This window comes from Pipra filicauda, unplaced genomic scaffold, assembly GCF_003945595.2.
Source record: "Pipra filicauda isolate LSUMZ 115617 unplaced genomic scaffold, ASM394559v2 scaffold34_size3990699_pilon, whole genome shotgun sequence".
NCBI lineage: Eukaryota > Metazoa > Chordata > Aves > Passeriformes > Pipridae > Pipra > Pipra filicauda.
In genome coordinates, this window is record NW_024104476.1 from 844669 (window position 1) to 988847 (window position 144179).

The following is a 144179-nucleotide window of genomic DNA, read 5'->3' on the forward strand; positions in this document are numbered from 1 at the left end:
CTAAAGGATTTAGCAGACTTTAATCATAATACTACTACAGAAAATATTTCCCATATATAGTGAGAAGTAATATGGGGAGGGGAGTAAAATTAGGCTTTTATGATTTGTTTAATATAAGAAAGGGCTACCAGGCACTTCTATAGAGACTTAGATTTGAAAAACTTCACATAGTTATTCACGTCCTATAGGTGTGGTGAGTATTAACAAATAAGATGCAGGATGCTTAAATTCAACCTCTATAACCTGAACAAGAGGGATAAACTTTATATATGTTGTCTTAAGGCTTCAGGGAAAAAGCTCAAGTCCTACAGTGAGCTCTCTCCTGGTGCACTTGCATCCCATAATGCTTTACATCAAAGGAGATGTCTAAAGGTATAAGAAAAGGTCATTACTGGGGGCATTGTATCCAATTTTTGGCAAGACAGTTCAGCAGATATAAGTGTTCCCTGGATTCTTTCCTTAGGTAAAGTGTTGGATTAGATGACCTTGTGGGGTCTGTTCCACTCTCATTTTCTTTGGTTATGTATCATGCAGCTCACTGTAAGACTGTGCCGTCCAGAAAAGAAAATCATGTTGATATTTTCCCTGCATGTAGAGGACAGCAGCATCTGCCAAAGCAATCTTTTATCAAGTTGTAGTTGACCACTGGCCTGCTGTGTTAAGGAAATTTGAATATTTGCATTTTCTTCCATATGAAAAACCAGCAAGACTTCAACGCTGCTGTAGCTAAATACCATAAATCTTGAAATGAAAGCAAATGTTTCTTTCACACATTCCCACTTTTATACTTTAATTTGTCCCAGCCTACCTGAAGTGTTTTTACTCAAATTAGATCTGTTTCTAGTAAAAAATTATAGCTGTTCTATTTATGTGCTATAAAAAAAAGAAACAGAAATGTATCTGGTTATACTTAGGATTGGATATTTTTAGGATTGCTTCCTAATCTTGCTATGGAAATCTAATGCAATATAGAATAGGAGATCATGTTATTATCCTTATAGCTATAATATAGGCAATCAGGAATTAAAAAAAAAAAAAACAACACAATAATGGATATTAAAAATCTAATTATTTGTGTCATTTAGAACATTGTATTTGTTTTATAATACAACCAAGAATATGGCACATTTGTGTAACACATTCTGTTTATTGAAAAACAAATCTGAAATGAGATAATTTTAACTGCATATTGTATCATGAGAACAAAAGATCTGTGGCAAAACACCAACAAGAAAAAATCACAGTAATGAATGAAAAAATCAGTAGCTGAGAAACTTGCAGTGCAGTATCCATTTGTTCTTTAGGATTGTTATGCTAATTTTTGGGACTTGCTGCAGCAGCAAAGTTGAGATTTTAGGATGAAGGCATCAATTACTAACTACTAATGCTATAAAGATATCATTAGCTTCTCAAGGTAATTTAAAACACCCATTCATATCCTACTTTTCAAGCACTGCACTTTTACTTGAACTCTATAAGAGGTAAAACTCTTCAAAAGTCAATAAAACTTAACAGTTTCCTTAACAAAACAAAAGTGGTTTCCTTGGGAAGTATTATGTTCTAATCCTCCACTAATTTAAAAAAAGATAATAAACTATCTAGAGGCCTTTGAATAAGTCCCAGAATTGAGATATTAGACTACTGATGTATTATTTTTAAGGAAGTATGTGCTTGGATACATTTTAAGCCTTACTAAGCACTTCTTACCTGAACTTCCATTCGTGGCTGTTCACTGCCAAAGTAAGGCTGTGCATGAATAAAATTCAAACTATTGATTTTTAGTAACTTATTTTTGACAAAAATATATCTCTCAATTTAAGTCACAGAACTATATTAAGTCAGTATCTCAAGTTATTAAGCAAAATGATTGGGTGAAGGAGGGACATTATATTTAATGAAAATCTTCTAGCAGTAAAGAAATATTTTTGCCATAACATTTCGCTTTGTACACTGATCTAAAATGAAACAGTCTTGCTATAATGAGACAATCCTGTTTCTTATTTTCCCTCATTTTGCTAAAACTTAATACATGGACCAAAGTGCTGCAATACTTGTGAATGTATGGTCAGGAGCATTGTTCCCCAATTGAGCTCTAAATTAAAAATCTGAAATCAGACCAGTATCACCGCCTGAATTCTCAGGCATACATTATAGAAACAGGTGGCTTTTTGATTTAGTTTTGTTTTTTTTTTTTTTCCCAGTGACTTGTCTTTCTCTTCTCACAGCCACATTTCCTTTAACATCCCCTAAAGCAACAGTTCTCCCAACTCTTCTTACAGTGCTCTATTCTGCTGATCTCACATTTAGATTCTCATAAATCTGAGACAACCTCCAGAATTGCTCTTTAAGCCTCAAAAGCCAACCTCCTAATAAAAGATGTCCATAACGTATTTCACTTTCCCTTGGGATTTATTAGTGCTCCATATGTAATATTTTTGTAGATTTTTTTTTTCTTTTTACACATACTCTTTGCAATTATAACCTGTCCTTCTGGGTTTGTTTGTTTGCTTGTTTTTTTAACAGGGCAGGTGAAAACTGATTTTCATCTCTTAAGGTGAAATTTTGAAATTATCTAACTTCGTTAAACATTCTTAACACAGTGGAGGATGCTGCAAGACAACTGACAAGACACCACCTTATAACTGCAAAACTAACATGAGGGGTTGTGACAACTGTTGTGATAACTCTTTCTCCCCTTATCTCCACATAATGCTCCCTGATGCTGTGAGCACTCAGCATATAAACAATGCATGACAGTGAAGCAATTAATGGGAGCGTGAATCCTGAGTAACAATTTTAATTGATACTTCCATCCAGACTAGTTTACCAGAATAAAGAAATAAATACATGGCTATATATTTCATATAATTTTAATAAAATATATAATTATCATGATTAACTCCAGATTACTGTTCTAATGCAATGCCATATTGTAGAGCAGGCACTTTAAATATCAGTTCATGTCTGATATAAAAGAAAACCTAAAAATAATATCAAGTGTTACTGACACGAAATCACCTCATCAGGTAATTTCTCATTGTGTTCATCAGGTACAACGATGAACACAAGGAGGTGATTGTCCTGCTCTGCTCTGCGCCGGTGCAGCCTCACCTCGAGTCCTGTGGGCAGTTTTCGAAGCCACAACATAAGAAGAATATTCCTGGAAGAGCTGGGAGCATGTATAAAATCCATGTTCCATATACTGATTTGCCTTTGTGCTTTGAGCAGGAGCTGAGTCTTGCTGTCTTATATGGCAAGTTCCTCTTTCACAGAAGGAGGATGGTCCCATTCCTAAACAGAAGACTAACTCTTGAAAGTCATTTAAGATCATCATTACTTTTGTGTGCACTTTGGTGTCTCCACAGTCTGCAAAGTTCTCATAAAGTATCTTCTGGCTTATCCTCCAGCATTTTAAACACAATATTTTTTTCCGAAAGAAAAATGGACATTTCACTGTTATCCTTCCTTCCTTTTAAGAGAAGTTTAAAAAATGCTTTTTATAAGACTGCTTCATTATTACTGTGTCTGAGTTAGCTCTGTTTAAAAGCAAATGCAATAAACCACCATCACCAAATGGCCTCTATTATATAATAACTTTAGTTTACTCTGACTCTCTGAGGACCTGAGCAGTCTGAACAATATTATTTTCTGATGTATTATCAAAGAAAAGAAAGTAGAGTTTTCATGCAGAATAATGAAAGAAATGGGCCATGGGTAGACCAGAAAAGAAATACTGCAGAAAATAGTGGTATACAGAAGATATTAATGTAGCACATTTCTTTCAGGGTTGGAATAGATAATATTCTTCACCCTACACAGCCACTGGTTCCACTAGGTAACAAAGAAAAAGGTATATGTATTTTCAAAGCTCAGGTATCCAGTAAATTCATACAAGCAGTCAGGAAAACACAGATTATCATTTTGAATTGAGTTCTGTTTCTTTTTAAAGAAAACATCACCATACAAAGATAAATGTTTTGAGACATATCAAGGTCTTACTAAGACAACTGATAAGTTATGTCTGATGAAGCCTTGGTAGTTAGGAAAGACAGTCTGTGAAAGATAAGCTTTTAATGGATTGAATAGAAGAGAAAAAAATTAGTAACAAACAATTTCACACTGTAAAAAGCTGCCCTAAGAACAAAAGAGAACATTCATTAGCACACAACACAATGTGCTAAAAGAGGTGAAAGCAGGAAGAAGACAGGTATAACAAAGATAAGGACAAACTGGATTGGGCATCACCCACGTTCAGCGCAATAAAAGAAGTATGTGGGAGGACCAGATGCATCAAGGTTTGTAATACATGTTGATTGTCCCAGCACTATGGAAGACAGTCACAAAGTGCACAAAGCAAACCACTTTTATAAGCATACTACACAGGAAAATAGGAAATTAAAGAGCATACCATTTTGCAAAAGCTCCTAGCAGAGGAATTTAGCAATAGTACAACAATCTTTTATAGCTACAGTATAAGATCAATAAAGGAGTAGTAAAGAAGTATTTATATTCGAATATGACACAAGAGGAAAAGAATATCCAGAAAAAGCCTTTTTGTCATGATAATGTCAGTAACTTTTGCATCATTACAACTATAGGAAGTGAGTATTAGCAAGTATATAAGAGAAAATGACAAAATCTAGATTTTTAACAAATACTTGTACAAAGCCAATACTGGGACAGGAAGCTGTAAAATCATTGAACCTTATTTGAAACAAAATTAGAAAATATCCTTTTAATCTCATTAAATACTTCAGAGCAGAGAATATAAAGTTCATCAAGAGGCCTACAGGCACATCATATACCAAGGTATACGTGTGTGCAGCCCAAGTACTACGTGCACTCCTACAACTGACATTAGCAAAATGCCTAGAGAAAAGAAAAAAGCCCTTTAAATCATGGCATACATGAATATAATGATAAAGATGGTGAGCTCACTGCAATGTATTGCCTCAATCACTACACTAGAAACTGGAGAGACTGATCTGATACAGTGTGTTTGCTTTTAAGACCTAAAAAGAACAATAAGGTGGAAAGATAAAATTTACCTGCTACAGATGATGTAATGGTTTTGCTCTACAGGTCTCATACATTCTATGTACTGTGTTCTACCTGGATACCAGGAGCTCAGGCCGGGCACAGTGTTTCAGCTCTCTGAGAGATGGCAGTTCAAGAAACTGTTTTTTATCACGACTACTGAGATTTTGAAGGAAAGTACAATGATACACTAGAAAGACTTTTTAGAATTAGCCAATATTGATACTATACTGAAACAACAACAACAGATTATGGCAAAATTCCAATGTCACGATCAAAAGGTATAAGAAGGTGCAATCTAAATTCCACTTGATGGAAAACTGCTGTTAATCATTTTTGGTTCTGTCTAGGAATAGAGATGTTTCTAACTCTCCAGACTTAGAGCTTAAAGTAAGTAAAAATATTTTCTTGTTATGAGAGCTGAAGAACATAACTAAGATGATGACTATGACTGGCAGAAATCTAGAGCAACTGGGGAGGGAAGGATGAAAATGGTATTGGGATCACACTCTGAATGATTTCACAGACATGTTTTCCATAACACAAAAGATTTAGTCATGTACTTGTTCTACTTTAGTATTTTAGCTCATTCAAGGAAACACACTGTAGACCCATACATAAAAAGGAGAAGTGAAGAGTAGCCCATCATTAATGTGAAATTATGGTTATCAGAATAGTAGGTGCTCGTGGATATCATACATCTTTTTTTTTTTCCATCACAGATATGGGATCATCACAGAAACAACAGAAACTAAACTTAATCAGTTCAAATTCAACAAAAATCTTGATAAAATTTTGGCTCTTTCAGTGTAGACTCTATATTACAATATAAAAAATGCAAATGTACAACTTGAATTAGGCACATAATCCTTAAATCATATTTTTCTTCGTATGTTTTATACCATACCAAATCTTTGAGGTTGGACAGAAAGTCTGAAGGTCATCTGGTCCAACCCCCCTGCTCCAGCAGGACCACCTGTTATGGAGGATCATGTCCAGATGGTTTTTGAATATCTCCAGGGATTAGAGGCTACACAAACTCCCTGAGCAACCTGTGCCAGTGCTTAGTCATCCTTACAGCAAAAAAGTGTTTCCTGATGTTCAGAGGGAGCCCTCTGTATTTCAGTGTGTGCCCCATTGACTCTTGTCCTGTCACTGGGCACCATTAAAAAGAGCCTGGCTCCATCTTCCTTGCACCCTCCTTTTAGGTATTTATAGACATTAATAAGAGCTCCCTGAACCTTCTCTTCTGGTTGAAAAGTCCCCTCTCTTTCTGCTTTCCTCTTCCTAACACAATATATTTGCGTCCTGCAATTTTTTTTCTTTTAGAAAAAAGTGTACAGAAAGAATGAACAAAATATTAAAACAATAAAACAAGTCTTTTAAAAGAAGCAACCTTAACTTGGCTGATAATAAGTTTGGTTACTTATGAAAAGAGCCTAAACTTTGAACTATAGGGCAAAAGGCATAAAAAGGAAAGCTGTAAATTTTTAGAAAACAGCTTCTGAAAACAGTTCATGATGGATGTCTTGATATGACAGTTTACTCCATCTATTTTTTTCACACTTTAACACACATGCAAGTTAAAAAAAAAAAGAAAGAAGAAAAGGCCACAGGAATATTGCAGAAGGGAGTGCAACGGTAATTTCATTGTGCCTAATAGAAATTGGCAAGTGACACACTGGAATATTAAGGAAGCCAGCACCTACTTAGCAACATGCTAATCAGAACTGTGGTGAGTCACATCAAGGACATATTCACTAGATGTGGTATCTGTGACAAACTATTTCCCAAAATAGTCCCCGCTTCTATAGGTCTTCAGTTGGCTGCATTTTAATGAGTTGAAGTCTCAAATAAATAATGATTCTGTAACAGACTGTTGTGGTCTAAGATTTAAATCAGGAACCTGGGGTTAATCAGAGGCAAGAACTACATCAGAGCCATGCAAAATCTACCACAGAATCATATAAGAAAGATGGGAACAAACTTTCTAGCAGGACCTGTTGTAATAGGACAAGGAGTAATGGTTTTTAAGTAAAGGAGAGTAGACTCAGACTAGATATAAAGAATACATTCTTAATAATAGGGATAGTGAAACACTGGCACGGGTTGCCCAGAGAGGTTGTAGATGCCCCATCCCTGAAAACATTCAAGGTCAGGTTTGAAGGGGCTCTGAACGACCTGATCTGGTTGAAGATGTCCCTGCTCATTGCATGGAGAGAGTTGGACTAGACCTTTAAAGGTCCCTTGCAACCTAAACCTTTCATTGATTCCATGGAAACGACAAATATTTAGCAAATACTAGGAACAAAGACTTAATGGTGAAATTACTTGTTATGTTGATCCAGCAAATAAAGAAAATGTAACTTCAGTAACTTGTGCAGAACACACACACCCGAGAGAGGGGATGCAGCTCAGTTTCAGCCTCTTTACACACAGTCCCCTGATGTCCTGTTGGTACAAGAAGTAAGAAAGTGAATCTCACTCCTGAGAGTGAAGGTACCAACACATCCTAATGCTTCTATTACCTAGGAGTATTAATTTTGGTATCTACAATTTTTGCTCATAGACAGGTAGGCACACTGTCAGGTCAGACAACTGCTTCTTTATGAGAAGCAATGGATATTAGTCTCACATAGCTCCTGACTGATGTACAGATACCAAACTAACTTCCTGAGACTACCACATGCATTAAACAGCACAGGGGACGTGTAAGAATCCCTGTTTACTTTACTGTTGCAGAGTAAACACATTTACATCACGAGTTTTAGAAGTTTGGGCTCATGGCTTTTCAATATTCATGAATACTAAAGCTAACATGTACGGGGCAGCTCCTTGAGCAAATTGCTTTTCCAGCTTTGTATAGATTTCAGTAGCAAGAAAGCAATCAATCCTTAAGAAGACGGTGTTTCCTGCCTTTCCTGTACAGTAAGAGCCATGCTCAGTAAGCTTTTCCCAGCCAACCACATCCTGAGCTTCTTTCTATGGCCCAAGGCTCACAACTTCCCATCCTTTCTGCCCTCCTCTTGTTTTATTGCATCCTAGTGAATTTCACTGGAGGAAACAATATCCTACACTTGTTATGTGCAGGTTTGAGTTTGAACAATAGGGTACAATGTGGATAATTTTATAATTCCTATATTATTATAGACCTGGAGAGAAACAAGTCTTCAGACTTCCAGTAAGTCTTTCTCTATTGAAAGCCAGAGGGAACTGGTATAATTTGGGAAGGAATACTGTTGTTTCTTGAAACACCAAATGTTATTTAATCAGTTACCAGGGAGAACATGACTCTTTCCAAGAAAAGTATATTGTGTTTTACACAATTTCTAATAATATAGCTACCTTTCTATCTGAGGTCCTGCATGCTTTAGTGGGACTTTAAATACATTTAGGCTTTACTGGTAAAGATAGGGATTATTTTGCTCCAGGTCATTCAATAAAGACTACACTCCTACATATTGTTCTGTGTCAGAGTTGTATGTGCCTGCCTGTTTCACAACAGATGGCTGTACTTCAGTACTTTTATATAGAGGATGTATACGGAAGGTTGAAAAAAAAATCACATTCATTTTAATTCAGTTTTTTCCAGTTGCTTGTATGCTTTAGTTGTATCCGTCAAGCTTGATGTCATGCAAGAGGATTTTTTTAAATAGAACTTTGCAAATTCGTTTCTGCTCATCCTGGGTCAAGATTTATTTGGAATGGTGGTAGAGAGAATGTAAATCAAAGTATATTTCATGTTGTAACATATCACACATTGTTTTATGAGGTATTCCAGTCTGTGAAATACAACAAGGAATAAGACACCTTAAAATATGATCCTTTTTTTTGTTTGTTTTCAGGGTGAAAGAACACATGTAATCCTGAGCAGGGAGCCTTACTCTGCTTCAAAGCTTTGAGTGAGCATTTCTCATGATTTCTTACTTTTTCAGAGCTTTTTTTCCTCCCCATCCTGCAAGGATATCACTAAGATGCACTGCAGATCTCTTTCTTGCATGAAACACAAAACTAAACGTGTGGTTATTCGATTCACAGATATAAGAGCATTTTCAGTGGTCTTTTAACTCTAGCTCATCACTTCAAGTTTCTTATCAGCTTTTCCAGCAAACGTTGATTTAAAATGCTACTTTCACATTATGAGTTTGGCTCCAGTGATTTAGTAATTTTCCTCTGCTCTGCCCTTGTGCTCTGTGACAAGAGAGGAGCTAGTCTGGCTTCCTCCGGGCTTTTGTCACCCGAAATTCATTGATGAAACACCTAAGGACTAATAAGGAAGCCAAGTAAAGCCTCAAAGCTAAAGATCAAAGTGAATAATGATCTAATACACCAAGTGTATCCACTGAAAAGAACGCAGGAAAATAGGCTTTAGCAAGTTCTTTTAAACTTTGCTTCTCTTTCCTGCTTTAAAACAGGCTGAATCACAAACCCCGTTCCAGAGGCACGTCGGTGAAATTCATCGGGAATGAGATTTTCTGGCTGGTGTTTGTGTTTTGCGTTACTAGAGGCATAAATACAACACGCCGCATAAAGAGAGAAAACGCTATTTAGGAGAGGAAAAAAAAAAAAACAAAACAAGTTAAAATCGTCTTTTCGCTCCTCCTTTCAAGACAAATTTGTCTTTCTCGGTGACATCTGACAGGGACCGGGGGGACGCCGTCCCGACGCTCCGACCGCTCTCAGAGACCCTGCGGCCCCCGGGGAGCGGCCACGGCGGAGGCTCGTGGGGTCGGAGCGCATGGCGTGGGCTGTCCCCGCAGGAGAGGGGCCGCTGTGGGGCCTACGGGCCTCTGCAGAGTCAGCGCCCCGCGCCATCTCCAGATCGCGGTCCCCAACCGCACGAGTACCAGCCCGGAGCCGCTCTGGGAGCGCTCCCTCAGCGCCGGCCCCACACCGACAGCGGGGGGGGCGGGAACAGCAGCACCCACCAATCCGAAGCCGAGGCCCGTCTTGACTGACAGCAAACGTTATCCAATACGAGTCGCCACTTGAGCAAGAGGGGCGGTGGGTGGTGCTCAGTTGTAACCGCCCATTGGGCGGAGCCGGAAGGCGGGGCGTGGATGGGGCAGGGCTTCGGACGGTAAGGGGCGTGGCCTCATCGGGGTATATAAGCCTGAGGCGCAACGTTTTGCCCGTTCAGTCGGCGCAGCGCCGCCGGAGGTTTTGGTGTGTGCAGCGGGTCTGTGCACCGCGCCCGCCGCTTTTTGTTGTGTTATTGTGAGCGGGGGGGGGGGAGGGCCGTCCCGCCGAGGTCAACGGCTCCCGGGTGCGTCTCTTTCCCCGTCCCTCCCTGTGCGCCTCCGCAGAGGGATTTGTCACTTGCCCGCTGAGGGAGGGCGCCCCCCGGCCCGAGCCCCTTCCCTCGCCGCTCCCGGCCGGCGGCTCGCGGCGCTTCCTTCTGGATGCGTCCCCGCAGCCCCGGGCGGGAGGCGGCTAGGGGGAAGCGCTGCCTCCGAGGATTTACCGCCGCCTGGGACTCAGACCTGCGCCTTCCCCGCGGGAGCTCCCGGCGCCCCGGCTCCGCTGCCGCTCCGGGCCGTCGCTACCATGGAGGACAAGTACCTGCCCGAGCTGATGGCGGAGAAGGACTCGCTGGACCCGTCCTTCACCCACGCCCTGCGGCTCGTCAACCAAGGTGAGGGGCGGCGGGGCACGACGGGGTCCCGCAGTGGGCACGGGCCGGACCGAGCGGCGGCCGCCGGGGCTGCTCAGCCGGGAGTTCACCCTTCCCTCTGCACCGCCTGGAGCGGTTTGTTGTGCTCGAGCTCCCGGTGAGATGCTCAGTGAAGGGCTCACCCTTCCCTTGCACCGCTTGGTGGGGTTTGTTTGTGTTCAGGCTGTCGGTGTTCCCCGCCCTCCGTCGGGCAGCGCATCCCTCCGAAGGCAGCGCACGCTGGATCCCTTCCCGCATTTCCCCTCTTCCACGCGGTTTTTATTCTGCGATCGCTTGCTTCTCGAGTTATAGGTTTTATTCCGAGTTGAATGGTTGTGTTAGAACAGCTGGGTCTGCTGTGCTCTGCTCGGGCTGCGCGTCAGTTTAAAACCCCAAAAGGTTTTCTTCTTTTACCCTCTTTCTGAACAATAAATAGATTATTGCTTATATATGCGTGAGCCTTCTCAAAAACGAGCCTACAACCGATGTGCTTTCCTATGAACTTTTGGCTGCGTAGCTAAAATATTAAGCAACCAACAGTACATTTTAGTAAATCTTAAAAAAACCCAACAAAGCATATTTTCTTGTGCAATTATATAACTCCAGATAATAAATGATCCCCACCTCTTTTGCATCTGACATGTCAGATGTGCTTTAAAGTGCTAGCTCTTTGTTTCAGTGATGCTACTCTGACTAGAAAAGTCGTTCTTTGTGAATTAGAATATGATTTAATGTACATTTTGAGATACTCTGTAATTGGTGGGTGACTTTCAAGTACAACTCTGGGGAGACAAGCGCTTGATACAGCGCTTTGGGATGTTTGTGTGAAATAAGTTGTGAACTGATCTTCTCATATACCTTAGTGACAGCCAAAATGATTCTGGCTTCAATTACAGTGATTACAAAGCTGTGCTGGTGTACTTTACATCCTTTAATATGAAGAGGTTTACATCAGTGGGGCTACTTTCAATGCCTTATTGGTTTTGATGGGCAACAGATGCAAATGCCTGTCTCTGAATGAGAAGGAGAATCAACTATTGCCTGAAATACTCCGGAGTTAGGGGTAGCTGTCAGCAGTTTCAGCCGTTGTATCTGCATGTCCTTGAGTGGTTGGTATTTTGCATATTTTCCTAACTTTGAATTTGTAAAAATGCCGCTATTGATAGGGGGAAAAGGAGGATTATGTTAATAAACCGATATCTGTTGTGCTTGGTGTAAATAAAAAACTTGTTAAAATTTAGTTTGATGGCTGTGAATTAGTGAAGTTCCTCTCCAGATAGGGAAGAAAGAATCCTTTTTGCATATGTAAATTATTCTAAGGAGGTACAAAAGTTTGTGATTTACTACTTTGCAAATGGTGTTTAAGAAAGCATATCTGACTTCATGGCTACTATCAAAATAGTGACTTTTTGGGTTTATGATATTTTTTGAGGTTCTCACTGAAATGAGAAATTAGAGGACTGAAACTTTTGCCTTTCATTATGGTATCTACATGTGAACGTTCAGCTTCAAAAATAAATACTATAAGTGGAAAAAATGAACGTAGACAGACAGAAATCCGACCTCTCGTAATCTGGTGTGTCTCTTGATTTTTTGCTTACTTTTAAAGTAAAGTCTTGGATTAAATCTGAAGTATTTCATATTTTAAAGACAGATAAAAAAAGATAAGGAGGATGACTGTTAACTGGTTAACTGCACTTTGAAATGGAAATCTGTATAAATTCAATGTAAAATATATAGTTGTAGAATTGCCAAAGAACTAAATAAAATGAAATGACCGCATAATACAGGTGAGAAATATGACTGCGGGAGAGGATGTTTTACAAACCCATCCTACCATAACACTATCAGGGACTATTTTTTTCTCAGTTGTAATAACTATGCACTTAAATTAATGAGAAGTATTAGTGGAAATGTATATGTAATAGTTCTGGCATGGACTTTGCGTGTCAGGTCCACTGCATATTTTCTGTGATAGTTCAGTGTGCAGGCAAATGAAATGGCTGATCTAATTTTTTAAACTAGACTTGTTTAGGTTTTACATTTCAAATGAAACAGGTTTCCAAGTTTGACTTCTTTTGGGTATCTGGGAGAACGTCTTAGCAAAGGTTTTAAGTGCTTTAAATAACCAGCTTAATTATGTAATAGCATTTTGATGTCTTAATGCTGTTAAATTTGCTATCTGTATTTACTTAAACTGAAATATTGTACATCAGCCAGCTTTCTTCAGAAAGTTGAGATTGATTTGTAAGAATTGTATGGTTGGATTAGTAAATCTGTCCAGGATGCTGAAGGAACTGAGGTGTATGTACTACTTAGACAAAAGAGCCAAATTACTAACAAATTTCTAATCATGATGAAATTTGGTTTCTAGGGAAAAATCCTGTGTCTGGACTTCTGAAATTTGATAACTGTAGTTTTCAGGTGGAAGTCGACATATTTGTATATTATGCTTATAATTCCAAATTATAATTGAGTACACACAAATTACATAATTCTACATGATATAGTAAAAAATTGGAGCTACAGTTGCTTCAAGCTCCAGGGTAGCATTTCAGTTGAAAAAGAACAAAGTGGAGGTTAATAATACTGTCCACAAAAGCATTCTTGCGGTATCTTAGTTATCTGTCTTTCTGAATTAGCACAACAGCAATTTCTCTGCCTTAAAACCTGGTTTTAAGTGTTGTGAAAGCACTAAAATAAAATATCAGTATCCCTCAATGTTCCCGCATGGTACATAGAAGTGCTGATTTTTCTTGTTGAAAACTCTTGCTCGAGGATTTGATGCCTTGTCTCCTTGGGAGACCTATTGCTTAAATTTTGCTTTAAACAGTCATTGAAACATTCACCTACTGCTTAAATTTTAGAACAGTAGGAATCTTTTGCAGGAGACTAGACTTTATCCCTTGCTCTAATTAAGAAGATTTATTTGTATACTTGAACATTAAGCCATCCTAAAAAGGGGATTTTTTTGCCTGTAAGCCATTAAACATGTTACAGATTGGAAGTAGACTTACTTTGCATGTGTAGCAAAGTGACCATGCTAATAGGATTAATTTGCAGCTGTCCCAGACAATGGGAATTGGAACATTATGTCCAGTTATTAGCTTATAATAAGTTCTGTAATTGAAGGACCTTGGGAAAGATGAGGTTCTATGAAGAAGCAAGAGCTTAGTGCACTTGTATTTTTCCTATTTGCAACTCTCAGGTGCTCATCTTTATGCAAAATCTGAAAAATATTTCTCTGTGTGGAAGTGATGCTAGTTATACAATCAGGCCTTATTTTGAAGGCTGACTTTGCACTTGGGGTTGTATGTAAACATTGCTAAACGTGCAAGTGTAATGTTGATTTTCGTAACTTGGATCAAGACTAATGCTCTAAAAATATTGAAAGATCTGTAAGAGAAAAGTTTCTTTATCATCTTTCACATCTACGTATAATATTGATTCATGACAAATATTTTGTGAATGTTGGATGGAGTTTCTGAAACTGCAGATGGAAGAAGCTAACTGTAAATAAAACATGTTGATACCAGACACATTTTGTAACAGGGGAGACATTAAGATGAGTGCCTGGCAGTTGGTTGTAAAGTTAAATGGGTAGGTGAGGAGAATCCTGTCATCAGAGTTAGGGCTGCTGAAATCCTTATGTCAGAAGATAATGAGTCCTGGTGCCATTGCTGAAAGACAACTCTTCTGTGTAGACTGGACCTGTGGAATTCTTCCTTACAAGCTCATTTTAGCTGCTTTGAGACTTGAGATAATATCTGAAGTTGGCAAGGCTTCCTTCAAACTGTCAGTGAGATGATGCACAGGAATACCAAGCCTTCCTATCAGTAGATGGCTGTATGTGCCAGCTGTGTGCTGAATGGCTTCCCTGAGCCACATGTCTGGTACTGATCAGCAGAGGCTTGCTGTGTCTTGTGTCAAATTTTGAGCAGGAACTCAAATAGAGCAGTACCTCCCTAAATATCAGGGAGAATAGACTGTGAGGAAGTGTACTCACCTTCTGCTTTCTGGGGGATGTTAATGGTCTGATTTTTTTTTTTTTTTTTTAGCAGATAAGGGATGGCTTTGTAAAAATGAGTGAAGTAGGAGCTTAATAAATTAAGGTTCTGTGTATGTTACTGATTTTTCTTGTGGTTTAGCCCCATCTGGTAACTAGCTACTGTGCAGCCACTTGTTCCCTGTCCCCTCGTGGGATGTGGGCAGAATTGAAAAAGGGTAAAACTTGTGGGTTTAGTAATTGAAATAGAGTAAAATATAATAATTGCAATGAAAAGGAAAAAAAAAGAGAAATAAAACCCAAGAGAAGCAAGTGATAGACAATACGGTTGCTGCCCACCTGTGGACTGATGTTCAACCTGTCCCTGAGCAGTGATCGGTGGCTCACAGCCAAATCCCCCCAGTTTATATACTGGGCATAATGTTCTGTGCTGTGGAATATCCCTTTGGCCAGTTCAGGTCAGCTGTCCTGGCTGTGCTCCCTCTGGGCTTCTTGAGCACCTGCTCCCTGGCAGAGTGTGAGACACTGCAAAGTCCTTGATTTAGAGTAAGCACTACTTAGCAACAGCAAAAACATCAGTGTGTTATCAACATTATTGTCATACTGAATCTAAAGCACAGCTCTATACCAGCTACTAGGAAGAAAATTATCCTAGCTGAAACCAGGACAACTTTGAATAAATCAAAGTATGCAAGGGTGTCTAGCTTTTTCTTATAAAAAATAGTTGATTATGAGTAGTGACATACATATATTGTGATAAAAGTAATCAGTTTGCTACTGAAGCATCCACTTTTCTGTGTGGACAGGTGTTTTGTGGCATGTCACAGACACACATGGTGCTGCTCGTTCCCCATCCCTAATGGTGTTGCATGTTCTCGATTGGTGTAACCTCAAACTCTCCTTTAGTTCTCATTTCAGTATCAATCACAGGAACAATACTTGTTTCAAGTGTCCTACTCTTTGAGGATTTCAGAACACTTCATAAAGGTCATAGTAGTTTCGAAAATGAGATATAGCTGTAGAGGGGGTTTCAAAATTATTTGGAGCATCCTATTAGTTTCAATGATATAGTAAATTTTGTGCCCTTCAGATTTTTTTTCAGACAATGGGTCACTTTAAGTTGTCTTTCTTAGAGGTTAACTAGAAATAAACTCTTCTGGTCTGGTTACTAGAAGACAATCTAAAAACATGTTGGTGGAATTGGGTATTTGCCAGGCAAAGCGTGATGAGAAATTTGAGTGACAGAAATGGGAATGGATGTGGTGTGATGTTGGCACCGTCAAACCAGGGAAGACTGACTTGGGTTCTATTTCTGTTTTCTTAAAGCAGCATGAAAAGTAGTAAGTCTTGGAGGGGAGAACGGATATTTCAGAGACTGTCCCTCATCTCAGCCATCCATATTTGGTAACACTTCAGAAGTTCACATTTTTGTCATGGTTGCTCTTTGCTTTTAATGTGGTGAAACTGTACTGGGACAGTCCTAGGACCTATTAAAAATTAGATTTCAATCTTGGTCTCCTACAAGACTGAGGAAGTGATTTATCAGATATTCCAGTCATGTTAACAGGGCTTCTGTGAAATGCAGCTGAAGATAATCATACTTTCTTCAGCCCTGGGCTCATCTGCTCTGGAGCATGACTGAGCCTACAGCCGCTCACCAGCGATCATAGTTAGTCCAAAGCCGACTTCTAATTCACTTGCACACTCACTTTGGCAGTCAATGAGAGAGATCGAATTTAAAGGTTTCAAATGCAGACTGACATGGTTTGTCACTTTCAATCCTTTTCGACACCAGCCATGCAAATTAAAACTGTAACCTTCTGAGTGCTTATTTACTGGAGGAATCAGAAAGAAGGTCACAGCACTGAGTGGCTGCTCTTCTGGCCTGTGGCTTGTTTGACTTTACTTGCAAGTACTTAAAAAATTTATCTATGTGACCTTTCTAGCCCCTGAGTTTTTTTCCTCCTCTCTGACTTAAAGTATAATTAAGAAAGAAAAGTATTTAGGATGTGCTCTGATTTGATAGAATCAGGTATCAGAGTTCAGAGTTGAGTAGCCTCTGTAAAGTATTCAGTGTGATACTGCATGAGTTTTTAATTAGTATTTAGCAAGTTCAGTAAAAAGCATGTTTAAATGGATTAACTGGTAACTGATGCACCTAATATTTTATGGTGAATTAACTACTGTTCTTAGCTGAACTGTACAGGAATCTTGCAAGCTTAATGTTTACATTATTAATACTGTTTTTCAAATAGAATTATGAAGGACAGGACTCTTTTACTGGGCAAGTGGAATATCTTGATAAGGTGGGGTTGTCTACCCCTGAGTCCTGGGAAGGCAAGTCTCACCCATGCAATGGGAGCTGTTGGCAGGGGTTGTAGTACTGGGAATTACTTGAGTCATGTGCTTCTAGCTGAGAGTGATTTTTCAAGTATAACACTAGCTAGAAAATTAATGTCTTTATGGCCCTAAGCTAAGGCCATAAGGGCACATGGACTCGGGAATTTCATTTTCCTGTGACATTCTAGGTACTGAAGTCCATATGTCTTAATCTTTGAGGAAATCATGGTTAAGATACAATGCTCTGCAAGCTTGAGAATGTCTGCAGGCGTCTTGCTGCTCTGATTCGTGTGTGAGAGTGGTCTTTGGCTTGTGGTTTGTGTGCCTGGCTGCCTTCAGAAGTAAATAAAGATGCTAAGAGGCCCTTTAAAATGATGGTGAAATGTCTGGCCAAAAAAATACAGATGAAAACACAGAGTGCTTTAGTAATGGATGATTAATTCTTGAGCCAGATACAAGGGCTGGTGGATTTTGTGTGTCTTGACATCTTTGATTCTGAGTGAGGTGCATTTGTGGACATTTGATCTCAGCTAGATTGTGAAGCTCTTTGAACTGTCAGTGTTGGGCTGTACGGTACGTATAGGCTGGTTGTTCATGACAAGGAGCAAATTAAAGAGCAGCAACTGGAGAGATGGCGTGAAGAAGCATTGTTAGGCTGAGTGATGTATTTTTGCGTCTCAATAGCTGAGTATGTTTCATTCTTTGCATGCTTATCTTAAAATATTCCTTTGCTTGAACTCAATTTTGTCATATTTATCGCTTATTGTTCTTTTATGTTGTCTTGTTGTTTTTCATTGTTTTACCTTATTGTCAAGGTAAAATTAATAAGAAACTAGGAAGTTAAATGGATTTCCTTCCTATTCTCCATCTCCAGTTGCTGTTTGCTGGCTACCTTTCATTTCTTATTGTGATTGTTTATCAGACTTTTGGCTTCAGGTAGCAGCTCAACATCAACAAAGTTGCAAGGCAGAAAACAAATGTCAGTTTAATTCTTGTAGATGGTAAATCTTTTGCTTTTTTGGCTTATATAGGTGTTCTTTTATAGGTCTTTATTTTCTAGGAAGAATTTCTTGACAAAGTAATTGGAAACCTAAAAGATTAGAAATCATTTCAGTAAACCTATTGTACTTGATCCAAAAGAAAATGTTATAACAACTGCTGCTGTGCTGATCTTAGTATAATATAGTGACAGTGAAAACCTGAAGTTGCAAATCCTTTGAGGATTTACTGATTTTCTTCAACTTTAGTAATCCCTCTGGATTGTTCAAAGGAAATAGTCAGAGGAAGATGCCTTTTTATACACAAGACAAAGAATATTGGAAGAAGTCTGGAGTACTGTGTGTAGTTTTGAACACCATAATATAAGAAAGATATAAAGCTATTAGAGAATGCCCAAAGGGGGACAGCAAAGATGGTGACGGGTCTAGTGGGGAAGCTGTATGAGGAACCCCTGAGGTCACTTGGCTTGTTCAGCCTGGAGAAGAGGAGACTGAGGGGAGACCTCATTGCAGTTACAACTTCCTCATGAGGGGAAGAGGAGGGGCAGGCACTGATCTCTTCTCTGTGGTGACCAGTGACAGAACTCAAGGGAATGGCCTGAAGTTGTGTCAGGGGAGGTTTAGATTGGATATTAGGAAAAGGTTCTTCACCCAGAGGGTGACTGGGCTCTGAAACAGGCTCCCCAGGGAAGTGGTCACAGCACCAAGCCTGACAGGGTTCTGAAGTGTTTGGATGATACTCTCAGGTTCATGGTGTGACTCATGGGCTAGTCTTGTGCAGGATCAGGAGTTGGCTTCTATGATCCTTGTGGGTCCCATCCTTGTGGGTAATATTCTCTGATTCTGTTTCTGCTCTGACTTACAATTTTGACATTGCAGCTGCATTTGCTGAATGCTTGGAGTGTAAATGTGTCTGTAGCCTTTTACTGCCTCAGATCATTTGGTAGCAGTACTTTGAGAAGTAGATGTGTTTGAAAGCAAAAAGTTTTAGATTTTTTTCAGCTAATTTTCCTGCTGCTTTGTGGTAATGTTTTTAAAAGATGTAGAAATGGAAGGACTGCTTTTAATGTGATCATTTTTCCTTTCATATTTCTCCTTTTCTGGTTGCTGATAATGGACAAAGGTTACTGGTTCCTTTTGATCTGTGTCCTAATTAACTAGAGGTGGTCAAGTACCAATCCTGATGTGTTTCTGGTCAGCAACCCTGTTTCTGCTCCCTGAGATCAGATTCACAGTTGAAGAGGGCTGAGGAGCTTTTTGTTGTCTTTTTTCTGCTACCAAGCAGAAATGGTGTGCTGCTCTGGATGCAGACTTCAGTGATACGGCTCCATGGGGTAAACTAGTGAAGTAAAAAAATCACAATCACCCTTTTCTCCTCCACCCACCTTCGGACTAATGCAAAATGATAAATTTCACTTCTGTGAAAGTTAAAGGCACTAAGATCCATTGTGTCAGTTTGGTTCTTTGGCTTTGTTATGCTTAACTATACTGCATATCCATTCCTGAGTTTGAAGGAAAACAGATTTTTCTCTGCTAGGATTGCCTTCACAAAGTTGGACTATGATGTTCTTGATCCATTTGTTGAGTCATGGAAGTTCAGATACCATTTTTTTACTTTACTAAATATCTGACTACTTCATGACTACTTCAAGCCTGCTTTTTTAGGATCAAGAAGTCCTAATTTTGGGGAAACATGGTCACAGATGACTCTTCTTCTGCCTCCCTTTAAGGGGTTCCCCGAAACTTCTGCGATAGTTGGAGGTGTTTCTCAAACCAAAACAGTGTAATCCTAATGATTTGACTCAATTTCTCCATTTAAAGCCTAATGTCTGGAGAAGCTAAGCTGCTTCACTTTGTGCTTCACAGCAGATAGGCTGCAGTGATACCTTTAGCTCTAGTTAACACTTGCTGCTTGTCTAGAGTTATCCTGGTAATATCCTAGTCTGGTTTGCAAGGTGAAACGCAACACCTTAGTACTAGATCTCAAAGACTGGAAAGGACTATTGTGGTCCAATTTGTCTTGTGTAACACAAATTGGTCTTAAAGATTCTTTTCACTTATCATATACCCTTGACCTTTTTATTACACTATGCATCCATGGTCTGGAAAAATGATTAGGTTTTTATTGGCCTCCTATATGAAAGCATACACCAGAAGATTTATCATGTTGTTAAGGTTTACTCTGTCTGTTCTTCAGACTTTTTTTTCCTGCAGGCACCTGCATCTTCACAGAAACCTGTTTCTACCATGTGAAACAAATGTGTGGAATAAGTGTAGTCCTTTAAAGTGCTTGTGAGGGATGTGCTTGTTTTGACTGGAGTGGAGTTAATTTTCTTTCCAGTAGCTGATATGTGACTGTTTTGGATTTGTGATGAAAACAGGGTTGATAACACAGGGATATTTTCATTACTGCAGGGCAGTGCTTACACAGTGTAAAGGTCTTTTCTGCTCCTCACCCCTTCACACCAGTGAGGGGGCTGGGGATGCACGAGGAGTTTAGGAGGGGACACAGCTGGGACAGCTGATGATGACTGACCCAGAGAATATTCCAGACCACATGGTGTCACTCAGTATGTAAAGCTGGGGGGAAAAAAGAAGAGAGGAAGTTCAGAGTGATACTGTTTGTCTTCCCATGTTACATGTGATGTAGCCTGGCTTTCCTGGGAATGGCTGAACACCTGCCTGCCCATGGGAAGTGGTGAATGAATTCTTTGTGTTGCTTTACTTGCCTGCATGGCTTTTGCTTTACCTGTTAAACTGTCTTTATCTCCATGCACGAGTTTTCTCACTTTTCCCCCTCAAATTCTCCCCACCTTCCTGGGGGGAAGTCAGCACCTTGTGTAGGGCTCAGCTGCCAGCTGGGGTTGATCCATGACAGGGAGTTAATGACCTCTGAGGATTTTTTCAGCCTTGTTTCTTCTGTGAATTTGGGGATCTCGGGCAATCATGAACTATGATTCTGGGTGCACTTTGGAAAGAGCAGAAGCCTTCCACAGTGGGTTTTCCAGTAGGATACTGATAGAGCATCTTATATGTAGTGATGCAGAAATCCTGACGATGTAGGTTGCGCAGGAAGGTTTTTGGATGCGTCTGTGTCAGAGAACTCTGTATTATCAGTAGGGCCCTAGATATTAGAAAAGTCATTATGCATGTTCCCTTTTGCGTGGAGTTGTTTCTGGAGGACTTTGGAAAGGCTTTGGCGTCACTTCGGGAGCGGTGCCGGGAGGGGGCGGCAGCGGCCCGGCCCTGCGGGGCTCCGGTAATCGGTGTGAGCCCCTCTGGAGAGCCGGGATCGAGGCGGTGGGACCGGGTGTGAGCCCTCTGGAGAGCCGGGATCGAGGCGGTGGGACCGGCGGTGAGCCCTCTGGAGAGCCGGGATCGGGGCGGTGGGATCGAGTGTGAGCCCCTCTGGAGAGCGGAGATCGGAGCGGTGGGGGATGCATGTGGATGCTGGGTGCCATCGGTGTTTGGGTGTCACATCAGCTCTCGCAGCCAGATGTGTTCTGTCTGTTCTACATCCTGAAGCGCAGGTGTGTCCCTGTCCTGACTTATCCCCAGCTGGCAGCTCAGCCGCTCGCTTGTTCCGCTGCAGTGGGATGGGGGAGAGAATCGGGAGGGTAAAAGGTGGAAGACCCTGGGTCAAGAGTTAGCTCTGTGTTAAGATAGGGCAGTTTGATAAGCAAGGCAAAAGCTTCGCGCAGAAGCAAAGGGAAACACGGAATCCATTTACCCCTTCCCATGAGCAGGCAGATGTTCAACCATCTCCAGGAAAGCTGGACTCCACCATGCTCAGGAAGACAAATGCCACCACTTTGAACATGCTCCCCTTCCTTCTTGTCCCTACTTTACATGTAAAAGATGACACCGTATTGTACAGGGGGGATGGTTTTGAGCTAAAAGAAGAGTGATTTAGATTAGATGTTAGGAAGAAATTCTTCACTGTGAAGGTGGTGAGGCACTGACACAGGTTGCCCAGAAAAGTTGTGGATGCTCTATCCCTGGGAATGTTCAAGGCCAGATTGGATGATACTTCAACAATAACCCGGTCTAGTGGAAGATGTCTCTGCCTATGGCAGGGGTGTTGGAACTAGATGACCTTCAAGGTCCCTTCCAACCCAAACCCTTCTATGATTTTGTGGATGGCAACTGAAATAACCTGGGCCTGTGGTGTTTTCTTCATGTATACTTGAACTAGTTAGACTGCTGTCAGTCTAGTTTCATAAGTGGTGAATGAAGTTTTAAAAGAAACTTTTCCAAACTTTTAAACTTCAAGCTCTTAGAATATCACTTTACCAGCTGATAAAATGGAGAGTGCAGGGAAACTATCATAATGTTATTTATAAATGATTTGCTTATAGATGCACTTATACAGCTTGAGGACCTGAAATAATAGGCCTTGCTTAGAATACTAAGTAATAGTTCACATAGTTCAATGTAAGGTTAATTAAAAATGCTGATGTACATTTCATTACCTCGTAAGTGGCAAGTGGCTGGCTGTGGGATCAGTTCTATGAAGAATTCTAGGCAAATTATCCTTTAAATTAATGCCTTGACAGTGGAAAATGGATGTGATTTGCTGTCTTGACCAGTAGATCATAGTTTCTTTAGACTGAAGTGGTACACTGAGCACTGTGCTAACATAACGTGTTTTCTGCCTCTGAGTAGATTGTAGGTTCTGAATGCGCCAATCCCTTATCCATGTCCATGTGCTCAAAGCAATGACCAAAGCTTCAAATGACTGGTTGCCTAGGATAGAAGGCTGCCTGCTATGATGACTTACATGAAGTTGATGCTGAGTAGTTACTCTAGGCACTAACTCAGGTTGCTGGATGGCCTCCTGCTTGGTCTTTCTGCTGGGGAAAGCAGCAAGATGGGTAGGAAAAATTGAATCAAAAGTACTTTTCTTTCCTACTTGGTTGAAGTAAGTGTAAAGCTGTAGGTTTAATTCTGTACAATTCTTTCAGAATATTTTGTTAACTTAATATTATTCCACTGGAGTAATACCTGGCTAGAGCGCAAAACCTGTAGGTTGCATTTGAGTAAATTTTTCAGCAGTAACTATTCCTTATTTCCAAGTCTGTGTGAATGGTGCTAATCACTTAGGTACGTCTTGTCAGCATTTGTATGAAGTGTTTTGGGGCACCTCATTTGGAACGTTTCTTTGCTGTTATCAAAGCTGAGATTTGAAGCTTTTCTGCGGAGTCATCTGAAAAGGGCTGAGTGCAGAGAATGCAGAAAGCAAACGTAGTTGCTTTATTCAGGTTTGGTACCTTAAACATGACTGTGCATCCTGTCAGTAATGGATGTCAAGCTGTACTGTAATAAAACAAATGTTAGCATTATTTTTCTTTCATTGTATTTATGACTGATTAGCTGTTTGAGCTGTATCAACTCTAGTCAACTTTTGGTAATAACACTTTTTTTCCCCTTTTCACCTTGCAGTATTTCATCCTCAAGACAGCCGTCCTTACATGGGAGACATTTTTACATGTACCTCACTGAAATCCTATCAGAATAGTGAATGCAATTCCAACTTAAGCCACAAAATGAAGAAATAAGGGCAGATGGCCCCTTCAGAAAAATAGATTAAAGATAATAGATGCTTCTGACCAGCTACATAGTTAATCTCATGCTTCTTGTCAAGAGGTACTGCCAGTAGATAGTTATTATGCAAGGGTAAAGTAATAGCTGTATGAATTTAGTGGTAAAAGCTTTTCCTCATTCCCAGCTCTTTCTGATAATTTAACATTATGTTCATAATTTTAAGGTAGTTATAGCAAATTTAAATAGTAACTTGTTAAGTTAGTTTTATGTTGCTTTAGAAAGGGATACTACAAAAAGAGCAATCCTGGGAATGTAGTTCCATTTATAGTCAACAAAGACTGTAAATGCATTTCTGGCATTTTCTGGCTCTGACACACTGAAGATTGTGTGTCTTTAAACCCACATGTCAAATTTGGTAGAGGTATCTGTAACACATCCCTGCGTTTCTCTGGATAGCATGAGGAATAGCTTATCTTCCCTGTGGTTAAACGTTCTTTTCAGTTTTATTAGTAGACAGTCAAGTATTTTTCAGTTCAGTTAAGCACTTTTATTTCTTTGGTGTATGCAAAATAGCACATTCCAGCCTTTTAGGTGGTTATTCTGTATGTTACTGGATATGTCATTCCTGCACTTGCTCTAAAATCAATGAATTGATAAGGGGAAGTGAGATATAAAATTTAGTAACATGAGCCATTCTTTAGTGGGACTTCATTGGTCCACAAGTATCCACTGTGACTGTTTGGGTTTTTTGTTCTTACCAAAGGCACCTTTTGCATTGTTCCTCTCTAGTAGCAAGGAGTAGTAGAACCATCTACCCCATTAAGTGGTTATTATTGCTCAGCTGTCCTTCATCCTTGGGGCACCCAGACTCTGAATTTCTTAAGCAGCTGTATTTTTTAAAATGCATCCCCTTTGTCCTCTGCCACTTCTAGAAGTTAACTTCATTCTATAGTTTTGGAAAATGGAGCTTCAAAATTTTCTTTTCCATGTAGAAGCAATTTGAGCATCACTGAACCAAGAAGTAATGGCACCTCAGGTACTTGGCGTTGGCACTTTTCTTATTGTTTCTTGGCAGACAGAAGTGATGAAGGAACAGAAACTTGGATATATGGGGTTATGAAGGCAGGTGGGGGACAGGCAGGGAAGGTGTCTGCTTAGTAGCAGCTTCTGCAGCTTCCCAGTGCTACTGTTACAGTTTTAGTTTAGGTTTTGCTGTCTCACCATAAATGTAGGTGAATTTCCCTGGCTGTGAGTTGTTCCAGTGCACTTCAAAGTGTCAGTTGACTTGTGCATGTGACATTTTGTAGTAGTTGATTTTCTGTGTATAACATGTAGAAATATGCTGAAATATGCTATTTAAACTATTTAATATAGGAATTACATCCCTAAGGAAGTTCATAATACACACCCTTGCTCATCACAGGGAAAAAGATGTATTTGGTGAAAGTTGGGATTTTGAAATTAGCTGGATTAAAACTAAACCAATAACATGTCTAAAGGTAATTAATCATAATATTGCTATGTGACATAATGTGGTTGCAGTAAAATTCGGGCATCACATTTTCCACTTCTATATTAGTGCTTGATTTTAAACTGTCTTCAAAACTGTAAGACAAATGAATTGTCAATATCTTGACTGCTGAGTAGTTGCACAGAACATGCAAGTATCCTGCTCCTTACAGGTATACCATAACCATGTTTGTTGGAAAGAAACTTGACCTTGGGCTTTTAAAAATGCCTTTTACCAAAGAAAGATACTTTTTTTAATAAACAAATTTACTGACTTGAAATATAACTTACTCAGAAGGAACTGCTTAGTTTTATTTAGGGTAAACATGATGATGCTTTCTTTAGAGAAAGACTTCAGGTAAGAGCTGTTTCCTGTGGCAAGTAAAACCATAAAATAAATGCTATTAAAACTGTATTGTATTTCAACTGTATAACGTGTTTCAGCCAAAGCTTACTGACATAAGTTGGTAGTTACTTCAGATACTTATGCAGGTATAAAACTGTCTATTAAATTTTTTTCTTACAAGTTGAGTAATGTTCTATTAAGTGAGTGCTAGGAATACTGGTTTAAGAAAAAGCTTTCTTTGACAGATGCCATGACAGTTGGAAGATTGCTTTCCTCAGTGAAGGTGCTACATGGACAAGCACATGCTCCTACAGAGGCCAGGCTTATTGCAGTGGATGTGGCTGCTTTCCTGCAGAAACTGTTGAAACATGTTTGTTCCTTCTCTTTTGATTTTCAGCTGGAATGAGTCCACAAACTGGACTTTCAAGGTTTATCATGCTTTTATAGGGCAGTGTGATCTTTTTTAAAAATTCCATTCAACTAATTTTGAGAATAAGTTTGATAGAATAATACTTGGAAAAAGTAAAATGTGGTAGCAATATGCTGAATTCTCTGTAATATGTATCTTCATGCCGGATAATATGTTTGGATTCACCTGCTATTGAGCATGGAAAGGATAGTAATTAATGTTATTCCTCTGCTAGTTAAAAACTAACTTGGATGCTAAGTTTTTAACATCCAATTTATGTTAAGGCTAATACATAAAATCTCCACACAGATTTCTTTAAGCTGCGTTTTCCCATAGGACAGTAGATGTATGAGCTGCCTTTGTATGTTTGTCCTGCCAAGCTGTGTTACTGCAGCCAAGGACTGTAACGGGTGACAAATAATGAAAGTACTGCCTACAATAGTTTTGACAAAAGTAGTGTTTTGCCTCTTTTATTTGCTGGCAGTGGGAGTAATGGCCTTCTGAAGGAATCATAAAATGGTTTGGGTTGGAAGACTCTTAAAGGTCATGGAGTTCCAAGCCCCCTGCCATGGGCAGGAACACAGCCCACCCCACCCAGCTTGCTCAGAGCCCATCCAACCTGGCTTTGAGGTTAGAGGATCAGGGGTATGTTAATGTAATCCAGGATGGTGTGTTGGAATTAGTCCTCTTTCTTTTACATGTGCCAACTAACCTCCGTAGGTTTGTTTCATACACCTGTGGATCAGAATACACAAATGCTTTAGGATATTTGGATTGTTACCTTTTCCATAAGTATTTTGTCAAAGCATTTTTTAAATTAGTGATTTTTTTGTTTGTTTTACAGGTTAATATACAACCCATCTACAGTATGTCCCATGACATCCATCTGTGGTTGAGTTCTTTCTATACAAGCTTATCTTTGCACAGCTTACTTGCATATCAATAGTTTGTGCTTTAGTAAATAAGGTTGTAGATGCTGTGTCTCAGGAATCTGAGCAATTTACATTGGAAAACCAGGAAACTTGTGTTCAAATCAGCAAGCTGAGAAAATTATGAACTGTAGGTTGAATCAACAGATATACATAAAGGTTACTCCAGCATATACTGTTTTCAATGGTTAATCTTTCCCAGGCTCCAAAGCAGTGGCTGCATTCCCTTTTAGTTCACTTGGCCAGTGCAGTGTCACAGGATATATAGATGTTTTTATCAATTCTGTAGTAAGACTGAGGTTATGCTTGTTGGTAATGGTTAGTGTTGGATCATTGGGTATGAGTTTTCTGTGTCCTAACAGTGTCTGCTTAGTCTGAGCTTCACTGAATTCAGTATAAGAATTTAGAAACTTTATAGATACTTGTGATAGCCTCATCGCTGTTCATTTTCCTAACTCTGTGTGAAATATGAACAGTGACAAGTGTTTATTGGACAGAAAATGCACTTTAGACAATGTGATGTTCTGGGAAGCAGTGAGAAGAGGTGTGTAACTTTGGAAGAATGTGTGCGTTTTCAGCCATACAGAGTAGATTGATGGTGGAACTCTGGATAGGGTAAACAATGGACTGCTGTACCCTGGGTCTGTCCATATATTTCTTTTGACAGTTTGAGCATATATAATCCTATCATGCATGAATAACATTAATTTCTAGCATGCTTTCAGATAAGAAATCATGACTTTCTGGGCCTACAGTATTTCATGAGAAATCTTGGAGTGGGGGCAGAATTTTTATTAGAACTAGTATTTTTTAAAAGTACCAACGATGGAACAAATCTTTCCATCAAAAAATCATTTCAAAACTCTCCAGTAAAACAGCAGAAATCAAATAAGCAGCTTGCTTAAATGAGCTGAGTAGAGAAGAAGGATCACTACTTCGAGTGCTGGCAGTGCTGTTCTGGTGCAGCCCAGGTGCTGGTGGCCTTTACAAGTGCACCTTCCTGGCTGGTGTTTAGCTTGTTTGAACTTCAGGTCCTCTTCCGCCAAGCTGCCTTCTGGCTGTTGGGTTTCCAAGCTGTTCTCATGCACAGGGTTGTTCTTACACAGGCACAAGACTTTGCACTTCCCTTTGAAGTTCATGAGACTGCTGTCAACCCATTCCTCCAGCCTTTCAAGGTACTTCTGTCATCACAGTACTGTTTTAATCAGTCCCATTTTTCTATCTGTAAACTTCATGAAACTACATTCTGTGCCAGCAGATGTTAAACAGCATTGACCCACTAGTGTCCAGCCCTCATTTGGGCTGGTTGTGATGCCTCCAGCACAACCCTTTGAGCCAGACAGGTTGGTTTTTGGTACGTGTCTCTAGCCTGTACCCCATCAGTTCACATGAGGATGAGGCTGTACCCCATCAGTTCACGTGAGGATGGTGTGGGAGATGGTATCAAAAGCCCTATTACAGATGGGATGGAGAAATCGGCTGCTTTTGTCTCATCTGTGGAGTGCTCAGGATGTGGATTGCTCTGTTGGGTTAGGAGTGACTTTGACTTCCCTGTTGTGAATTTGTGCAAACTACTCACACTCACCTCGTCCATCTATGCTTCAAAATGGTTTTCCAGGGTTGTTTATGTATCACCTTCTAAGGGATCCAAGGTGAGTTTTACCATCTGTTGTGCCCAAGACTCTCCTCCCTGCTTTTGAAGATGGGACTGATATTTGCTTTGCTTCAGTCATCAACGGTGTTCCCTGATGGCCATAACCTTATGAAAACAGTGGCCTGTTGATGACATCAGCCAGCTCCCTCAGCATTTGTGGATGTTTCCCGAAAATTCTGGTTTAGTGATGATTTCAAATAAACTGTGACTTAGAGAAGGTGTAAATTGTGTTTTATTGGGATTTATCAGTGGGATATGACATGTTACTGAACTGAGGATTGCCAGAGTGTGAGACTGTACCTTGGCCCTCTGTCAGTTGGGATGGAGGGGGCTGGCAAGACTCTAGTTGCTCAAAATGATTTTTAGGGAAGTAGAGGAAAATAACACTATGTCTTGCTGATGGCTGCATAAATCTTGCAGAATGCTGGGTAAACATCCGTACACTTATTTGTGTAGCTATCAATTATACAAAATGTAGTGATGGAAAATCCCTGGTGAGGATGTGTTTTGGTAGCATAGCTGTCTTGCAGTATTAAATGTGGTTTGTTTGAGTCTGTTATCAGATTTTTAGACTACACTGTCTTTGCCAGTGCCCTAGAGCTTAAAGTGTGGTCTTTAATAGTGCTCAAGTCTGTCTGTTTTAAGGTTCAATAACTAGATGTGCTATAGCTACTGTTTCAACTTGGCAGTAGTTTAAAATGTGATATTTGCATATAAAGAGCTGCATGTTGTACCCATTTTTCAAATGAGATCTGACTTAGGCTTTTTCTTGTGAAAGTTGTCAAAGGAGTCACAGAAAGTTTGAGCAGTGCTATGCACATAATAAGGAAAAAAGATTATAGACCCTTCTTGATGACTCACCAAAATGACAAGTTAAATCTCTGTAAGGGCTACCTGGCTGTGTTCATACATATAAATGAAAGAGATGGAACAGTTGCTTTTAAGGGCTCTTGATGCAAAATATTAACTTCACTTTGCCTAAGCCCTATGCCCCAAGTATGTGTTCTGTATGTTGGATCCCCTTCTGAAATAAGTCGTGGCTTGACATTTAAAATCTGCATCCACAGTAGCTTTGTATCTTTACTGCCTATTGTTGTGTTTGCACATGCTGCTTTTTTGAGGGAACCAGTTTAAGCTTGTGCTTAAAACTTGATAAGAAATGTCTTCTAAACAGAAGGATCACTTAATGCTAACCCCATTTTGTTCCTACCATACCTTCTATACAGTTCAGAGGGCTTTCAGAGCCTTTTGTTTGGGGTTTTGTGAGCTACTACGTAGAATAACTTGTAATCATTGCAATTGGAAAAGATCTCAAAGGTTAACCTAGCACCACCATGTCCATCACTAAACTATGTCCCCAAGTGCCACATCCACATGCCTTTTGAACACTTCTGGGAATGGTGTTTCCATCGTTTCGCTGAGCAGTGTTACTGTTACAATGCCTGGCCATGCCTTCAGTCAAGAAATTTTTCCTAATATACAGTCTAAACCTTCCCTGGTGCAACTTGAGGCCATTTCCTCTTGTACTATCCCTTGTTACCTGGGAGAAGAGACTGACCCCGACCTGGCTAGAACCTCCATTTTTGTGCTGTCATGTGGAAGCATGAAAGTGTCCTTGCAGAAAGGGAATGGTTCTCCTACAGGCTTTTGTGCAGTAGATATGGTAGATAAAACCAAGACAGGGTCCTTTTTCTGGCACTTCCTACCTACAGGAATGATCATAAGGTGCCAAAGGCTCTAAGAAACCTCTGGAGGTCCAGTGTCCTGCTCCAAGCAGGACAAAAGCCAATATTCTTGCCAATATTTAGGCAGTAAGATTAGGTGTTCCTGAGGCAGGGAGGAACATGGTAGTCAAGTTCCTGTTCTTGACTTGTTCTGGATGTGGATGTAGGACATTGGGTACCGTGTTTCCACCTGTATGTTTGAGATTTTTTTTTTATTTTTAAGTTACAGAACAAATGAGTTGACTTTTTGTAGGTAGTGGATTCCTGACCTTGCTAATTTAAGAACATTCATGTTTAAAGAAAGCTGTAGGTAGTAGGCAAATCATGCAGGTGATTTTAGAATTTTGTTATAAGTTATCTTTAGAATGAGAAATAATCTTCAGTGGAGTAGGGTGGGTATATGAGACTGATGGCTATGTCTGCATCTTGTTTTCTTCCTGAGCAAGACTGATTAAACATCTGTTAATATCTTATCTTTGATTTTGCCAGTTCCTACTGTGGTACTTTCTACCTTATTGCTAATATTAATCAGTCTAAATATATTTCAGTGGAGTCATTTTTGATGTGAAGGTAATAGGTGTTCAATTAGTTTTGAATTGCTGAAATAAAGAGACCCATTCAAAATATTTGTCATATTGGTGACTGAAATATATTTTCAGATCAGTGCAGACAGGAGTACTTAGACTGTAAAATAGAACCTAAAATGCCTGTGAATGCAATTTAAATAAAGATTGGTTTGAGTCCTTCAACAGGGTTATTATTATTAACTTGAGGATTCTGAATGCTGTAGACATCATTCTAGCATGAACCACTTATTTTATTGTAAATTCAAATTGCATTCATTGTCAGTTGCTTTTACAAAATTAAGGTGGCATATAAAAGACAATTATTCTGAATTCAACTATTGTAATAATGTGCATTAGTTGAAACAAATTCCTATGTTTTTTATGCACAGTTCATGTTCCTAATGTATTAGTTTCTATGCCAGTTCAGAATTAGGACCTATTACAGAGGCAAAATTTGTGATTTTTAAAAGGACTTTTTTTTAAGCATCAAAATGTTGGCAGAGGAGAGTTCATAAAGGAATGGGTGTGGGTGCAATAATAGAACAGCAGCATTAAAAATTAAAAATTTTATTGCATTTTTTATGTCCTTTAGACTCATTCAGGATGGGTTTATATGTTGTCATTTCACATATATTTAGCTTCCTTATTTTAAAATTTTTGAGGCTATTTTTGTTTGCTTGATTACTTTAGTTCTCTAATTTGCCTTTTTTTATGAAGATACACTAATTAGTATTTACTTTGGAAATGTCTTGGGGTGGAAAAAGGGATATTTTTCTAAGCATTTACTTACGTCAGGAAATGTTTAGTTTGTGCTCTTAATTGTGTGTTTTTCTGGAGGATTGGGATGCTGCATACAGTCGAAATTGGGGAATTCTGCATCTTCTGTGAATATCTACACAGAGAAACTGCTTTGAAGCTAACTAGACCATGCTAGACGTGTTTTAAGATGCTCAAAAGCAGGAGGCTAAGCTTGTCTCTGCTGTTTAGTGCAAAAATTGGGAGGGTGGTCCAGCTTCATGATGATCTAGGGAAAGTGAGTAGCAGGTCTCTTAGAGGCTGTTGTAAGGAAATCTGTGGGGGTCTTTTCAGCCAACCTTTTGAAATGTATTAAAGCCTTAGTGTGGTGATTCTAGTTCAAATTCATGCTGTGCATGTTTTCAGCTTCAAAGACAAGAAATGTTTGTTGGAGAGGTGTTTGTTTGAGGACTTTTAATCATCCCCTAGTGGGACAGGGAGTAAAGGAGTCCAGTGTGAGAGATGTATAATCAGAAGAACAGTCAAGACCATTTTACTGTGACAATAATGAGATTAAGCTCTCATCAATATTGTCAACTATAGTTGGGTTCACCATCCTGTGTTAATGAACTTGGGATTTACCAGAAGTCTTGGAAGGACTTTGGGCATTAAGTCAGCATCCAGCACAGCAGACTTCCTATGACTTGGATTCATTGTGGAAATTCAGACTTCGATTTTTATTTTTAAATGTGCCTTCTGAAATAAAGTATGGGGTTTGCCACAGTGGAAATTTTCAAATAAACAGTATAAAATGCTGGCGAATTTATGCCATGGTATAAAAGTAGTGCTTTTATTGCAAAGTCTGTTTCAGAAGTGCTTACTGGTACTCTGAACTGGAAAGATTGTAGGAAATGTGGGGAAACTGGACTGGAATTGTCAGTTTTTCCTCCATTAAGAAAAAACTGATTTTTGTTATGAAATTCTGCTACAACTGGCATGACCTCCCTCCTTATCTCTGGGAACTTGTTTCTTACCAAAGCTTGTGTGTTCCTTAAAGGGATTCTTCATAAAATGCGAATTAGTAAATAAATCAGTCTGGTTTTTGTGGTAACATCATTTTGATTTTTATTTCTAATGTGAAACCTTAAGGAATCATGCTGTCAGAAGAGGTGGCCATCTCACTCAGTGTTGTATCTCCAGCAATGGTCAACAGTAGTGACTTTTCAAGAACTAAAACGACAGGGAAAGTATAGAAAGATACTTCCACAGCCTTCAGTTTGACTTAAGAGCTTTGTGAATTGAGGGTGGTGTGGTTTTTCTAAGTCAATTGTGAAGTCTTGATTTTAATGAGAAAGTCATGCTTCAATAGTTGTATAACACGCTTGGTTGACTCATCTAAATTTTGGTTCTTTTTCATAGATACAAGGTAATAAAATGGCCCAAATAAAGCAATATAAATTGCTGCTATTGTATAATGTTAGTAATTCTCAAACCCACTTTATTTAGGAGTGTTTTTTAAAGGATAATGTGATTCTTAAAATATTCCCACTGTCAAAAGGAATGTGGAAACTACTCCTAGTGCAATTGCACTGCAGTTCCGTCAATGTTCTGTTCTCTGAAGCCACGATCACTTGGATGTCTTAGAATGAGCCCTGGATTTTTCACTTCTTCTTCCATCTGAAGTAGGAAAAAATTAGTATGAAATTATTTGGATTTCATGGAGTGTTTGATAAGGCTTCTGAATCTAAGGAAAAATAGTAGACATTTTCTTAAGGATTTGCAGGCAAATTTACCTACTTTCTGTTTCCCCTTATCTTGTGTTAAGGAAATACTGTTTTAAGGACAAATTCAATATGTATTTCTGTTTACGTTGACATTTGATCATACATTTATTATGTTGATTTACTACAGACAAACAGGGCATCACTTTGCTCTTTATTAAACAGAAGTATTTATATTGGCTTAGCAGAGGGAGCTGGAATCCTGGCTTGTAGTTCTGCCCCAGGAAGATTAATTCTAACTGAAGATTAATGTGAAACAATTCTACTTTGTCATTATCTGATGTATCTAGCAATGTTATTTGTTGAATTAAATGAGGACTAATCATTGCTTAGATCTCTCTGCTATGATTAAATGTAAAGAAAAAAATCCATGCAGTTATTACTGCATCCAGTTAAATTCCTGTTGCATTAGCTGCATCCTTGGTCTGAGAATATGGGATTTTAATCTCTAGCATTATGGGAAGCTTTAATCACATGTTTATTTACTGTTTGTGATCTAGAAAATGTCATTGCTTCATATAGCTAAGCAGTACAGAATGTAATCTAAGGATTAAGAAAAGGCAAATCTTCCTATCCATTTGACCTTGAAAATCTGATTGGATTTCCTGTGTGATCTGTCATGATTTTTCCCTAATTATCTAAAGCTTGATGTATGTGAATGATATTCCATGAGCTGTGCAGATATGAGTAAAATTCTAATGGTTAACTATATTTCATATTCATCTAAGATTTGAGTGCAAATAAATAAGAATTTGTATAGCTATGGCAATGGGATGTGGCTGTTGTTAGAAGAGTCATTTGACTTTAAAATCAGTGGGGAAAATTGTGATCCATTTTGCTGAGAGTTGATTTGCAGCCTCTTGTGTGTTTCAGTAGCTTCTATCAGCAAATGGAAAGTTGTTTAAACAGTGCAAGTAAAAGAATAAAGGAGTATTTCTTCTTAAAATGGTCAATAAAAAGTGTGTAGATGTTTGAGGTAGGATTTTTGGAGTAATTAATGGATTTTTTGACTAATGAATGGATTTCTTTTCATATTTACTTCAGCTACTTCAAGCTCAGTGTTTTCCAGAGCAAGAAGGGAATGATCTTTTATGACCTTAACTTTTTATTAACTAAATCAAAAAAGTTAACAAATTATGAGTGTATTTAGCATTATTCACATTGTTACAATCAAGTCCTTCAAATGTTGAATTCAAGTAACTTACATAAGCTGAAATATTTTAGAAATGCAAATAGAAGTGTGTTGTTCTCTTAAGGAATTTATGCACCTGGTTCGGCTGAAGAATGTTACTGAGATGGAACTCTGTACTTAACTCTTGAAATACATTTTAACCTTAATTCCATCTGAGATGTCTTAATGTTCCTGAAACGACTCACTTCTAGATGTAATACTGGCAATTTCTAAGAAGGTCCTTGTGACTTTCATTTTCGGGTGGGAAGGGGGGTTGCAGTGTATGCCATGCTGTGCATTTGGGGACAGCATCATAGGACTCAGCAAGAGAAAACAAATTTTTAGCTTTACCGGTTCATAAAAACAAGGTGGGCTTTAATGTTAAAGGTACTTTTATTTTGAAAGTTTAGATTCTTCAGGAAAAAGTCCTTCACTGTAACAGTTGTTATAAAGACTGACAACTTGTAAAGGTCTTGTATCAGCCTGGTATCAGCTGAGCTACCAGGAGGTTTCGATGCACTGATCTGTCACAAGAAAATACAGCACAGTGCATTAATTGAATTTTTAATATTAAATTGAGTTGAATTGTGCTTTTCTGCTGTTGAACAAATTCTGGTCCTAATATCAAAAGTCAATACTAAATGAAGTCATCAAAATTTCTGTAACTTCATTTGCTTCAGTCATAACAAATGGATGTAGCTTTATTACAGTTTAAATATTCGGTATCTCCTGGTGTAAAACATTGGTAAAGGAACAGCATACTTTGGTCAGCTTTGAGTGTTTATACTAATAGTGTATACCAACAGCAATCTTAAAAATTACTGTTGTTTTTACTTGTAAAACATAACCTTTTAAGTATCTAGTCTTGTTTTTCCAAGAGAAATCAAAGAGCTTTATCACTACTACCCTTGTTATATCAGGGAAGAGGGATGTTAGATGTAGTTTATTAATATTTGAAGGCTGTGATAGTACTATGGTTTTATGTCTCAATGTGATACTTGGAAACTTTGACTTCTTAATAAAACCAGTCACTGCTTTCTGAGTGGGAACATCACACCCTATAAAATTTTAGTCTTAATTTCACCTGGAAATGAGTTCCAAATTAAACAGATGTAACTTTACATCTGCTTAATTGCCTATAATTCTCTAGGATATAAAGTGGCATCTCCAAAGGACATGTGAATTCCATTTTTGGCTGGTTTTGGCTGTTAAAATGTTCTTCATTTATTGTTGGTAGCCTGTGGAGGAAGGGTGTTGGAGGTTTTTTTTTACTGAACATGCTGAAACAAAGGACATTCTGGAGCAAGGTTGCTTTGACAGGGCTCCTCCAGAATGTTTACATTGCTGGAATCCATATGAATCAAAAATTTCCTAGGGACTTGACAAGAAGATTTGAAAGTATAACTGGGGAAGGCTTTTCCTTCAAAAAGCCTTCAGATAGTCTGAGGCTAGTTTGGTTCCTTAGTTCTTAAGTCACTGAGCACTAACTTGGATAAATTGTATTTATTTCCTGTTCTGTGTTAGTGAGGTGGAAACTTGCATGGAAGACTGGAGTTTGTTATTGGGAAAAATGTTGGCATCTTCATTTCTGTAGTAGTAAATGGGAAAGGACTGGTTTTCATTAAATAAATCTAATGATGCATGGATTTCTTCCGTAGTAAGAAATGTGTTGGTTTATTCTGTTTTTCCCTGGATGTAATTTCAAATTAGATTGTATTTTAAAGTGTACTAAAGGATGCTTTCTCCTATATTTTTAATCAGTTTCTTTGCATTCAGGTTTTTATTACTGTCTCCCCTTGGCATAAGATCACATTTTCACTAAAGAAGCTTCAAGGTCTTGATAAATGTCCTTAAATTCTGCTGGTCAAGTAGAGTAGAAGAGTGCTTCTTGTGAAAAATTAACAAGATACATGAAGATGAATGTGGAGGACAAATGCTAGATTCCAATAGAAGAAATTTTATGGCATTTTTGAGATTGATTGGATTTTGGACTGTGTTAACATGTTTAACTCTGCAACCCCAATGTGCTGGACCCAATCCAGCAAATACCTCAAGCAGTGCTTCACTTTCAGTCTCCTTGTGTGCTGCTCGTGATTCCTCACTAATGAAATGAAATCTGGGATTTTTTTCATTAGCATGCTAGAGAGTCAATATTTGGAGAGAATTATAATCAAGAGTCAGTTTTTTATGCGTGTCTGGAATAAACAGAGTCATGCAACCTCGTTTGAACTTCTAAATCCCATTCCTAATAATGTCGTTGTTGGTATAACACTAATCTCAGATTTTTGGGTATGATCTACATGCCTCAATTACATTCCTGAAATTCTGAAAGATTAACTTGACATTTGCTCCTAAGTGAACTGTAGCCAGCCATCATTAAACCTGCATACTTTGTTTATAGAAGAGGAATACAATTGTTGAGTATTAAACTATGTTGTATGTTTTGGAATTTAAACACACACAAAGGTATCTGAGAACAGTTTTTACAACTTGAGCCGTATGAAAAAATACAGCCAAAGTGTTAAGTTAAAAGCTAGTACAGTTTTTGCAATGCTATTCAAGGTGCTGATATAAACATGAATATAAAAAAACCTGAAAAGACAAAACATGCTTTACCCTATTGACTTTGTATAGCCAGTTATATGTATCAATTACACACTATGCCATATGTATTATGCCATACAGTATTAGCTTTGAAATTTATTTATACTGACTGAAGATTCTCAGCTTTTAGATTGTTGTATTAAACTGATAAAATAACTTTTTTTTAACAGAAATTGAAAAATTCCAAAAAGGGGAAGGAAAGGAGGAAGAAAAGTATATTGATGTAGTCATCAATAAGAATATGAAGCTGGGACAAAAAGTTCTGATTCCAGTAAAACAATTCCCTAAGGTAAGCCAAATTTTCATGCTTGATAAATTTAGATGCTTGTAAAAGATATTTCACTGGTATCTTATCTGTTTTTTTTTAACTGTTACATTTAAAACTATTAACAATCACTACTCTTGCTGTTCTGCAATCTTTTCTATAGGGGCTCTAAGGTAGAAATGGTTCTTCTTGGAATAAATGTGAAGGAAAATGGTGCTGGTCACACAAACTAGTATGTTAAGAGCAAATAAATGAATCATATTTTTGGGATAGCAGGATCTTCCTATTCAGATTATCAACAGGAAAAAGAATATTGAAATTGACTGTGATGCCAGGCTTCAAAACTTCTTTATTGTAGCTAGAAGTGCAGCTTAAAATGCACCATTAAGGAAGTAATTGTGTAAATTTTCTTCTCATCCTCTTAAGTTTCAGCCATGGTTGGTCATGAATGAGTTATAGCTACACTACTAAATTATACAGTCTGCTCTGGAGGGGTAGGGACTGTTTTGTTAATATCTTTGACCACCATGAATTCTTAATACTTTTTTACTGCCAAGTATTATCCTGCACTAAAATATTGCTGCCTCAAAGCATTTATTCAACATGCGGTAGGCTGTGGAACTTTATTATTTTGGTCCCATTTAAAATTCCAAGGTTAATGTTATGACAATCAGATTAGCATTTTTTCATTTGTTTGAAATTGCTTTTTTCTTCCTATTAGAAGTTTGAAGACTTTCTGCTCATGGAGGAAAAATTCCTTCATTGCTTCTTCTGTATGTTTAGGAAGACTTTTTCTAATTGTTTTTTTCCCCACAACATCAGGTTTGTTTTTTTTTTCTCGAAGACCTATGCTGAGTAACTTGCAGGGATTGCTCTGCTGCTGTTGCAAGGTTCATGAAATACTGCTGTAGTGAGTGCAAGAGTGCAGATCATGTGGGCACCTCTTTGGAACTCTGAAATAAGTCATCTCTGGCTAGGTAGAACTATATACAAACATACAGAAACATAGAGATGGGAAGAAGGTAAAAGATAGGGACAGCTCACTTACCTGGTTGGTGTTTGTAAACAGGACATTTTTGTCATAAATGTTGAGATGTAGATACTTGAGCTCAAGGGGAAGAAAGGCAAAATGGCTATTAGAAAGGGAAACACTGCCTTCTGAAACATACTTCTGCTTCTTTAGTGTCCTGTAAGGAAGGTTGACACTAAACACTGAAATCATTCAGGATAGCTGGCAGGAAAGCCCTTGCCATCTTTCAAGTGGGTAGATATTCTCTGCTGTGTGATCAGTAGTTCTGGCCCATAGAGACAGTCTTTGACTGTCTGAGCTGGAATAAAGCCTGGTGGTGCCATGGCAAGAAACCTGAATTTATGTCCAGACAGAGCTTTGTAATCCTGTACGTCTGTTGAGACCACCAGGATCTGGGGACACACAGAGCAGTACAACTGCTGTGCAGAGTAGACATGCTATGTGAGTTCCTGTGTCTCCACTGGGACTTGCTCCACAGAAAGCCAAATACTGGTATTTCTACTTAAACAAATCTCCCTTCTGCCACAGTGAATAAAATCCTAGGTGTCTTATATTTAAGAATATTTTTACCCCAATATAAAGGGGCTCAACTTTTCTTAATTTCCATTTTTTACATAAAAATGAATATTTATATTAAAGATTATTCATTAAACATTCTGTTTAGTCAAAATGAACTAAAATTCCTCTCTGTATAGGAGTAGTCTGAGGGGTGAATATCAATTCAGAACTATGACAGGTACTCTTGATATTCTCTGGAAAGTAGCTACCCTAAACCACAAGCAGTGACTGCAGTTTGTTGTCACTTGTTTACTAGAACCAGGCTTGTTGTTTTATTTGAGATCTAATAATTTATGATGCATAGTATGAATTCGATAACTTCAATATGGCAAACTAAGAACCTTATCCTGGCATACTGTAGTCTGCAGTGAGTGACATGAGTTTTTAATGCCTGTGCACAGGGGAACAAAATCTCTTTGTGTCCTAACTTTTTCTATAAATGCTAATCCTATTCATATTTCTTGTTGAGAGGAAAGCTCAGAAGTTAAGGATGCTTTTTCAAGACTTGTGGGGTAGATGTCGGTTTGCTCCAGTCATCTTGGTTCCACTGAGCTCTCTGTAGAGGGCATGTGTTGTATATTTGGCCATGTCTGATTGGTGACAGCCAACACAGCTCCACTAAGGGCAAGTTATGCTTTACAGAACTGGTGACCCCCTAGGATGAGATTAAAGTGTTGGTGGATAAGGGAAGAGCATCTGATGTTGTCTGCCTGGACTTGTGCAAAGCATTTGACATCGTCCCATGTGACGCTCTTGTCTCTAAAGTGGAGAGGCGTGGACTTGATGGGTGGACCACTTGGTGCACAAGGAATTGGCTGGAGGGTCACATTCAGAGCTGTGGTCAAAAGCTCCCTGTCCTAGTGGAGAGCAATGATGAGGGGTGTTCCTTGGGCGTGGGTACTGGGACCACTGCTGTTTAACATCTTTGTTGGTGACAGTGGGATTGAGTGCACCCTTGGCAGGGTCACTGATGACACCAAGCTGTGTGGTGCAGTCACACACTGGAGGGAAGGGATGGCATCCAGTGGGAAGTGGACAGGTTTGAGAGGGGAGCCTGTGAGAACCTTGTGAACTTAAGCAAGGCCAAGTGCAAGGTCCTCCATGTGGGTTGGGGCAATGCCAAGCACAGATACAGACTAGGCAGAGAATGGATCAAGAGTAGCCCTGAGGCTTGCTTAGGTTGTTGGTAAAAAGGAAGCTCAGCATAAACTGACAGTGATTGGAGAAGTGGGGATGGCTTTAATTTGAAAGAGGAGAGATTTGGATCAGACAGTAGGAAGAAATTCTTCGCTATGAGAGCAGAGAGGTGTCTGACACAGGTTACCCAGAAAAGTTACGGCTGTTCCATCCCTGGAAGTGTTCAAGTCCAGGTTGGGTGGCACTTTGAGCAACCTGGTCTAGTAGAAGGTGACCCTGCCCATGGCAAGGAGGTTGGTACTGGATGATCCTTAAGGTCCCTTCCATCCTATACCTTTCTGTCATTCTCTTCTGTGGAACTTACCAGAAAGTATTGGGGTGCTCATGAAAACCTGAAATGGTCTTTGACATAAATGTTTTATGCCTCTATGCTGCTGTTCTCTGTGCATATGTGCCATTTTCTAGACCATTTTGCATATGATAGGTGTTGGTATTGGTATGAATGTGTTGTTGGTAGAACGTACCAAGGGATAGTTCCTGAGAAAAATAGTTAGAAGATGTTTCTAATTTTTGAGCAGTTTTCTTTCTTAGTGGTCAGTATTGTTGACAAATGCTTCAGAAGAATGAAATTTAAGACTTAAATATAGATGAAACTTGTGTGAAAAGATGTTTTGCATGTTTATATAGAATTTAGAGTTCTAGCAAACTGGTGTGTTTGCCTGCAGTCCATACTAATGCTGTTACCTATTGTGCAAGATCCTGACCAAAGATACTTCCATTTTTTCAGAAGTACTCTTTATGATGTTAGTGACCTGAGAATCTGCTGGTCAAAGCTGACCAAATCATTATAATAATTGATTAATCTGTCAAACAAGCATTTGGTTACCAGTTTGGGTTTAGTCTGACTAATTTGGGTATCCAGAAAGTGGTGAGAAAAACTAAGTTTGTTTTGACTCCATTAATAGAACAGTTCTTCCCTAACTAAATGATACTGCTTTTAAACTGCATCAAAAAACCCCCAAATTATTAAAATTGTTCAGTCCTTAACAGGGTTAAATATCTGAAAACGAAACTAACAACAAGTAAGTGATTGTCATGGGTTGAGATTGGCCCCCCTGAGAGCAGGATATATTTCCCCCTATAGAAACCTCTTGCCTGAAAGTTTTCTCTTCGGTGTTGAGATAAATTATGGAAAGGGGCAGGGGAAGCCTGAAAATTGGATTTTGGATTTCTAATGTGGCTCAAACTGCCACAGTGATTTTGCCAGCAGAAACTATTCCTTTATTTATATTTCCTAATGATGGCTCTGGGAAGGAAAGATGCCTCTGATGTTTAGGTATATTGACATTTCATTAATCCTGTCTTAATTTCTTATTATAAATAAGGTCTGTAGACCAAAACAGCCCATCAGTGCCCTGCCCCCATTAAGACAGTATGCTAGACCTGACATATATTTCATTGCCTTTTCCCTCTTTAAAACTTTTTCCTAACTGTGACTCCTTGAATAAATCATAACGACCTCAACATAGGTCAGGCAGCCGAGGCTCTGATCTGATCAACGTGGCATGGCAATGCTTGCTCACATTACCTGTCCTGTCAGATACATTCTCATGAGATCATGGCTGGGTCCTGTGCAATTACCTCTGACAGCCCTGGGAGATGACAGGTTAACTGCAGCAGAAAGTTATTCAGCTGAAGTGCAGAGCAGCAGGGTTTCTGTTGAGGAATCTGGTAGACCTCACATTCAAAAGTGCATATTGCACTTTTTTGGGCATCTTTGCTCACCCTGGAAAAAACCTAATGAGTTTCTGGTCTTCTGCTTAGTGCACAAATAGTTGAATGTCTCTGTGCTTAACTGGCCTCCTACCTACAGCTCTTGGTTCCTTCCCAGATACTATATAATTACATCCTTTAACTGGGAACTTTTGTCTTGCTCAACCCTTTGCAGTGTTAACAGGCCTAATATCTTGTTATAGAGCTAGTTGGTTTTTTTTTTGTGTGGGGTTTTTTTTTTTGTTTTGTTTTGTTTTTTGTTTTTGTTTTTTTTTGTTTGTTTGTTTTTTGTTTTTTTTCATTTCTGGACCTTGATAGAAGGTGATAGAATAACCAAGATAAATTATTTCATAGCACAGACAACATTCAGGTTAAGATGGCTAATCCTAAGAGTTTTTTCACTTTCTCCTTGTGGCTGATTGTGCATTTGGAAAAATTTCTTTGTGTTCTTTAGACTCTGGTACACATTAAAAAAAGGCCCTGAATTAATGTCTTCATATGGCGACAGAATAGTCTTGGTAAGACAATGTTGTAGAAACTCTTATGTAGATTGCAGGTCCAGTCACATCTTTTCAAAATCTGATTATACACAGTCTTATGATTTTTCAGTTTGGTCCAGCTCTACAGATTTCTCTAAGAGGTCTGAATTGCTGTGATGGGGAAATTAATCTCAGGTATTTAGGTGAGGCTTGAATAAGCTTTGGTAATGCTGTCTGCAGTCCTATTGTAACTGGGACATGTACTACAAGCAAGGATTAGAGAGGTAAGGGCTTTTATGCAACCTTATAGGAAAAAGGCCAACTTCTCGAGGTAGGATTCAGCTCTAAATCTAGTTACTTATAGATATGGGTCCATGTGGATGCTGAATGTCTAAACTACAGTTAGTGGAATGAGATCTTGTCAGTTTAGGACACTGAGGTCAGGGTGACTTACCTTGCTGTTTGATCAACTGAATACCTCAAATGACTTTAGGTCTTGTGTAAAAATGTGACCTTTAAACCTGTATTTCTGTTGCATTTCATGCTTGAAAATAATCTTCAAACTCACACAGACTTTAAGGTAGAAGAGGTGAGGTGACCATTCAAGGAAGGTCATGATGTGGTTGTCTTAGTGAAGGGACTCTCTGGATATATCCTAGCACTGCTGTGAAATGCCAGAATGCGTGAAAGGTGTTTCAAAGCTTCAGTATGTACAAGTGAGGCAAGAGGGTGTTACCCCCTTCCCACACATTTAATGAATACTTATTATGAAGTAGTTTACTGTCAGAAATCTGACTTTGCTTTGACGGTTTTCTGAACTTGGGTGTTCTGAATTAGGAGGAAAAAATAGCTTCTGTGGATGATAAATGGAATGATGGTGGTTTTCCATGAGATGGATCAAAACTATGGGAACAATTACTTCCATTTTGACAAGTTACCATTTTAAAAATTGCTCTCAGATCTTCACTTAAATACTGGGTAAATCTCAGAAATCAGGAAGAAATGGTCCGTGTTGTTCCCTGAAGTGATACTTTAACTATATTTTCTCAAAAGTTACTGAGTTGTGGAACTGGTATCTATTTAAACCTTTTAGCTCAACTTTTAAAATGAAAATATCTGTTTTAAAATGTCATTGTCATATACAATATATATGCAGTTTTTACATAAAGTCATGGAGAGCTTAATATTTTAATCACATGACTAGTTAGAAAGCAATTTTTTGTAATAGATTAGTTCAAAGGATTTCTTAGTAGGGATGAGAAAATGTGGTTGCATAACCAGAAGTGATGTGGAGGGACAAGCATCAATTGTAATACCAGGGATAGCTTTTGAGCAACTTTATAGTAATTCATCAAGCGTTCTGTTGTGAATAAATGTTTAGTAATTCATCAAGCGTTCTGTTGTGAATAAATGTTTAAAGACCTATTGCTACGTTACGTGAAGGAGAAGAGCTTGTGATATGATGTAGATGCTGGGAATATGTACCTTTCTACAGAAACCTTTATCTTTTTTACATGAATGGGAAAAACCTTGAAGTTTTCCTTGGTTCAGGTCATTGTAAGGGAAAGCTCTCTGAATCATAAATTAACTTTTTTTTTTTTTTCTAGTGACCTTGTCACAGAGGAACCATTGCAGAAAACTAATATGTCAAGAAAGCTTTCTATGGCTTTAATGACAATGGAGTGCTCAGAGCTTTACAGGGAAGCATTTGGTCAAGCATTTATACTTTCACTAAGTATTTTAAGCTGGATGAACCATTCTCAGCAGACTTGCCTTGGTGGGGATAAACAAGGATTATTTCTTCCATTATATCCCCTTTTCTGTAATATATACATTTTAAAATGCTGTAGCACTGGTATTAATTCTTTTTTTTTTTCTGAAATAGTAGATCAAGTGTTTGTGAAGAGAATATCTCCCTTGTATGTGAGATATCACTTATTACTCCAGAAGTGTTTTCGGGGAATAGTTTCAAGCAGTGATGTAGCAAGGAAACAAATCTCTAGATAACTGTTCAAGTCATGTTTTGATTTGGTGATTCTGAAGAATTGTGTACTAAGCAGTGATGTCCATAATCTTCATTCTACAACATCTGCAAAAATGCCTATTAAAATGAGGATTTACGAATAGCTAAGGAAGGACATAATTTTCAAGCAAAAACCTTATTATCAATTTTTTTCCTGTTTCTATTGGAAAAGGTCTTTTCTATTAAAAATGTATTCTAAATTGGAGATTTTTCAGTTATACAACACTTTAAGGTAATCTGTAAAAGGGAAATAAATACATGCTTTTGCTATAATTAACAAGTACTTGTGGGCTAATGGACACCATGGTCAAGAGATGTCAAACCCCATGTCTCAGGAGTTTGAGAAGGAGCTGTTGCTCTGCATGGTGTATCTTTACCCACAAAGTAAACCAGAGGTGTAGAGACAGGTAGATGTGCTTTCAGTGATGACAGATTTTAGGAATAGGAACATCCCTTAAATCTTGCATCATTTTGCTCAAACTAATATATATCTGGTGATATTCTGTAATGATGTAATGGTACAGAGGGTACCATTTACCAATAGTGGAGTAGTGTTTGGCTTGAAGTTTAGCTGAGGTGGTAATTTTCACCATTTTATCCACTTGTCTCCTTCCAGGTCTGTTAATCTGCATCTTGATACTGTTTTTGCAAAGATGCCTGAGACTTTGCTGTAATTTTGCTTGAGATACTATTTTTGCCATATCCTTTAGACCTGGTCTAGAAGCAACTTTAAGTTGGGGACTTTATCTCCTGTTTTATATGCCATCATCCATAATATCCTGATACCTAATACATTAGAACCTGTGTTAATGCAGAGACAATCCTTGATTTAACACAGGTGATCCAGTGTAGAGTAACATTCATGGTTGGACTGCTTCAATACACTGTTAAACTGATGCTAGTGAACTCAAGGGCAATTTGGGGTATTTACAGCAGTCTGAAGATGATTGTGCTGTACTTGAGAAGGGTGAGTAAAGAAGGGAGTCTGTCATGTCTGATTCTGAGCCAGAGTTAGTGATTGTGACTGATCTGACTTGAACAGAGCTGCTCAGACGTCTTGTTACTATCCAGTGCATCTAATTCAGAGATAGTTTATAAGGCAGAGTTGAATACTAGACTTGAATTTGTTCATTTTTTCTTGTGCTCTTGGGACAAATAAACTCTAAATGTGGAGCATGGGAAGCAGCCATGAAACTTGTACATGAGCTCGCCTGGATCTGCCAGGTTTACTTGCTTCTGTTTCACCAGCAGACAGGCTGGATTTGCTAGTTTGAAATTAAAATTTGTCTTACTGAGTGGTGGTTTTGTACCTTTAGGTTTGAGTCCTTCTACTCCTTGATTGCTGGGGATAAAGCAGTGTATATATAAATAATGCTAGTAACTTAGTGGCTGATATTTTTGTTTCTATATCTATGAAATATTTCAAAGTAAATCTTTGTTTCCAATTTGATGTGAAAGGGAGATAAACCAATAGTTTTAACAAAATGCAGTACCTGTCCAAAGTAAATAATCTGTTTTCTTCTGAAAGGATTCTTTCAATATCATAAATGAGTTTTATTTACAGAATAATCAACTGAAATGTTCCAAAGCTTTTTAGCTTTGTGGGAGTAAAAATGCTTTGACTGCGTTGCAAGCCATTTTTTACTAACCTTTAATGTTTGTGTTTTTAAGCTGCACCTGGAGGTACTGTGCTTTCAAATCAGCAGAATTTCAGACTTACAACAGTTTCTTATGCTTCAGACTTGTCAAATCTAATATTTGAAGCCCTGGTGCACAAGAAAGAATAGTTCTGTGGATCTCAGAATGCATTTTTATGTTCATTAAATGTCTAGGACATGTCATCTGTGCAGCTCTTTGTATAGCTGCTGTTATGTCTGGCCTTGGCTCTAGAGATTTCATGGTTTTGATAAGATGACAACTTTTGGAGGTATTAAAGTTTTAGATTTCCATGGGTCAGGTTTTAGATTTCTGCAACATTAAACTATTTAACTTTAAAAGAACTAATACAGCTGGAATAAAAAGTGTTTATTTTTCTTCTCAATAACTTATAAGGATATTTTAAAGTAAACATAAGTAATCCTAAGTAATGCTTGAAAAACTGAGGTAGTGTTCCACTACATAAAAGCTTTCATTTGAGCTTAACTGAGGTTCCTTTAATTTAAGGAATTGCCAAGGACTTATTGACTTCTGGAAGTTCAAACTTGTTACAAATAGTTTAAATTCATTTACTTTCCTTAGTTTTATACCTTCAGAAATAATAAAATCAGAAGTCCAAGTTGGAAGGGATGTCTAGAAAACATCTGGACCAACCTTCTGTTGAAATAATGATTGTAAATTAGATTACACAGCACCTCATCACTGGCCCTGAGTCCTCAATATCCTCAGCAGTGGAGATTTCTACTTTTTTCCTGGGCAGTCTTTCTGATGAATATTTTCCTTGACTGTGTCTTAAGAGCTATATGGAAAAAAAAGGGAATATATCTAATAAAAAAGGAAATTAAGGAAATTGTATGAGAATTTCTTTGAGGCCTGATAATTTCAGAAGACTAATTCATGGAAAACCTTAAATTTAGTAGGTTCTGTGGACTATAATCATGCATAACCCATTTGCTCAATTGTATCTTGTTCCTACCTCATATCCCCATTGGGAATTGAACATGAAACTGCTAAGAGGAATAAAGTTTTGTCATATTTAGTTGAATTTTAATGCTTGCTTTCCTTTTTTGTCTGAAGCTGAAGGAAATGAATCGGAGCTGTAGACTTTCTGCATTGTAGGGTGAATGCAGCTGGGCCTTTTTTCCATTAGCACTTCAGAATAGGAATTAAGGATTTTGGGCTACTACTGCCTGAAAGTCTTATCAAATCTTTTCAAATTAGTCTAGATGAATAGGCAGGTCAAAGTAGTCCATACTGGCTCTTAGAGGCACAACTAAAGAACTTAAAAACTGTTTCATAAATTTGAGGCCACAAAGCTTAAACCTGTTTGCTCTTTAGTTGTAGGTACAAGTATAGTGATGTCTTTTAGATATGATTGTGTCACATCAGTTTGAGAACTCAACCTTCTAATCCATTGTTACCACTTTTCTATCATTGTTTGTCATGGGGTAACACCTTCTTTGACCTTCCTTTTCTGATTAACATACCTGTACAAGCCCTTTCTGTTACTTTGTGTTCCTTGCCAGGTTCAGTTTCAGCTTAGCCTTGACCTTTCTCACTCTACCCCTACAAAACTAGACTTCTCTACACTCTTCCCAGGTACCCTGTCCTGGTTTCCACTGTCTATGCGTTTGCTTCTTGTCCTGCAGGTCCCTACTGAGCTGTGATGGTCTCTTGCCTTCCATGCCCAATTTCTTGCTCCTGGGAATTGCTGGCTCTTGCATTCTCTGCAAGTCTTTCTTAAGAATCTACCAGCTCTGTTCCACTCCCTTGTCCTCAAGAGTGATCTCCCAGGGGATCCCAGTGACTAACTCCCTGGAGAGCTGGAAGATGCTTTCCTAAAGTTCAGGGACCCATCTTTATTCCTTACATGATCCATGTCCTACAGGACTGCAAATCCCACCAATGCATGATCCCTGCAGCCTGGGCTGCCTCCAGGTGTCCCCAGGTATCTCACTCACACTGGTGACCATCAGATCCAGTATCACATCTCCTCTGGTAGGGCTGTCTACTTACTCGAGTTAGGAGGTTATCTGCCATCCATTCCAGGAGTCTCCTGGATTGCCTACAGGTCATCATGCTGCTTTCCCAGCAGGTGTCAGGGTGGTTGAAGTCTCCCAGCAGGACAAGAGCCTGTAGGTGCAATGCCTCCTCTACCTGGAGGAGAAAGGCTTTGCCAACAGGTTTCCCTGGATCTGGCAGTCTGTAGTAGACACCAGGTTATCTTTGAGTTCAGGTACTTCTGTGTTTCTCTGATGGAGCCACTGACATTCCTTTAACTGTACTACATGATTGTACTTTAATGTCTTGATTTATCATCTAATTGTTGTTTGCACCTGTTGTTTTAGCACAGTATTCCATTTTGCATATTAATTTATGATTAAAAATCTAATGAGCTTAATGTTTTTGCTTTCTTACAGTTCAACTTTGTGGGAAAACTTTTGGGCCCCCGTGGTAATTCTCTAAAGCGTTTACAGGAAGAAACGCTGACAAAAATGTCTATTTTGGGAAAAGGTTCTATGAGGGACAAGACAAAGGTAAGAGCTCAGTACATCAGTGGAATTTTGTAGCTTAAAATTTTTAGGAGGGGAACAAACCCTGTAACAAAAATTGGAACAAGTTAAAAGTATGGGAGATCCTAGTATTGTTTATATGTAGATGAGACCTATTTCCTGAGGAGTCTGTTCTCACTGAGTATTTTAAAGCTACCATGAGTTGTATTTAGGCCCCCCAAACTGTGGGCTTTGAGGATTTAAGTGAGGCTTTCCCTGTGGCATGTTCTGCATTGGTCTCATACAACTGATAACGAGCAATGCCTAAGTGAACATGGCAGTGTTCTCACTTGGGAGGGAACCTGGCTTCTAAATAGATTTTTAACAAACATTTTCAGATAAAATAACACTTAACCTTTAAATTTAGTAACCTTTAATACTAAACAAAAATAAAATAACTGATGAAAGCAGCTAAAATACAACTGGAAAAATTCACAGCTCTGGAGATGACTTATGCATTTTAAGCAGCTGACAACTTGCAACTGTTTCTGTGGGAATATTCTATTTGGTTGTAGTGGAGCCGAAGTAAACAGCAGAACAGAAATCTTCAGCTTATAGGTGTTTGTAGTAATAGCTTTCATTCTTTACTTAAATCTCTGGCTAAATTTGTAGCAGGTAAGTGTCCATCACTAAGGAGATGTCACATGTCTAGTAAGCTGTGTTGTTTAATTAGAACATCCCTGATGATAGCAATAAAAACACTGAACATATTTCTTGCCTCCAGCATATCATGTTTTATAGACTTCGAGTGAAATACCTATGTGGTTATGTAATTTGAAACTTAAAAATACTGTGTGATATGAAGACTAATAATGACATTCATGTAGAGAGGGACTTAGAGGGCTGGCTACTGAATTGCTTAAACTATATAATTTTTAGCACATTTCTCCATCAGCAAAATATAAATGTTATGTGATCTATAGAGTATTTATCAAGAATCAGAGTCCATAAATTACTCTGTTCTGTAAAACTTGGGCTATCTCTTCCTTTTAATTACTTCTTAAATATTTTTATTAAATATAAATGAGCTAAATATAATTTGTGTATATAAATACATTCTTCTACAATAAAGGCTAGAAAATCTAGGGATACAGCTAATGCAACTTCAAGTGTTTCACAATTAGTTATTGAAAACTATATTGCTACTACCTTTAAGAGGAAATTAGACAGTTCATGGAATCTCCTACAAAGGTTGGAAAAGACCTCTAGGATCAAGTCCAACCTTTGACTGAACACCACCTTGCCAACTAAACCATAGCAGCAAGTGCCATCCATCTCCAGTCATTGCTTGAACACTTCCAGAGATGGTGACTCCACCACCTCCCTGGGCAGCCTGTTCCAATGCTTAACCACCCTTTCAGTTCAACCAGAAAAAGATGTAAACTAAACTTGCTCTAAGGATGACAAACTAAGTATTCAGATTCTGGTTTAAGTGACACTTTGTAAACTTTCTCACTCCTTGTGGACTGTGTCGAACTGACATTCTGTTGCTGCATTCCGTGTTTCTATACCAAAATGCGATGTCATGTGGAGTAGAAAAGCCTCTGAGTGTTTTTTAATGGTTCCGCAGCATAAAAAAGTTTCTTTTGAATAAAAGCAGAAGCTCAAATTGAAAAGTTCAGATCCTAACTTGGGCCTCAGAATCCTGGAGAAGAGTCTTAAATGTTTCTGTCATTTGAGCTTCTCTTGTTTCCTTTGGTAATGAAGAAATTGTCCAAATTTTTGACTTTCTCGTGATTGTGATGCCAGCTAAAACTGCTTAAGTAATTTTTTTTTCAAATTAAGTGGCTAATAAGGGCACTGAGTCACATCTTTATAAATTTCTGAACATGTACTATTATAACTGCTACATGACCAATTTTAGAAGACTAGTGATTATTACCTCTTTCCTGAGGGAAGGTGGCAGTGAGCTTCGTAGATTTCTCTAAGCTAAATTTCTGAATGCTACCTTTGTAAGGTTTTTTAAATTTTAAAAGAACCTCAAAGGCTTATGGAAGAAAGAAAATTTATGTGAAAGGTTGATACAATGTAGCAAAGATCACTACCTTTTGCAAGTTGTCTAGGAAAAAAATAGGTAAACCAGAAAAATAGATATAGATAAGCCAATCTGAGGACCATCTCACGTATCTATTTGTGATATACAGTGTCTGAATTCAGTAATTCTTCTCTTCTGTGCTGGCAGTTCATCATTAGCTTTTCATTAGTCAGTGCTGAGACACCTTCTTTTGGCACCACAGGCATTCCTATGCCTATAGGAGAGTGAAAAAGTCTGACTCACTTCTGAATTTCTTTATTCCCTTACAAGATTGCTTTTATGTTGTAACTCTGCAGGAATAACTTAAACTCTCCACCCCAATTGGTTATTCAAGTGTTACCAATAGTTTGAGACTGGTGTAGGCCTTTCAACAACTTGTGTATTCTGAATGGTTTATAAAATCTGACAGAAGCCATGTTTAAGGTAACATTAAAAATAGATATCAGACAGTACCTATAGAAATTTAAAACCTAAGTCAAAGACAGTCTAGTGAAGATAAAGGACAGTACTATGAGCATACTTTGATAAATGGTGCTACTCAACTTCTGGTTCTTGATGGCTTGTCAAGGAGAGTGAAAAGCAAGAGAGTCTGTAGGTACAGTAAAATAGTGCTAGTACTCTGCTTTGTTCTGGACCATGAAGATATACCAAGAAATACAGGAGCACAAGGTACAAAGCAAATAGGGTAAGATTGCTGTGGGGTAAGCTATCTCATAGGGCTCCCAGAGTGCAATACTGCAGAGATGTGTCTGTACTGAAACTTGAAGTTAAATCAGGTTGAGCTCTTTGGTGTGATAAATTTGGTGCAAGAAAATGGAGATTTAAAGGACAGATTTTAAAAAGGGAAGTGGTGATCTTGTTGTCTTTTATCTCCCTTGTTCCATATCTGGTTCTTTCATCCTTTCAGCAGCTCTCAAATGCCCATGGCAATAGAATTAAAATAATGCCTGTCTTGGCCAGCCAAGCAGCATCCACAGGCAGTGGGCAAACCAAGCCAATGCAGGTACTGCCAAGTGATGGCAGGCAGAGGATTTTGTGGGAGCTAAAAATGCTGTCAGAGGGGGATACTGGAGTGGGAACAAGTTGTGGCTTTTTTGTTGGTCATCATGGGAAATAAAAACCAAAACCCTGAAGTACTTAATGTGTCCTCAAGGTTAGGAAATGTAAGCCGGTGAGTGAGGTCACTCTCATTTGTGTGCTGTTAAGAGCTGTGGAGAGTAGTGTGCTCATAGAATCAGAGGATATCCTGAGTTAGAAGGTACATGGATCATCAAAGTCCAACCTCTGGCCTTGCAAGTAATTGAGGAAGTAATGGAAGTGTTGCCAAGTTATGCTACAGAACTAAAAAAAAATACATTAATCAAAGTGAACTTTGCAAAAAAAGGATAAAATTACTTTAAAAGTTTGCTTATGGGCATGATTTCAGAAAAACCTGCATTGAAATTTCTTATGTTTTGTTAAAGTTGCTGACTTAAATGTTTTTGTTACCACAGGAAATTGTAACTTTTCTATTGCTTATTGCTGTTATCGGGCAAGTTGATTGATAAGCACAGAAGGGAAGTTTCTTAGCACTGTTTTCTGCACAAACTGCACAGTAATTTTTTGGGTTTTTTTTTTTGCCTTTAGGAAAAAGGAACGGGGAAGGCTTGATGCAGGTGTATGCCAAAAAAAAAGTATGTAGGGAACTCAGCTGATGAAAACATCTAGCTTCCAGTGCTAGAAATGCCTCATGTTTTGAGTAACTGTGCTTAAATTATTTAAGTGAGAAACAGTTCCCATTGAAACTAAATATGTGAGCTGTGATGTTTATATTAGGTTATTTCCTGTTTTTAAGATCTGTTACTTGTATTGACAAAATAATAGTCTTGCTGATAGTCTAATCCTGCAGAGTGACCTCTTAATATTCTTACTGTGGGTGCTTTAACAGCAAACTAGACTTTTTTTAAATATCCTCATAGTTAAAGATGAATCATGATGACAATAGTTAAAGATGAATCATGATGACAGGAACATTGTTTATGAGAAGCAGAAATGAAGTCACATGTAAACCTCAACCCATAATTAAGGAGTGTGCAGGGGAAGAGATTTCAACTATTGCTGCAGCTATATTTTAGCAATCTAAAGGGTGAAGTGCTTACCGAGTGCTTGCTAAAGACAGTGAGCTGCAGGGGAGCTTCAGTTTTTAGACAGTGGAACTGGTAAGTATTTGATGTAATGCTATCTGGTAAAGCAATGAAATTTATTTCTAATGGTGGTTTTATCTCTTGGACCTATCAGATACACAGGGGCAGCCCATCAGAGACTAGCTAATTATGTCCTTTCGGTCTGTGAACATTTTGCATTTGTATTTGAGAACTGAGCTCTGCTCCACTACATTGAACTCAGAGCTTCTCAGTCATTGAAGTGGGTTGGGTGAAATAGGATAAAAGAAATAAGCTCTCTTCTGAAATAGCCAGTGAACTCTTCTTGCTAATGTCCTCTTCCCTTGTCTCATATGCTGTTAGTTTTATATCCAAGTAGCACAGTTCTGTGCTCTCATGGGATAGAAATTTCAGTGAGAACAGAAAATAAGTATCAGAGCAGTGTAGTAATACCAAGATGGAAATAATTTTGGTAAAAGAATCTTGCTCTTATGGAATATCAGATCAAACCTTTTTCTGGAGACTCTACTTTTAGGAAAAGAGGCTTCAAGTTGACTTGTTTTTCAGTGTCTTCTACGTGAAACTGGTGCACTTGAGAAAACACCTGAGAGCCTTCTCCCTTGTGATACAGTTTCTGTATGTGAACAGAAGTTGAGTCTTATTTCATGTTACTTTTTTATTTGTAGACATCTGAACATGGTGAATAATGTCTGCAAATTCCTCTGAACAGCTTTAATACTTGCATTACTATGTTTTAAAACAAGACGGTATAAAACCAACCTTTTTTCTTATCTTCTAGGAGGAGGAGTTGAGAAAAAGTGGAGAGGCAAAGTATTTCCACCTAAATGATGACCTGCATGTTTTAATTGAAGTATTTGCTCCCCCTGCTGAAGCATATGCCAGAATGGGACATGCACTGGAAGAAATCAAGAAGTTCCTCATTCCTGTTAGTATTTTATTTTTTTTATGAGAATTCTGGTAGTCTTGAGTGAGAAATGTTATCTCTAAAACTGAGCAAGCTGGTCTAGTGGGATGAGGTGGTGGGGGGGTTGGAACTAGTTAATCTCAAGGTCTCTTCCAACCCAAACCATTCTATGAACAGTGCACAGTATTGGTCAGGTCATGTTGCTTAATTTCCTTCATTTGTGAAAGAAATGGTGATGTTTACAAATAGTTTTCATTTTGATATAGACAGTTAAAGGGTGAATCTGTAACATGAGTGTCCACACACTCATCTCATGATATGACCTGTAGTAAGAAAGCAACTCATTCTTGCTTAACTGGTCATGTGCAAAATATCTAAATCTAAAAATAATTGTGAGAACATGTAAAATGTGAGGCTTTTCCATGTTCTTGGCACATGGGAAGCGTCAGCATAGGGTTCTATTACACTAAGAGTGAATGAATTTGAAGTTGTAGTACTTCTCACTCGTGATCCTGGTTTAGTGTTCAGTGATGAGAATCAATACAATTTTATCTTGTATCTTTATTTTTATTACGAAGCTAGTGATATTGGAGTTATACTTGTCTTCTGGTGTATACTTCAGCTTGCCATGTATGGATGTACAAAATGAGATCCAATTTCCAGTACAAGTTTGTACTCCAGGTTTGGGATATATCTAGATAATGGGTTTCTAGCGTCTTTCTGCAGAAGACAACTTTACTTGCTTCTCATGTAAGGATCAGCTTCACTGCTTTGCAGTATTAAACTGCTTGGATCAATCCAACCTGTCTTAAGAAGCTGGGACACTTGAGGTGATGTTACTCTGTGAAGTTCCTAACTATTAGCTCTTCAGTGCACATTCTTCAGTCTTTATTGGTGATTAAAGGAATGAATATAGAAAGCAAAGCTTTCTCAAGGTACATCAGCTTTTGTTTATTTTTACTGCTGGAAATGTTATCCAAGTGTCTTGATTTGTGTCACATCTTGGAAGTGTGGGAGACCTGGCTAAGGAAACTTTACTAAGGCATATATCAGTATATAAATGTTTGAGTGGAATCAGTGCACGTGTATTGGGTACTGTTGGGGATGTCTGTTGTACAGCCACTGCAGCCTGTTGGATAGAAGTGATAGCTGTATTCTAGGGTGGAGCAGTTGGTGCTGATGACCCAGCAGTGCTCCTGTGTGCATTTTGAGGATGGTAGTTTGTACCTAACCTAGTTTAGATCCGTGTAACCACACCGAATGTTTAGGCACTGGAATAGGCTTCCCAGAGAAGTGATCACAGCACCAAGCCTGACAGTTCAAGGAGCATTTGGACAATTGCTCTCAGGCACATGGTGCGATTCTTGGGGTTGTCCTGTGCAAGACCAGGAGTTGAACTTAGAGATCCCTGTGGGTCCCTTCCAACTCAAGATACTCTATGAAACTAAGTCCCCAGGTGACTGGATTTGTGGGCTCCTGGAGTGTTTCTTCTGGCCTGTTTTTGTCTGTATGAACGATAGTTCATTTGCCCCAATACTACATGATGGCATGATCCAAAGAAGTGATGATCATCAGGAGGTTCATTAGGAATACATCCTGGTTAGAAATAACAGTAATGTAGATGCACCTTGAGACAATCCAAAACCAAAGAGATGTCCTGGGCATTATGTTCTCATTTATAAAGAATCAAGCACCACATTGTGACTTTGTCTGCAGGTTCCAAACACCTTTTTTTGTGATGTGTGTGACAAGATGTAAATAAGCACACTATTATTCAGACATCTTAACTGATTAGATAGGGGATACTCAACAGAGTATTTGTAGGAATGCTGGGCTGTCAAAGGTTGCTAGTGTCAAAGGTTACTGTATTTACATGATTCATGGTTTCATGGTGTGAAGAGATAAGGGAGAATTAAGTTCTTGGTTATTCTAGTGAGCAAACAGCTGCTTTCTTTTTAGGTGGAAATATGCTCAGTTTGATAAGTACTTTTGCATGTGCTGGAAGTAAGGATATGTCTGATCCCCCTGCCCCCTTTCGTCAGAGATCTTATTTTTCTTCATTGGGCTTGACTTCCCTAATGTTGTCATAAATGAAGTAAGCTTATCAAAACCTGGTTGTTACTGTGCTAAGCTAGGAGAATTACAGACTGATAATGAGCAATTCCATTTGCTGGGTGTGCACTTTTCCATCTCCATTTTTGATCATTGCCACTTTATTGTACTGAGCTGAATTGATGCTATGTAATCTTTTCTGAACTATGGGATCAAGCCAACACTGTCTTAATTTCCCTTTGGCTTTTCAAATGTAATCTTATCAGAATGGCTCTAAATGCCTTAATCTCTTCTGCCTGGACCCCCCTGCAGCAGCCACTGAAGGAAGCAGTAAGGAGCAGCTTTTTCCTCTCTAGAACTACTGTCTGATTTAGTGGTGAATGCAACTTGATTTTATTTTCTATGAGGTCTGTAGTGGTTTTCTTAAGAAATTATTTGGTTTAGTTCAGACAAGTCCTGCTATGAGTACATATGATTATGATCATAATTGGTATTCTCCTTACAATGTAAGCTAACTATGCCTTCCTACAATTTTAAATGCTGGCCGTACTTCATGAATATGGTTATTGTTCTGTTTTCAGATCAGTCCTGAAGATAAAATCACATTTGGTGCTAGAATGCAGGACACAAAATATCCTTGTGGTAGATGACTATAGCAAAAATGCTTCAACTGCTCTTACTGGATCTTTGGATGCATAGTTAAGCACCTTTGCATTGAAGTTCAGCCTCAAGCAGCTGCAGTGGTTTAATTTCCTTTAAACTATTGGCATAACTCAAACCAAAACACTGGAGTTTTTTGGCTGTACTCATGTTGCCTTGACTCTCACCAGTCCTCTGCAGGAAGAATTGTGGCTTCTGACTTCAAGTATATTATTTGTCTTCCTTTAAATTAGCCAATCCCTTTGTTATGACCACACCCTCTGGTCATCACCCTGTTTGACTATTATATTAGTGAGTGTTCTGCTTGATATTAATCATCTCAGAATTACTTCTGTCAGGACAAAAAGCCAGGTACTTTCAACCTCACCTCCCCCTGGTTCCTGAATTATACCATGATTTCAAGGCCAGGTTGAATGGAGCCCTGAGCAACCTGGTCTAATGGAAGATGTCCCTATCCATGTCAAGGAGGTTGGAACTAGATGACCTTTAAGGTCCTCTCCTTCCCAAACCATTTTGTGATTTCTATGATTACTGCAGTTGTGGGCATTAGAACTTGCCTTAGTCTATTTCGTGGTTTGTTTTATTATTTTAGACTATTGCTTGATTTTTGAGTAGTGGTTGCCATTTCTTTTGACAGCTGCAGCACTAATTTTCTTTTTCCATTAGCTGCCAGAATTATTTTCCTTGTCTTTAAAGCAAAGTATAGAAGATATGTCTTTGAGAGAACAATATTTAGCAGTTACAATGACAGATCACAAGTTTTTCCAGTAGTCTGTTTACCTTCTGCATATTGGGTTTGTACGATGTGATGATGAAATATCATTTAATGACATTTGGATGAGCTTGGTGACCTTTGGGAACTCTCAGACTTTTCCTTAAGCAACCTGGCAAATAACTGTAAGGTGTAAAGAAAAAAAAAAAGCTGGAAACTTGGTAACAGTTGATTGCTCACTGCCAGGGTAAAGATCTACTTGAGGGTTTTGCAAAGCTGCAAAGGGTTTTGTAGGGATCTGTCCTAATATTATATAAAAACAATGGCTTTGCTAATACTTTGAGTGATAGATCAAAATAAGGTCTTAAGTTAGTGATCCCAAGGAGAGCAGCTGCCAATGTGTTGATCTGTCTGGATAAAAATTGTAGATAAAACTTAAAAGAATGTTGTTTAGTTGGATCATGTAAGTAATTCTGTCTGGGATGAAAATCTCTTACATGTGTCTTGATGTAGCCATTCATACACCCTCCACATTTGTGGAAGACTATATTTAGTCAGAATGACAATGTGTTCATAAAATGAGAATACATCTGTTCAATTGAAATTCAGCAGCGGCATTAGACTGAAATTCAAGTGCTGCCACTGCTGAAGCTGTACAGAGGAGGAGTGCAGTCTGAAGAGTTTCCATGTCCATCTTCTAGGTGAGAAAAAGATTGTCTCCTTAATTTGACTTGAATTGTACTGTTTTCCAGCAGAGAGTATTCATAAATTGACCATCTGGTACTTTTAATTGAAGAATCCATTTCAGAGTCTAATGGTTTAACATTGCTGCTTATCGTGGCTTCCTTGTACTGCCCCTTTGCTCCATATCCTCCTGCTGCCTCTGGCATGTGTGATAAGGACCATATTTTCTGTTCTGTGCTTTGCACAGTGGAGCCCTTGTCTGTGACCTAAGGCTGTTGTGCTAGTAATGTGCTGCAGGAAAATGAGAGCATCAGGGAGGAAAGTAGAAAAAGGACCCAACATGCACAGTGGCAACCCAGGCACATCTTTGCTAAGGAATTAAATGAAATTAATATAAAATGATCAAAGGTATTTTTCCAGGAGTCCAATTCTGAAGAGGACATTTTGTGGAGAAGTTATAAAGAGCATCTCTGATACAGACTGCCAGAACTTGGGTACCTGTGTGTTGGTGGTACAGTTCCTTGGCATTTTTTGTCAAGATCAAAGTTTTGTTCCATACATTACATAGAAATTTGCATTTGTAGACAGTTCTAATCCAGCAACAAATATAAAATGGGTTTCTGCACACTAGTTGGCCAGAAGAGTGTTCAGCTTCCTGTTTGTAATATACTCTCTGCAATGGATTGGTTGGGTATTGGGTCCCAGCTGTTTAATAATGGAATTGGTTTCTCAAAAGCTTCAATTATGCCATTTGAAACAGTTAATTCAGTCTTTGAGACCTTTTTCTTCATATTTGCTAGTTGATTTCTGCTGCTAAATAGGAGATAATCTCAGGTGGGCAATTGAAGTTAAATTTCAGAAGCTGTTCAAGACAGCTTGGACAAAATGCTATTAAAGTGCCACTTTTAATGCTAGTAACTACCTTCAGCAATGACATTGGAAGAACTTTCTTATTTTTGTTTGTAGAAATCTAGGAGAAGCAGAATGTTTCAAGGATAACTGAGATATTTGAATTCATGGAAGTTTTAATCTCCTTTCAATTCAGGATTATGTTTCAGAGTTGTCTGTAAGACTTCCTGACAGTCTTTTGGTACCTGTGTAGTGAATAAATGTAATAAACTCAGATTTGTATTTAGATGCAGATTCTTTGTTTTGCAATTGAATTGAAAAATGGGTAGTATTAGAACAAACCTTCTTTCTTGAGATGAGAGGATTTGCAGAAGGTAAGGGCTGTTGTATCAGAAGTATCACTCCATTCCTATGGGAGGACCTATTAATATTTTGATAGTTTATATGTATGCACATTCAGTAAGATATTTCTTTGATTCACCTTTATGGGTACATTCTTTTTGGCTCACTTGAAGCAGAGGATAAATGATACAAAAACGTGTAGCTCAAGTGTTCAGTGCTGCATCTGTTTTATTCCTGTGGCATGTGCTTGTCTTGGAGGTTGGCTCAAGGTCCCTGAAAGCTGCGTGTTTGACAAGTACCATATTAATTCCATGTATAAAAACTTGAACTTTCTTTTTGCTAGACCTTTAGAATAGAGGTTTTGTAAAGACAGAAATAAGATATATGTCCTCAGCTTCTTTACTGTTGCATATTATAGAATTTAATTTTTGAGCTCTTTTGTAGATAATGTTGCATGTGTGTATTGACTGAATGTCCTTGTTTGTTCTTTAACTCCTGATTTTAAAGGTGTGGATATTTAATCTATTCCTTCATTTTCATGGACTACTCTCAACAGTGTACTTATTCTTTATTACTTTGCATCACCAGGCACTGGGATTTTTCCTGCTCTTAACACAGTCATTCTACAGCTGGAACTACAAACGGGATCTCAGTTCAGAATATCAGACCCTGATTTTTTTGTTGTTTCATCCTATCTCTGCAGCATTCTAACATTAGCATTTTAATTGGTAAAGCTATATAGAAATAATATACAAAAGGAAAGAAACACATACCTGAGCAAAAATGGCAATTAAAATGTAGAATTTTTAAATTTTGTGACTGAGTAATATTCCTATCTTATTGTGCATGTTAAACTTTTTCAGTGGGATGTTCAACTTTTTAAGAGGAAACTTTCAGGAGCAGTGTTTGCTGGGAGTGGTGGGTGAACAGTTTGGTTTTTTTCTCACTCTCTCCCCCCTGTTTTAGGACTACAATGACGAAATCAGACAGGCACAGCTTCAAGAATTGACATATTTAAATGGTGGTTCAGAAACTGCAGAAGTTCCAGTCGTTCGTGGAAAAGCATCTATTCGAGCAAGAGGAGTGCCAGTTCCTGCTTTGTCCAGGTAAATGGAATTTCATTGGTATGTACATATGTTAGGCTTCTCCCTTGAAACACAATTTCCCCCAGAGTACAACAGTAAAATACAGGAAGGACTCCCAAAAGAAGAGTTTAAAAAAATCAGGGAAACAACCTTACTTTATTAATAGTCTAATGAGTATGGACTAAATTAACAGTGGTGCTGGATTTCGTCTTGACATTTGAATGCTGCCTTTGTTAAGCAATGTACATCATCCAAGGTGTTCAACCTTACTGTGAGCATCTTGACTTGCAACCTTGAGTTACGCTTTAGGTGCATGTGGGGTCTGTCTTTGGGCCCTGTGGAGTTCACTGCTTTGAAAAACTGGTAAATCTCTCTTGATTGACATATGAATTTCATACAATATCTCTAACAGAATATATGTATTCCTTTTTTACTGTGTTGCTAAGTTTTCATAGTCATGATGAAATGATAGAGAAGTGCTCTGGAGTCTGAGTGGCACTTACTTTTGTGAAAAGTGGTGCTTGTTTGATTCAGGAATAGGCGAAGTCTGCTGCTTTTTTTGCTTTGTTTTTCTTTGTCACAGGAAATGTTTTACTTTTACTCCAGCATCCCCTTTCTTCCTTGCAGTACTGAGATGACAGTTTCAACTCCTTCGAGTCCTGAAATGTGAAAACAAAAACTAAATAAAGTTCATAACTGTTTGTGTTACAGTACAGAGTTGGTGGTTGCAGCAGCTAAGTCTGACTGTTTCCTATAGCAAATTATTTTCTTCAGTTGTGGCTACAGTTTCTGTTATTGCAACTTGAAACTCGCATTTCAGCTTCTAAAATAATTAAAATATAATACTCTGAAGTGTTTTACCTCAAGATAAAAGCATGTTAGAAGAACTAGCACTAAGGAAATACTCCATTTATACAGTTCTGCCTAGTTACGTGTATCCTGATAATGATTGCAAATGCATTGCTGAGTGAATCTTAAATCCAAGAATTTATATGTAGTGTAGATCATGTCCTTTGAGAAAAAATTTCTCTCAATCAACAAACTTTTGTTCTTGTATTAAGTAATACTGTGTAATATATATATTCTGCTTTTCTTGATTTTGATGTTCTGAGTAGTGGTAATTATATACCAAGTTTCACCTCTTTATCACTGTAATCAGCTAAAAGTACAAAAGTACTTTCAAATTAGAGACCTCATTTGATTTTTGGAGATTTTTTTTTGCAAATTTTATTTCAGCTCTTAACTGTTTGTAACTTGGCCGTAGATGCCTGTAATGACTCTGCTACAGATACACATTTGCAGTACTATTTCAAGTTTGTTTTATTTTTCATGTCCTTCAACTATTTCTGCGATACTGAAATTGTTTGATCTGATCTTATTGCTAAAGCTTGATAACTAATTTCCTGCTAGTACCTAGTATGTGCATATGTAAATAACTTTTTATAGTACTGCATTTCTAACATGGCTAGTTCTGTCCTCTGGATTTTGGGAAATTATCTTTCCAAATCTGTATTTTTAAGTAAGAGATACATGCTGTTACATAGTTCACAGTATGCCTCGTAGTTGGCCTACAATAATTATCTTCAGGGTAAATTTAAGTGTTATTAGTCTTTGGTTTGGACATGACAGTAAAAGGTTGTGGTTTTGTCATTTCTCATATATGTTCTAAAGAAAAGGAAAAGGATATAGGTTTGTTTGACTTGTCCTTGCTTCAAGGCTTGTCTTAAACTCCAAGACTTTTTGCCCTAAAATTGAAGCTGTTATCATATTCCTGAAATGAAATTCAGTGCTGTTGCTACTCAGATTCTACAGCCATTGAGCTGAAGATCTCGAACTCAGTTATAATGCTCTGATTCTTTTTTAACAGAAATTGATTTCAGTGAGTAATACTTTTGTTGAAGCAAAGCTTTAAAGGCTTTGTCTCGGTGTTGGATAGAACAGTTTCAATAGAAAACATCTCTGAGATATCCAGGAGAGGTTGAAGCAAAGCCCTCAGAAAACTAGTAAAATGAAGTCTAAAACCTTGATCCTAACCTTTCTTTGTAATCTAGGGAATGGTTTTAAGATACCAACCTTGATATGTGAAACATCCTGTTGAGGATGCAATATGAGTGTTTAAGTTCACACATTTTAAGCCTTTATTACTCCTGAATAGTTTCACTTAAAAAAAATACCAAACCATGCTTTTTTTCCTCCTTGTCAGACATGTTGAAACTGGAGATAATGCATCTTATCAAATCTGGTTTTAGCTCCATGACAAAATTTTATTTTGTGGGAAACAATACGTTTTTGCTTGCATACAAAAATTTAAACTTATGCACGGGTATTCCTGTATGGGGTAAATAATTTATTTCCTAATGACTGTGGTTTGGTAACTCTTTATACTTTCTCTGGCTTGTTCCAGATTTTCTTGACTAAATTTTTATGACTCCAGAGCCAAGTAAGGTTTTGAGTGTGAGTCGATGGAATTTGTTCTAGAAGGGCTGTGTGTGTGTTTATGAGCTTTGCCTTTAGCAATGTTCTTTTCTCATAATTGATCTTGGATCTTCTTCCTTCTCCCCTGCCTTGCCCTACAGTTTTTGTCCCTAATGCTGATAAAGATGACCTTCAGATGTAATCAAACACTTCTATTTTCTGTAATGTTTATGCTGAGCACTTAACCTGTTTTAGCATACCTGTTTCTTCTGTACAACAAGAGGGGAAAGTGGTGAAAGTCTGGGTTTCATTCCTTTGTGTTTATTATAAATGGACGATGTTCTTAAATTTTTGTTGCTTTTTGGGGCAACTATTTTAAATGATCATACTGGCTGCTTTTTAATTTATTATGGTAGCAAACTTAGAGGATCCATGGTATTTAATGTGGTGCTGTTATGGTGAGAAGCTAGAAAATATAACTCTTTCAGAATCAGTGTTTCTTTAATGCATTTTTTTATTCTCATCCAGAATCAGTGCAAAATAAATAACACAACCAAAATGTAATTTGAGACTTCTAATTAAGTAAAGACTCAAAATAGGCATATGTTATCATAGTGGAAGATGTCTCTGCCCATGGCAATTGGGTTGGAACTAAATGCTCTTTAAGGTCCATTCCAACACAAACCCTTCTCTGATTCTATACATGATAATGTACACCCCTAAGGACGTTTTGCAACAAAAGTAGCATTTCCTTTCAGAAAAGTCCCATTTGTATTTTAAGAACAAAAATAAGATTTAAGGATCTCTCAACTGTTACTCTGACCAAGATGTCTTAGAAAAGTGAAATTCTAGAGGATGATAATAGTACATCTAAGAATATGGCTAAAGGTTCCTTGATACATTGGGGTGGCATATGGGGAACCAATTCCTGTCACTCTACACCTAGAAATCACTGCTAGAATCATAGAATGGTTTAGATTAGAAGGGACCTTTAAACATCATCTAATTTCAACCTCTCAGTCATGGGCAGGGACACCTTCCACTAGACCAGGTTACTCAAAGCCCCTTCCAGCCTGGCCTTGAAAACTTGCAGGGATGGGGCATCCAAAACTTCTGTGGGCAGCCTGTGCCAGTGCCTCACCACCCTCATCATAAATTTGTCTAATCTAAACCTGCCCTCTTTAAATTTAAAGCCATTGTCCCTTGTCCTATCACTACGGACCCTGATAAAACAATCTTTCTTATAAGCAGCCCCCCTTCGGTATTGAAAGACCACAATGAGGAAGAGCTGCCTGAGTTCACTCCACAGATTGAGAGGAATTGTATGTGAAAACAGGTATTTTGGTTTCACTGAGGTGAGGGGAGAAGAAAGTAATTTGTCGTAAAGCAAACATCTAGGAATAGTTTCATTAAAGAAATGGTGAATTTCTGGTTTATGCTTTCATGAGAGTGTGGAGGTTTTTTTACTTTTCTCATTTATTCTTAATCATATCTCAGTATATGTATGGCTGGGATCCTGATGGTTGAATGACTGTCACTTGGTCTGGGGAAAAATAACTTAAAGGAGGTGTAAGTTAGAACTTGTCTTACATGTTAGAAGTAAGATGAGCTGATGTGGATCACTGCTGCGGTGTGTTCACAAATTCCAGCTGTTCCCCTGCCACGTGTCTGGAATCATCTAGTTTCTTTTTTTGAACAAAACCTTTTGGCATATAATATGTAAGTAGTGAAATGCAAAAGGTCTGTAGCACAAAAGAAATATTTGACAAAGCCAGTTCAGGATCTAGGCCAAAGGCAGGTATTAATGTTGACTGTGTTTTGTTTTAATTTTGTGATCTCCCATCTTCCACAAAATTGAAACATAAACAAATATATGTTTTCAAATAGAAGTATGAAATAAAGCTTCCATGGTGACTCATTTAAAAAAAATAATAAGGCAGAAATACAAGTTCTGAGTTGTATCCAGGTATCAGTGTTTAATATTTTAAATTGTCATCACCAAAATAACAGGTCTGTTACTTTTCAGATGTCTAATATAAAACCTAAACAAAAATATTTGCTGTTTAGGGAACACTGAATGTAGCTGACTGTGCTCAAAGGAAGAAAATGTATCAACATCTGGTAACCAAGTTTGTTAGAGCTGTTTATTGAACACTCTAAATCCCTGCAGATGTTATAGAACTGTGAATGCTAAAATTAAAGAATTCCAAGTGTTTCCTCATTGAATAATATAGTGTTAGGGAACTTCTTCTAAATTTTACAAGTATTTTTATTTTAAAGCTGTTTTTCCATTTACTACTTCTGGGAGGAGATACTGAAAAACATCTTCATAAATTTTTGTTTGACTGAAATGAAGTGAAGGAAAGCTGCGAACTGACTCCAGCTGTGATTTTATGATCGGAGTAATTTTACTAACTTAAATATCCAGTGAAAGGTGAAACTTTAAAAAAAATCAGTATGATTTTAGAGCGAAGAAAGTGATATATGAAAAGATAAAGCGGTTGTTACTGAGGGCAGCTGGAGAGGAGTATCGGTGAGATGCTTTACCTGCTACTGTGGTCAAGGGCAGTAACTTAGTTTGCTGGAAACAAATCCTAGAAACTTCGTGCGGCAGGAAAGCTGTGGCATAGTCGCCATTGTGGAAATGTGATGGGATGACTCTCACGACTGGAGCGCTGCCATGGGTGGCTACAAGCTCTTCAGAAGGGACAGGCAAGGTAGGAGAGGTGGAGAGGTGACTCTACATATTAGAGAGTCTCTTTACTGTAGAACTTGAGGTCAGTAACGATAAGGTTGAGTGCCTGTGGAGCAGAATCAGGGGGAAGGCCAACAAGGCTGACATCCTGGTGGGAGTCTGTTACAGACCACCCAACCAGGATGATGAGGGTGATGAATTATTCTACAAGCAGCTGGTGGATGTCTCAATCACCAGCCCTTGTTCTCGTGGGTGACTTCAACCTGCCAGATGTCTGCTGGGAACTCCACACAGCAGAGAAGAGGCAGTCTAGGAGAGCCCTAGAGGTATAGAGGATAATTTCCTGCTCCAGCTGATAAGCCTACCAGGGGTGGGGCCCTGCTAGACCTTCTGTTGACAGAGAGGGGCTGGTGGGAGATGCAGGGGTCTGAGGCCGTCTGGGGCACAGTGACCATAAAATAATAGAGTTTTCAATACTCAGGGGTGCAAGGAGGGCCATCAATAAAACCTCTACACTGGACTTCTGCAGGGCAGATTTCGACCTATTCAGAAGAATGGTTCAGAGTGTACCCTGGGAAACAACCCTTGAAAACAAAGGAGTCCAGGAGGGATGGACATGCTTCAAGAAGGAAGTCTTGAAAGCACAGGAGCAGGCTGTCCCAGTGTGCTGAAAGCCAAGCTGACGGGGAAGACAACCGGTCTGGCTGAACAGGGAGATTTTGAAAGGAAATTAGGGTAAAAAAGAGAGTTTACCAATTATGGAAAAAAGACTTTAGGAATGTAATTAGGTCACATAGAAAGAAAATTAGAGAGACAAAGGCACAATTTGAACTCAATCTTGCCACTTGTGTTAAGGATAACAAAAAGTCTTTCTACAGATACATCAATAGCAAAAGGAGGGGCAAGGAAAACCTCCATTCTTTATTGGATATGGGGGAGAACATAGTTATCAAAGATGAGGAAAAGGCTGAGGTATTTAACACCTTCTTTACCTCAGTTTTCAAGAGTAAGACAGGTTGTCCTGAGGACAGCTGGCTTCTGGAGCTTGTTGACAGAGATAAGAAGCTGGATCGCCCCCCTGTAATCCAGGAGGAAAAAGTTAATGACCTGCTGAGCCACTTGGATCCTCACAAGTCTATAGGACCAGATGGGATCCATGCAAGGGTGATGAGGGAGCTGGTGGAAGAGCTCGCCAAGCTGCTCTCCATCATTTACCAAGTCCTGGCTCACTGGGGAGGTCCCAGATGATTGGACATTGGCGAATGTCACGCCAATCCACAAAAAGGGCCAGAAGGAGGACCCAGGAAACTACAGGCCCATCAGCCTGACCTCAGTGCCTGGCAAGGTTACGGAGCAGATCATCCTAAATGCAATCACACACCACCTACAGGATGGACAGGGGATCAGACCCAGCCAGCACGGGTTTAGGAAGGGTCCTTTCTGACCAGCCTGATCTACTTTTATGACAAGGTGACCCACCTGGTGGATGAGGGGAAGGCTGTGGATGTGTCTACCTGGACTTCAGCAAAACCTTTGACACTGTCTCCCACAGCACACTCCTGAAAAAGCTGCAACGCATGGCTTGGACAGGGGCACTCTGTGCTGGGTTAGGAACTGGCTGGAGGGTGGGCCAGTGGTGGTGGTGAATGGGGCTGCATCCAGTTGGCATCTGGTCACTAGTGGTGTCCCCCAGGGATCAGTGTTGGGCCCAGTCCTGTTTAATATCTTTTTTGATGATTTAGATGAGGGGATTGAGTCCACCATTAGCAAATTTGCAGATGACACGAAGCTGGGGGGGGAGTGTTGATCAGCTGGAAGGCAGGAGGGCTCTGCAGAGGGACCTGGACAGGCTGGAGAGTTGGGCTGATTCCAACAGGTTGAGGTTCAACAAGGCCAAGTGCCGGGTCCTGCACTTTGGCCACAACAACCCCCTGCAGTGCTACAGGCTGAGGACAGAGTGTCTGGAGAGCAACCAGGCAGGAAGGGACCTGGGAGTTTGACAGGAAGCTGAACATGAGTCAGCAGTGTGCCCAGGTGGCCAAGAAGGCCAATGGCATCCTGGCCTGGATCAGGAACAGTGTGGCCAGCAGGACTAGGGAAGTGATTTTCCCCCTGTACTCAGCACTGGTGAGGCCACACCTGGAGTACTGTGTCCAGTTCTGGGCCCCCCAGTTCAGGAAGGATATTGAGGTGCTGGAGCAGGTCCAGAGAAGAGCAACGAGGCTGGGGAAGGGACTTGAGCACAAGTCCTATGAGGAGAGGCTGAGGGAACTGGGGTTGTTCAGCCTGCAGAAGAGGAGACTCGGGGGAGACCTCATCACTCTCTACAACTCCCTGACAGGAGGTTGTAGCCAGGCGGCGGTTGGTCTCTTCTCCCAGGCAAGTATCAGTAAGACAAGAGGACATGGTCTGAAGCTCTGCTGGGGAAGTTTAGGTTGGATATTAGGAATAAATTTTTTACAGAGAGGGTAATCAGACTGGAATGGGCTGCCCAGGAAAGTGGTAGATTTTCTGTCCCTGGAGATTTTTAAGATGAGACTGGATGTGACAGTGCCATGATCTGGTGACCACGGCGGTGTTGGATCAAGGGTTGATGATCTCAGTGGTCTTTTCCAACCCAGCTGATTCTGTGATTCTATGAAACGCTATGGGACTACTATAAAGTAGAAATGTCAATTATTATTGCTAATAAAGGCCAAATAGCAAGTATTTAAATTGTATGAATTGGTAAAATGCTATTTTAATGGGAATCAACAATTAGATTAGTACATGTGAATTACTTCCAGACACTCATGAATCTTTTGAGTCTAACACAGTATAAAGTAATTCTAAATGGTATTAGATTTTCTTGAGAATATTTTTCCACACATTAAACTCTTGATTCAAACAATATGTTAATCACAAAATACAAGACTTAACTAATACTTTAACTGGGCACAGTAAAGGTATGCTTTCCAGGTTTATAGACATATACCATTTCCTATCATTACTAGTGTTTACAAATCACTTTAGCACAACCTGAGACTTTTGTTATAGGCTTTTTCTCGCCTCCTCTAATGTATGTTTGATAGCTTTATAGATATTGTGCTTCACTTATTCTTTTTATTTTTCTCGTATACTAAAGTGCAAGTATAAGTAATGAAATAACATAATGGGAGAAGTCAGGTTCAAACAAAAATAGTTTTCATGATATCTTCAAGGGACGATGTGACATGTGGGAGTTAAATTAGACTATTCCTCTCATTTTGTAGTGAATTACTAAATACGTTATTTAATATTAAATAGTAAATGAGTTACTGGGATTTACTTTATTTAGTCTAGTCCATGGTACCCAGATATAAGAAATAACTTCTTTAATGCAGAGTCAACAAGTTAGTTACCCAGCACTGGGAGTAAAATTATTCAGAATTAAGCTATCTAAATTTTCTGTATGTTTAATGGGGAAGGGTTAACTTCCTTCACTGGATTCACCACTGCCGGATGAATAAATTCAGGAAAATCAAAGTCCAAGTGTTGATAAAGATGAAACAAATATTTCAAATTCTCTCAAAACCATAATAATTGAGCAGTAAAATGTTTCTTTGAGGGCAGGGCACAATGGTCTCAAGTGCATAGATGGTCATTTTGTTGCTAAAGCGTGTCTGGACGTGACAATAACAGCACCTGGCTAGAAGGTAGGATTTGCTGAGTGTTTAATGTCTATTTAACTATTAGTGTGTGTTTAATAGAAATTACAGTTAATAGGTACTTAAAAATGTAGCAAGAAGACAATCAGTGTCCCCTGTGATGCTTCAGTACTTGTGTATTTGCAGTATCATACACCTGAGGGATTACTGGCCAGGACCTTTTTATTTCATGTGTCCTGAAAATAAAACACTTTAACTCTGTTTCAAAGCTGAAAATACTCAAAGTTTGGAGACAGACATGTGGGAGGTTCAGTGCTCATTTGTGCACACCATTATCCTGGGTATATTGGCAGTCTCAACACCAAAAGATGTTCTTATGGGTACTGGGTTACAGAGGACATTCAAAAGACTTCTAAAAGGTATAGAGGTGACAGCATGGTAGTGACGAGGGAAAATAAAGACAAAAAGACCTTTCTTGTATTTCAGAATATGAGCAGGTAGTCAAGGCTGACATGGGCTGACAGATGACTGTTTTGATAACTTGCAACTTGTTGTAAAGTTTTTATAAAGAAAATAAAACTAGTTAGTAGGCTCTTAGCCAAGACCAAGAGTTGGTGATGGCAGCTGAACTCTGGGTTGCAGAATGATGTCCTTGGGCAAAGAAGCAAGCATTGAAAGGGGTCTAGGAACCATGATGTTTGATTTGATGGTAAGGTATCTTGGTGAATGTGATAAAACAGAGCCAAAATGTCTTGATTTGGCTGAAATATGTAGAAGAATTAATTAAATTTTAGTAGTTGCACCAAGGTTTTTTAATTCATAGGTGAGACAGTTGTAGAAGAGAAAGCATAGAAAACAGACCCTCTGTGCAGTTTATTCAGAGGCCTAAGAAGCAGGTGATTACTCCTCAAAAATAATTGATTAGGTGATGGAAAGGCCAAGAAAGTGAAAGAACAAAATTTCAAAACCAGCTTTATTCAATTTTGTTCTGTTCTGTCACTAGTCACCAGAGAGGAGATCAGCAACTCCTGCTCCGCTGCTGCTCTTGAGGAAGACAAGGGCACCCCTCAGCCTTCTCCATTCCTTTATTTCTGTTGGATCCATCAGATAAGCCTCAGCTGTCATTTCTAGTATGAAGTGCCTTATCTACTTAATTGTTCCTGATCTGTAAGCTGTTCTAGACTGCGTCATCTTTGACATAATTTCTGTACTTCCAGTTATTTTGGTTTTCTTCAAAATGAGGAAACAAGACTGCGAATATACACAGTTGACTAACGAAGTTGTATGCACTCTTCTTTTTTTCTAATCTTCTTATATTTTCTAATATTTTCTATATTCTACATATTCCAATATTTCTAATTTTTTTTTAATATTCTAATATGTATAATTTAACATCCTGACCTCTGGACCAGTCTTATTTCTAGATGTTCTACATTTAGTCATACAGCAGAACCTATTACTTCATATAATGTTGGGATGTTTAAATTTATATATGCATATGTATTAGCTCCCAAGTGTCCCCTTTTATAATCTGGGGTTTTTTTGCTATTTTCCTTTCTGAAACATTCAGATTGGGATTGAGCTACAGATTAAAGAGTAGGCATCTGAACCCTGTTGCAATTTATAGAAGAACACTGCACTTTTATTTGTTTCTTTTGTTCTGTAATTTGTCTCTAGAACATTGGCAGCACTATCCAATGGATTACTGTAAGAACAGCTCTTCAATGAGAACATTGTCTAGTCTTTTTTATTGTGCAGCAAAATCCTCATGTATACATACATGTATACATTCATAGATACACATTGCACTGGTGATCTAGGCTCACTCTGGCAGATTCCTGATTCTGGAAAGTTTGAAGGACTTTAGTTATCTCTGACCTGCTTTTATCAGGATTTTTTTTTTTAATTAGCATTTTTCCTTTGAGGTTAGAGTTGGGTTCAGCCCTTCAAGCGATACCTCTTTTAAAACCTGTTCTAGCCTTACTGAGCCCCTTTTGCCCTTTCTCGAGCTTTTCTTTTTTGACAATTTTGTGTTTGCTCTGACTTCCCATAGAATTTGCTCTGACTTCCCATAGAATTTGCTCTGACTTCCCATAGAATTTGCTCTGACTTCCCATAGAATTTGCTCTGACTTCCCATAGAATTTGCTCTGACTTCCCATAGAATTTGCTCTGACTTCCCATAGAATTTGCTCTGACTTCCCATAGAATTTGCTCTGACTTCCCATAGAATTTGCTCTGACTTCCCATAGAATTTGCTCTGACTTCCCATAGAATTTGCTCTGACTTCCCATAGAATTTGCTCTGACTTCCCATATGATGTATATACATCTTACTCATTTAAACAGTTTTAAACATAATTCATGTAGCTGCCCTTTTCAATTTAAGCAACACTTGAGTTGATCTGTTGTTTTTGCAAAGGTATGCAAAGGTTCCTGTTCAAGTGGTTCCTCAATATTTTGAGTTTCTGTTCACTGTAATGTCAATCAAGCTTTAGTTCCCTGATAACTTCCTGAAGGAACAACAATTTACAGTTTCTAAAAATTTGCTCTTAGCATCATTCCCTGACATGACTCCAATCTTTGTGGTGATGATTGAACTCTCCTGTCACTGGGTTACCTTTCTTGATGCCTTTTTAGTCTCTTCCAGCCTGGTGCACGAGCCATCTGAGTGATGTAATACACTCTCAGATTATTCATTCCTCCTACAGTAACTCCTAGAGTTATAAGTTAAAATCATAAATGATCTCATAAGAGAAATATTATTTCCCACCCATCACCATTCCAATCCTATTAACTGTATTTAGAAATGCAGAAAAGACCTCATCACATGGATCTGGTGTTCTAATTACTCCAAGAATAAATCTATGCTAGCTTGAAAAACTGTACTTTTTTTCTTCTCTCAAATGCTTTTCCATGTTTTTCAGCATGTCCTGCTTCCTGCTTTCACTTGCACCCTGTCTGAAGGATGCTACGATTATACCTAGTGATTCTTGAATCTTTAATGCCTTTTTTTGACTTGGTATTGACTATTGTCTATGCCAATAGGTTCATTTCCCTTTCTTCAGCTTCACTTGGAAAGTATCACATTTGCTATTTCTTTATATTACTTCAGCAGGCTGTGTCTGGGAACTTCACTGCTCACCCCTGCCCCCACTACAATGAAGTCAAATAAGCAACTGGTACCCTGTCCTGAGGAGGCATTCTACAGATTAGCCAAAACCAAGTAATAAGAACAGTTTTAAATCACTTACTCTCTAGGCTTGTTTAAAATTCTTTGTGACTGTGTTTTGATCAGTAATTAGAATTAATAAAATCAATCCTGATGGTCTCTTTCCATTTTTGCATTCCTCATTCAGTGATGCAGTTTTTGAAATACTGGTTATTTGTGATAAAACAATTGCCTTGTTTTCTGATTACTTCACCAATGTGAAGTTATATGAAATGGGATAGGAAATCTTAAGACCTAATCTGGACCTTTATAATATTGTTTAAGTTAGAAATTTCTACTGAAATCAGGACAGTATTATCACTCAATTACTACTCTTGAGATTAATTAGATAATGGTTTGATAGATAGAAAGGTAGTGTAGAGCTTGTGCTTTGTTTCCTTCTATGTATCTGTTAGAGTATACAGTGAGGGTCTGACTTCCTTGGAACAAGTCTATATGCCCACAGCAGTCATTTAGACTCAACTGTAGTCCATGTGGTGAAATTATCTCCTTGAAAAAGGAGATGTCTATTAGCAATGTTTAAAAGAGAATAAATTATGCCAGTTTCTCACAGATTGTACCTCTAAGTCTCTGCCTTTACTACAGGGAGGCAGGAGGAGAGGCCATTTCTAAAAAGATCAAATGTTTCTGAAAACTGGTTTAACTGAAATCTCATATTTTTCATCCATATGTTAAGTGACTAAAGTAATGGAATGCAAGTTAATGCTTATCACACTTTCAGAATTTTTAAACCAAATATACTGTTATTTCCTGTTTTTAAATACATATAGAACATCAGGTTATATCCTATAATCACCCTGCACATTTTGCACATTTATTACATGTTTGGATGTTTACTGGAACATCTAGAAGTCTCTTCAGAACCAGAAAAAGTGTAATTTTTGTGACCCACTCAGTATCTCACATGCAGTGTGATTTTTGGATTGTGTTTAGGAGCTTGCATGAGATCAGAAAGGAGTTGCAACTGATTCCTCTGTGCAGGGTTTGAGTATGATATAGCCTGACACCTTCAAATTAATCTGTTATTCCATGATTGAGATTTCATGTGCTAGAAGTCAAAGTCTAGTGAAGTTGACTGATTCCAGCATGTTGTTTTGGGTGTGTCTGTGTATATGAGAATGGCTCAAGCCAATGCAAATTTCATCACTGAATCCTGTGTCTAGTGTGTATTCTTTGCATAATGTGCGTAGTTGGATTTAAACATACAGAAAAATTACAAACTCTAAATCTCTTTTAGCCTTTTTCTGGCTGTAGCAAAGCAAAATTGCCATGGTGTGCAGGAGGGAGGTGTTGGAAGGGAGGCCCAGTGTCTGAGGTTTAATGGTAAGTGATCCTCCATGTGTTCACAGGGGCCGTGGAGGGGTGCCTCCACCACCAGCAGGAGTACCCAGAGGGGCACCAGCACCCAGGGGAGTGCCTCCCAGCAGAGGACCAGTCAGTCGTAGCCGGGGACTTCTGGCACCCAGGGCAAGAGGAGTCCCCCCTCCTGCAGGATACCGGCCCCTCCCGCCGCCCCCGGCACAGGAGACCTACGGGGAATATGTAAGTGGAGCAGTGACATACTGTGCATAGTGTGGAACTGGAGAGATGAGCCTATCCCTTCAGAACTCTGTAGAATCTCTTTAATTAGTACCTAATTAAGTCTTGCATCTGTAGCAGACGTGGTCATCTCTCTTCACTTTTTCAGACTTGAGCTGTTTCTTATTAAAAAAAACGCTTCAGGTTATGTATATACACTACCATAAAGGCATTGTGCATTTGGCAAAATAGTTATGTATCTCTTAAATGTACCTCTTACATTAGGTTTCTGCTTTACAAAAATCTGAAAAATCACGATGCTGTAGACTTTTAATTCTCAGCTAAAACAAAATAATATTCTTCTTAAACCTATCTTTGGGATCATAAAGCTATTCAATGATTAAACAAATAAAATATTTTTATGAAAGCTTCAGAACTAATCCTAAATTTTTTACAAGGTACAGTGTATCTCAATAAACCATACATATTTATCTTTATTTTATTTTATTAAACGTTAAAATCATATCAAAATGTTTTTTATATTGTACGTGACAAAATGATGTGGTTATGAATTGTTAAGGTAAACTTAAACTGGACTTACAGAGCATTAAGATAAAGAAAAAAGATCATTAAATCAAAATTATAGTCATGAAAATGGACTTACAAAAATAATATCTTCAAGGACAATGCTTTTAATGTTTTTTATTTATTGAAGCTTTGTGTACCCTCTTTACAGCCAAGTGTGTCTGGACTTTGTTATTTAGACTAGATAAAAAGGAGTTCCTGAGTTCCAGAAAATGGTTTTGCTATTTAGACATTTTTTGTTTCTCTCAACCTCTCTTTCACCTGCTTGCTCCCTCTCTTCTTTCACTGGCCCCTGCCAAAACCCTCTACATAAATCTCAGCCTTTGTCCTTTCAAACAGAAACCCAATTTTCTATATAGCACTTACAGCTTTATGCAGAAAAGTTTAATGTCATTGGTATAAACATTTATGCATATAACTGAACAATTCAGAAGAAGTTAATGTAGTTCATTAATTTTGAGGAAGAATACTTGAACAACATGTCTAAATTTCCCCTGGCTATACTTGACTAGTCAAAGTGGGTGCTGCAAATGAGTGATTCTGTCACAATGCTTTTAAAGGAATCAGTCCTCATTGAACAGCCTGTTTCCAGGACACACACTCTAGAACATATGGAGATATGATAGAATATAAACCTATTTGAGTAAATTCATATTTATATATAATCTGCTATTTATAGCAGGTATTTATAGAAGTGGCATGGAAATAACAGCTTTTTGAGTCATTCTCTGAAAAGTAAAGCATAGATCAGGATACTAAGTAGAAAATAGCACTGTAAAGAAAAACAGTGCTATGCTAAATGACTTCTAAAAGGAATGTTCTCTAGAACTGGATCACTTATCTTCCAAACAAGATACCTTAAAAAGGATAGATATACTTAAAGCTGTAACTGATAAAGCAGTGCTAGATGGTCCACTTTAAAACTACTCTATTTCTTTTCTGCTTTGATAAAATGAGGTTTCTTCAGAAGGAAGTTTAGCTAGGACACAAACCACTGGTGTATTGCATGTTCAATGTTAAATTTAACGCTTGGCATTTTACCTGTCCGTTCACAGTACATTATCAAAGTGCTTTAACTGTATCTTCTACAGGTTAAGGTAGCATGGTAGGAGTCATTAGTAGTATTTCTGCCCTTTCCTTATTAATTCCTCTTTAGCTATATCTAATATTAAAGCACTACTTTGCCAAGCTGAGCAGAGTAAGGTCTCACTGGTTGAGAAGTGTCTGTCGGCTAAGAACATCAGTAAGACCAGGGGTATCATAAGAAGATATTTTAAGCAGCATCAAAGCTTTGGAGACTGGAATATCCAGAGATTATAGAGAAGCCTTTACAAAAGTATAGGGTTTGTATGGCCAGGTTTTGATAACTGGGTGGGGTACAGAGGTGGTTTCTGTGAGAAGCTTCTGGAAACTTCCCTACGTCCAACAGAGGCAATGCCAACCAGCTCCAAGGTGGACCTCCTGCTGGCCAAGCCCATCAGCAGTGGTGGTAGTGCCTCTGGGATAATGTATTTAAGAAGGAGGAAAAAAAACTGACCTAGAGAAGTCTATTCCTAAAGGGCTTCACCCAATGGAAGGGTCCCACGCTGGAGCAGTTCATGGAGAGCTGCTGTCCAAGGGAAGGGCTCACACTGGAGAAGTTTGTGTTGGACTGTCTCACATGGGAGGGAACCCACACTGGAATAGGGGAAGAGTGTGAGAAGTCCTGTCCCTGAGGAGGAAGGAGCAGCAGGGACAACATGTGATGAACTGACTACAACCCTCATTCCCTGTCCTCCTGCACTGCTGAAGGGGAGGAGGTAGAGAATTTGAGTGAAAAAGGGAGGAGTTGGGGGAAGGTGTTGTAAGGTTTAGTTTGTATTTCTCTTTTTCCTACTCTGATTTCATTGGTAAGAAACTCATTTCCCCCAGTTAGGTCTGTTTTGCCTGTGACAGTAACTGGTGAGTGATCTCTCCCTGCCCTTATCTCAAGCCATGAGCTTTTTGTTAAATTTTCTCTTTACAGCTGAGAGACTTTACAGACTGACAGAGTGGCTTTGGTGTGGGCACCTGGTGTCCAGTCAGGGTCAACCCACCACAAGGAGGCTTTCCATTGAGGATTGGAAAGTCTGTAGGGATTCGTGAAGCTTTTCATTCCCTTAGGCTTATAAACCCCTGCTTTGTACTCATTAAAATAATGTGCAAGTGTGCAAGTTCAAGAGGAAGCAAACTGCTGATGGAAACCTTGAACCACTCACTTCTGTAACTCTGCAAATATCTCAAAAGGTGATTCAGGGCTTTCAGTGTGTAAAGTCCTTGCTCGTTTCTTTTGTAGAGTGCTGTTAAGTGTATCTTGTGACAGACAATGAATCACAAGGAGCCTCCCTTTTCCTTCACTCGCTCCCTTTGCTAACTTTTTCTGTAGTCCTTGAAACCAATGAATTTATAACATCTATGAGTAATTTACTCAGTTCTGTTTCTTGCCTATTGTGATCTCTCCTTCCTCTTCTTGATTAAGTAGTTTTCTAAAAGACAATAACAAAGTGGGAAGGGTATTACTTATTTCATTCTGACAAGTTGAGTTAATTTTGGAGGCAGTATCTCACATGGGGAAAATTATGTCACAGGCAAAAAGTCATTAATTTGAGTGTAGGTGTGTTTTAATGTGGGCTCAAGATAAAGAAAATTGGGTGACCATTGCTGTCCTGTGTTTAGAGCTCATAGGTGAGTTTTCCAGATGTTACCCATTATAGCAAGTTCTGCTCAGATACAGGCTGCCTCTATCATCTGTCAGCTTTCTGGGGTCTCTGTAATGCTGGCTCTTGAATGCTTTGGCTTTCTCTGCAGAATTCACATAACCTTATCAGACCAGCAGCAATACTTGCACATTTTTCCAGCTCAATGTAACTAGTTTTCCCATTCCACTGTTGCCAGTCTTACTTATGTATGTCTCTCAGCCCCAGTACCCATTCCTCCTGGGATGTCACCATATTGTTAGTACCACGATGAAGGTTTTGAAGCCACTAAATGACAGTTCCTTATCATTTTCTCTGAAAATGTCTCTCTAATAGCTGTAACATCAGCTTAGATAGCAAATATTCAGGCCTCTACAACTAGCCAGCTTTATAATAGCTCTGTTTGCTGTGATAAACTTTCTCTGAAAACTAACACGTCTCCCATTTTTATTTCCTCAACTGCTCAGGTCAGGAGAAAACCTAATATGACATGGGAAGCATGGTCAGAATTATTTTTATAATACTTGGATAAGGGAAACCATACTAGGTGGATGCTTCATTTATTGAAGCACAGATGGTTTCAGGGACATTCTTCCTCTTAATTTTATTCAAATTGTTCTCATCGAACTATACTGTGTAATAGATAAAAATATTTTTATGTATTGTCAAGCTGACAGTTTATTCCATTAAGATAAGAAATAGAAGCTGTATTTAAATACTAGCTGAAAATGTTAAGCTTTTCCATAATTTTTCAATAAGCAGAAAATCCGTAACAGTGTGCTAGCAATTCACTGCTCTTTAATAAGGTCAATTCCTTAGTGAATGTTCAGTCAAACATGGGTTAGAACAGAACTGCTCAGTCTGTTACTGTCTCTTAACAGTTGCTGCTCTTTGCCTCTTCCTGTTGTCCTCCTCTTAACAGCTTCAGACCTCTCAGACTTTTTTTCTGAATTAGTAACACAGCAGTGGGACTGAAGCTTTTTAAGAGTAGCCTTTTATTTGCTGCTGGTTTTATTTTACAAAGGTAAATGTTTTGTAAATATTCTGTCAATATTTCACTTCTGTACTTCGCATGAATATATTTGTTATGCTGTGTCAAGTCCTGCTTTGGCTACTTAAATGTGTTAAATGCAAAGTGAGATTTATCAGAGTTCCTAATCAGCTTTTTAGGCATTAAAAATTAGACTTTAAGTGGCAGTGTGGAATGTCTGTACTGAAAAGCAAAACTCATCAGTCCAGCATGTTATGGCCAAGATTCGCTTCAACACTGTTAGAAAGCAATCAGATCTAAATATTCCTCCCACTTCTAGGGTAAGTTTGTGGCAGAGCTTTAGTTCTGTTTGTGGCAATTTTATTAATGTTTTTTTGTGTTCAGACAAGGGCTACCTCAGTGGCAGATCTTTCTAATGCACTGACCGCATGTGTAATTTCTAGCAGTTAATACTTCAATTAGAATGCTCTAATGACATTGCTTTGTGTAATAAGAATTGAAATTAAGATGAAATGTCCACTAGTAAGAGACTGAGGGAACCTAATGAATGTTAAATAACTTGTAACTTGAAAAAGAACTTTATGAACTGTCTCCAATTACATACCAAGATTATTTAGCTTAAAGACACAGGCTGCTCAGAAGGATGTATAGAATAGCTGGATGCAAAAAAGTTACATGATAAACTTCTAAAACTACTATTTAAAATCTATGTTTAGTTATTTGCTGATTCTGCAAGACCATAAAGCTTAGGGATTATTGTTTTTAAAGCTTCATAGTTCCTGAAGTAAGTAGGACTTAGGGGAAGTTGGTTCACAAATAACATTTGGCTGGATGGCTAAGAAATTAATTTCATGATCCAGTGATTATTATAAAATATGAATGTAAGTATCCATTAGTGAAAAGAATGATTGCAAAGTCTAACTATTTACAGGGGAGTGCCCATTCAGCTGAAAAACCTATAGCCTATTATTTAGTTCACTTTCTTTAGAAAGCTACTGCAAATTCTGTTTTAATCTGCAACCTTGAGCTTGAATTCCCTGTCTCCTTTTTGAGATCATAATTACTTGAGATTTTGAAAAACTGAAAATTAGGATTAATGTGGAAGCAGTTTCTTGGAGCTGTTAATACACTGCTGAATTTGCATGGTGAACTGTTTTTAACGTAAATTTTTCTCATTAACATTCACTTGCTGTTTGTGGTTGAAGAAGGAAAGATTGATAGGAAAAAAGAACAAAAATTCTGTATACCATATTAAAAAACCCCAATTTTTTAATTTAGAAATAAATGCTTCTTTAAGTTGAGGTGGCAGAATATTACCCAAAGTGTAAGGACTAGTCTAGATGACATAAGACTTTGAAAAGAATATAGATTCTTGAATGGAGTTCAAGTATAACTTCAATGTTGCTTTGCAACAGTTACATCATGTTTTAATTTACCTTTGTCTTCTGAATGTTGTTAACTTCCTAATGACAGTCAGCATTTTAAATCAGTGGTTTTATTTGCTTAGTTGTTTTGAATGTGAAGCTTTTTGTTTGGGTTCCTCGAAGCTACTGAAGTAGCTTCAGTTTCTAAGAACTGGAGAAATTCTTTTGTCCATGGTGTTTCTGTTCCCCTCTGTGGATAATGTTGTGGTTTGCACTTAGGTATTACACACTTTTTTAAGCAGTGTGTTTGCTGAGTTCTGGCTTTTCAGAGGTGCTAAGACTACTCCTAAAGTCAGGGTGAATTTGAGTAAGACTTTTGGAAAGAAAGTGCATAACATGAAAACATTATTTCTTGGCTTTTTCCCCCCTCACTATAATGTTCTTTTTCATTCTAAATAGGACAAGCAAGAAGAGATAAATGTACATGTTTCAGATTTTAAACCCTTCAATTGTTTTGATTTACTTTACGTCTTTGACCTTCTCTGGGATTTTCAGGATGAGATGGAGTAAGAGAGAATGGAAAATATTTCCATTTTCCCAGGAACTCAGGTGACATGGGCTGTGGAAACAGAAGAATATTCTGGAGAAAAGGTTGAAAAGCTTTCCGACTTGCCTATGTCAAAGTTCACCTATCAAGTTCATATAAAAATCTTTTCAAAGTATTTTAGTTTAAGCTGCTCATCTAAAACTTGGTGTTACTGAATGAGTTGTCCTTCTGATTCCGACACTGCTCCCTGCTGTTGTGCATAGAAAACAGACTTATTTTGGTCTGGCAGTAATTTGCTTTAAATGTTACTGTCTAAAGTCATTACCAACTCCTCGGGGGTTTTTTGAGGTGCATGAAAAACAATCCACTAGTACATCTCTCATTCCAGGAATACCTTATTTGTTCTGGTTGAATATGTACTAGGCTTCTTCTAGATGAAAACAGATGAAAATTTCCAAAATAAGAGCTTACAGTCTGTGCATGTTTGCTGCTAATGTCCTTAATGAGAGCACTCAGACTTTAGATGGTAGTAGCTACCCATATTTGATTTGATTGCACCATATTCCCTGTTGATTAAATGATGGGGGTGATGTTACTTCCACGTAACAAAATGGCTGTTCTTTCCCTTTGCAATTCTAATTTAAAAAAAAAAATTCTTCATTGCACTGCACTGATGTTGTTTTGTGTTTTCTCCTTCAAGTTAATCTCTGCACATTTTTTTTTTTAAATTTGATAATTTTTATCTGAAAGGAATACATTCCTCCAGTATTCTGGGATAAAGTACCTGGGGTGGTAAGTATTAGTTTCAGAGAATGATGAGGGAAAGAAACAACCACTTTTATCACCTAGTGGTAAAGGCCCTAATTTTTTCCCTTGGATGGATTTCCTTAGATGGGAACAGCTGGAAAATTGATTTCTTATTGAATTCACAATTTTTTTTTCCAGCACTGAAAATGACTTTTTTGTTAAAAGCTGTTTTTACCCTCTTCTTTCTTCCACTGTTGTTCTTTGAAATATTGTTCGATTTCCCTAAAAAGGGTCCAAACACTAGTCTGTCATTGTCACTGCCATCAGATTTTAACTTAAAGCCACCATTTCCTATTCCCCACCAACATGGATGTGTTTAGAGTACTGTTATAATTAGAAAGAAGCACTGATGAGCAAGACTTAGCATGATTTATAATGTTTTGGGTACTACAAACGCTTTGGCAAGGATTGCTTTTATCATTTTTTGACCTGTGATAGTAACTTAATGTATTTGAAGGGTGCTTATTTACCCATTACCTTTGATTCTGTTCATGAAAAATGTCTGCAGTTCACAGGGAGAAATTCCAGTTACCAGTGCTGCTCTTTGGATTTATCTCAGCTGTGGGCACTATCATTGAGACCACTGCAGGTAGAACCTCTCTTTAAGAAGAAATACTTATAGGTTGCCTTAATAAGGGAGCTTATTACTAAGATTTGAGATGTTACAGAATAGTTTCATACTATTTTCAAATGATCTGTCTTGATTCTGTTTATAGAGTGAAGATAGGATCTTGTTTGGCCTTTTGGTTTTTGGACTGGAATAGGAAATATGGCTTTGCCACTAAGCTTTCTAATATCTGAGTGTCTTTAGGAATTGCTCTTTATGGATTTGTGTAATATGAATAGAGAGGGAAGGCCATTGTATTGCATTTGGTAGGTAGTAGAAATATGGACACTGTCATCCATGTGAAGAATAATGGCTTTAGATATAAAAATGAGTGCTTTCGTCAGTACCGGAAAGATGCCAAAAAATCAGCGGGAAAAATGCAATGAAAAGATTCTTATGGAGGTGTAGTTCTTCCTGTATTATAGAAATCTATATAGCAATGCTTGTACTCAGTAGAATGTACTTAGTACAGTGGTGTACTTTAGTACAGGATATCTGTGCATATAAGTTCTGTCCTGTCCATTGTCATTATATACGTGTAAAAATGAATTATTTTCATTTAAGTTAGCGTGTTATTTTATAGTAATGAAACATGCCAGATGGCCAAGGATATTTCACCTAAATACTAAATGAAGTCAAAGAAAACATTTACTGAAACCACAAGAGGTCTGATTCAGAAAGAAAGTACTCAAGTAGTGTGGATCTAATTTAAAATGTAAAACATTCTGCATTGGCTGACCCTATTTGTAACCTCCTGAAAGAGCAAGTTTTCAAATAGTGTATGACTAAGAGCAAATACTGTCAGACCTAATTCAGGGAAAGCTCTGAAACATACTTCAGCTGCCCCTGCCTAATTGCTACTTCAAGGGAACTGTGCATAGTAAACACATTTTGGAATTTGAATATCTTATGTCTTAACAGAACAAGCCATTGAAAGCAAAACCATTCTATTTTTGGAACATGTTGCACATGTTTATCTCTGTTTCAGTGTAAACTTTGGAGTTTATAACTGTAAATATTAGGGAAAAAGTCTTTACTGTGAGGGTGGCAAGGCACTGGAACAGGTTTCCCGGAGAGATTGTGCATGGCCCATCCCTGGAAGTGTTTAAGGCCAGGTTGGATGGGGCTCTGAGCAGCCTAGTCTAGTGGAAGGTGTCCCTGCCCGTGTCACACAGCTGGATCTTTAAGGTCTTTTCCAACCCAAACCATTCTCTAATTCTGTGAAATACGGAAATAAAAAGGAATTGATCTATTTAAGCAGATTATAGTAATCACAACAGAACATTTTGATAGCTTTAATTCTGAGTGACTGGAGTCCCACGTATAAACTACAAACCAGATATCTTTCCATTCAAGGCTTACAAGAGCCACCTTCAACAATATTATAATGCAGGGTCTAATTTCAGCAGTGCTGAACTTAAGTAGCTCACAAAGTGGTGAACAGTAGTGAGTCCTGGGAAAAAGTTCTCTGGAAGAGGAGTGCGAATACTAGAAACACTTCAGTCTCATATAGCATGGACCTCCTCAAATTTTCCTTTTGTTATGCTGGATATATTGGGAAGGATCTCCTTATTTCAAAACTACTTTGTTCCTTTGTCTTCAAGAAGTCATAGTTACACCATAATTTCAAAGTAGTCTGTTATCCCCTTTCCTTCATGATCAAAATAGTTAACATAGATGTGAATAATAGGAATGATTGCTTAAGAATTCTCCAATGATTCCTTAGTGGCAAAGCTTTCCTGACATGTTAGAAGATTAATTTCAGTCCTCTGCTTTCATTTGTTGCCACTGCTGGATATGCCCAGCTTGAAGTTTGGAAGCTCGTCTTAGGGATGGCTCATTCACAGTTGGGAGATTCTGTGAGAGGAGACCAAATGTCATGTAAATGTTCTGGAAAAGAGCAAATAAGTTGGCTCAGGCAGATTTAGCTGTTGATCAAGGTCTGTATTGTTAACAGATGTCTGTATATTGCATCAATAAGTAATAAGGTGCTTGTTTGGAGTAACTGCCAGGAGGCAGTGGTTTGGGGGATTGGTCTGTGGCTTATCAAGAGAAACTCGTATCTGATAAGCAAGAAAACACTAAGACTTCTAATTTTTAGCTTCAGGACAGTGAATTACTGAAAGAGAAAATGCATTTCCTTTTCAAGTGGGACGCTACTTATCCATGGATCTCTGCGCAGCAGACAATTGGAAGAATTCTAGTTTCTTCTTCCCAACCAATGAATAGAGTCACTCATTTGTGCTGGCCAATATTCACAGACAGCCTTCTCCTAATCACTGCTGGGAAACAATTATTTGCACTGATCTAGCAGTGGTGAAGCTGCACTGATGGGCAGATTGCCTGTTTTCCATATAAACTTGCTAAAAGCTCTCAGGAATTTCATTTTCCTATCAGTTATTTTGAGGATGTCACTGGCTTCTGCTGTGGAAAGCTTTTCTTACCATGTCTAGAAAGCTGTCAGATTCCCATCACTGGAGATGTTTTCAACTAGAGTTGGACAATCCATCATTTATCATTCCTATCTAATTGCTACTACTGGCCAGTTTTGTTTTCTGTCATTGCTGAAAGATTCTTAAAGGTTCCTTTTCCTGGAAATACTGGTTCTTTATGAAACTTGATCCTTACGTTGCCAGGGTTTGATACACACTTACTCAGAAAATACTGTATATATATAATATTTATATGATGAGGATGCCTGATTTTAATTTCTCTGGGTCCCTCAGTCTTCAAAATGTCTTCTCATTAGGTCAGACCCATCTTGCAAAAGGTGGAGAAGATACCCCTAAATATCCATTAAGGTCTGTGGATATTTGGATAGGATTTGAATATTAGGATTTACTACGAATCAGTACAAAGGATATGCCATTTCTACTTTTCCTTTGTTTAGCTCAGGTATATTATTGGACAAAACAGTAAATTGATGACAGTTCCTTGGATTTCTATAGTTCATCCTTCTCTGGGAAAACACAACATAATTGTCACTTGTTTTATCTTCAGCTACAAGCCATACAGAAGTTTGAGTTAGTGCTTTGTTCAAATGGTGTTTAAATCCAGTGCTGTTTTGGGAAGAGTGTTACAGTATATACTTACATAGTGTGAATAATGTGGAGAGGAGTAAGAAATCCTTTACTTCTAGTTTCTTAATGGATGCTAAACTCCCACAAGTTGAAGAGCATACACAGGGCATTCAAAGTAGCAAAACCATCCTTCTTTCTAGTCTTATTTCTGGGAAACTTCTTTCCTATCTGTAATCTACATAGAATATTGAATTTATTATCCATAAATAAGTCAGCTACCTAAGTCAGGTACATAATATTTATTCAGATGTTTTGATTCCTGAGATGCTTCCCAGAGCTTTCCTGAAGATTGGTAGTTCACTCAAATTCAAGACCATGAGGGTATGAAATGTTTGTACTGCCTCTGCACAAGCCAGGTTAAATGAAGAAAAATCTTTTAAAGCACATTGCCAATAGTTCAAAATACCCTTTAAGAAATTATGTTCTTAGATTTGTAGATGGAAGTAGTCTCTATTAGTATTAAAATTTTGCCACTTCATGATGTACATATGCCATACATACATTTCAGGAGAAATTGTCTTTCATAGGTGGAACTCAGTTACTACTTTGTTTCTGGAGTGTGCTTGTGGTTAATATTACATTTCTTTTACATCATTTCAGGAGTATGATGATGGCTATGGAGCTGCTTATGATGAACAAAGCTATGATTCTTATGATAACAGCTATAGCACTCAAGCACAAAGGTAAGCCTCCAAATCAACTGTAACTACTTTTGAAAAATTCTGTGGTTAGCCAGTTAGTTTTACTTAAAGGTTTTCAAAACAACAAAAATTTTGAGAGGCTTTTTAGAAATAACTACCTGTGTTAGTTGTTTTTAGTATCACATAAGTATAAAAGTTAAGTTTCTCAGTGTCTGAAAAAAAAAACCAGAACTGATAACTTGAAACAGTTTTAGTGATGCCAAATCATAAATCAGAAAGTTTTCAAAAGTTCAGGAAATTCAGGAAAACTTAATTCAGATTCATTTTAGGAGAGAGGAGTAAGCAAGGAGGGGAGAGGAGAAAAAGAAACTTAAAAAAGGTATTGAATCTCCTGAAACATGAAACTGATTGCATTTCCTTACTACTTTTAACAAGGTTATATTCCAGTATTTTACCTTTATTTGACTGTAATAACACTACACCCTTGTGTGTGTTTTACTTCTCTATGGAATTCCTTGTGACAAATTTGAATTGCTTGTCACTTGTTTCCTTCCCCCACTTCATTCTCAGCAGTATTTTTAAGCACTTCTAATTTATTTTCTTAAAATTTTACTTTCTTCAAAGGAGTCACTATTTGGCAGTTCCATGAATTACAAAGAATACTAATGTGTCCCAGTGTTGGGAAAAATGCTATGAAGTAAAAACTGCTTTCTATAGGTAGAACTTAATGGCAAAAATCACATGACAGACATAGCAGCTTTGGTTGATCATTCCTGCTGTTGGGTACTTCCAATGTGCCTGTCTCAAAAAGGAACTTCTGTGCACCTTTTACTGAATTGTAATTTATTTTCACTATTTTCTCTTGGACCAAACTTTTGTAATTTGCTCAATAGTAGATTTTGTAATGTCTTTGAGAATGTTTTGAAACTTTTATGGCAGTGTTATGACATGTCTCTGAGGCAGGGTAACTGAGGTTCCTGTTAATAAATACTTTGGGGTGAATTAGAGTAAAATGACACTGAATGACAGGTGTATATGAGGCCAGATGTATTTTAAAACAATTTAATTGCAGCAGAATTAGGTAGCCATTTTGGTTTTTTCTATAAAAGTATCAGGAAATAATACATAAGGAAAAGAGAGAGAAGGAAAGGATAATAGTAGATTGTGGAGAGGAAAGATAACAGTAGATTGTGGATCCAGTGATGAGACTTAATTGTTGTGATTTTGATTGTCCATGATCTGTGATGGTCTCAGTCTTGATCTGTTGGGAATGGGGCCCTGCCAAGCAAAAGGTTCCTCGTTATGTACATTAAAATTAACCTGGGAACACCTGGGTCCCTCCCCAGGGAGGGAGTTCTTTGCTGTACCACTGAGGCACATGCAGTCTTCAGATGGAGAGTTTTCAAAAGAGTTGGGGGGTCGCTTTGTAGTCCTTGTTGGTTTCAGTCCCCCTCTACTGGTCTTGCCTGTTCCTTGACCCCACTTCTGTACTTTCATTGTATGTTGTGTGGTCACCATGGACCTGAGCAGGAAAATTGGCTCCAGTCAGGTGCTGCCCTACCTTTGCATGGTCCCCCTTTCCAGGCACATCCTGTTCTAACTTGCTCAATTGAATGGTCATCAGTGTTTGAGGCACAGCAATGCATTAACTCCTTACTGTCCAGGCTTCTGCAGGAAAAAAAACCCCTTAAAATTGTTGAAACAATAACGTTCAGAAAATTATAAAATAAAATACTAGAGATTTACATTACTGCTTTAGTTATTTTGGCTGATTAGAGCATCAAACTTTGCCCACTGCAAAGATGGCAATAGGAGAGGAAGATGAGATGTTGATAAATAGATGGTTCTTGGCCTGTTTTACATTCTGCTAAATATGTAAGGTTTACAATGGAGCTTTATCTGAAATAGTACAGAACTGTTCACAGCAAAGTTGAGAATAAAGCTCTTTACACCTGGCATCTGCTTTTCTGTAGTGTTGTCACAACCAACTTCAATTTTGTTGTGTAAATGAATATTTTTCTGTGCTCAACAACTTAGTCAGTGTGAAAAAACACAGTGGAAAGTACCAGTGTAGTTACTGTTGAGAACTAAAATAATGAAATTACCTTTGTCTGATACTTGGCTGCTACAGCTTCTAAGCTACTGAAAATTGATAAAAATAATATGACTTAAGAAACCAGCAGTGTAGTCTCAAAAATATGAGACTCTGTAGTGTTACATTTCGAGAGCAGCTGTTGGTAATGGATTTTTTTTTTTCCCCAAAAGAAAATTGCCGAAGTAGTCCTCAACTTTTATGTTGGTAATTCTGTTCTGGTTTACTGCTCCTAGCGTTGGTAAATGGGTTTATTGCACGCAAACATTTGGACTTCATTACAGAGTCATTTGCCCGAGCCAAAACTAAACATTACTTGGATTTGATTTTTTTTTTTTTCATGGTAAGAAGGTTTTCACTGGCATTTTCTTCCTTTGAACTAAAATTAGGAAAGAAACCAATTTCCCAAGGAATGAAATTGCTGTTGTAAAGGATTAATACATAAGAATGTATAATACTCTTGGATATATGTGCACATGCTTAACTGTCTAGAAGGAGATACTTCATAAAATGATTGCTGTACTTTGTATTTTACCTGTAGTTTCACAATACATATATTGTTAGATTTTCATGAAATTGTTGTCTTTGGAATGATTACTTGACTTTTTTTCCCCCTAATTTTATCAAGTGTTCTGTGGTAAAAGAAAACATGAAATTATTCACTGGCACGTTTCTCACAGGATATCAACTCTCATTTTCTTGAATATTTTCTGGCTTGGCAAAAAGATTTTTGGGATAGTATTGGCAGGCAAAAAAGTAATAACTATAAACAGCCATCTGAGCTACCTAGACCTGCATTCCTATCTTTAATCGGAATATCGAGTAGTAGCCCACATTGCAAAATGTCATTGTGTAACCATTATGAGATACTTATCATATTTAGGTTCATTACAATGCCCTTACTATGAAGGAAATTAAGGGAAAGTGCATGGTTTTCATAGCTTAGCTTTATATTATTCTTGATATTTTGCCCTCATAAAACATGGAAGGAAACTGCATTTGCACATGGAGGGCATTCACGTGTTTAAAATGCATCATTTAGTGACCAGCATGTGGAAACAACTTACTCTCTTTCCATTTCTAAGTTGAAAATACTGATCTTGAAGTATTTCTAGTATGCCTTCTGCTACTGATTTCTCTAGAAATATGGTAATATTAATGTTATTGTGTATTAAAGGGGAAATTTGACAAACAGCTATTAAACTGAAAATGAGTTGGCTCATTAAATTACTTGCAATAGTTTTTAGTATATAACCAAGTTTGAGTGCAGGAACAGGGTTTAATGTTCACAAATGTACACATTGTGTGACATGTTGGAGGCAGTGGAAATACTCATTTCTGTTTTAAAGCTTTTGCTTATGTAGTGATTCCCCTGTTAAAGATGGACACTTGAATAGAATCTGAAATATCTCTAGGAATTTTGGAGATCTGTAAGATTGTTGCACAACAGCACATCTTTCACTATAGGTGAACAGGAGTACCTTCTCCAAATCTGACCGTTCAATACAACAGTGTGACTCTCCTTGATTGCTTTTATTTTGATGTTTCAAATGTATTTGCCAGAAATGGCCAAATCTGAGATGGACTGGGATGAGTGATGTGTTCAGATCTGAAGAATCGGATACTGTGTATTTCTGTGTGCATTGAGGTGGATGAGACTTTGCTTACTCTGCAAATAAATTCTTCCCATTTTTATACTAAGTGCTTGCTGATAACAAATTGCAAGTGGTTAGAAGTTTAGTGGCATTTTATTTGACATTGTGAGAGACTGTATCCTTGCTTGTGCGTGGCATTCTGAACATTCAGTTAAAACCTGCCACAGCACTAATAGGGAGAGAAACATTAGAGTTTTCTGAGTTCTCATCTATCTTAATGCCCTGTAATCCTATAAAAAAAGTTGTTTTCCTTTAGAACAATTTATTATCCACAGTTGTTTGTTCATGCAGCAAAGCCCCAAATAGTGCTTCAGGATGTCCTTTAATGGAATTGTTTTTATGGTCAAAAAGACATATCCCTTGGAGCTGTACTGAGCTTGACTAGTTATCTGAACTGATTTTTAGAAGAGATGTGACTAAATTATATTTATAGTTTTTTGCAGACGGATTGTTTAATGCTATTTTCATCAGTATAATCTGGGATGGTTAATCAACTGTTCTTCTTAGTCTTGTTATAAAAAAACAAAAACAACATCAGAATAGCTCAAAATATTTCTCAATTTCTGAAAATCAAAAGCTACTAAACATAGAATCATAGAATGGTTTGGGCTGGAAGGGACCTTAAAGACCATCTAGTTCCAACCTTCCTGCCACAGGCAGGGACACCTTCCACTAGACTAAGTTGGTCCAAACACCATCCAACCTGGCCTTGAGCATCCAGGGATGGGGCATCCACAGCTTCTCTGGCCAATGTATTCCAGTGCCTCACCACCCTCACAGTCAAGAGTTTCTTCCTAATATCTAATCTAAATATCTTCTCCTTCAGTTTAAAACCATCCCCTCATCCTATCACTACATGCCCCTGATATGCAGTCAAGCTTTAAGGTTGTATGTTATGCAGTCAGGAGTTCCTTCATAAAGTTTGTTTTCTATATACATATGGAGTAATTTAACATGTGCAGTTGTATGCCAAAAACCTTTCCATGATCTCAAGGAAAAATGAATTGTGAGTGTGAAAGCCAAACTCGTGACTCCTGGTACTGATATTTTCCTGTGTCAGATGCATGTACACCTGTCAGTGTCCCTCCCCAGCACATGTGCATTCTTCCACAACTTATCTCACTCTTAAAAGACTTCCCAAACCTGTCTAGAATTTTAATTCTTTTCTTGGATTTATTGCAGAAAGTAGTGGGTATTTTAATGGTCTGATGTTAATGCTAGACCAATTTTATTATGAAAATTCACATAATAGTGTTATGGAGGGAGCAGGAACATTTAATTGTGTCTTCATTTAAAATTGTAGCTCAGTTTAAACATTTGCAGCATGAGGAAAAAACCCTAGTTATTTTAAATCTCTGAAATATGTTTTGAATTGAGCCAAAGTGCTTTTGTCCCTTAGTGACTCCATACATGATCCGCACAAGTGTTTGTGAAGACAATAATATGGCAAAGGGAAATGGATGCTAATAAATCAACTGTCACTGTCAGCTCACTGTTTAATGTTCTCTAGAATACATAAGATTTATCACTGAGGAATTGTAGAATAATGGCAGTGTATGGAAACAAAGTCCACCAGGGAGATGTACTACATCATTTGGATTTAGCGCTGCCATCTGCTTAATAGCATTGAGATGACTACAGAGGTACTTATGATCAACCATTCATAGCAGTGACAGATGCTGTAGAGAGTTAACATGCCAGGGAATGAGGTTTGTTACTGAAATTCAGATTATGTGACAAGGTTGCTGAGAAAGGGGGCTGGGTTTGTTACCTCTCCAACAGCATTAGAGGTTTACTGTGTGCTTTTAAGTTTACTATAGAGAGAGAATGGCTAGCACAGTTACTGTAGTGCAAAAAGAAGTATGGAGAAACCCCATCTGTCTGGTTCATGCACTCAGAAGTTTCAAAGAACTTCCTTAGGCTTGTGTGCTAACATTTAAAACACAATACTTTTCCTAGGTAAAAAAAAATAGCTTTTGACTAGCTTCATTTTTTTTAATCTGCAACAGAGATCAGCAGCCTCAACTACAAGAGGAACAGTTTGTTTAACTGTTTGCCTGTGTCTGCTGAGGAACAAGAATGGGTCATTCATGTAGTAATGCCATTTTGTGTTTAATTATAATTTATAATTTTAAAACTGTTTCAGATCTTCAGTCAGGGTGATCTCACCTTCACTCTGTTGCAGAATTTAATCTAAACAGGGTTATAAAATGGGAAATATTAGGACTTGGGGAAATGACTGGCTTTGTTTACAGTTTTCTGCAATGCTTTTGGGTTTACACATTTATCTATTAGTGCTATAGATTTCTCTTGGCAACAAGCATTGTGCCAATGGCTTAAGTGGTGTTTCTCAGTTGCTCTTTGTGTATATCTAACAACAATTGCTATCACTTCAAATGAAACCAAAATGTGATAAATTCAAATCACTGCAAGTTGCCTGTGAGCCTTGGAGCCACCCAGTTAACCTAATCTTAGCTGAGGGAATTGGCAAATTCTCTTAAGTGTACCTATGTTTATTCAGTGCCTCTAAATCATCCTGTGTTTATTGTTAATGTGTTGGGAAATGAGAAATACATGCTGCAACTTTATGTTAAATCATTTACTTCAATGCATAAAAAGATAACTGCCCATATGGTAATTCCTAGGCATGTTAAAAACGTGGTATTCTGAATCATATAACTGTTCAGGTTGGAAAAGATCTCTAAGATCAAATCCAACTGCTAATTCAGCACCACCAGGTTCACCACTAAACCATGTCCCCAAGTGCCACATCCACACAGTTTTTTTGAAGACTTTCAGGATGGTGGTTCCTGGGCAGCCTGTTCCAGTGCCTGACCACCCTTTCAGTGAAGAAATTTTTTCCCAACATCCCCTATTTCTCACATGGGATAAGAGACCAACACCCACCTTGCCACACCCTCCTTTCAGGTATTTGTAAGGAGCGATAAGGCCCCCCCAGAGCCTCCTTTTCTCCACGCTGAGCCCCCCTGGCCCCAACTCCCTCAGAGGTGAGACCATGTTCTTTACTGTTCATTTCAACAGTGGCTGATTCAAGATAGAAAATTTCTTCATCAGGGAGACTGTGTACAAAGACCCAGTGGTTTGAAAGGTTTGAGGAATTTTGTGTTTGTTAGCTTGTGGTAGTTACTTAGGAACTAAGTAATCGGATTTTGGGTTGAAAAGGACTTAAACTCACCTTGAAATCTGGCAGTGGCCATTGTTCAATTGATACCTGAAGAATACAACTAAATTGGTTTGCCGAAATCCTTCAAATCTCTCTAAATACCTGATTTTATGTCATTCCAGAGGCACTTTAGTTACAAGAGAAGCTGATTCCTAGTATGTGGTTCTTGGCAATACCCTCATTTTCCACTAAGCTCAAATTTTCAGGTGGTTTTTGGAACCAGTAGTCATACAAAAGACAATGGCATTCCTGTTTAAAAGAAGGATTTTCATAAAAAGCTGAGCGTATGGATTTGAAACTGGCTTATGGAGATGTTGCTATTGGTATTTGAAAGTTAATTGCTAACAGTTCGTTTGTGATGCTCAGTGTTTTAAATTTACATTGTTGAGTTTGTCAGCAATCATGCATTTCCAGGATGTATAAATATGCATTACATGCAAAATGGTGTCTGTTACTGTAGTTTTTCAAGATGTAATTCTCTCCATTTTAATGCTTGTAGGTGTTTGTATTTCATTCTCTGACTTATAAATCAAATCAATCCACAGGAGTTTGATTTCTGGGGGTAGTGCAAATGGCTGGCATTTTGTATTGCTGTTGCTTGTGAACACCTGGTATGTATGACTTTATTGGAGGTTATAATTCTGTAAAATAAAGTCTCAAAAGCATTAGCATAAACAAGCTAATGGAGCTTTTAACTGAAAACCCCTGCCATGTGGTTTCTTGCTCAATTTTTGTACTCACATTATTGGAGGAGATTATTTTCTGCAGTTTCTCAAATCTCATTTTTAGGTTTAGATACGTGTTTTCTTTTTCAATTACCTGTTAAAATGTGACAAGGTAGAATATTCAGAAGTGCCTCTAGCACAGATAGTTTTAATTGTAGGTCTGGCATACATTTGAATTTTTTAAAACTGGTTTTCAGAAATCTGGCCTGAAATGTCAGTAAACAGAAATAAGACTAAGGCAATTAGAGTGTAATTATGGGAAAAAAACTTGGGCAACTTAGCACAAGCATATCTCGTGGTGCACTCACTGCAAAATATTTTTAGAATCTTCATCATATTGATGTTAGTAGATTGCTGCACTATTTAAGAAATTGATTACTTTTCATTTATACTAATTAGACTTGTTTTTAGATACAAAAAATTATTTTGGTTCGCTTCATGACTTTGATATTAAACTTAATTATGATGGTGCCTCAATGTTTAGAATACAAATAAAAATGCATTTAAAAATAAATGGAGATCTGTTGGAAAAAAGTAACAGAGGTGTGTTAGTAGTATAAAAATTAGTAACATGAAATTATAAATATTTGAGGAATCCAAATAATTATTTCATAAAAATAGTGTTTATTTTGCACAATTGGTTTAATTTTACTTAGATGATTGTACAGCATCTTAAGCTGGGTGGTTGAATTACCACAGTGTATTTAAAGAGGATTAGTATTTGGTAGTATTTTGGATTTTTTTTTTCTTGACTGATTACACAAGTGAAAACACGAGGAAAGGGTAGGTGAAAAAAGGATCTCCTAGCAAGTACTAAATAGGAGGAAAAATTCATTAAAAGTGAATATTTTTTTTTTAAATATTGAAATGCTATTTTGCAGTTACTAATGGTAACTTGTAGAATGAATCATAGTTTAGAAATAATTATATGAGGGTTTCAAATTAATTGCGGTATGTTTAAAAGATAAGATACTTCAAGGTTGGATGATGAGGGTAACAGTGGAAGGAGAATATCCAGATGCTTGGCCTCAGCAGATGCTGTATATATGGGCTTTGGGACAAAACATGGATAGTCAGGCTTCCAAATTAAAGTTATCAATTTAGAAATAACTTCTAAAATGTCTTGCATAATAATTAACTTTCTACCAGTTTGACTGAGATACCAAGATAAGGAAGAGACTACATAGACTCTCCAGACTAGAGAAAGGACATCCTAAATTCACACTTGCCAGTAGATAGTGGAGAGTATATATAGGAAAGGCTTATTTTCCCTGGTGTGGAGTAGAGGAGGAACTTCACTGGAAACTCACACTTTGAAGCCAGTGTCTGTTAGTTGAATGAAAATCAGGCTGCATCAGTTCAGAACAGATTTTTTGTCAGAAAACATGTTTTTGTAGATGAAGATTTGACACTTGCTGGTTGACAGTCAATATAGTGTGTCTGCTTACTGGCAGTAACTGAAAGTTGCAGTTTTCACTCTGAATACTCTGTTGTATTCAGTTTTCTTTCAAGGGAAGAAAAGTCTTGCTTTCCGTTGGTAAGGAAATACCTATTTAATTGGGGAACTTTAGAAATGGGGGATGGATGCAGGGACACTTTATAATGGTCTTAATTGTTTGTCCCTGTGTTTTATTTTAGTAGAAATACTGAGAGTTGTAAATTGTACTTTTAAGCAGAATTTTTATATAATTCAGATGACAGACAATGAAAAGCAGGATATTAGTAACCTCAGAAGTCAGTAACCATCATAACCAGGTTCATCTTGGTGTAATTGCGTTATGAGAGCTGTGCATAAAGCACCTGAAATGTACGTATTGATAGAAGTAGTGGAGCTCCCATGAGTTCCAGGAAACATTTGCAATTAAATGGATTGAATTGTCCTGAAGAGGAAGAGATCTGCCTTCCTGTACTTGGAGAGGCAAGGTTTGTTCCCTGCTGTGTAAGGGAAGCACTGGCAAGATCTTGAACATGGCAGTGCATTGCTATTAAGATCTGTCAGATGCTTATGATTATGCAGCCTGAAAACAATTGAATCCAATCTTTCTTTAATCAAATGTATTCTTTGATGGTGCTTTTATTATTTTTGAATTATAATCATATAAATTGATGATGGAATGATAGCTTTTCTCTCAAATATTCTTCAATTCCAACTGATGAGTAAGGCCCCAGATTTATAGAAAACTGTTGAAAGTTGTACTGTTCCTTCAGTAAATTAAAAAGATAAGTTTTGATGTGCATCCTCTGGAGCAGTATTTTTAATAGTGGAGTGGTGACATAACATCTGTGCAGTTTTTGGGGATGACTGTGTATTAGAGGCAGTGTGGTCTTGTACTCCAGTCTGTGACAAGTAACCTGATTTTGGATCTCTAAAAACATTTATGCAAGACTTGAGGGATAACCAAGAATTAGATGGAATAACACCCACAATTCTTTCCAGTATTGCGATGAATAGTTTAAAGGTTCTTTGACTGATACCTCTCAGATCTTCACTGTTCTCTGCTGCTTCCACTGTCCTAAATAGTCTTGTCTGTTGAGAAAGGGAAGAAAACACATCTTTTTCTGATGTTAACATTGATGTTGGTTCATGTCTTTATTCTCCATTTAGGAGTTGGAACATGTTTGGTACACACCTGGATAGTTTAAGACTTCCAGTTTAGTTTTGTCTGACACCAGTTCACAACCTGCTTTGCAAACCAGACAGACATGGTGTGGAGTGACTGGGGCTTGGTTCTAATTCACAGGCCAAACCAAAATGCTGGCTCTATGCAACCTGAATTTTTAGTTTTTCTGCTGATGCTTTCTTATTTATGTAGAGAATATTTGACATTAACATGTTTAGCATTTCTCATGTTCTGGAATATATTGTTGCTTCATTCTATTCAGAGTTTCAAGGTAAAGCTGTAGCTCCTGCTGCTGTTCTTAAGAAGCCTTATTTTGTGCCATATGTGTCACTTACTACTTCTACTACTTCTACTCCTTTCCTCTTTGGAGAGAGGGACATGAGAATGTAGTGGGGATGAGGTGGGAAGACTAATTGAGTTCAGACAGTGACAAGTGGACACTTCAGATGGTGAAACTGCTTTAGGCAACTGTGTAGAGTTTACTAGAAATATGTAGATAGACATAGTTCTGAGCCTGGTAGATAGCACCAGAATGCAGATGCCTCTGAGGGCATTTCACTGATCAGAAGTCAAATTTCTTGCAATTTCTATCATAAAAAGCAATTTCTAAATAGTGATAGCTGAGGGAATCCTTGAGAGGGCACTCTGGTCATCTTTTATGATTAAAGGTAATAGATTTGCTGTTTGTATTACCTGTATGAGAGTACAAGGAGATATAATTTAAGGAAGATTGCATATTTTTTCTGTATTTTAAAAAGCTCTCACATACAGGTCTCAGTTGCTTTCTGAGATGATTATCTGTTATACAGACTGAGATGCAGGGATGAGAGTATGTACCAAAGAAACTTCTAAGAAGTAGCAGAACTGGGCATTAAATAAAAATGTATATACAAAATGCAAGAAAAGATGTGGATCTCCTCTTGACATCCTGGATTTCTGCTGTCCTGTAAGCTGAGTTACAGAATATGGTGTTCTAGTGAATCCACAGAAGCATTGAGAGCAGATGCTCAGTGTTCAAGACAGTTATGGAGTTGGGAGCTTCACTGCAGTTATTTTTGCCTGGACACTCTTCCTGTTTACTGTTGACAGAATGCTTTTTGTTATCAGGAGCAGCTGAGCATAATGATCTGATAGGAATGACAGAAAGAGGCTTGTCTTTGTGGAGGAGTTCTCTTCAGATGTGATCATATCGGTCAGGGTCTATCATATAAGAACTCTTGTTAGAGAGATCCTCATTTGTTCTTTCTACTTTGCTGCTGTTCTGTGCAACGCTGTGTAGAAGGACAAAGCTGATCTTGGGGAGCTGCTCATGGCACAAAAGAAAACCTTAGTGTTTGTAAGGATTTTATTGCCACTTTCTGAAACTGCCCTGGCTTATGCCTGAAGGGATCAGTCCCAAAATTACTTGATCCTAATGTGCAAAGGAATAAACAAATTTTGGTCATTTTTTCCCTAATGAGCATTACATGAAGTTCAACTGGTTGCTAAAGCTGTTTTTTTTATCACTGAAGTTGGAGAAGGTTTCTGATCACTCTGTTTAAACCTGAGAGCCAGGCTTGTTAGTGCTTAAGTCTGGGATTTTCCAGTAAGCTAAAAGCTTTCAATCAGAGACCTTTTAATCTCCCCTTAGCAATCAGGCTCCATGCCACACTGCTTCTGTTTCAAACACAGAAATGGCATAATGACTACTCTGTATTTGTTACAGACATCTTTTAAAGAGCTGTAGCAATCACATGAATTAATCACAATATGTTTTTACTTCCTTTGTGCGTTTTTGGAAGTACACTTGCACTGTGTGGTTGACCTGCCTGTTTTGGGTTTATCTCAAAAATAGCCTAGTGACATCTTCAGATATGGAATCATAGAATCATTAAGGTTGGAGAAGACCTCTGAGACAAGTCCAACGTTTGACTGAACAGCAGGATGTCAACTAAACCATAGCACTAAGTGTCACATCCAGACGTTTCTTGAACACTTCCAGGGGTGGTGACTCCACCCCCTTCCTGGCAGCCCACTCTGATGCCTCACCACCCTTTCAGTGAAGAAATTCTTCCTGATGTCTGACCTGAATCATCCTGGCACAGCTTGAGACCATTTCCTCTCATCCTGCCATTTGTTGCCTGAGAGAGGAGACTGACACCCACCTCACTACATGCAACCTCTGTTCACATGGTTGTAGGGAGCAGTAAGTTCCCCTCTGAGCCTCCTTTTCTCCAGACTAAACACCTCCAGCTCTCTCAGCCACTCCTCATGATTTATTCTCCAGACCCTCCTCCAGCTCTAGTGCCCTTCTCTGGATTCACTCCAGCACCTCAATATCTGTCTTGTATTGAGGGACCCATAAGAGTTAGGCTGAAACTACCATTCTATTGATATCTGTCCCAAGAGAATATTCTCTACAAAGAATAAGCTAATCGTTTATATAGTATAAAAAGTAGAAGTTCCTTGAGGCTTAACCATTATGTCAAGAACAGTTACTCCTATTTGTTGGGTTTTTTCATAAATATTTGTGCTATTATGGTTCATCAAGATATTTTCAGAAACAAATCAGTTGTGCAGAAAAGCCTGAGAAATTCAGGTCATATTCTGCAGGACCTTTGAAGGCTTATGTTGAATACTTCTAAATTGAACTATTTCAAGGCACTTCTCCAGCCCAGTGATTCTAGAAAAATGGCAGAAAGCTTCCCAGTCCTCTGTTTCACTGGGTAAAGCCCTTGGGAAGCATTTATACTTCACCAGTGATGCAGGGCTAAAATCTGAGCTTGCTCCTCTCTGTCTCAGGCTGTTTCTCTAACAGAGAAAACAGGCACTTCCCCCTGGCCATACTTAACTACTGAAACCTCTCTTCATACTTTCTCTAAGCATTGTAGGATTACTGCCCAGCCCTCAGCAGTTAGAAACAACATACTTAAGTTTATTGTTACTTGCTAATCCTTCCATAGCATTAAGTAGTTCTTAGTTTTTATGGTGATGGGGAAAATCAAAGCATTTTTTCTTTGCCACCTCTGTCTTCTCTCTTGACAGTCCAAAGCCATTGTGCTGGAATGAGAATACAAAAGAAGTTAAATATGAGGGGTTATAAGCAAAAGCTCTTTATGTACAAAAGATCTGAGTCACAGCTGATATTCCAGTGTTGGTTGCACTTCTGCCTTTTTCCTTCATGGTTACAAAGATGCCTGAAAACTCAGCTGGCTATGCCGTGTAATCCAATTATTCATCTAAAAGAGCAGATGCTTAGAGAAGTAAGGAAAAGTTAAGAAAATGACCTCAAAGAGACATTTCACATCTGAAACCAAAACCTTCAAGCACAAATGTTCCATGTTTAGTCTTGCTGGGTTAAAAAGGAAAGGATCCATGTCATTTTTTTTCCTTTTTCTGAAAGGAGGGAGTCACACAAGGTTAAAGAAAATATACTGGTTTTGTGAATTTGTTCTCCTTTCTGTGAGACAAAATGAAAGGAAGAGGAGCAACCTGAGCTGCCTAATCTAGTCTTCCTATCTGTGACAAGGAGTTGGAATTAGGTGAACTTTAAGGTCCCTTCCAACCCAAACCTTCCTATGATTCTATGAAAAGGGCTTTCCTCGCAGAATTTCAAGGGAAATAGTTTAAATTATCTTCAGAATGCTAAGATGTCAAAGAACATATATAAAAAAGATGTAAAAAAAGAATCTAAATGTCAAGGATGCTTTTAAAACAAAAGTTTGTAACATACCTACTGTCCACAGGAAGAATTGTTTAATATAGCTACTTAAATCCTCACAACAGAATTGACCTCAACTATCTCAGTTATCTCAGTTAATGAGTTAAAATTTACAATTTAGAAGTTTGGTATTGCAGGTTGCTTTGACTGGGTTTCCTTTTAGCAGGTGATTTGCTTTAAAAAAGAAAAATATATAAACTGTAACTTCATATACAGCACTAAAAAAAAACAAACCCACCCCAGTTACCTTTGGTCTTGGTTGTGAACTCCATGGGCTATTCAGACTCTTGCAGATTAATCAAAAAATGCTCTTTTAATTTTTTTATTTTTTTTTGCACATAGAATTTCTTGCAGCATCTGTATGTACCCTTTTCTTCGAGTCTTAGTCTTTAAGTTGTCTCATGTGAAGCTTTGGGTTTGTTTAACATGCAGTTGAATGGAGGGGGGTTGTCATTGCTCATAGAGCACAAATGAAGTAGAGCAGAGAACACTGAATTGCACTGGGCAGCTTTACTTCCCATTCTAACTTGTACCTTTTGGACATATTATTAATTTTGAGGGGCTTCTCTGTTAATAAAGATGGGTTATGATGTGCTTTCAGTATAAGTAAAAGGTTTCTTCCTTTCTGATGCTTATTTGTTTTGCAGTTTATGTGCGGTAAAGTGAGTCTTTTGTTTAATAGATATATCAGATCTATGAAATGAGACACTGCAAAGTCATTCTGACAGGATTGACAGACACACGAAGAGGACTCAGCTGCTGTTGGCTTCTAAACTCAATGACAGCCTTAAAATAAATAATCAAGTACTATGTGGAAAGACAGTGAATGTCACTTTTAAGTTGGTTGTCAGAATAAATACTGTTTGATCACTGGCTGCTGCAGGACCCTTGTTATTCTGGGGTCCTCATCACATGGACTGAGAAACCACAGATAACATTTAGGTTGTATAGAGATATTTTTATGGGTCTCCATAGTGCATTCTGTTAAAAGTTTTTGTTTAGGAAGTGTTATACCAGCAATAAAAAATACTCACCCAGACTTTTTTTATATATGCATTTGCACACACCACAACTGTATTTTTCCTGTCCTGGTTGCTTTGTGGGATGTAAAACTTTTAGGTTAAAAAAAAAAAAACCAAACCCAAACTAAACCACGAACAACCCAAAACCAACAAATTGTCTTCTGTCAGTTTAGAAGTGATTGTGATGTTTGTTTTATATAAATGCTTTACCTGCTAATTCACATTAAGGGTATAAAATTGGGGGGGTTTCTCTCTGGTGTTTACTTTGTTAGCAATCAATCTCTTGTTAGAAACATTTTGTCAATATTAGTAAATACTTGCTAGTGATCATATATTAGTGATTTCCTTCTCACTCAAGAGGTAATGACTTGGTAGCTAAAGTTTATAGAGTATTTTTCAAATACCATCAGCCCTGAGTCTGGCTGTGGTTAGAAAGAAAAGGAAAGAAACAATTAAGGCACTTGCTGTTGATGTCCTGTGAACTGTGTAAAACACTACCCCTAGCCAGACTTACATGAAATATGAAAGCATAATGGAATAGTGCATAATCAGGATTGTTCTTCAGTTTCCATTCAGAGATATTAAAAACGTAAATGCCATTATGAAATGTAAGACTGGTTTAGGCCATGGTTATGGTATTCATACATACTTTTGAATCTTAAAAACTACGTATTTCTGCTTCTAATGTAGTTCCTAATTTCATTTCCTGCCTGAGAGTTAAAATTATAGCATTTATATTTGTGCACATCCGTTGTTTTGAAGACATTGGAACTTGTACAGGTATAGCAGCTATATAACCCTCCAGTCAACAAGTTGCTTGTCCTTTATTACATTTCTATCAGTGAATTCAAAGATCCAGAGTCAAAATACTAGACAACAGAAGATAATGAAGAGGAGTTTATATGACATATTGGTTCAGTACCTACACCTCTGATTCTTTCATTGATGCTTATAAGGTCTTCAGCCTTCCATACTATAGGTATAATTTTAATACAGAATTCCCACATCCACATTTACAATGTGAATGAGGAGCACAGTGATGAAAAAAATCCTAAATGAAAGTCAGTACGGTTTCTAAGTAATGAACAAGTAGAACCTCAGTTGTCACTGTCACATGGATGCTTGTCTATATCCTTCAAGCTTTCTTCTTTTCAAAGGTGGAATGTGTAATAAGCATTGCTGCTCATAACTGGTTTGTTTCTTGTTTTTTTCCACTTTCCTCTTCCCCCCACAGTGGAGCAGATTACTATGACTATGGTCACGGCCTGAGTGAAGAAACATATGACTCTTATGGTGAGTGGCTTTATGAGCTGAATGACTACAGTAGTAGACTCTTGAAAAAAATATAATCAAAGAACAATTTCCATAAGGAAAGTCTCAGTCCTGCAGTGGATAACAGCTGCTCAGGGATTCCTGTGCTGTCACAGAGCTCCTTGTGTGCTTATTGAGAAAAATACTGAAAGGGGTCTCTGAGGTCTCTTAGATAATGTAGTTGTGTGAAACTAAAATCAAAGAAATAGAAAAAAAATCAAATCTAAATTGTGCTGCAAGCACCCATTTCATGTCACATTTAATGAGATTTAAAGAGAAAAATGGGAGTGTAGGACATTTTTCCAGAACTTTTGGCTGCCAAAAGCAAATGCCTCTAGTGTGATGTAGCTGGCATTGAGACTTGGTACAAGGTAAGAATATGCTGAAGCTCCCAGCTGAATCAGGGCCTAATTGAGTGTGTTTTAGTCTTGTATGGTCTTTTTGTATTAGTTCATTTTCATGCATCAGTCTTGGGAAATCAAGCAGGGAGTCATTATGTAAAGGTTAGGGAAGTACTTTAGGTAGCTAATAGTCATGAGGGCAATGGGTTACTGTATATTATATAGAGACAAAACAATGCATAATGAAGCAAAAAACATATGCTGGTGGTAAAGATCACATTTATTTTTAATACAGAAGTGGGGTAGTGACAGGTTTAATTAAAGAATTCTGTTATAAAGAAGCATAAAGCATGTTAAAAGGCACCTTTGCTTAAGAGATAAATGTTAAATCTCTGGCTAGAGATTAGAGAAATATAATCTAGGCTTCTCAAATCTCAAACATTTGAGGGTTGTTAGTAACTAGTGTAAAAATTGTGATTCTGGGTAATGAATGCTTCAGTGATTTTAGAGCTCTACTAAGTTTTCCATGGTCTATTTCTCTAACTCCATTTGGGTGCTTCCTGCTGAAAACTAAAGTGACCTCAACTAAGTTGTGATAAATGCACCTAATCCAGTAGTTTGCCCAACATTATCTGCTTAAACTAATTATTTTGCTTAAGGGGAAAGTCAGTTTATCAAAAGAAGGTCATTTGGAATTCCTCAGTCCCCCAGCACTTTCAGTTGGTGTTGATAGATATATAGCTTAAATCTTTATTTCAGCATTAAAATAAACTGTTTGCCATTATAAGCCTGATATTTCTAAGACTAGTTCATTAATGCAGAATTGATGGGGGTGAAAATGTATGAAACTGCTTAATGTAGATAGACTGATGGGGAAAAATATGGATTGTGGTATTCAAGGTTGAAAATATGGATTTTTCATTGCTTTTGCATTTAAAGTTGGTTTTCTATTTATCAAAGCACAGCCACTCAGAATATTAAGTGATGTATTTACTCAAGTTGAGAGGAAGACTATAAATACCTTGAAGAATGATTATATGGGTTGCAACCACTGAAGTTTTTGCACATAAACACTTATACATTTTATTTCTTAACTAGCTGACGTTCAAGGATATCCTTTAAATGCAGAGTTAGAGACTAATAATCTGTATATAAAGAACATTAGGTACCTCAAACTAAAAGTCCTAAGACTGCATAACGAACAGATGATTGGCTCGTGCTGGCCAGGAGGGAACTCAGATTCCTAGGAGGTACTTGAACTTCCTCCTCTGAGAAGCTCAGGTGACAATCCAGGGAATATAGGACGAATATCAATCATTTTAGGATTTGGAGCCCTGAACAGCACCAAAATGAAAACTGATGAACAGTAAGGTAACTCTTTACCCTACTGATTTGACCAGTTGCTCTAAAAGGAGCCATATATACCCCTTAAACTGTTGCCAAGACAGCTTTTTACATTTGAACAGTTCCTTGCAGTGGTGTGTAAGAGCTAGGATATTAATTCTTCCCCTCAGTCAGCTGCCCTTACTATTAGGCTCAGGTTCTCTCTCTTTTTTAATATAAACCTTGCAGTCTGTGCAATGAGGAAGCACAAGAGGTTGATTCTCGTGTGTGTTATTTTGTTATCAGATTCCCGTGGAACTTGCCTGAGGTGCAAGTTTAATTCTTTCAGCCTTACACCAAATTTGAACTTGTTCCTTTTATCTCCTAGGCAAATGTCCTGACCACCTAGGTATGATTTATAACCTGGACTCTGCAGGCAACCACCTACATTATTAAAAAGTAGCTAGGATGAGGCTTCTGTGAGGAGATGGTGAAACTTAACCCTCGACGTATGGGATTCTTGTCACCTAATTTCAGATACTTCCTGTTGGAGCAAATTTCCTTAGCATTCAAGGGGTTCTTTGATTTCATTCTTTTTGACTACAAAGCAAAGTGATGCCTCCATTTTAGTCTACCATAGGTTTGGATTCCACCCTTAGTTTCTGAATTGCATTTTAGGGCAGGGCAATTCTAGTAGCTATGGAAACACATACACTATTTTAAGGTCTATTTGCTTTTAGGGTTGAGGGTTTTTTGTCTTTTTTTTTTCTTGCAGGGGTGATATAAACAGTTATACATTTTATTTTTTAACTACCCGACTAGTCTGATTTGTTTACTTGATTAAATGTGCCTACGTACTGTTTCATTATACTCTGTGTTTGGTCCTGTGTTTTCCCTCTTGTAAATGCTTGGCACAGTAGGTCTGACTCTCATTTAAGGTAATAATTTTGCTACCTTTTTTAATATTTATTACCATTAAAAGGTGGTAGGATTATAAAGCATTAAACATAGCACGTTTTTTACAAACTTATTTTATAGTCAAAATACTCCTTGTCCTTTTAATTTCTTTTATAGTCTGCCTTCCTGTTTCTTGCATTTTAGACAAGATGTGTGTTTACAGTGAAATGGAATATTGGCCTTAGGATGTTAGAAGCCACAGGTGTTTGTAGTGATACTTGAGGCTTGGATTGCATATTTTGAATTAGGTCTAAACTGGTACTGATGCAAAGAAACTTATTTCTGAGGGCATCTTATTTGCTTATACATAATTCATACTCTCCATTCATTTAATCCCAGTGTAATTATTGATAGGTCTGCTACTGGAGCCGACACTTCTGTGCATTTGCAACAAGCAGGTCCAGCTGAATGCCAGAGCCTTAAATGTCTTTGCCATTAGCTTATCTCATTCTCTGCTCTTATGTGCTGAGAAATCATTATGGGGTGGCTCATATAGATGTGTTATACCCAGATTTTTTGGTTCAAGTGTTAGACATCACTTTGTACAGTCTGGTTTTGGTAAACAGAACGTGGTTATCTAATTAACAGTTAAATAAGGGAAAAATAAGTACAGCATCTGAGAACACTGGAAGGGGTCTAACCATGTTTTCCTTTCTTGTAGGGCAAGAAGAATGGACCAACTCACGACACAAGGCACCTTCTGCAAGGACAACAAAAGGAGTCTACAGAGACCAGCCATATGCAAGATACTGATTGTACTGTCTGATGTTGTGAAATATCCAATCTCCACCAGTCCTGTATACTGTTCAAAGTAATTTTTTCTATGAACAATCCCTTTTTATTAACTCAAAGTGCATAAAAAATCTGAATGGATGGACTGAACTTTAAAATATTTTGTTGAAAGAACAACCTGGACAGAAAGATATGTAAAACAAGGAACTTTGTTATTTCCAAACTGTATTTGAAAAAATAGGTGATCAAAAAAATAACCTTTGATTAACTAGTGTTAAACAAAAAATAGGTTTACTAAATACGTTAGTCCATTCTTTATAACATAAGCGTAACCTTTTACTTTAAAGGTTTTCAAGAATTTAGTTTTTAGTTTTCATTTTCAGCCATTTGCTAGATTTTCTCTTTGCAAACATGCATAAAAAGGAAAGCAAACTACAAATGCGAATAATGTGGTATTTTGTAACTCAAGTCTTGAAATGTTCTGTAGTGTTAAGCAAAGTTTTACCCTTGCTTGATACTAAATAAACTTTTGAAAGAAAAATCAGTGTGTGTGAGATTAATTTTATGCTTTATCTTATAATAAAACTTCATAAATAGTAGTAAACAGGGAGAAATGTTTAACAGTGATCAGCATAAAAGGCTCATATTAAACACTGCGCAACTTCTTTTAAAACAAAATGGTTTAAACCTAAATGTATCTCTCTATATACTCACAGTAGATATAAATGCTGTTTAAAGTATCCAAATGGTATGGATCTGCTTGAGTGCCACATTAAATCAAAATACTTTTGTTAAAAAAATGGTTTAAAATAGCTAATGAATTTTCTGGAAAAGATGTGACTAGTTTTCATCTTGTTGAGCATTTTTTCACTAGTGCAACTTTGGAATTTTTATGAGAATTTTGATACGTTAATGACCACCTCGCTCCGTGCTGGAAGCAATAAACACAAAGCTTTTAAAGACTTTCTGACTTGACTAATTGAGGTCGCTGTCGTCAGAGGCAGAGGATGTGTAACCCTTAAAACGGTCTTCATTTGCCAAGGTAAATAAATCAAATTAGATTTTAATCTCACTTAAGTTATCTCAATATAACCAATAAAAACAGGGAGGCTACAACTTAGAAAGTTTCCTTTTAGAATGTAGGAAAGCCTTTGAGGACACCTAAATTCTCATTTTAAAACGTTTAATTTGTATCAGTGATCTAAAAAGCCTTAGCTTAGCTAGTTAAATTTGGACAAACTATTCCCTATTAAACAACTGTAAAACCTCATAACCAGTAGTTTGTAATATATTATTTTTCCATAAATTCTAGTAACTTAAACATTACAAATGCTTTTTGTTAAGCATTAAGTTTCTATTAATTATAGTTTGATTTACATTGTTTTCTTTAGTTTTTATTTGAAATTCTTTGAACTTTAGTAAAATTACCTCTTTTTTCCTCTCTTGTCAGGAAACCCACCTCTTTGGACAGCCAAGAGAACAAAAACCCTAATCTTCTGATGCTTTGGTAGGTATCTTTACTCATCTGGGAAATTATTAAATAAATAATGAAGCTTTTGATCAGGTCCTTAATTCTTAATTCTGCACAAGACTTTAAGTATCATTGGCTCTGTTGAATTCTGGTGGGAAAAGTAATAGTTTTAAGCTACCCTTAATGAGGACATTAGACTGTCACAGTGTTTGGACACTCCTCTGGCTGTGTATTGAAAGGTATACAGTTATGACAACATTTCAACCAATTAAGTATTTCATTGCACAGAGGAAGCTGAAGAAAATGTATGTAATTTGATGCTAGTACTGTTAAAATGGGAATTTAATCTGGTCAGCAAACATGCCTAAAACTTGAAAAACACATTTTGTAGACTGATTTTCCAAATCAAGCATTTCTCCACAAGTTAGCAGACTGATTTTTGGCACAAATTGAAGGAGAACAAATCCATTGAGAAACATTAGCTGAAGAATAGCTGGCTTTACTGTTTAACTGTATTTATGCTCAGGTGGTGTATATTTTAAATAGAAATGGGGGGGTGTTTCTATTTGGAATGGTAATTCTCCCTGCTAATGTCATGATCTCAGTGCCTTTAGTTGACAAGGCTCAGATAAATAGAGCTCTGTACTGTGAAATACTGCATACATTGCACTGCCTCTGTATACCACAGTAAATTTAAGGCTGCTGTCACATCCTGAAGGAATCTTTTGTGCATACAAAATGGCTTTAGAACAATTTTGAGTGTTTTAAGGGTTTAAATCAAAGGACTCTTTAAGGGTAGGAGAGCTTGGAGAAGATTTCTGCCCTTTGGGGCTCAAGGGGAGGGGCAAAGATTTAATAACAGCTGCTAGAACTGCTATGGCAAAACTGAATATATAAATATCTTTTAAAAATATTTATAGTAGAATTGGCAAAATCTCTGTTCACATCTTAAATCACATAGTATGATGAGTTACATAGGAAGCGTTCATCTGCAAATATCAAGTGTTATATTAAACATATACAGTGAAACTTGAAGGGTTGAAACTAAAGTATCTAGTGGCAGGGATGACTAGTAGATAAATAAGTGAATTCAGAAGTGAGTTCACTGTTCTATATTGTCAACCCAACTCTTTTTTTTTTTTTTTTTTTTAATGCCATCTTTTCTTGGTTCCTCCAGTAGGGAGGATGAATGTATCAGCAAGCATGTGTGCCACTTCTCTGCTACTCTGCCTTGAAGTCCAGAAACTTAAATTGGTTTAAGTTCCTTTTGGCAGGGGAAAAGTGTGTTTCCCTGATAGCAGAGGCTGTTTGGGTGCATCATTGAATGATTACCATATGGTTTCATGATATAAACTAAGTCTTCCTGCTTCCAGAGCTCCATGTTGATAACTCTTAAAATCTTTCTTTCTCTTAAGAAAATGTGTTTTCATGCCTCTTAAAAAACAAAAGGTATCAATTATCGTGTCCTGTAGAGGTGTGCACTCTATATAAACTGCATCAGTTCAAACAGTTGATATTAGATACTCTTCAAAACTATGTATTTGCAGTGCAAAACTTCTCTTGACAGTTCCTAAAATAACATACACTAGCAGTCTGCTATTGCATTTTCCTGTTAGTTTTTGTTTCTATAATCTCTGAAGTGAAATCCATACAGAGAGGAAAAATAATCGGAGAAGGTCTCTAAATTAAAAAAATAAATCAATGTAGGGGGCAGCCTTTCTTCCACTGTAACAAATTAACCTAGAAGTGTGTTTTCATTCTAGTAGAGTTTCGTACTCTGACACTGGTCTGTTATTGTATGTTACCAGTCAAGCAAGTAATGTCAATGGTTATAATTAATCATATCATTAATTTGCCTTTATTGAACCTTTTTATAACATTTGCACTGAATTTCAATGATAGTTTCTGCAGTGGTTTCCATAAATCTACATACGTTAATTATATGCAGAATTGCCTGATTCCACTGCTTATAATCTTAACAGTCTTCAGAGAATTCATGGTCACCAGTCTTAGAATATATACAAATAAATTGTATTTTGCTCTCTTTCAGGAACTTCTGCCATGTTAATTATGGACTGCTTAGAGCATTGTACTTATCCGTGTGCCCAGACGTCAGCGAGAGGCTACGGAGTGTGAAAATCCTGTTCAGTATTTCTTGTATTAAAGCCTTAAAGTGTATAACAGTATACACTTTTTAAAATAACTGTATATTTAAACTCTTAATTGTATAGTGATGCAACAATGTTTTATTTGAGCTCAATAAAAAATTTTCATCTAAGTTCCTGTTACAAGCAATAACGCAACCTCCCGTTCCTTCTGCTCCTTTAGTGACTGTTTTAGCCTTATGCAGCAAGTGTAAGAGAGTGTGTGAAGTCTCATGACTAGAATTTAAATGCTTTTGGAAATAGCTTGTCTAATGTATGAACAACATGGATAAGTTAAAATGAAGATTGGTGGTTTATGCTGAGGCTTTTCCTAATAGCTGATTGTAAACAAGTCTGCTTAAAACAAGACTCTTGGGTAGAAATGATGCTCCAACTTCCATTACCTTCAAAAGCATGAAGGTGTTTAATCCCTGTCAATTATACTATGCTGCTTATTCTCTTTCACTTGGTGTTTGATGCATAGAAATGTTTTCTCTAATACACAGTCACAGGTTTTCTAGTGGTAGAGTCTTGGATGTGGTTTTTACACCTTGATAAATCTTGTATCCAACAGTCATGTTTCCTCAGTGCTTTCTGTTTTATATTAATTGTGATTGTGATAATTTGCAACAGAAATAAAACTCTGATAATTTAGTTTGTGTTCTTTTTCTTACAAACTGCTTGCAAAGCACGTGTGTTCCGTTCCTCTGTTATGGTTCCATCTGATGCGTTTTTCTTCACTGAATCTCAAATTCATCCTAACAAAAGTATGATTTGGTTCTTTGTTCTGTTTTGAAAATAAACAATATCAGATGATAATTTCACACCAAAATACCACCTCTTTAGCAGGTTTTCATAACTTCTAATTCCATATACTGACTATTGAAAAATGGATTTGACATTATGGGGATATGGCTAAAATTAGGATTTCCTGTTAACCTTGTCATCAGTCAGAGAGTCTTGAGTAAGAGATAATTTTTAATACCTGGAATAAACTGACCATAAAAAAAAAATCTATATTTTTAAACTTCAAATATTTAAGGTGATTTTATTAGCTGATCTCTCAATCTGGAGAAGTTTTCCCTGCTGTCATCTTTTACTGTGCTAAAACTGCATTTTTAAAGTGTTTTCCACAACAAGCAATAGTAATTATTTAAATAAATGAAAAGCAGAATCAAAAAAACTCTTTGAATAAGCACAGGAGATATATAGTAATCATTCCCTTCAGACTGGCAGGCATGAGCCTCTGGAGTGGAACAGCACCTACCATTTTAAATGCAGGCCAAATATAAAAACTGTATATAGATACTGTGTGGGGAATTTAGATAAGCAGAATGCAATTTCACTTGCTGTAATTTGGACTGGACACCAGGATTACCAATACAAGCTCATTTAAGGAGTGCTATGAACAGTTCAAGGAGTGAAGTATCAAACCTTCCACTCTGGAGTTGTGCAACAGAGCTCCTTAATGGCAATACTGAAATATTTTGCTAGTATGACTTAGCTTTGATAGTCACATACTAAAATATTTCACAAATGTGATAGTTTTTCTGAAGTCTTATTTCATTACTGAGTGGCTTAACACAGGAACCACTGGGTTCCAGCTGAGGTGGGCTGACTGCAGACCATCCAGCTGTTTGTGTTACAAGTACTTTGCTTCATTTCACTGCAAACTTGAGCACTGATCGTCTCCAGCCTTTGCAGCCTGGACTTCAGGCCCTTTCAACCCAAGCCGTTCTCTGATTCTGTGACTCCATTTCTGCTGGGTTTTATTATCACTAGGTAAACAATTATGTCCTGTGGTTGTGTTTTGAGTGAAATCTGGGTCTCATTGGAGTAGCTCTGTCATTCACTTCAAGAGCATACATAGACATTCATCCTGCCTGTGCTGCAGTGACTTTACAGTGGGACAGTCCTGGTGACAGTTCCATGATACCAGTTCTCCATGACATCACCTTACTTAAAAGGTTTTGGGCAAGGACATGAGCCTGCCTTTGAATGAATTGTCCAGTCTGCATCACAGCATTTCTAATAGTGTCTTTGCTGTCTTGGGGATGTCCCCACATTTAGATATGTAATAAATGGCATGAAATAATGTCCCCTGACTGTTTGAATTAGAACAGCTTTGAGGTCGTACATCTTTCTAAGTGATGCTGCAGAGCGTGCATTTCAAATTGGAATTTCATTTTCTGGGCAAAGGAACTAGAAGTTTAAAGCTCAAAATGGAATAGAAATTTGAAATGTCTATGTAATGATTGGGGATAAATAGAATCATATCTGTTCTTAAGAGTGGTTCTGCTTCCATTTCCTCATCCAGAACTTTGCAATTTTTTTTTAAAACTATTTTAGCATTGTAATTGGATTTTTGTAGTAAGTTCACAAATGTGTGCTAAAAGACCAAAGTTGTAGCAGGGTTTCCAGGTTACCAATGTCCAAGAACACCAGTGCTGTTGCAGCTAAAGTAAATGCACAGCAAGAATCAGAGTATCTTTGTCTTTTTAATTTTATGAGAAAGACTAATTGGATGAAGGGGCTGAGAACTATTTTTACAAGCTCAGCAGTTTTGCCCAAGACAGCTGCATTTGTTTAATGGGGAGAAAAACCCCTTTGGTAATAGAAATTATTGAAGGTATTTAGTATTAAAGCAGATATTGCGAAGATAAACGTTTGTGCAGCCTCAGGTACTTCATTTGTGAGTTGACCCTTGTCTTCAGGCAGGTTTTGTACATGATTGCAAGTCAAGAGAATGTCTCTGGCAAACTTGGATTTTGAAGATGCTTAAGCTGTAGCCAAGGGCTGAAATAAAGCTACTTTGCTGTGTTTTTTTTTTTTTAGATTCATCATTGGGAAAGCGTTAAAAAAGTATGAAATGTCAACATTCCTAAAAATAGCAAATCAGGGAACAGGCTTAAAGGAAAATTTCACTTTTCAGTCAAAGATGTACTTGAAATTGTGAAATTAAAATAATTTATGTTTAATAATGATTTATGACAAAATTTATCAGGAATCTATATATCCAGTAATCAAAATAGCTTATGCTCTTTCAAGATAGAAAGCTACTGAGCTAGAATTCCTGACTAAACAAGATTCTGATCTTACTACCCAGAGTAAAATTAAATATAAATCAATCCTTGCAGTTGAGTTCCTGCTTTTGCAAAGCTAAATACTAAACCAGTTTTTTATGCCTAGAACCATTTGATGTAAAATAGCTTAAATGGTCTTATCTTTTACTGAAATTTAGAATCAAGAAAGAGTTTTCACCTGAAGGGAAATTTCGGTACCTTTCTGAAGATAATGGAAAGTTGTCAGGGTTTTTTTCTGACCTCCATAGACTGATTTTTTTTCTCCCTCTTACACAAAACATAGTGAACTGCTCCAAATGCTTACTCAAGCAGTAACCTGTGAACTCAATAGTTTGTTGGCTTCTATGGCAAAAGAGTAAGTGATAATTTGTGCTCTTGCTGTTGATCTGGTTGTGAAAGATCCTTATGCCCGAAACATCTCATGAAGATGAAACGCTTTTTATTCATTTGGTTATTTACTTTGTTTTTCCAGTCTTCTATTAAGAGTTGGGGTTTCTTAGTGTGGAGGTTTGTTGTCTTTCTTACTGAGAGAAAATATATAGACTCCATCTCACAGAATTACTCTTATTAAGGCTATATTAAAAAAAAATAAATACGTTTATTTCTTAAGTTCTTTCTTCTGATAATGCAATTACCAATTCAAAAATCCATGGGTAAAGCTGGTCTTGCTTCAAATAGTGAGATTGCTACAGAATTATACTGCTAAACATGCATTCATGGCTTTGGGCTTTTGCTAAATCATTTTGGAATGTTTATATTACAATATAAATATTTACAGTTTAAAGAATTCAATTGCCCTTTCAGGGTAGTTAATTACAGCTTGAAATCAAATAAGATTACTAAATATCTAAAGTATGGTGAATGCTGTCTGCATGCATATTGGAAATCATCTGACTAATGTTGATTATCAGAATTACCCACCTGTGAAAATTGACCTTATTCTGCTTAGCAAAAGTTTCACTTTTTTATAGCATTTGAGGCTCTAAATTGAAATGGTTTAAACAGAAAATTCCCTAAGATATTTAAAATATTCCAGGGATGTTTTTCTACTACAGAATATTCATAAGAAAGTATGTGTGGTTTTTTCATTATTCACTTGAAGACTGTATTTTTTTTTACATCAGAAACAAGGTCCCTCTAAGACTGACAATTAAGGAAGTATAAATCAAGAAAGCGGAGATGATCCTCAGGCAGTTACTTCTTGAAAGAACTGTGGCATGAATACATTAGGGGTTGTGGGAAAACGCTGTGGTATGTTTTGAGGTGATGACCATGAATTGCATTTACTTTATTACACTAATTAGAGGTTTGAGGAAATGAACATTGAAAAAATAATGTAAGCAGCTTGCACAACAGGAAACTGGGTGAGCAGTGGGTAAGATAGGTTTTTAAAAGCAGGCCAAATACTAAAAGGCGTCTTGGATTTCAAATTCTGCAATAGAAGAGTAAACCCTCCACAACCCAGAGCATACCTTCCCTGAGCTTGCTTGGGAAGCCATGCAATAGCTGCTATTCATTAAGTTGTCTTTTTTTTTTTTTTTTTTTTTTTTTCTATTTTTTTTAGAGTATTCCAGTTTTTATTCCCTGGAATTAACTCTTGATTTAAACATATTTGATGTTAGGAAGTTGAAGTGATGCATCCTAGCTCCCTGCAGTAACTAACATTTTTTTTTTCTACTTTTATGTGGTCTGGCATTGGAATTCCTCACACAGTAGGAATATCTTCATTAATTTTTGGTATACTTCAAAGATATAAGCACATAACTTGTAAATGCCACGATCAATACCCCTTTGAAAGGTCACTTTGTGTACTTCTGAATAATATTTATATGCGTGTGTACATAATTTAACATATTTGGTAAGGGCTCTTCAGAAGAATAATTCAAAGGACAGAAGATGATATCTCGCTGTGAGAGACTTAAAAAGCTTGATTATGGTTTATAATCACTCACACTGGGAGAAAATAACAAGTACTAAATGACTCTAATCTAGTAGTGAAAAAAAATAAGAACTAACACTGAGTAAAAACTCTGCAGTCTTAAATGAGAAATTAGGCTCGAATGAGAGTGATTAACCACAGCAGCAGGCTACATGCAAAAGAATCGGCTTCTGTTGGTTTTCCTACATAGCAGTGAGATTGAATGATCTAATAACTGTCTGAACTTGAAAGTCATGGATCAGTGATTGTTGTATAATAATTCTAATCGTCGCAAGAAAGCACTTTTTTTTAACTGATTTTCAGACTAGTGATCTGTGAGAGTTAAGATGATCAAAATTCCTTTTATCAGCAAGGATGAATACTCCATTTTGTGTATATGTTATTGTGCATGTCTTACTGCCTTTACAAACTGAAAGCAATGTAAGTCCGTATTTGCTGATGCTGACATACCAACACAACTCTTGTTCCTCATGCAAGCTACATTTAGAAATTTTTTATATTGCTGTGGTTACCTTACTTTTTGAATAAACAGCATCCACTTATTAAGTTAATAGAAGGATCTAATAGAAGGATCTGGAATTATGCGTTCTGACTTATATATCTACCACAGATGACAAATTCTTGACTGTTTGCCCAGGCTCTGCTTATCATCAACCAAGAGAAACAAGCTCAAAGGACAAATCAACTTTTTGATAGAGAAATACATTGAGCTCAAGGGACTGACTCACCCTCTGAAAGTACCTACTTCTTCCCCCTTGACTCATGTTGGTGATTAAACTTATTTGGATATTTAAACCTTAGATGTCTGAAGTGAAGAATGTTGAATCCCATTCATATTTCTATTCCCAAACCAGCTTTGTTGATACCTTGAAAACAGCAGCAATTGATAATGTCTGGGAACAAATAGATACCCAGAGGAAATCACTGGAGACAACTCTTGTAGCGATGGGTGTAGAAGACATGGTTTGCCCCACAATATGGAATCACAGAATCATTAAGGTTTGAAAAGACCTCTGAGATCATCAAGTCCAACTGTTAATCCAGCACTGACAATTCCACCACTAAACCTTGTTTCTAAGCAGCATACCTGCATGTTTATGAACACTTCAGTGATTCTTCCACTGCCCTGGGCAACCTGTTCCAATGCTTCACCACCCTTTCAGTGAAGAAATACTTCTTAATATCCAATCTAAACCTCCCCTGATGCAACTTAAGGCTGTTGCCTTTTGTTCTATCATTTGTTAACAGGGAGAAAACTGACCCTCTCCTGGCTACATCCTTTCAGGTAACTATAGGGAGCACTGAGGTCACCCATATAGGTGGGACTATTCCAAATAGGAGTAGGTGAGAGGTGTACGTAACCATGTTTCTTACCTGCTGTCTGTTTGTCCTCTCCATCCATCCTTCCTTAGGCAAAAGCTTTAGGCTCTGCTTGTAAGCAGAAAATACAGACTCTCTTTTGATGGCTTCTGCTCCAAGCATTTCTCTGACAGCCTTCTTAGCATATGCATTTATTAGGACGTTTTCATACTCAGTGTTTGTTTCCACAGCCTTCTGTTAAACATGGCCACATGTTTTTATTTATAGGCATCTTAAATCTCAAGATTTGCTGGAATATTGGCTGAGAGGACTTGTATATGAAGGAATTTCTCTTCCAACTCAGGATATTCAGTGATTCTATGGCTATGCTATAAATGTTAGTTGCTGCTTAAAGAAAAGTTTTAAATTCTGAAGGAAAGTCTAAAAACTAGAAAAATCAGGTGAATTTCTGTGCATAAATACTCAGAACAATGGGAAGTAAAAGTTTTCCTCTTTTGGTCTATTTTCTGAAATATTAGTATCCACCCCCACTAATAACCACTAAAGGTTACACAGAAGGAAAATAAAAACCTCCTGTGTGCTTATCCAGTTATCCAGAGCTGTTTAAATAACCTTATCTATCCTTTGGAATATGTGCAGGAAATCTTTTAACTAGAAAACAGAAAATATGAAGCACTTCTGCTAATGAAAATGTAAGGCTTTATACCTCTGTGGCTCATAACATTTAAGGAATTCACTAACTTTCAAATGCTGTTCTGTTAAGGAAGTAGTGATGCAGGTAGATAATTTTGCATGATCATTTTGCACTATATAGAAGAACAGTCAAAACAAGCCTGAAGTTTGTCATTGGTGCAATATTGGTGCAATATTCCTCAGAAACTGAAATTTTCCCAGGATAATTTGGTTTGTAGAAAAATGTGTATTGGGAATAAAATTACTATTTCATTTAAAACCAAATTCTTTTAAAACTTATTTTCAAAAAATGTACATTTTTAAATTATGACTTTCTTTCGGGGCAGTGTACTAGTCACCATTTACCCAGCTCCCAAATGAAGGTAGCTGGGAGGAACCTAAGCCTCTACAGGTCCTTCCTCCTTTTCCTTCTTTAAAAAAAAGTATAGAAAGCAGGTAAAAAATACTCCACATGCTTTCTTCTTGTTACTTTTTCTTCTCAAGTCCATCGTGGTAAAAGATTGTGCACATCTTTATTTCTCCCTCAGCCAACAGGCTTTAGGACCATTCCAAGTCCTGTTCAACACAATCTTGAAACATCTATCTGCACAGTGTCAGTGTGTATTGAGGCTTCTGTGTTTCAGGGGTTTTGGGTGCAGGTAAGGTGATCTTAAGTCTGGCCTGTAGTTGTTCTAGGTTCCTTTATAGGCAGCTATGGTAGAAAGCCACTGAAGAGAGGGACAGAGCAGCGTGCAAAGTATGATTTGTCTCTCCTGAGAAACATCAGGGCACTCCCCTCCTGGGCTAGGAGCCTCATTTGGTTGCCTGTTGTTACCTCACACCTCCTTCCTGACCCACATGAACGACTTTTGAAATAATTGCAGTTGTTAATATAGTAATAGAATTAATTTAGTAATGGATAAACACACTAAAGATGAAGTCTGTGCTCCCTCCTCTGTCTTCTCTCCTGTGCAAACACAGACTGTAAGTGAGCTGATTAGAAGTAAATTCCCAATGATCAGCCTACATCAGCAGGAAAGTGTTGACTTCCTTATGCTTCTCCAGCACCAGACCTATTATTGTCCTTCACTGTTTCCACCCCTTGGGGTCTACCACTTCTCTTAGCCTCTGGGGAGAACAAGGTTCAAACCACTACAAACCCTGTTCTGCTAATTCCAGTGAAGGACTCTGTAAGTGGAAATACTGTTAATCAGACAGTGCTTGAGGAACAGTGCTACTGATTAATCTTCCCTGCAGATCTTTTGTTCTACTACAGGTACATCTAGAGAGCAGGCAACAGTTTCAATTACATGCAGGCATTTATTTTTCAAGGAGTTTCTTAGCATTTAAAAAACACACCAGAAAAAACAGCAAATTGCAGATTAGTATCTATTTTCATTTGACCACCTGCAGCATTTTAGGTCCAGTGGGCAGTCATCCATCTATATCTTTAAAAAAACCCAACAGTCAGAATTTTAAGTCCCTGGCCATAATATAGTTTGGTTAGAATGGAACAAGTCTTAAAAGATCTACAGCTTTGATTTAGACTACTCACCCAAGTAAATGTCATAGAATCATAGAATCATAGAATCAGCTGGGTTGGAAGGGACCTCCGAGATCATCAAGTCCAACCCTTGATCCAACATCGCCGTGGTTACCAGACCATGGCACTAAGTGCCACATCCAGTCTCATCTTAAAAACCTCCAGGGATGGAGAATCCACCACTTCCCTGGCAGCCCATTCCAATGTCTGATTACCCTCTCTGTAAAGAATTTCTTCCTAATATCTAACCTAAACCTCCCCTGGCACAGCTTAAGACCATGCCCTCATCTTGGTGATAGCTGTCTGGGAGAAGAGACCAACCCCCACCTGGCTACAACCTCCTGTCAGGGAGTTTAGAGAGTGATGAGGTCTCCCCTGAGCCTCCTCCAGGCTGAACAACCCCAGCTCCCTCAGCCTCCTCTCATAGAACTTGTGCTTGAGTCCCTTCCCCAGCCTCGTTGCTCTTCTCTGGACCTGCTCCAGGACCTCAATATCCTTCCTGAACTGGGGTGCCCAGAACTGGACACAGTACTCCAGGTGTGGCCTCACCAGTGCTGAGTACAGGGGAAGAATCACTTCCCTTGACCTGTTGGCCACACTGTTCCTGATCCAGGCCAGGATGCCATTGGCCTTCTTGGCCGCCTGGGCACACTGCTGGCTCCTGTTCATCTTCCTGTCAATCCAAACTCCCAGGTCCCTTTCTGCTTGGCTGCTCTCCAGCCACTGTGCCCAGTCTGTAGTGCTGCATGGAGTTGTTGTGGCCAAAGTCAGTAGTCTTTAAGTAAATAGAGTTCAAAATTGTGTCATTTGAGTCATACAACTTCCTTGTGGATGAAGAGGAAGGGCAGGCACTGATCTCTTCTCTGTGTTGACCAGTGACAGAACCCAAGGGAATGGCCTAAAGTTGTGTCAGGGGAGTTTTAGGTTGGATGTTAGAAAGAGATTCTTGACCCAGAGGGTGGTTGTGCACTGGAACAGGCTCCCCAGGGAAGTGATCACAGCTCCAAGCCTGACAGAGTTCAAGAAACATTTGGGCAACACTCTCAGGCACATAGTGTGATTCCTTGGGATGGTCCTGTGCAGGGCGAATGGTTGGACTTGATGATCCTTGTGGGTCCCTTCCAAGCTGGCATATTCTGTGATTCTGTGATATTTGCAAATCGGGGCTGCTATGGTTATTTAAAAAAAAATAAAAATAAAAATGTGTCTCTTAAGCTCATGGGTCAGGATAAAGATGGGGAGATGACTGGGGTGGGTTGGCCTTGGCCCACAAAGCTGCACTATCAGCCCCCTCTCCAACTGGGAAGGGGGAGAAAACATGACAAAGGCATATGGGTGGAGATGTGGAGAGGGAAACATCACTCAGCAATTACCATCACGGTATGGACTGAGATAGCAAGCATTGCTTACCACACAAAGCTCAAGATCAGTTTGAATGTCTCAGTACTTAGGGCTGATGGACCCTGGATCAATACACAGTGAATAGGAGGAACAGGATTGACTCACAAATTCTTGGAGATGGTGGTTTTGTTGTTGGTATAGATCAGGCCCCCAGTGGAACTCAACAGCGTCTGTTCACCCGTGTCTACATCCTTTACTTAAGCCTGAATAGGATATTAGGAAAAATTTCTTCACTGAAGGGGTGGTCAAGCATTGGAACAGACTGCCAAGGGGAGCAGTGGAATCACAATCCCTGGAAGCGTTCAGAAAATGTAGATTTGTGCTTAGAGACATGATTTACTGCTGGACCTGTCAGTGCTGAGTTAACAGTTGAACTTGATGAACTTGGAGGTCTTTTCCAGCCTTTATGATCCTTACTTTACTGAAGAGGCCTGGAGGTTAGTGACAGGGTGAGACACCGTTGCCACCCAGGCAGGTCAGGCAAAACCTAGCTGCACAAAACAGGTATTTCTGAGGACTGAAAACCTAGGGAAAGTACTAACAGATCACGTGATCTCCTCCTGGTTTGAGCAGCAATTTGGGAGCCTCACAGGGACTGCTTCAGTGTTCCTTCTTTGGATGCCTTTTACATTTACCAATGCTTTAATTAGGTGTAGCAAAATTCCTTTATGGGCAAATCCATCCCCAGCTCCTAAGCCTCTGGTGAAGCTCATTATCTGTCTCCTAGATTTCCAGCAACTGTGTTAATTTTCACCCTGCACTCCCTCCTTTAAGAAGCAAGTAAACCATATTGCTGAGCCTTCTAATGTTCATCCAGAGCCAGGTATTTATCATCTCATTTCCCATTGACTCTATGGGTTGTGCAGCTTTTGATTCATATTTAGATTGCTGCCTTTCCTGTTTTCAGGAGTTTTTCTTTTTTTTTCCCCTTTTTTCTTTCCCCCTTCTTGTAAGCAGCCCAAGTTATTCACACCAGCAACTCCATCTGTAACCAGATATTACTCATGAATGAACATGTATCCGCCGTTATGACACCAGAACAGCACCCGCAGCAGCAGCGTTGAAGCAAAAGGCCTTGTGAGCTGGTGGTTGCCAGGCTTCAAATAAGATATCAAGCCTCAGGCTTTGCCACAGAGGAGTATTTAAACGCCCTGTGGTACAAGAAGCCTAATTTCCATCTCTGTCCCAATAATCTGAAAGGGTAATGACTGCACAGTTTGTCTAGCAAAGTTCCTGGTGCTGCTGTGCTTTCACGTGCAATTTTTCCTTTCCTGTCAAGTTCCTGTGTGGCATCACTATGTGCTATTACACAGCTGCTTCTCTTTACCCCAGAGAGAGCTGCATTTCAGCAGAAGACAAAGCAATTGCTGTTCTTCAAGCATGTGAAATTCCCTGGGAGTAAAGAACTCCTAATCTTCTACCTTATTTGACTTTAAAATCTTTTTCAGACATCTGCAGATTTAAGATCCACGGTTTGGATATTGGTAGGGATGAATCCTTAAATTATTATATCCTTGCAGATGACTAGTTCTTTTCACCTCCCCCTACCCAGGAAAATGTTTTACTTATCTCTTCTAGAAGAGGCAGACCTTCAGGCTTACTAAATCAGACTAAATGCTTGCAATTAAATTTCAATGTCCTAGAGGTCATTTGTGTTTGAAATTGAAAAAAAGATGGTCTTGTGATCATACCAGATGTGCTCCTTCTGTCTGTTCTCGAGATGAGTTATATTTGATCTGAGTTTGTGGTTATTCCTAGTGTAGTTTTTCAGATTACTTCCTCAATTTATACCAAAAAATCTGACCTAAGTGTTTTGGTAAAATTAGATAATAAGTAAACAATCTATGATGCAAATGAGATGTTAAAACAAACAAACAAACAAACAAACAAACACTCCAGGACACATTCATACACCAAATATCTATTTTTTCAGGAAGGAAGATGAATCATCCTGGCAATTTCACATAACACAGAATGAGGACAATGAAGAAGTGACCCTGATGCAGATAGCTCTTTCAGATTAGCCACATGTGGTGTGCAAGTTTGCTCCTTCCTGTCGCAGAGAAAAGTCCAGTCATGAGCTGTTTCTGGTTTTCAGTATTAGCCAAGCCAAGCTTCAAAAATGCTCTTGCAAATTTCAGGGATGATAATTTTCCAGACCGTCAGGACTGGTCTTTTTGTACCTCAAAAAAAGAGTTTCAAGTTTCACACAAAGGTTCTCTGCGCATGTATGAAATTCTCTTTCCTGCTGTGCAATCTCCATAACCCCCCCTCATTTCGGCAACCTTACCATTTTTAAAGTAGAGGGTTGACAGTATGTGTACAATGTAGAATAGGTATTTGACAGGATAGAAGGGTTTAGTCTTGTGAACAAGACAAGACATGGTCACCACTGGCTTGGAGGATAAGTTGCAGTGCTTCCCTAAATGATGGACATCAAATGATGACTTCAAATGAAGCAAAGACATCAATTGAAATAGGTTAATTAAAAATCATATAAATATGAGATTCTCTGATTAATGGAATCATAGAATCACAGAATGGTATGAGTTGGAAGGTACCTTAAAAATCATCTATTTACAACCCTCCTACCATGAGCAGGAACACCTTCCACTCGACAAAATTGCTCCAAACCTCATCCAGCCTGGCCTTGAACACTGCCAGGGATGGGGCAGCCACAAATTCTCTGGGCAAAAGAGCTGAACGGGCTGCAAGAAGTGGTGAAAGGAGGCATGACTTTCTTGTGCAGGTGTCTAACAAAGTTTCTTTTAGTTCTGGTTTGCAATAGTTGATTCCACAAACCTCAGTTCCGTATCTGGAAATCAGCTAGTAAAACTCTATGATATAAATGGTGCCTAGTTTTGGCACTAAGCTGGATTGGAGGTGAGAGTATTTTAGCTATGAATATTTCACCAAATATGACAACCAAAGCCAATTGCTTTTAACCCTCAGCACTTCTATTTCCCACCTCTCATATTTGAGTATCTTGGTATGGGACATGCTAGTTAATGTATATTTCTGAAGTGCATCACCTGTGTATAGACATACCCTGAGTTTATTTTCATTTTCTTTGTTATGAAAGTTTAAAAGGTCATTCAAACTCTCATTGGAACCAACACTAATTGCGGTTTACTCATTACTAACTGTTACAGTCAAACTGGAAAGCAAGGGCCACACAAGGTTCCATGGACACAAACCAGTGGAGCACAGTAGAAATGCTCTTCTTCTTCATGTTTTATATATGAAATAAATAAGAATGGAATAACTAACTAACTAAATAATAGTGGAATCCTTCTGGATGTTATAGGTGTTAAACTGATAACATTAACTTGTAGTGCAAGAAATTATTAAGCCTTAGCTAAATTACTGTGTTATGAACACACTGAGTGTAAGAAATCCCATCGCTGCTACTATTGCTTGCAGACATTCAGCAAAAGAGGCTCATATGTCCTTTCCCCCTCAAAAAATACAAATCCAGCAATTCTTTCCAAAGCTGGATAAAGGGATCTCAAACCTCGTTTAAAAGACCACAGGAGACAGTGCCTGCCCTTCCTTTCCTTGTGTAAGCATTGTGCTTGTGCCAGCCCTTAGCAATACTATTTCTAGGAAATCCTCCCTGATTTTAAGGCTGAATTTTGCAGTCTGCAGCTTCCAGCTCTTGTTACCAATGTCAAAATAAATTTTAGGGTGTTTGCATGCAAGCCTATGGAGTGGATTAGCCCAGACATGTTACCAAGTATTTTTATTTTGTACTAGAACAGCATAGATGATGAGAATATTACATTCTGTTTGACTAGTAGATGCAAGTCTAGAAGGTGTCACAGTGATATCTTTCCTAAAATTCCAGAGCATGTCACTTCACAAGTGCCAGAACTTACACAGCAGAGAAAGCTTTTCTGAGTAAGGCAAGTAGAATCTGGTCCTAACAACATGAATACCACGGGGAGAATAGCTGTTAGGAGAATACACTGTTGGGATAATACATAGGAAGGCTTCAGGGATTAAAAAAAAAATAAAATAACAACAACCAAAAAAAACACAAAACAAAACAAAATAAAAACAAACAAACCAACCAACCAACCAACCAAAAAACCAAAACAAAACAAAAAACCAAACCAAACCAAAACAAAAATAACAAACTATCAAAAACCAAGGGGTGATATTCAGATTAAAAGATGTCTTGGAATGTAGAATTCCCTGCCTTGATGATTAGCCAGAAGAGTCACAGAGCTGCCTGTGCAGACAGATGCAAATACTGTGCTCCATCACAGAAAACAGCGCAGGGGAAGAGGGAGCAGCTTCACTGCTCTGGTGGGACTGAGAGCTGTGCTTAGCAAAACCAGAGCTTTTGGTCCTTTTAATAAAATGACAGTAATTTGACAGTAATAAACATTAGGCTGTCACTGTAATGCAGCAGTTTGCAAATAATGTTGACATTATCTTATGCTTCATGTCAGAATGTGGGGCTGCTTTATCAGCTGATTAATGGGGAAATTGGATGAAATTCTTTAAATCTGACAAAAAGGAGCTTGGATTGCACTGGGAAAAACTTTTGTTTTCACCTGTTCCTTTTAAGCCCTGGTAATGCTTTTTCATCTTTTTGTTGCTTTTTTTTCTCATTTTGAGCATTTGTGCAAAGCTGTGACAAGTTCTGCATAAATAGTAACATTTTCTAAACTGCTGAAAGTGCCATTTAAAGAGGTCCTGGAGTATTTTTCCTAGAAATACACAGTTCTGAAATAGTGAAGATATGCTTTTTGTAGTGAGGTGTTTTGGGAGGGTTTTTTTGTTCGTGGTTTTTTGTTTGTTTGTTTTGGTGGTGGTGGTGGTGGGGTATGTTTTCTGGGTTGGTCTGGGGTTTTTTGTGATTGGGTTTTTTTTTTAAGTGCCTTCATCATTAACTTCTGTCTCCCTGCTGTCACAGATTGTGGCTACATAGTAATGATCTAATACAAATGATGATTAGCCTTCCAGAATTCATTTTAGAATTGAGGAAATTATGGACAGAAGTTTGCCAGTGCCTTACCAGGGATTTCCTTTCTCATTGCAGCCCACTGTTGTGAGCTAGGCAGTCTGTCACACCACAGGTCTCCCAACCACATCTTTCCAAATCTTATACTTGTCTTTCTCTCAGCATTTCTTAGAAATGCATCTAACTAGCAGGAACTGGGAAGATTTGAACTTTGCATGTGTTTCGTAACTGTGTACAATTCAAATGCCACTGAAGAGGAGAGTCAGGAGCAGGATACTGGACATCTATGTAAATGCCAGAAAAAATTATCAACTGTCTTCTTTTCAGAAGGCAAAGTATCACCATCTAGTATTCAGAGGTGTTGGAGGAAGCTGCTGGAAGCACATCTGACTCATAGTGATTGCTGTGTGTGCTGAATGTGGAGAATAATGGATATTCCCATCTGTCCGTTCTTCCAGATGACTCACACAAAGGGAGTATCCAGCACCAACGTACCCATTTCATGGGGTCAACATGCATTCAGGTTAAATGGGAACTCAGGAGATCTCTATTCCAACCTCATTCTCAAAACAAGGCCAGCTATGGGATCCTATAACATTGCTCAGTTTTATCCATTTGGGTCTTGAAAAACTCTAAAGATGAGAAGGCACAATGTGTCTAGGCAACCTGCTCCACTGTCTGGATGTCCTCCTAGGAATAAAAAACTCCTTCTATCCAGTCTGAGACTCCCTGACCTTGTTGTGTCTCATCCTTTCACCATGTGCCTCTGTGAAAAACCTGGCTCCATCTTCTTGATGACCTTTCCACAGGGGCTGCTGTAAGTTCCCCCAAAGCCACCTCTTCTCCATGCTGAACACTGCTCATCTCTCAGCCTCTCCTCCAGGTCACTCCAGCCCTGATCACCTCAGTGGCCTCCATGGAACTTGTTCTAGTTCGTTGATGTATTTTCTGTTTTGATCTATTTAACTCTTATTTAAGTCAGCTGAAATATGATATGAGTAAATCACTTAAACCCCTGTGCTCAGACCTCTCCTATGAAGGATAATAATCTTCCCTTTCCACCTCTGAATCCCATGGGCAAGAGGACAGGATTATCTTGCTTTTAGGATGAGAGATGCAAACCGATTACCCAACTTGGACAGAGGTGACCTAGCCATTCAGTGGCAGAGTCAGGATTATTAACTAGATCCTTAATCCTTTTCCAACTTTGCTGGACTGGACCTCAAAAATCCATCTGATTTTGCTGGCATGGAGTGACAATGGTAATTGAATTGGGAATGAGTGTCCGTAAGTACTCCCGAGAGGCACTTGACCCTCTCTACAGGAAAATCAGCAGCCAGTATTAAAAATCAATTAGCATTTTCACAACACAACCTTTGCCATACAATGCACAATGACCTTTACAGGCCTGAGAAGAGTCAGTTTAATGTACTATATAATGCCAGATGGTAATGTCTTTCCTCACTTAGGTGGCTCATGATTAAACTCAATTATCTCAGCCACCAATTGACCTTTATCCATCTCCCACAATTCAGCGAATGGAAGTTGGTAAAAGCTAACAGGATGGATGCATAATGATATGACAACTCCTTATAACAAGATACAAGTGGGAGTGAGGCACATCTGAGATGCAATTGTTTCAAGCAAATTTTGTATTCTTCCAGATAAAGGAGAACTTGTTGAGACACAACCAAGTTACTTTTGTGTCCATCATGTCCTACGTGTACATTCTGCATTCCTTTTTTCACTGCCATACTGTGTTGGAGGTGTTCAGTAGATAAATATTTTCCATTTAACAAGAGTTGGATGAAACATTTGACATACACAGCTGGTGGTCCAGTAAACAAGGAGAGAATTTACCCTCCTTGTTCACCTTTGGAGTGTTTATTCAAAGTACATCCAGTAGTTGATACTATGCAGAGCCATAGTACAAGAAATGCCCTTTGCAGTTGTTAACCCCTTTGCTCATGCAGTAACTTCCCATGATCCTGATGTTTTCTAGCCCTAGAGATCTGACAAAAATTTTTCTAAGGTCAGCAGTAAAATAAAGTGTTACAGTACAATCTCCTCTCACGATCCAGTGCATGTGATACCCCAAATAGTAGTGGCAAGAGGATTACTTAATCTCATTTATCTCATTTTTAAATCCATGCCAGGGGAGAACTAGTTGACATTTCTTTCTAAAACACATATATTTATATATATATATATATTTATATTTGTTCAACCTCTTCAGTTCAATCTGAGGACGGATTTATCATTTACAATTGCATTTTCACTGGGAAAGTTTGAATTTTACAAGGCTTCAACAGGTATGTGGCACATTTGCTCTTCCTGATAAGAGTTCTTAACAAAGCATTTCTGTTTCTTGTAAATGTTCCTCGCAATAACTGTGTCCAGGATAACAGATTTTGAAATCTGGTTTAAATGAAGGCTGATTTGAGCTCTCCCCATGGAACAGGCTGTAGTTAACTCTGTAGTCCAGTAGTGCAAACACAGCATTTATAGAGTATTTTTTAAAATGAAATGGCACATCTTTGTAAGTAACTGAGTATTTTGCTTCTTCAGTTCTTCACTATATTTCCGTTCTATTGAAATACTCTGGAGGAAAGTAAGGGAAGGGCTGTTCTATCACGCCCCGTTCCTGTGGGCTCATCTTTTCTTTCACTGTCGATCTTCACTCTGCTTGCAGTTTCACAATGCCAAAAATTTCTTCCCCATTGCAATTGTCATCTGGAGCTCTCCTTTGGCAAAGCCTTCCTTAAGATGGTTTAATTTTCTCTCCAGACCCCAAAGATGCCAGCATATGGCAGTGAAACACTGCCACTGAGTTACTGTCTCTTTTCATGGTAATTAGTTTAGACTTTTGGACTACATCTATCCTTGTTAATTGAATGGCACCAGGGAGTGTTCCCAGGGATGGGAAGTTGATAGACTGTTCTGTTAAATGATTCCTGCTATGATTTTGGCCCCAGACAGCTGGCGCTCTCCCAAATGCATCCTGGACACAGTTGGGGAATCAGCACAGACCCGGGATTGTTCCCAGTTAGCAGTTTGGATGTGCCCACCATGTTTCCCAGGCTGGGAAAGTTTAACAGTACAGATATAGGCAAATCTGTTCCAAATAATGATCCCAGACACATGTAGCATAGCTATCTAACCATACAGTAACCAAAAGGAGTTTTGAGTTCTCTCTTTCCCTCTTTCCCTAAAAAGAATCATGATTACTGACCTTAACAAAGCTTACATGTTTTTTAACATGTATAACACATAGCTTGGGAATCACTAGAACTATCATTTTCTGTGACAGCTGAATTGGTGATGTTCATAAATATCTTTTACCTCCCAGACACTGATTATACAATTACATGCAGATATTGCATGAATGTATTGGACCTGCTCCACAAAGGAATCAGGACTGAGCAATGAATGTGCTCCACTGCCCAAGCTAATTGCTGGTTGCAGCAAATAGGAAGTATATGATGAATAAGAAAGAGAATATGAGGAGGAGAGGGAGGATTTCTTGCCTATCATGGTTGAACACTGAACTGAAGAACTAGATATTATCCCTCCACCCAGTGCAGAGCTCCCAAGACATGGTCCATAAGAGACTCACAGCCAGTTAAGCCTAAGGTGGAAATTATTATGACGTCTCAGAAAAATACCCATTGTATCTGCAGGTTGCAGACAAATTCAGACTGAGCTACCAAGAGGCAACCATGACTCATTCTCTTCCTTATAAGAAGGTGTGGAGGAGAAAGAGACAGAACCTCTGTCTTTGTGAAACAATCTAGATTGACTTTTTGGGTATTCAAGTAGTTCCTGTGGGATTTTCTGTCTAATCAGATGGAAGATGTTTTCATGCTGAGATCTTCCCTTCTCTCAGAAGACCTAGAGAGCAACTCCCTTCCCATGCTTACATCTCCAGATACTGCTTTTCTAGGTGACCACATATTCACCCTCGAATAGTGATTGCTGGTAGTGTGCACCAACCATACACTCCTACAGATGTTGTGACCTTGACACCAAAAGATGTTGGCTTACCATGTTCTTAATCTGATTGCAAACTATCCTGGTTTCAGTGACCTGGCAGGAAATTTGCAGCAATACCTAGAATTTCAGTTCAAAATTAGAAAGATCCTGCAAATAATTCAATTTTTGTGGAATGCATAGTTCTGGATTTAAAGTTCAATTACATCAAGTGAGGAGAAATTTTTCTTTCATTAAAAACAGAACAAAATTTTTGGTTTATAGTTCAACCAGCTATTAATATTAAAACATTTTTAAAGCAACCCTGTGCTCCACAGACATACAATTAAATGTCCCCAGAATGTAATATCAAGGAGAGCAAGTATTATTGATTAATTTCATTATACAGGTTACAGTATTCACTTTGGAGAATCACTCAATACTAGTTATCAAAATATATGCAGAGGACAGGTAAAGGTTACGAAACTCTCTGGAGAACACAGCTAACTAAGTGAACTCTCAGTTATGAGTTCTGTGCATGACAGTATTTCTAATAATGTAAATATGTGCATATTAGAAGCCCTGTTGATCATCAAGAGCTACATTTCAAGTCAGAAATAACAAAGGCAGTAAGACAAAACCAGAAAATAATAGCCCATTAATCTGGGTAACAGAATTGAACTGCAAAGCTTGGTGTCCATTTGAAAGTCACTGGTAGAACAGTTTTATTCCACCCATGTAATAGCTACGGAGTGGAGGAGAAGAAAAAAGTAGCATCTTTCTCACATGTCTGAGATTGGTACTGCAACAGGTACCACTGCAAGCCCACATATTTACTATTTAACTGTATTATTATTTTTCCCAGTATCCTTAACATCTTACACATATATGTTTGTTTTCACCAATGTACAGTAATTTCCACTACAAGCAATTCACTGGTTGGAAGGCAAATATAAGGATTATCTCTCTGAAACAAAGATGGTCTAAAACCACAGGCCATTTAATTAATCCTTCTCTGCTTCTGTTTTTCCTCTTACCACCTTTCTTTTTCATTACAAGAATGGCTACTTACCTCATCTTGTTCCAACTGATCTTCCTACTACAATTGCAAACTCTAATGCCTTATAACAATACAAATGAATAATAACTCTTACACACCAACTAAGAATTTAATATTAACTTCCGTATTGGTAAAAACTCCTCCCTTAACAACAAACAAATAAACAAATAAACAAAAAACATCCCTCCCCCGAAAATTTTTACGTTGGTACTTAATTTTTAAAGTTTCATATTTATGAAACTGCAGAGAGAAATGAGACTATCTGAAAACTTTTTTATACATGATAAAACCTTTTTTTACATGATAACTTTAGTCTATAGTATAGCAATTCCACTGAATTTACATGGCCATTGGCAGTTGTTTGAGGTGACTGGGACAGTGAGGGAAGTGGACCCTGTCACCCACGTGATGAACGTGGTGGACATTCAAGTTTTCTCTTACCAGATGAAATGAGAATCCCCTTTTTCCCCCATGTGAATGTGATCAGCCAGCCACTGCAACTGTGGGCTGTTACACTTGTCCAATCACACCGACTTGCATTGCCCGTGGAGAATTAGAATTCCTTTATTTATTGCTAGAGAGGAAAGGTAAGGAAACACGGCCCATGAAATGGAAATGAGCACACTGAGCTCTGTCGCTGTGGTGACCACCTGTGTCTGGCAGGCTTGCAGATTCATTTAGCTGGTGGAAACACATGATGCCCTGGATTACAGGAGGGGAGAAGATGGAAACTTAAACCTGCCCGAATCCTGTAAAATTACTTTTCTTCATGATGTGACAGCTTTGTCATCTTTTACAGTGACTTACAGGTGATAACAAACACCCTCTACGGGGAGGATGGTCTAACTCTCCTATTGATTTTTCCCGGTCTTGTGTGCTTGTTTAAAAAGAAAAATGTTGCTCAAAACTGAGTGTGATAATCTTAAATATGTTATTTACTTTTTGAAAGGTGAGCTGGATTATGATTAATATGGTAAATAGCTCAAACATAATAGAGTCAATGTTTCTTTGTATCTCACAGTGGTCCAGTCCTGGTGCAGAGAAGTAAGTAATAGTCAAGCCTGAATTAAGCACTCTCAGCTTTTATGTTTGTGCAAGAGATTTTGATTTATTTACTTATATCTATGGGTAGACCCCCATTCAATCACAGGAGCTAATGCCATCCAGCTGCATAGATGGGGATGAAAAACTCAGCTATCTGCCAGGTACAACCTCCTTTCCCATTTCCCCTGCCCCTTTCTGGGGTCAGTCTTAGCACTGGCTTCCTCAAACATCCTTCCATTTTAGTGATCAGATGGGAAACATGGTATGCGTTTTAATATGAGTGTATCAGACACACTTTTTGCAATCCAGTGCTGGAAAACCATGAAGTTCCTCTGTTGTTTCCACTGGAGGCTGTGACATGCAGGGACCTCATGGCAACAGCCTAGCCCAGGAGGAAGGGTACAGGTGAACCATTGCCACCCTATACCAATCCCTGAACCTCTCTCCTCTTCATTCCTTCTTCTTTCCCTTTTTAATCAAAGTCACACCCCACCAGTGCACCAAGACCCTCAGCAACTCCCTCAGGAGTCACCTTAGGACACTAGATACCCATCAGATAGCTCTTGCCTCCCTCCACTGACAGTGGGGGATCGTTCATCATGAACCTGCAGAAGATGCAGCTTCTCCTTGGTGGGTGAGGCAAGATCCCAACCTGTCAGTCCTGCCCTTCTTTGCTGGCTCTCAGAAGGGTCTCCAAGGCCCCCATGAACCATGAACCTGTTGTAGGTTGGAGGTTTGTGTGGTGTCTTCCCTGTAGAATTTACAAGAACAAAAGTTCTTCTTGTTATTGATCAGCAACAGCTCAATACAAAAGTGTTTTAGGCAGCAGAGTTTTACTGGAACCACAGTTGCTCCTGGTACTGCTGACTCCCAAAGACAGAGCACTGCTCATTACACTCTTCCTGAGCTCATCTTCCTTTCTCCTAAGATCACAGTGTACATTTGTCATGTTGTGCAGGAGCCTACAAACACCAGGGCTTGCTTTGATTTTCCTCTTGGCATCCCAGCTGGGCAGTGATATGTTGTCTTGTCATGCTGAACTACCACTTTGTTTTGATATTTTTTTACAGAGTGACACAACATCTTACCTGAAATTGGAGCTGGGCCTAAATGGGTGCAAAAAAAATTGTTAAAAATTTCTTGTTAAAATGGAAAAGTAAATGAAAATAAAAAATTACATTGAATAAACTGTTATATGTTAGTTCTCATAAGGGAATTTATCTACAATGTGGTTTGGTTTTAAGTTACAATTTTAAACTAGTGGTAACTTTTTACACTGTCAAAATATAAAGAGTTACCTACCAAAGTTATTTTAATAAACCATCTATCCAGAATGGTAACATTTTTACCATGTTCAGAATAGGATTGGAAAGAGAACTCAGTCAATCTAAAAGACCATTCAGTATTATTTTTTCTTACTGATGCTGGGAGGAAATTCTGGAGTGTTTTGTGAATTCGTACCAGAAATGTTTGACTCTTCAGTCAGAACTCATTCTGAGGAAGGAAGCAAGCACAATTAAGTTAGTAAGACACCAGTGACACTGTGATGAAGTCATGAAGAATAATGAAAATCCAAAATAACTCATGATTACTGGTCAACCTTCCAGACAACTGTGATTAAAAACAACAGTTGCAGTGGGTTTTTCTGTTTGTTTCTGTTATTTCACTTTTTTACTTTAAAAGGAATAAAATATACATCAAAAAGGTACCAATCAAAAAAAGGGAATTGAGGAATATTTTAAGTAATTGAATATTCGTTTAATAAGTGTTTCTATGGATGGAGAATCCGTACCATCCCCCTTCCATATGGATTATATGGTGCTTAAATTTTAGTTGAGGTTCACCATTCCTTGGGGATGACACTAACTTGGGTCTTTCTTTATGTATTTCAAGCAAACATAAAGAAATTTGGTAGTTTAAATTTATCTTCCTTCCACCAATCTGAGAGTAGAGGAATTTCATCCACTTCCCTATTCTGTCTTTTCTTGCCCCAGTGAGTCTCCCATCTTGCAAGCATTTACCTTTTGACCTATCTGCTCTTTTATCTCACACATCTTCAAAGAAAAAAAGGAAAAAAGAAAATAAAATATAAACAAACCTGAAAAAGCCCTATTTGCCTTTTTAACTTCTTCCCCTTGTCCCCCTCCTCCTCTTATTAACTGCCTACAATTATTGTCTTAAATTATTTGCTACAGATAATCCCACTGTTCTATTGGGTTTTCAGTTCCTAAACAATGTTCAAATTTAAGTCTTCCTCTTTCCCACATTAAAGGCTTTTGCAGACTTTCTGACATTCCTGCCCAGGTTTTGATCAGCTTTTGTTTTCATGAGCAGGATACGTTGCTGTCACCCCGTCATGTACAAGCTGGCCCTCCTCATCTCAGTGTAAGTCGCTGCTGTCAGGAGTGATCTCCCAGGCTACTGCTTTGACCACATCATCCCACCGTGATGTCTTTCTGCACTTCCCTGAGGATTCTCCTTTCTTATTACAAGAAAACCAAAACAAAGCACCTATTTGCCTTAACTGAACCAACTGAACTGAACTGAACTGTCTACCCAGCCTCATTCAATCAATATCACAATGTCAGCTCCTGCCTCTGCTCCACCCACGATCTGCCAGCTTCCACTACTTGCCCTCTCCTTTTCTGCCATGTATTTCCTATAATAAATTGCAAAATTCATGGCCTCATTCTCCTAAAATACCCTTAAAGTCTATCCTCATCGTGAACCCTACAAAAAAACTTAACATTATGCAGACATTCCCTCTGCAACCTGAACTTTTGCCTTTGTTTTCTTGGTTTTCCTGCTTTTACCCAGATGTTCAGTGTCAGCTCCACTGGGGGCAGTTTTGGGATAGAGCCTACATTTGCCACCTTGTTGGAAAGCCTACATTTTTCACCTTGTTGAAATTCTCAGAGTGTGAGAATTTTTTTCCCCAAGTGTCCCAAGTGTAACTTGATATGGTTTTGCAGTTTATATTTTAAAATATTTTGTTGCATGGTTTTAATCTCAGAACACTTCATTTCAGACTTGATAGACTATAAAAACCCGCAGTGACCCCGAAGACTGTTCTAGATGTCTAATAGAAGAAGCCCCACATGTGTGTTTCTCTTGGACTCTTCTTGAAGCTCAGTGGTGCTTTCCCTGCCATGGCTCCTACTTTTGTGAGAAACTGCCCTATCAAAACTCACAAGTCTTTTTCTTTTGATCTTCATTGTCTCTGTTATCCAATCCCATTCAGCCAGTGCCTTTTCTTCTTATCCCTTCCTTGTTTGCCTGAGTGACTCATCTGTTGTATCCCTTCTGGCATTTAGCTTTGGAGTTGTCTGGGCAGGGACTCTATTGTGATTTAGCTTTATAGCATCTGGTCCTAAGGGACTCAGATCCCCAGTGATGATCTTTCAGCATTCCTGCTTTCCCAGTGATTCTCTCTCATATAACAGGCAGCTCAGGAAGTACCTGAAAATGTATTAAGCATGCAGCAAAATGACATATTCCAAAAGAACCCAATTTAAGACCAAATCTTTGTTTTTATTGTATAATTTTTTGTTGAACAGGTTAAGTTAAGGACAAAGTGTCAGCCTAAATTTACCATCTTTGGTTATCTTATGTCACAGTATTCATCTTCTTTTTATGCCACCTACTTAGACATGTAACAAATAATTTCATTCTTCTTAGAAGAATTTTTATTGCTTTATTTTTAAGAATGACCTTATTGCTAATGAAGAGACAGACAGGCAGTTCAGGAGTTTGGAATACTTTGTTCCAGAGTTTATCAGGCATGGTGTGTCTGTCACTGATAGTGGAAAAGCCAATGCAAAAGGAACAAAGCAACTGCTCCTGATGATTTCTTCAGAGAGATATGTCTGAGGGTACATGAACTTCTGTCCAAGTACCTGCTTGGTAATTACTGAGAGAATTGATGAGGAGCAATTGGTAAGGAAGGATAAGGCGTGAAACATTTCATTTGTGATAAAAATGCAGATAGGGAAAGCATTGGGGTAGAAGATATGGGGGCATGATGTTCAGCTTTGTGTTCTTGATACTGAGAGGCTTGGACACAGGCATGGAGTTTTACTTCAAGGAAAGGGAGTGAGAGTGCAGAATATGGAGGGTTAATTCATCTTGCATGTGTAAATTGTCCAGAACAGAACTCAGAATGAACCTACAGCTATGGCGGTACCCAGAAAAGTCAGTTCTGAGAAGCCCTTGTTTATGTGCAATCTTCTTTCAGACGTGCCACAAGCTGACTGGTGAGATTAAGATGGTTTGTCCCCCTCCGTGTGCTGGCTTCACCGTGATTCTTGTCTCTACCTTGCACAAGAGATAATGCTGTTACACAAGAATTTAGGAAACAACTACTAATCCACCCCTGTACCAGGAAGATGACATTACAATAATTTCAGAAAGGTAAACAAGGAGAGGGGTAGCTGTCACAATTTGGCATGAAAGCTGAGTCTCATTCCTGCAGGAGGTGGCTCTGCAGAAGTGCCACAAGACTTGAAATAAGACTGTGCCAGCTGAAATATTTAACACTAAGCAGCTTTTGAAATAAAAAGAACTAAGGAAAAAGGTATACTGAAAGAAACACCATGAAGACACACAAAAAAGACAGCTATTTTTATATATCCTTAGGGGTATGTGAAACAGGAAATTTCATATAATGGGATTTTTCAGTGTCAAAACCAAAATGGAACAAAATAACTATGCACTGTCAGAAATTACCTCTTCCATCTTGGGTTTTATTGTCTTTGAAAGCCTTTTCTAAATAGCAATTTTGAGATCATAGTGTTTCCTCCCTCTAAATCAGAGTTACATACAAAAGTTTGTTCTGCAATTGTTCCCTTCAGCCCCAGCACTGTATCTGTGTATCCTGTAATAACTGTGTCATCATGCAGTAGCTGAACTACATTGAAATGAAAGTAAGACAAAGAGTTGGTTAGAGAAATTTGCATCAAGATTTTCCGTGTCCCGCAGGTCATCATCTGTGTGCTTGGTGACAAGTGCAATGATTGCACCAGAAATGCAGCACTTGCTATTTGGTGCCTGACATGTTGGCAGGGAATTTTCCTCTTTGTCATTAAGGATTAGTCAGAATAGTGGAATTTCTAGAAAAGGCTGAATCTTCACAAGATGAAGTAAGGGGTTGTTTCCCATGTTATTACTTTTATGAGTGGATAGTAGAAGTAATAATAATAATTTTTGCACAATAAAACTATAGTCAATTATACAAGATGTGGCTTCTTTATAAAAAGGTTCATATGAACCCTCTACAAAAACAAAACAAAACCAAAACCCACTCCAAACAAAACAGAAGAAAAAACCAATGTACTTTGAAATAATTATTCTGGAGTCAAGTGACATAACCTGCTGAACTGATGCCTGAAGATGTCAGTTTAGTATGAAAAGTGACACAATCCATAAAAAGAAGTGTCACAATCAAATTTCTCTGCTCTGTAGATAGGCGCATTCAAATTTGTTCAACAAGATACAGTACAGGAGGTCCTGCAAAGCAGAACTTCTTTACAATTTCCATGGATTGATGATTTGAACAAGCTATCTAGTTTTCCAACTAGATATGTAATCAGAATGGAAATGCACTGGAATTTTTTTTATTCATGCTACACTGGATTTATCTCACCGTAAAGACACTTTGCAACGCCCTTTTCTCAGGATCAGTGCTGAAATGTCATTCTAGATAATGCTTTGCCTAAGAAAGGGCATATTCTATGAAACGTGAAGTTGGTTCTCCTACCAGTTAAAAGAATAAGCCTTCACGGAGGATAAAATAATAAAGGATACAAAACTACACATTTTTGGCTTTTGTCCATAGTGGCTTTTGCTGTGTGGGTGTGAAGAAGGGGTGGGAAAAGCTGTTTTAAATTAATTAATTAAACATAAAGGAAATGGACATGCTGGCTGCAGCTGTGAGTCAAGGATGTCATGTATGGGATCGCCTACCAATCTCAGTTCCTACACATAGTGCATTTTGAGAACTATTGCCTTATAATGCGTAAGATCCTAGAATCATAGAATGGTTTAGGTTGGAAGGGACCTTAAAAATCTCCTAGTTCCAGGCCCCCTGCCATAGGCAAGGACACCTTCCACTAGAACAGGTTGCTTAAAGATGGTAAACTGTAATTGTTGCTACTGATTGGAGGAAGATTGCGGCTGCAAATTTTGCTAAAATAACAACAATGATAATATTCCTTTTTTTTTGCCTTATCTTACCCTTACCTGCCTTACTTGTATCTGTTATTTAAGTGAGGGATTGATATCAACAAACATAACAAAAATACTGCAAATTCATATCTGGACAGTCCTACATCAGTTTAAAATCAAACTTATTTCACATCAAGGCAGGTAGGGATAGAACCTAGTGAGATGCTAAAGCTGCTGTTTTGCAGTACACAGACAGCTCAATGCAGGTACACACAAATTCAGGACTGTCAGATTATAGGTGTAGCGAGAGACAATTGTGCCTGTCAGCTAAGGGTTGCTGCCCTTTTAGCTAAGATGTGTAATTCACTCTGTGAAACCTCTTAGACTGTTACAGGGCAGGATAAACAAACAAAAAAACAATCAATCAAACAAATCAATCACCTCCCCACCCCCTTTCCTGATTTAGTCCAACCCTCTTTTCTCCCAGAGGGTGGTCAGTCACTGGAAGAGGCTCCCCAGGGAAGTGGTCACAGCACCAAGCCTGAGAGAGTTCAAAAAGAGTTTGGACAATGCTCTCAGACAACTGGTGTGACTCTTGGGGTGTCCTGTGCAGGGTCAGGAGTTGGACTGTCTTCCAACTCAGCATATTTCATGACTCTATGATTCTAAGAGATACTGCATAGCAATGGATATCCCATGTTTTGAATTGAGGAGTCTGGGCAGGGAAATTGGTCACCTAAGGTCTGATATTTTGAAATTTTGTTTTACTGCTTCTCAGAGGAGAAATCGCTGTTAAAAAACCCTGACTGTGGAACTGTGGAAACCCTGGAGAACCTGGGAGCATAGTGGTCTGCTAGCCATCAGACAGGGAGTTTTGGATCTTGAGGATCCTTGAAGCAGCTCTGTGCTCTTATCGTGCCCTATCTAGCAGGTGAGCTGTCAAGAAACGGGGAATAATCAGAAACTTTGGTAACCTGGTGGACAAGCAAGTGGGCTGAAGGGTTTGAATTAGACAGCCTGGTAGGGTGCATATAAGAAACCTTGAAAACTAACCATTGCCTCAGAATCGCACAATTCTGGCTAATTCCCAAATTCTGATAAGAAAGAAAACTTCAGCCTAGACTGAACTCTAATCTAGACTTCTACAGAAAGAAAAACTAAAAAAAAAACCAAAAACCAATTACTCTCTTTTTGTCCAGACATTGCCAAAGAAATAATATGAAGTACCATTATTGCTCAGACTGGTGTCCTTGGCCTTAACGGAATAAAGAATTCATTGGCTTTAATGGAATTAAGTTCAGACTCATCTTCAGTTTTCCAATTTCTATTTACTGATGTATCACCCATAGGAATTGCTAAAATGTTGCTAAGAGGTAGATTAGCAGAAGGGAAATGGAGACACAAAAGATGAGATCCCATATGGGTGAGCTTGACTCACCAGAATACATAATCAAGTGTTTATCTGCATTTGCTGGCTACAGAGCTGTTCCTAAGTCTTTAAGATGTTCACCTAGGTCCTGATTAATCAAGGCAATCAATGAAGATTAATCAATTAATCTATCAGATTTTTATCAATGGTGATATTAATAGAAAAGAGGAATTGAAGGCACAAGTCATACCAATATAATTCTAATTTGTCCATAGATATGTTTTAAACATCCTGTCCCTGAGAAGATGCAAGAAATATCACCACTTCTTATTATATACAAACTCTGGAAAGAGGGCTTTTGTCCTTTGCCCAAGATATAATTATGGCTCTTTATTGACCATGAAGTTTTACAGTCTTTGTACCTTTTCCCCCTTGCTTTTGCATGCAGATTACAGCAAACCTCAAGGGCGTGTTGTCAGATCAAATGCAGTCAGTAGAATTTCTTTTCCTTTAATTATAGGACAATATTTACATACGCAATAACATCATAGAAGATAACAGAGTGCTCAATTCTGCACACCTGATTTTGAAGAAAAAAGGGATGCCAGCACAAGTTGGTAGTCTTTACAGTTTTATGGACACTGTCTGCAGGTGGTCCCACCTCTGCTGGTAACTACGTTCAACTTTGATGATTCTCCACATTCTCCATGTACAAGATTAATTAGTTATCCCACAGAAAGTTCCTGTTTTCTTTAATTTGGTAATGCATCCATCTGTCAATGCAGACTTTCTCTGAAATCCTCTGCATCTGTGAACTGTCCATTTTCAAATAACCTTTTTTAACTGTGCATCATCCATCACCTTGTATTTTACTTCAGATACACATCAAGATCTGATATCTTCCTTTTCTTCCTTTTTTTACTTCTCTTTTTTCCTTTTTGTTTGATACTTTTAATCACGTATGTATCCCTTAAGTTTCCAAGATTTCTCCGCATCCCTAGAAATTCAAATTACTCAACCATTGTAAAAGAATATGTTTGTATGTACATAATTATGTAACACTTCTATAATTACTTACAAATACTATATATCTAATTACAACAATGTTGTTGGTATTTATCAAACTTGTTTAATGTAATTTTCTCACATCTCTTTGGGCTTCAAATTGGCACGAGTCAAAGTGATCTCCTTATCCCTTTCTTTTATCTGGAGAAAAGGTCTCTGGTAGAATTTGCTGCCTTGCCTTACCTCCCCCTGCCCGGGGAGAGCTGAGGAGAATGAGGGTCTGTTGATGGAGCCTCTGCACAGTGGTATCCGGGCTTCCATCTGCTCAAGGTTGTTGCTAAGGAACGTCTGCTGCAAACAACAGCAGTGCCTTCCCCCACCTGCTCCCACGCCAGCTCCGAGGGCTTTGCTCTCTCTCCTTGACTCCACAGACTGGGAAGCACCAGATGCTGCAGGATTGTGTGGAAGATTTTCTCTTGCTTACCCCCCTCCCCAAGCACTCCTTAAATTCTTCAGAACTGAAGCACCTGCTGGCACCCCAGAGCCAGCCTTCCAGCCTGTTCCCTCCCCACCATGGTAACATCAGTCGTTACAGGGATTTTTCCTTGGGCTCACTTCCTCCCCTACTTTTCCGTGAGGTGGTGAACCACATCAGGCCTTCAGACCCAAATGGTTTGAGCATGGATTTACAGTGAAAGAGTAAGAATTCATGTAACAAGTTCCCTCCCCTGTGCAAATGCATGAACTATTCCCTTACAAGAGCTGTGACTTGGATCTCATAATTCATGTATGCTTGGAGGGAAATGAAAAAGCGTGTGTCAGACTATCCTCATACTTTAATAATTACTCTGTTTGAATTAATTATACCCCTTTTCATTTTTTTTTTTGAAAGGTCTGTGGCTGATGGTGTGAGATCTGATTTTATAAGAACAGAAGAGCTGACCACTCATGTGATTATGAAATGATATACAGTTGAGCAAAGATTCTTTATCTCTACTGAGAGCTAAGAAAAAGTTCATAGGCAGAGCACCCTACTATGAATAATCTTCTTATTTCTAATGCCACCCAGCCATGCAAACTTAAAGATAAGTGCAGATGAACTAAGAGAGGCTGAAGTTATTAAATGTAATGGAAATGGACTTTAAATTTGGCGAATCAAAATTTTGCATTAATTTTTTTCTTCAATACACTTAAATTGCCACCATAGCAGTTCCATCTTCCTCATCAAATCAGTTAAGTGGGAAGTGATGCAAGTTCTGATCTATCAAGGAATCACAGCCTCCGAGAAGAAACAATTGAAATATGGAAATAGCTGTTGCAAAACCAGGCCTTGTCCAGGGGGAAGTGGAGGCTTTTCTTCTTTAGAAATTCTTCTGAAAGGAGGGTTGTATCTCCAGTGAATACAGTGTTACCCACCATATTCTGATATTTCTTTCCGTTTTGGATCTTCCAGGCCATTTTATTCCCCACTTTGGGCAGTGCAAAAAGTGACTTGGGGCCTCCATCAGCTGGGAGAGGAAGAGGTTTGAAGGAAACATGATCTATATTGGAGCTGTTGTGAGAAACTTCCCAGAGGTGATGATGTTTAATGCAGCCCATTTTATGGGTGGTACTGCTGGCTTGGAGGGAATGGGAAGGCTGGGGAGCTGCCTCTGAGGTATTCTGGGAAAGCTATGGCACAGCGTGGACTCTGTCTGCAAAGACTGTGGCTGGAGAGCCTGCCAGGTCTCTACTTGCTCCCCTGGCCAGGGCTGGGAAGGCTGCAGCCCTCTTCTGGAGTTGGTCTTTGAAGGCAAGATCTTGTCCAGAGACTCACAGCTCATGAACAGCACAACGTGGAGTGTGGGGAAATGAGATATCTGTGGTTAGGATGGATAACTTCCTCCTGATCTCACACCTATATATAACTATAAAAATCTTTTTTCTTTCTTTGTACAGTCTTCAGTACCTCAGCAGTGACAAAAGAAACCAAATCAAACCAAACCACACAAGACACAATGTGTTTCCATCCAAGCATGAACCAATAATGTGCGAATTGCAACACCTCAAAATCAAATCGTCATGGGAGATACTACACTAGAGTCATCAAAAAGGTTGTAGTTTTTTTTCTTTCATTTTCATTTAATTTTCATTAGTTTTTAATAATACCTCTGTTAAAAATCTCCCCTATAAGCATAGCAGTGCAAATTTAAATTATTGTTGAAATCAGCAAAATTATCTGAAAGCTTTGACCTTCTGTAAAAATGCTTCTCTATTTAAAATCAATTTGGTCTCATCTGTGCTGTCCAGAGTCATGATTCCATGAACAATAAAGTGTGTGAATAGCTTGCCTCTGGTTACTGTCCTCATGAGTCAGATGTCCTTATGTATTAGCAGGTTTGGGGGCTATAAACACTGTGATTCTTCTCTTAATTGAATCAATGGGAGTTCTGCTAGTAATTTCCGTGGGAATTGGTTTTTCTAATGAAATGTTTCATATTTTTAGGGCATCTCCAAGTTTGCATGAGGACTCTTTTCATCTTGGCTAAAGGTCGAGCCCAACTTTACACTAGACAGTTGAAACAAATCACCTCTTGTTAAAATATCAGTCTAGGTGTATGGTGAGGATTATTTGAGCATTCTAGCTCACACCCAACACCAAACTAGGGCTGTGACTTTTGTCCCTAGTTGTTCTGATCCCTCTTCCACTGTTGCAGAGATACAAAACAAAGTAATTCCGTATTAAGGCTGCCAACTCCTTATTCCCTATCCCTTACTAAATCCCCCTAATATTCATACTAAGGAACTGATTATAGGGTGTGTTGATGGTTGGTGGCTTTTTCCCCCTTTTTTTACCATCTGTCTGCTGTGAATACATCTGAAATCTCTGGCTTCCACCAGCTAAAATGTTCTCAGCAACCCGATTTTTTTTCTCTTCTAATTATCCTTTTAATTTGCTTCTGCTCAGCTCTCACACCTACTTCCTCCTAACCAGATTGTTTATATATTTCCAAAGAGCTTCTGAAAATTGCTTATTCTGCTCTTTTCACCCTTTCCCTGCTCCTCGTTCCAGAAATTGCTCTCTTGTCTCCTCCCTTGCTGCGATCATGCAGGAGTGAATGTGGATCACAACATTCCCAACTGCTTCTGACAAATTACCCCATGGAGAAATAATCTGTGATATTAAGAGTATTTTCCTGTTACTCAGACCTTTCTGTTCTGTATTAACAAGAGGGACAGACTTCAGTGATTACGAAGAGGTTTGGTACAAACCAATAATACTTTATTTCTGGAGAGAGATACTTCATCCCGTGATGTCACCGAGATGCACAAGCAGCTACTAAATGAGATTTGAGAACATGCCTGTTCAGTAATATTTGAGTGTCTGGAAAAGTGCAGCTGGGAAACGAATCACAGGGCAGATCTGGGAACAGTATATCAGTGAAAGATTTAGGGATTAAACAACCAATCATCTTCCCAGCCTAGGGGCTTGACCTGGGCATGGATGCAGAGAATCAGCAAAAGGTCTAAGTGGGAATGAGGTATCTAGCTCCAAAATTGCATTCCCACAACTTGTTTTTGGCATCATTCAAGACTGGTGACATTTATCCAAATGTCCTGCGTCTTCAAATTTCCTCGGCCTCAGCACACCCTGCTCTGAGCCCCCACCTCTTGTCTAAATGTAATCACTGGAACAGGAACAAGGCAGCACCAGGCCGACGTCTCCTGAGGAGCTCAGTACAGTGTTCAGATCTTGCCTAACATACAGTGACAGAACTGGGTTCCTCAAGAAGCTGTTGCTGGTGGTTTTATATAATAACCAACTTCACAAACACATTTGTAGATATCTATAAAAAACCTTTGCTGTCATGTCTGCATATGAGTTGCTGTGCATTTCATGTAATGTACATAAAACACAATGCATGTGAGGTATTCATAACAAATTCTATATAAAAAATACACTTTCAATTTTATAAAAAGAACCACATTTATATAATAATATATGTTTTATATAATATTGTTGTGGTTTAACCCAGCTGGCAACTAGTTACCACACAGTCTCTTGCTGCAGTCCTCACCCCTCCCTGTGGGAAGGGAGAGAGCATCAGAAGAGTAAAAGTGAGAAAAATGGTGGGTTGAGATAAGGACACATTAATAAGTAAAGCAAAAGCCACTCAAAAGAGCAAAGCAAAACAAAGAATTCATTCACCACTTCCCTTGTTCAGGAGGGTGTTCAGCCATCTCCAGGAAAGCAGCTCTCTGTCACTCATAACAGTTACTTGGGAAGACAAAAACCATCACTCCAAATTATATAGTCATAAGAACACTGAGTCCAACCATTAACCCAGCACTACCAAGTCCATCAGTAGAGCATGTCCCCAAGTATTACATGTCTTTTAAATACCTCCAGGGATGGTGGTTCCACCACTTCTCTGGGCCTTTCAAGAACAATGACAAGTATCTTGGCAATGAGATCAGTCAGCTCTCAGCACCCTAATCTTGTGATCCCATGGACTTGAACACTTCCAGTTGACTTAAGTAATCCCTACCCATGTCTTCCTCTGGAGAGTTCAGTGCTGCTTTTCCATACATACAGTCTGCTAGTGGGATCAGGAGGCCAGAGAACAGACATTTTGAGGAAATGTCGTGGAGCAGAAATGGAACTTTGCCTTTCAAGTCCATCCACCTCACATCCAAGTACTTCATTTTAACAAGTATTCAAATTATTTCAGTTCAGAGATATTTCATAGAATCATAGAGTCATTAAGGTTGAAAAAGACCCCTAAGATCATCAAGTCCAACCATCAACCAAACACCACCACCACATTCACCACTAAACTATGTCCTCAAGTGCCTCAAGTGTATGTTTTCTGAACACTTGCCTGGACAGCATGTTCTGATGCTTGACAACCCCTTCCACAAACAAATTGTTCTTAATATCTAATCCAAATCTCCCATGAGGCCATTTCTTCTCATCTTGTTGCTTGTTACCTGGGAGAAGAGTCTGGCACCCTCCTCACTACAACCTTCTTTCAGGATCGACATTGAATCATGTCTATATAAGCTGCTGCAGTGGCTTGTGGGAAGAGTAGTCCAGAGCTTTCATCTCTTCCTCAGGCTTGTGTCTTCATCTGTATTTCCTTTTCCTCGAGGCACCATGGTTTCCTTGACAGCTAAATTGTCCCCAGGATTCATATGTCACTTTTTTTGAACAGGAAGTTTTACTGTTTGAAAACCAAAACTGCTTTGGTTTAGTTTTTCTAAAAAAAAAATAAATTCAAAACCAAACAAAAAACCCCAAAAATACGCAGAAAGGACATAACTTTTCCAAACAGTTTTCTTTCATCAGAACCGAAACAAATTAATAGAAGCAGAGCAAATCTCACTGGTGATATTTCCACTGTCCATTATGTCCAAGCTCAGGGATTTTCTCTGAGGTTAGATTTGCTCCTGTGAAAATGGAACAGTGCAACAGAGGCCTTGGTTAACCAACTGGAGACAAAGGCCACAGGAATTCTTGCAATGGACAGGGTGACAGACTGGCCTAAGCCAAGGAATGGAGGACAAGAAGAAAGCCCCCAGACCTGGATCTCTTTCATGAACAATGAAAGGCAGCTGAGGGAGAGAGGTAGGCAAGATGCCAGCTCAATAGTGATGCAGATTTTATTATAGTGCAGCTGCTGACCCTGAATCCTCCTGCCAGCCAGGGATGCTGTAGTATTGACTACACAGTTAGGTTTTCAGTGGAGCAAGGACCCTGACTGCACAGCTGATCAAATGAGCCATCAATCAAGTGACTCACATTGTGTACTAAACCTCCTGCTCAAAGTCAGGTTATAATTCATATAGCTGAACACCTCCCAGAGCAGCTGCCTTACACTTAAGGCAAGAACTGCAAAAGGTGGTAAAGCAGCTGAAAAATTAAATCACCAGTTACTAATAATAAACATCAGAGCTCCTCCTGAGCTCCACCAAATGGGCATCTTATAAAACCATAGAAATTAGAGGATTACCTTTATAGCAATGCAAGGAGGAACATTAAAAGACTACTGGAGTAGGAAATTGCTGACCATGCAAAGAGTGGGCAGTGAACATGGCTTTAAAGGGACAGGACTAGTCAGGTGTGAAAGACAAACATTGTTTCCTTGTGTGATTCTGCACCAACTAAATGCACTGGATATGTCTGGATTCAAGATGGAGCTTGATTTTGTTGCCTACAAACAGGTTTCTAGTGCCACCTGAGATGGCTTGAGGTGTCTAATAACTTCACTAGGAAGTCTGAAATGAGACAGTACTTCACAGATTGACAGTCTTCAATACCAGATGCTAAAAGCCAGACTGGGAGACTATAGGATATCTCAAATGGCACTGTCATGATCAGACACAGTAATATCTATAGTACAGATTGCTCAGGTTAGCTCAGGTGATTCCTTCCCCTTTCTATAGTAGTCTGTGACTAGCAGAGGGGAAACCTTTAATGCAACACTACTTTTGTGCATAGATCATCTCCTGCTACGTTACTTTAAGCAAATTTAGTTTAATGGAATAGGGAAGGAAATTACAGTAGTGTTGCAATTTGGATTCTGGAGAGTGATTCA

The 144179-nt window shown here is 38.3% G+C and overlaps 1 protein-coding gene across 3 annotated transcripts; it reads left to right on the plus strand.

Annotated features, from left to right (window-relative positions):
• The first annotated feature begins 10209 nt into the window (after positions 1-10209).
• Positions 10210-108716, plus strand: KHDRBS3 (KH RNA binding domain containing, signal transduction associated 3). 3 transcript variants are annotated; one of them, XR_003538891.2, is made up of 12 exons: positions 10210-10672; positions 37177-37295; positions 48348-48464; positions 53455-53601; positions 59846-59985; positions 71814-71924; positions 73280-73472; positions 84744-84826; positions 101018-101076; positions 104377-104526; positions 105898-105954; positions 107969-108716. XR_003538891.2 is itself a non-coding variant. In XM_027711323.2 (10 exons), exons 1-10 carry the CDS (start codon positions 10585-10587, stop codon positions 104466-104468), a joined length of 1149 nt encoding a protein of 382 aa, XP_027567124.1. In that variant the 5' UTR covers positions 10211-10584; the 3' UTR covers positions 104469-104988. The 3 variants fall into 3 exon arrangements, 2 of the variants coding, with proteins under 2 accessions (XP_027567124.1, XP_027567126.1); XM_027711323.2 differs by lacking the exons at positions 105898-105954; positions 107969-108716 and having other exon boundaries at positions 10211-10672; positions 104377-104988; XM_027711325.2 differs by lacking the exons at positions 71814-71924; positions 105898-105954; positions 107969-108716 and having other exon boundaries at positions 10217-10672; positions 104377-104988.
• The last annotated feature ends 35463 nt before the right edge of the window (positions 108717-144179 follow it).

Excerpts from the sequence above, each read along its gene's own strand:
- KHDRBS3 (XM_027711323.2), top strand. The coding sequence starts at position 10,585 with ATGGAGGACAAGTACCTGCCCGAGCTGATGGCGGAGAAGGACTCGCTG. Across the intron at positions 10,673-37,176 it reads CCTGCGGCTCGTCAACCAAG|AAATTGAAAAATTCCAAAAA; the intron begins GTGAGGGGCGGC and ends TTTTTTTAACAG. Across the intron at positions 53,602-59,845 it reads TCAAGAAGTTCCTCATTCCT|GACTACAATGACGAAATCAG; the intron begins GTTAGTATTTTA and ends CCCCTGTTTTAG.